Below are 144,179 nucleotides of genomic sequence, written 5' to 3' on the forward strand. Positions count from 1 at the left end.
ACATTGGCACTCTCTGTTCCCCAGCAAGCTCTTGTTCCCTGGCCACATCCATATTCTTTCCATATATACAGTATATATATTTATTTAGAAAAACAGATCATCTACGCTGATCCATATCAAGGGGATTTAGACATTTTGTACAAAAAAATTGCCATTTTGTTGGACACAATGGGGATCACATGACAAAAGGACCTATTTGCAAAATGCCCTTTAATATATTGACATTGGTAAGTGCAGATCTGTTTCTTTCTGTATAAATGGTGTGGACACGCCCTCATTCCCCCACTGTGTGAAAGGAGTTGTTCACTTTCCAAACACTTATTATAGTTCAGTTGTTTTTAGATTGTTCAGTAGAAATTGCTTTTAATGTTTTTTTATGTGTTTTTTTTACCCTTTTTCCATAACTGAAGTTAAAAGTTTAATGAACCTGTCTCTGGTGTTTGAGTCTGGCAACTCAGCAATTCAGGTGCAGATTCTGAACTGTTACAATTTGCTTCATTGGTTGATACATTTCTCAGCAGGATTTGTGGAGTATTAGGAACTATTGTATCAATTCTAACAGCTGCTTTTAATGAAACGTGTCAAGCAATGTATCAATTTAGAACAGTTTACAGAGTCGGCAACCCCCTTCCCAGAGCTGCTTTAGAAAGACATAAGAAGGTAAAAAAAATCACATTTCAACCTTCAATATTACAAAAATTTGAAAATTGGAAAAGGCCTTAATGGGGTGATTCACCTTTAAGTTAACTTTTAGTATGCTAAAGAATGGCCAATTCAAAGCAATTTTTCAACTGGACTTCATTATTTATTTATTTTTATAGTTTTTATAGGTGTCACTGATTCCATATAAACAATCAAATGCTGAACACCCTAAGTTTTTATGTGTACAGAATTTAAAGCAAACATTGCAACAAGTATTGAAAACTTTTATCAGCAACATTTTCCTGAGACACCTCAGCCTTCCAGGGTGTTCCCTATACTCTGACCATGAATCTTTGCTTAGTAAAAATCCACTAGAATACAGATGCAAGTCTACATGCACACTGCATATACATGGACCAAACATCCTGTAATGGCAGCTCCTTTAAATGACATTCCTCTCAACCTAGTTTGTGCTAACCCTTTGTAAATATAATCAATAATAGCCCTCCTCTTCATCATTTGTCCTGTTTATGCATACTCTATGCCTTTACAGTTACATATCCATACCTTCTGGAGCAGAAATTGTCCCAAACAGGCCTTATTGGGGTCAGTATCTAGATTAACTACTGTAGTGTATAAGGGAACTCTAACATCCTATGTAAAATGATAGCAACCAGTAGTTGGACTGAAGCTCATAAAAAGGGATTAAATAGGTCTCCCCGACCCACCTGTTCAGAAATGTGTTTCCGAAGGGATTAAGTTTGCGGAAAGGTTTATTGGGATCCACCATGAGGGCATTGCCAGGTGTCACTCCTTCTGTCTCTCCGTGCATGACAGCTATGAAGGAGTCGGTGGTAGGCTCTGGGCCAATGCGACTGCCAGGGATGTCCTGCTCTAGCAGATACTTGATGAAGGTGGTCTTCCCAGTGGAGTACTGTCCCACCACCAGCACCATGGGCTTATTGTCAAAATCAGCATCCTCCAGTGCTGGGGAGTGGAAGTCATGGAACCTGTAGAAGTCCTCCACTGGCTTCAGCTTCTTCTTGTACAGGTCCTTCAGGCCCTCGGTCACCGTGTGGATGACCTCGGGGGACTTTTTGGTTTTCTCGTTCTTGCCCATCCAGCTGAACATATTTCACAGTAGGTTACGCTGATGCACTAGTGGATGAAGACAGTAAATTGCTGCTACCAAGAGTTATCCTTTTATTCTCTAACAGTCTCTTTTCTATTCTCCTTAATCAACTTGCTCCTCTTCACTTCCCAGTCACAAGCAAAGATCCATCCAAAATCTCACAGGAGGGCTTGAAAAGGGGCAGGCAGGAACAGGGTGTGTAAGCAAAGGCATAAGAGAGTAGGAGGGTGTGGAGAATGTAGGACCACCTTGCCAGCTTGTACAGAAAGGGGATAGCTTACTGGGGGTTTTAAAAGAGTTGGGGCAGTCTAGCCCAGCCAAAACCAAATCAATATTAGCCAAAATGATTAAAAACAGCAGAATGCCAAAATATATGTTTCATTTAACAAATACTTTGTTTTCTGAAGTCTCCTCCCTTGGTTCCCTTGCTCCCCACCCTAGGAATGTATAGTGTTGGTGTAACTGGGTTACATTTTGAAGTCTCTGGTATTATATTGCCACCTAGTGGCAGAAACAAGCTTTGGAGCAATGGAAATATATGGGAACATGAAAAAAGCAACAATATAATATATATATATAAATGTCCTCAGTAGATCAGGTGCATGATCAATGATTGTAGTATAAAGAGATGAAGGATCAGTGCATTCTTTTGTTAGTGAACGAATGCTTTTTTTCATTGACACAGCATCTTATCTGACGTTTCAGTCACTTGGGGACCTTTCCCAATGAGATATATATATATATATATATATATATATATATATATATATATATATATATATTTATATATATATATATATTATCAAAACAGGGGGGTTGTGGGAGCACTCTAAAGGCTTTAAGGTATATATATATTAGTATAATAAATGCTATTGCATATGTACCCAAAACAGGGGTTATTTTGTTATAAAGTTATGATCATAAAATTGATAAGCCACCATACCACGTCAAGGTAAACCCCGAATGGCGGTCCCTAACTTGTTTTATTTTTTATGTGCATTTTAGCATTACCTGTAATCAATGTCCGTTGAACGCTGTTTTTTCACTGAGGGATAAATCCTCTAGAGTGCTCCCACAACCCTCCTGTTTTGATATTATATATATATATATATATATATATATATATATATATATATATATAAAATGACAGAATGGAGTGCACAACCAAAAGTTCATACATGGCCTGGGTGCTAGTCCATAGGATATGTAGGGATATGCAGGGATTGACAGCACTCCAAGGCAATAATTCACAGCAGGTCAATAGTGTAAATAAGGTGGAGAATGTATTTGTGGTTTCAGCTCCGCACAGGAGCCTTCGTCTTCCCTGATGAAGGCTCCTGTGTGGAGCCAAAAGTAATTTTGACGCTAAGTGACTTTCAATCCATGACGCAAATTTTTCGGTAAATTCACAAATTTTCCAACGAAGCGAAACGGGGCAAATTCGCCCATCACTATTGTTCAAGCTTCTGAAAGCTTGGCTCCTTTCCTAAGATCTGAATTGTTATTTGTTATTATAAATAATGTACCCCCTTACTATAATATTTAAATATATTGGAAGTCAATAATGAGTTGCATGATCATATAAAGACATAAGACAGCATGCCAAGTCATTTCATACCCAATGACATCATTATAAGCATTTATATGGATATTTATAATTCTCATATATTAGCATTCATATATAATACATAACTGAATACACAGTACAATTCTCTGTAGTGCAGATCATAATAAAAATTTCCCTCAATGCAGTGGTTGTATATTCTTGTATTTTTAAATCACTTTACTCCTTGCTTCATTCAGCATTACTTTCAAGTATCCAGATTGATATCAATGACAGTATATATCCACCTGCTAAAAAATATCATCCAATGGTGGAAGTGTGTATTAATGATCTGTATCAGTATAACCTGGTTAAAGGGATACTATCATGGGAAAAAAGAGCAAACTGATTTTTTTATATTTAATTTTGAAATCTGACATGGGGCTAGACATATTGTCAATTTCACAGATGCCCCCAGTCATATGACTTGTGCTCTGATAAACTTCAGTCACTCTTTACTGCTGTACGGCAAGTTGGACTGATATCACCCCCTTCCTTTCCCCCCAGCAGCCAAACAACAGAACTTCCTTTGCCTTCCTCTGGATCAACTGTCAGAAAGGCAGGTTAAAAAAAGTAAAAAGGTGTCTTTTTTCAACCTAACTTATTATGAGATACAATGACAAAAAGCTACTATGAGAACAGTGGGAAGGTAATCAGATCCTAAACAGAAGATAACAGCTGCCTGGTAGATCTAAGAACAGCACTCAATAGTAAAATCCAGGTCCCACTGTGACACATTCAGTTACATTGAGTAGGAAAAACAACAGCCTGTCAGAAAGCAGATCAGTCCTAAAATGCTGTCTCTTTCTGAAAACACATGACCAGGCAAAATGACCTGAGATGGCTGCCTACACAACTAAAAAAAATACACTTGCTGGTTCAGGAAAAAAATTTTATTTCGTAGAGTAAATTATCTGCAGTGTAAACAGTGTAATTTTGAAATAAAAATGACATCAGAAAAATCATGACGGAATCCCTTTAAGATCTTGAAATCATGTCCTTCCTTATAGGAGGCAGTGTTTTAGGGATTGGCTGTGTATGAGAAAAGGACTTTCATCCTCCTGCAGGTTCTTCAATTCTACTTATAGGGTTGCCATCAGCAGGGTACTGAAGTAAGAGGCCCCATGGCAGAGGGAGGCTCCGAGATAAATATTATTGTGGGCCACAAAAAAGGGTGGGTTTCCATAGCAGTTGAGGTTTTGGTGGATCAATAACTAAAATGGTTGGAAAGAAGAAAGAATGTAGAAGTAAATGTTGTGGAGGAAAAAGAAAGAGTAAAAGTTAGTTAGACAGCAGAGGTTACATTAGCTTCTGGCACAGCACAAATAGTACAGGTGGAGTTCACAAGATGTTTAATAAAAGAACCATCTCATTTGGGATCTGTAATATTTATTCATCACTGCTCATGCCGTATTCAGTTTGTTGTTAACAAAATGCAGAGTGATACACTATGGGGCTCCTTGAATGCATGTGTACATACCCTAAATATTAGTAAATACTAAAAAGTCTGGTGTGCCCTTCTACTATAAGCTAAATTTTATCACAATTGGTGTCTGGTCAGACATTTTTCTGCAGCAGTAGACGGGACAAGCAATTTTGTTATGGAAATATTTGCCTTTTCATTAATCTGCTGAGAAAACCCTTCCCTTCCTCTCTCAGGCACTACAGACAATTGTACTGTATATTTGCTTGTGCATACCCTCATGTTATCCGGACTTCTCTTAGAAACCTCTGACATTCCCGTAAAATAGATCTATGTTCTCCTCTACCCAGGACTGTTTCATGGCTTTCCTCAAGAACAGATTTTTGACAATTGTTTTCCCCTCTATAGTAATATGTTTATTATTATCTCCAAATTTCAGATTGATTTTATCCTGGGCCCCCAACCTTTGCTTCAGGCCATGGCAAGAGTGGGGCAGCCCCACAGTTTTGTGGATAAATTACATAATTGTTTTCATCAGTGATAGAGTGGCTGAGCATGAAGCTTGCCAAATGATGGCGGATGCACCTACTGGTACACATTTGGGGGAGGTCCTTTCTACCAGTGAGGGGCAGCAGGTTACTATTCATTTCTTAGAACCATATCTTATAGTTTAGACTAGAGGGAGTACAGTTTGCCAGTCCAAACAGGGCAACCAAAGCTCCAGGACCTTGCCACAGTTCCAAAGGCACCACAAAAATGTAACCAAATATAATATCATGGAAGCTGCTAAGTATAACTATTATTGAAGGGTCGATTTTTACTATGTTAACTTAATAAAGATATGTTTTGACTTTTATACTTAGCAGCTTCCAGGATATTATTTTTGGTTAAACTATTGCTGTCACACATCAATTTACCTTTAGACTGTTTAATATCAAGATACTGTATGTAAGGCAATTAGGCTGTAATATATATATATATAGAAATATATCACTCTTTCTTTTATATACCTGAGTCACCAAACACCAGTGTTTGCTTACCCCCCTTTATCCCGGGGCAATTCTTACTGATAGGCTTGTTCCACACCCTATGCTCTTCAAATATCGTGCCCCACACTGGGCACTTCTTCAGAGATAAGAAATCCTTGTTTACATTTTAACTTATAACTGAAGAAGATGGATCATATAGACTACACAAACTCTAAATTCCCTTTATAAAAAAATCTAATAAATAACAATATATTTTTATATAACAGCAACATTCCTGTAGCCAGAAGTCGCAGGCTTTCTGTGCTCATATATTGTAATTTTGGTACATGGCTCATTTGTACTTTTTTGTTGTTGTCAAAGGAATGGTAACACTAAAAGCAGCTTCTTTATATATAGTAGTGTTTCTGTTTTACCAGTGCAGGGTAACACTGCATTATATTTTTATTACTTTAAAACACTTTCATTTTTTTATTTTACTGTTCCTGTAAGCAATAAATTAGAGCAACTTGCACAGCCTGATACCAGTGTCTCCTGGGCAGGGTCAAACTCCTTTATTGGGTAAGTAATCAGGTTAATTGCTAGTCCTTCCGTGTTTAGTAGAAATTTAACCAGATCGTTAATGCAACAGATGCAATGCACTTTTATCATATGAAAACAGAATATAAATTAACCCCTGGGGTCTCACTTTTTAATCATAAACACATACCGTACATTTGAGCAGAGTTGTGTAGCAATCCTATAGAGTGTAACTCAAAAAGACTTTGCTATGATGCAGGAGCAATCATATACCCAGACTATCCTGTGTGTAACATAATTAACGCGATGAAACATGCACTGAAATTTCTGCAGTGGGTTTTGTTCTGTCTGTCTCGTTTTGCCTTACTTCAAATGGGCATCTGCCTGTCTGTACATCTTAGTTTCATTGGCTACTTGAATCCCAATTTTTGTACGGCAATATGTAGTAGGCCTTGCAGTGTTTTGTGGATGTTACCTTAAGATTTCTGGACCACTCAGTTGCGCCTTTAGTTGCCCTTACATCCCAAAATTTGGGAAAATTATTTGTTTTGCATATATATTGAAATATTTAATTACTTAGAAACCCCACCCAACCCACCATACTGTAGGGCACCCCGGGCAGCCTATGCTCTTGAATTATTAATCTGTTTTTCGTTATATATCCGAACCCATCCCAGGACAATTCATATGCTATATGGGAAGATAGAGAATTAATATTTTTTTCCATGGTAAGCAGATGAATTCATGTTACAAAATACACTATATGCCAATTAAAAAAAAGGCAACATTTATAAAACTTGAAGTCTATTGATTGTATTAGAAGTTGTATTATCCAAGAACCCAGTGCTCCAAAAGAAAAGGTAACAGCTTTAGTTAAAATCTGCAGAGGTATACAGTATGTAGTGTAATTTGCTGTGCAACAGTATCCATGTCGTGCAAAACCATGAAAAGAGCTTATAGCTAAAGCTTTCTGTTTTGCTGGAGGGTGGGAAGGAGCACAATTAGCTCAGGATACTGTCACACAAATAAAGCATTACAAGCTACCCTTACTAACCGACACCTTATCAGTGTCTCTTGTCACTGAACCCCTCCCCTTCTTCTCCTGCAACCTGTTCTCACGTTCTTGTGTCTAAGCTCAGTGCAGTCACCATGTCTTCATCTGGTATCACTGTGCGTCTCCTGAAGGAAGAAAAGCCCTCTTCTGGGCTTGTTGTCAGTCCATATCTGGGACAGGACTACCATAAACTTGTCCAGGAATGTCTGCAGCAGGGACGTCTGTTTGAGGACCCCCTCTTTCCTGCAGATGAAAAATCATTGGGGTACAATCAGCTGGGTCCTTGGTCTGGACAAACCAGAGGCATTCAGTGGAGAAGACCACAGGTATTACCTGTCAGTGGGTTGTGCATTCTATTTTGGGAAATATTCTTCCTTACAGGAGGTTGAGAGGGGAGCTCAAGAGTGAGTGGGATTATCCTGTAGTTAGTAAATATATATGGAATAGACAGTAATTGCATCTTGTGGATTCTATAACTCAAGGTTATCCTTTCCATACAATTACCTTTCAGTTATTATGAATTAAGTCCCCAAATCTTGCAATGGTTGTGTGCCTTTGAATAATTTAGATAAGCCCGCAGTGAGCACAAGCTTCTATGTATACTCTCAGGAGTCCCCAACCTTTTCCACCCGTGAGCAACATTCAGATGTAAAAAGAGTTGGGGAGCAACACAAGCATCAAAAATGTTACTGGGTGGTGCCAAATAAGGGCTGTGATTGACTTTTGGTAGTACCCTATGTCGACTGGCAGCCTACAGGAGACTGCTTGGCAGAACACCTGTTTTTTATACAGCCAAAACTTGCCTCCAAGCCTGGAATTTAAAAATAAGCACCTGCTCTAAGGCCACTGGGAGCAACATCTAAGGGGTTGGAGAGCAACATGTTGCTCACGAGCTACTGGTTGGGGATCATAACTTAACAACTGAGTGGGAAACCCTACAATGAAAGAGCTAATTGTGCCAGGACCAAAACATACACTCTCTACTAATATTAGAAAACCACTTTCCTAGATGGGGCTGTGTACATTTGGGGGTTTTTATGACACATTGTATACTACTTATGAGTTTTCAGGACCTTGGCAATGACAATGGCCCCTACAGCTCTACTATCTAACATTCTGTTGGGTGCCCTGTAGTCCTGCAATAAGTATAGCGGCAAGCAATAGTTTGGCACAACTTTAGAAGCGGTGGGAAAAACCTGCAATGAGTGACATAGTAGTGCATTGTTTCTAAGAATCATATCTGTACTTTATAACTAACAACAAAACTAAGTGAGCATGGAATGGCACAACTTAACATTGCGGTAAATGTGAAATATTTTCAGTGAAATCACAACCTGTAAATTGAGTTGGCAAAAAGAAGTCACTTTTGGAAAGATCAGACCAATATTGCTAAAAGTGGAGTCATTGCAATCTGTGAAACTATGCTACAATTACTAATTTTGCCTTTTAATAAGTGAGTGTGAGTTGGACACCGCTGTAATGAGAAGTACAAACCTTTAGAATTTGGGTGTGAGGAGGGCAGTGTTGCAGTGAGTAGATCCTGACCTTTTATCATTGGGTGTGAGTGGAACACTTCTGAATTGAGTAGCAGCCATATAAAGATCAATGGCAAATCCAGTGTACTAGTATATCCAAAACATTATAATAAATACAGACTAAGAAGTGATTCAAGAGAAATGGAAGAGAAAGCCCATTACTTCTCTTTAAATGGCTTAGAAATACTTTAGCATTGGTACATGTAATATTTAAAGTCCCTTTGACTAGAATATGTCCTTGTACATATAAGGAGCAAAATCATGTGTTTCCATGTATAAAATCCACCTGTTCTTGGTGAGCAGTTTCTGGGCTTGTTGGTACATCACAATGAGTCTTCTCCTTATACAGTAAATACAGGAACATCCTACATGCTTATTTGCATACTCACAGCACAGAGATCTGACTTGCTATGTACAGCTTTCATATGATATGCGTATGTTCATTAAGTCTAACATTTCAGGCAGATACATTTTTAATGATAGGTGTGACTAAAACAGACATTAGTAATATAGTCACACTCTGGTAGGTGGATCCCAACAACAGATGTATAACAGCATGAAATGGATCTGTACTCCAAAGTTCAGTTTCACAATATATAAAATTTCCAGTATCAGGATTTCTGCACACACATATACCATACAGTATATATGTAAGCAAAGTCCCACCTTGTGCACTCAGATAACACTTAAACCTTTATAAAGGTACCATAATAAACAAACCAAAAATAAACCACACCTACAGGGTTTTTTCTCAGATAAGACATAAAGCTTTGCCTGGGTGCAGGTTAAACATTCCATAATACACAAATAATTTTCTCTAAAAGGTGAAATTAGTTAAGTAATTGTTGTCATTGATACAAACAGCTAAAGCATTGATTCCCATGGAAATGGAAAACTACCTCTCCTACATTGATGAAATGGTATAGATCTGTAGAGGAGGTTAGGAAATGTGATGAAATAAGATCAATGACAAATTGTTCTTCTTCCAACTCATGCAGTACTACCTGGGAAAATTGGTCTAAGCTTTTCCATTTATAAATTATAATTGGTTTTTGTTAGCATTTATTATTATTTGTGATAAAAGATCTGACGTACGCTCATTTAGCATGTCATCCATATTTTGTTGCTGATATGTACTTTCCCTAACCCTCCTTTCCCTTCTTTTCTTTTTGTTCAAAATCTTTTAAATAAATTTAATAAACTTACAAAAGAAATTAGTTTGTTCAACATTTCAGCCCCAAACTTGAGCCATCTTCAGGAAGTGAAATCTTTACACAACACAGTGAAATTTAAAATACAAAGAGTGATGACGTCACCCGTGGGTGTGACCTCACCCCATGTAACATTATATCATTATAAATATATCATATGTTGCAGGATACCATAGGTGCACACCAACATATTTGAGCAGAATATCGAGGGAAAAAGTCCACCTCCAAAAAGAAGGAAATCCAATCTGTCCCCAAGTGGAACAGCTGAAATTGCTCAACCCTGCATCGGGGAAACTATCAGCTGCATAACCCATTAGCTATTGTCGCCCCTCAATCCAGGCATGGATCGAGTATTAGCTGGGTGCCTAATTATTACGGCTCTGGTGAAGCCTGCACAGGCTTTGTATAATCATTCATTCACTAAGGTAACACTCTGTAATTTGTGCCTAAATGGACCAACTTAAGCTGGCCATAGACGCAAAGATAAAGTCGTATGAATCTTCGTTTTGTACGATTTTCAGACCGTGTGTAGATCGTTTCGATATTTTTCATGCCATGGCAATCAGTCGTTTAGTCATTTCGGACAGGTTAGAGGATTTCTGTCGGCTAACGATAACATCTCTGCATGTATTGGTATCTGATGATATCAATGGGTGACTGTCAATACTATTTGTCAGATTTTGAACGATTGCTGTCTTTGAATTAATGGCCAGAAAATTGTCTGATTTGTTATTTGTACAAGACTATTTAATCTGAATGGTTAGTGGTCAGGATATTGCAACAAATGAAAATGGATAAAATATGCACGTCTAACAGGTATTATTAGCAGGTATCATTATTTCTATTAATAATAATAACAACACATATTTATATAGGCCCAACATATTCCACCGTGATTTACAACACATGGGTGTTAAAAATGGTCACTCCCTGCCACCTAAAATCAGTTTCTCACCTTGCTTAATGGCAGGAGAGGCCCTGGTGAAGAGGACCTTGCCCAAAAGAGCTAAGATCTAAAATCTTACATTCTGTGTGGCTTCTGAGTCTTCACAACAAATTCAGGGCCAACTTTTTTGAGCGGATTATTTGATAAATGAGTTAAATTCGTGGATCGGAGTTAGTTCAACTTTTTTTTAATTAAAAAATGAAATTCGAGTTTCATTAAATACAGCCCTTAGAGTTTGTGCAAACAAATGATGAATCTTTACTAATTTTTGGTTTAGTCTAAACTCCAATAAAAAGGAAATAAAGATGGATGTAATTAATAAACTTGACTATAGGCTTCATTAGGGCAGGGTCTGATGTGAATGATGAACAATCTCTGTAAAGCTCTGTGTAAAAGTGTCATCAAACATAAACAATGGATAAGAATCAAGCAGAGGCAACTGTGAACAAAATAACATACTCCATGGTCATGAAAGCTAATGGCTCATTAATTTGTTCATTGTTCAAATAAAAAAACCCAGTCTACACTGAATCAGCTTACTGCAAATATTATCCTAAGGAGAGAGCAGACAAAGTACAGTCAAAATCATTATTAGTATTATGGTACCTAGTATTATGGCTGTTTTGAATCTCCTGCATAACACGGCTTCTATATGCTATTATCTAATGCAAAGGTTATACAGGTATGGGACCTGTTATTCAGAATGCTTGGGACTTTTTCTGGATAGCAGATCTTTCTATAATTTTATATCTTCATTCCTTAAATCTACAAAAAAATCCTGTAAACATTAAATAACCCCAATTGACTGGTTTTGCCTCCAATAAAGATTAAATACATTTTAGTCGGGATCAAGTACAAGCTACTGTTTTATTATTACAGAGAAAAAGGAAATCATTTTTAAATATCTTGATTATTTGGATAAAATGGAGTCTATAAGAGACAGACTTTATGTAATTCTGAGCTTTCTGGATAATGGGTTTCCGGATAATGGATCCCATACCTGTGCCACTCTGTATCCGGGCTGGGCCAAGGGGTAGGCAGGGTAGGCAACCGCCTAGGGCACAATCACAGGGGGCGCACTTCTTTTTTTTTTTTTACTATTCAGTTAACTTGGCTTTTTGGCCTTTACTTAAAGCATTATAATTTATAAAATTCGAATGCCCCAACACCCACTGGGTTTTGTTTTAGCCTGGTAAAGTTCTGAAAGCGCTCTCCCAATCTGGAGCATGACTGGATGCCTTCCATGCTGACGCGCTGGCACGAGACATCAGTCGTGCTAAAGAGACCTGTCTGTCCTGCTGGCTAGGGCCTGGCCACTTTAGGCAGCTGCACCTGCAGACTGCAGTATTAATGGTGGATATGGCTGAGCCTGGGCTCATTGTTGGCTGCTGACAGTGGCACAGGTACAGATCATGTGGGCTTGGGTTGGGCACAGGTACAGGTGGGGACGTGGGCTTGGGGCCTTCGATATTAATGGATATGGCTGGGCCTGGCCTCATTGTTAGCTGCAATAATGCGTTTTCTTTTATTAAAAAAAGGTAATGGTAAGATGGGAAATATAGGATGGGAACCCTTGCCTAGGATGCCCGGCCCTGCTCTGTATGTTTGTATTTGTGGCATTATTAAGTGAGTTGGATCAAATGAAGAAATCATATCGAAACAGATCAGTATTGATGGAGAAGTCACCACCAGTGTTTTTGGTAGCATTGAGGGTGGAAGGTTCTCTAATAATGTAGTGTACTGCAGACTTTTACACAGAGCAAAACATATTTGCTCCTAACTACTTAAATGCATGCCTTATACAACTCATGCAAGCTCATTATTGATTTGTCTCTCTCTATATTTAATTATAAAACCACAATGGTTTATCCTCCTTTGCAACTTTTTTATCTGCTTCTTTTCAACTATTCAACCAATGGTTCATTTATACTTGCACTCTCTGTATGATAGCCACATACCTGTCCCCACATCCATATTATGTGTATCTTGTAATATGCCTGATATAAGCTGACAACCATTCCTTAACTTACTATTCACAGGAAATCTGCCAGTCCCCTCAGTTCATCTGCGAAAACATGAAATGGACAGATGTGTGCCAGGGACAACTTGGTATGTATGGGAAAGGGCTGATAAAGGGATGTATAGACAGGTTACCAGCACCTTAAATGTGACAAATTTTACATTACTAATTAGAAAGTTGGCAAAAAAGTACATGCAGTGTTTTGGCCAATATCTGCTGTCCATCTGATACTGTTTCTTAATGGATTTTTTTTCTCTCCAGGTAACTGCTGGTTTCTTGCTGCTGCTGCCGCCCTGACTCAGTACCCATTACTTATGGCACGTGTTGTCCCCCCACAGCAGAGTTTTAAGGATAGATACGCTGGAATATTCCATTTTCAGGTGAGATCTTTAGAGAGTGTTGCCAACATTAGTAAGGATCAAACTGCAATATTGTCTGCTACAATTTGGCTTCTTTAACAGAAAATATAAAACTTTATTCTACTATTTTGTATTTCAAGTTAATAAAACTGCCATTTATTTGTAAAACGAAAACAAGACTTCCATAAGATTACAATTTTTAATGTGTTTGTTATGTTTTGGGTAGCCGAGGATGAGTAGAGTATAACAGTGCTTTATTCGCAGAGTCATGCAGCCATTACACAACAGTAAGCTTTCACTTTTAAGCTACCAGGAAGTATGCACAGTATAAGTATGAGCACAGTGACATCTACAGGCCATTTGCATGAACACTACAGTATTAAAAACACAAAAGGCGTGGAGAGTGTGGGGCATAGTGCTAAGTACAAAAAAAATGGGCAGCACCTGGTCCTGGCATCTCAAATCAGTTCAGAAAGGAGATGGGAAAGGGCATCTGAGGCTTCTGATCTCTTCCCTGAGCAGAGCAACATCAGCACACTTCTCTGTTTTCCTTCTTAGGGAATATCTCTTTGACTGCATAGTTACAGGAACTGACCAGCAAGTGGCACTGTTCTTACAAAATTCATTATATTAGCAGTTTATAAAAACATAAATAGTTCTAAAAAAACTGAAAACTTAAATAATTAATGTAAAGTGCTTAGAAAGGCTCCCTGAGCAATTTTACATTGCATGTTTTTCATGATATAGTTTACTTATACTTGAAAATTGTTTGGTTCAGTAAAAGTACTACATCTGTAAATCCATGTCACTGACAGGGCTGCAGCACATACAATTGTTTAGGTTTTATTGGGAATGTTCCCATAGATTTATTTTTGTTAATACATAGAACAGTTATCGCTTTTCTCCCAGTCAATCTAAATATTACGTATTTTGTTTGTTGATAGTAGGTGTCATATAATCATTAGCTTGACATTTATAGTACCAATAGTTATTAATGGGAAAATGCTTATGATTCATTTCTATTGTACTGTATTATTATGTACTGTATTATAATGAAAGAGTCCATTCATTCATCAGTCCCAAATACAAAGTATACAAATGGCCATGGTATATTTATACTTCAAGTCTCATTTACACTCCCAAAAGTGATATTATAATTGGTTTAAGCATCGAGGTCTGTGGCATGTTTAAGGCTTATTCGTTCATAGAATCAAAAGGCATACTAACAACTGTGATTGCTTTATTGGTTAATGACTCAGAGTATGCTAGTCACATTCACATATGGGAGTATGGGCCCTGAAGATGACCCTCAGAGGCAGCAAAAGTGGCCATTTACAAATGCATAAAATAAAATGTATGGTCTGAGAAGAATACCAATGCTTATTATTTACAGTTTTCTGTCTGCCTTTTGTTTAAACCAGTGTAAAGCTATTTTGGGCTATATTAGACCAAATGGGGTAATGTCTAGATAAAGAAATATGACCGACTCTAATTTGCTATTAGCTAAAGCAATACATCATGGGTTACATTTGACTCTAAAGGTTGCAATACACAGGGAGTAGTGATGTGCGGGTCGGGCGGGTTCGCAGGTGGCGGGCTGGTGTGGCCACCTTTAAATGCCGGCATCGGAAGCGGGGGTTCAGGCGGCAGCAGGGCAGGTTAGGGTCGGGTGCGGGTCAGGGAAACCCTGATCCACACATCACAACAGGCAGACTAAAGCTGCCAATATGGATCTTTTAGACTGATTTGGCAGCTTATCTGCCCGTGTATGGGGGCTTTTGACGTGTCTCCCCGATCGATATCTGGCTAAGATATTGATCTGGGAGGTTTGATTTTTCTGGCGATCAAGGACTGCATCTGCTAGTCAATGTGGTCCTATAACCAGTAGGCGACCATTCTCTTCATTGTAATCCCTAGGGCCTAACATTTGAGTTTACCCAATTTCGCCCTGCCATGCATATCGGGGAAAGATCTGTTCATTTGGCAACCTCGCCAAACGAGTGGATCTTATCGTGTATGGCCACCTTAACACTGAATGCAGGACCTTCGCTAAGTGGAGGTAAGAAGGTAGGTTGTAGTGGAACTACAACTCCCATAGGCTACTGTGCATCAAAGTAAAATAAAGGACGCCAGTAGGTTCTTGCAGCAAATAACAAATTAACTATTATTTGTTAGGGACAAATGATCCACAGGGTATACTCACAATCCAAAGAGGCAATTGCAGGTAAGAGGATAGAACTGCAGCACAGTTAGGCAGAGACAGCACAGTGTGACACCATGTGGATGTAAGTAGGGTAGTTAAGGTACACTTCTAGAATGAAATGCTCAGGTGTGGTTCAGATCCCTTACAGAACAATCAGGGAGAATAAATCTAAAGCCATACACCGTATCCAACTGTGGTCCCTTCACTATAGGCAGACTCAGAGCCTAGGGGAGAGCTACTCCCTACTACAATCCTTGTTGGAGCACAGGCTGCTCATACTATTTAACTTCTCTATCTCACTCTCCTAGAGACTGCTATGAAAGAGGTAACCTATCTGTGGCTAAGCATCATTCATGGGGTCCCTGCTCCCCGACTTATCACTAGAGGTACAGGTCACTCTAGGCAGAACAGCTTTACTGGGCCTTGGTGTAACCAGGCTCCCTGGAACAATCCAGTTGGATCAGTAACCAGAAGCCAAAATGAAAGATCCACCCCTAACCAAGAACAATGTTAAAGTGTGGCAGGAAGTGGTCACAAGGTCTGTAGGCCAATAGCACAAATATGTTAATTAACAAATAGATACATGGACATCTACCCAGCAACTAGGGACATAAGAAAGTGTAGGGATTTAAAGTCATAGGGACATACTAAACCTATGGGTCCCTACACCAGCTGCAGTGTTGACCACCTGTAGTGCATATTGGGGACATACATAGGGTTGTCACCTGTCCAGTTTTGACCTGGACAGCCCGGTAATTTGAAATGCTGCCTGGGTCAAAAAATTGGTAACCCTAGACATACACCAAGTGGGTGTTATTGAGAAAACATGCCTTAACTAGTGCCATGATTAAACAACTTTATTTTAATGTTGCCTATTCCGGATGCAATTAAATGACACCAGAAATAAAGATCTGTCTCTATATGTGGTGGATTTTAGAAGTAGGCAAGTTTATTTATGCTTTTTCCCCAGTTCTGGCAGTATGGAGAATGGGTGGACGTAGTGGTTGATGACAGATTGCCAGTGAAGAATGGACAATTGGTTTTTGTCAGCTCTGCACAGAAAAGTGAATTTTGGGCATCTCTTCTTGAAAAAGCGTATGCAAAGTAAGTAATAATGTTTTTGTGGCTCATCTAAGCTGAGATATAGTACAAAGCTGTGAACTGATGGCATTGGACTGAAAAGAAAAAACTTGAGAAACTTCTTTCATATATGCAGATCGACAGGGAGGATGAAAAACATGGCAAAGGACAGATAACAGACTAAACAAACTATTAGTAAAGATATCGATATTATGTTGTATATATAGAAGTCACTTATAAATTGCACATTGTTCCCTTCAGAGACCTGTAGCTAATTCCCACAGTTATTTATAAAACATTATTAGAGAACAGGTACTGTAAATCTACTCCCATAGCTGTTGGTCCAGGACAAGGCACCTGGACCCCATTTCTGATCTTATAAACACTGGCCATTTCTTTATTTCTTACCTTACTATATTCTACATTACTTGCTCGAGAGTAGTTCTGTCACAGATTTACTGGGGTAAACAAAGGGGGTCTACAACTGAGATATTTGTCCTGGGTCTACTGGTACCTTCCCTGCAGGAACTGTGGAAAAGAATGCATCGTAGATAAAAAAAAAACACAGTGAACTGCACTTTCCACTGAGCCCTTATATGTTTTATGTCAGAGCATAGTGTGAAAGGGAGGGTTTGTGATAAAGAACAGTAACAAATGAGATTGATAAAAGATTTAATAAATATGACTTTTAGCGGAAGTACATGTCATAAGTTTATTTATGCTTTCAGGTTAAATGGATCATATGAAGCCCTGGATGGAGGGTTTATGAATGAGGCATTTGTGGATTTCACTGGTGGATTGGATGAGACTGTGGATCTCAAGGTCCCTCCTCCAAATCTCTTCCATCTGATTGAAAAGGCAGTAAAGAAGAGATCACTTATGGGAGCCTCCATCCAGGTAAGAAAACACTCAACAAGAAGGTCCTCTTATGTCACTCTAGGCACATTCACCAATTATTTTATATTTGTTTATATGGAATAAAGTTATTGTTGATCCAACTGATGGTGCATTGAAGATGTTTGGTGACAATAGGGCTCTTAATAGGTGTAGGCATGTAAATAAGGTGTTCAGTCGAGTGTTCACATGCTCTTGACTCTAACCTCTGGGTGCTTTATTGTGTTATACAGTTTTAGATATTTTGTTACTGGGTTTTGCTGCTATGGTGTATGCTGATGATTATATTTGTGGTCTACAAATACAACAATGAAAAATACTGTACATAATACTATGCCAATCAATCACATATTCAACTCTCTATGTTATACTCATATGTCTGTTATGTGTCTGTATTGTATTTGCATACAATCTGAAGGATTGTGGATAAAGGCCCTTGTTTTTAACAAAGCATTTAAATATTTTGGGTGAAGAACATACATTCCATGCCTAACAATTGTGTTTCTTCTTAGATCCAGAGTCAGTATGAGAGTGAACTGCAAACCCCAGAGGGACTGGTAAAGGGACATGCTTATTCTATCATAGCAACTTGGAAGGTACAACTTTATGAACCTGTTTGTACTTTCTAATACTTTACCCTACTCACATTCTATGTGGTTCCCCCTACTCTCACAGTCTAAACTTTCTCTCTACTAACACTACATAGTATTTTCTTGTAGTTTGTAGTTGGAGCACTTGCAAATTAGTTCCCCATATTTTGGCCCTGCACAAGAGTAAAACGAGAAGATGATCTCCACCCATAAGAGGAGCTAGCTGCAGACAAGCTTGGCGCTGCAAACTATAAGTTTACTCCGATACATATGATATGCTTCAGAACAAAGTTGGACCTTTACCAACAGAACACTGTCTTTTGTACTCACTGTAGTGGAAATATTTGTAATAGTCTGTGTCATTGTAAAAGCATTTCGACAGTGCTGTTGTACAATATATGGCGATCTCATGACTTCACTAAAAGTAGACCCAACACTGCTCATGTATTTATGATTTCTGCAAAATGCTTCATTTGTCATAGCATCCATGTTGCCTAACCTCTTCCCATTTTGATGGGGGGGGGGGATTAAACCAACAAAATCATGAAAACTTCCCAAAAAAAGTTCTTTCACATAGCCAGGCTTACTGGTGGTTACTTGTTTCAGATGGAACAAAATGGCCGAACAATTCATCTGCTACGTCTGAGGAATCCGTGGGGTAAAGTAGAGTGGAACGGACGCTGGAGTGATAAGTAAATGTCCCAGAATTCTGACACATAAACTGGAGAGAGAATAAATAATTCTAAATACCCATGTGCACAGCTGTTTTGAAATTACTACAGACCAACTTCAGATACCTTTCGTCGATGGATGTATATTTGCAAGGAATATACTAAGGGCATTGAACAGCTCTCTGTTGTGGCAAATCATCATGTAGAAATTATGTAGTAAAATAGGCAACATTGTTTCCTTCTCCATTAAAGGTGAAGCCCACAGTTAAATAAACTTTTAGTATGATGGACCAGTTCTAAGCAAGTATTGGTCTTATTTTTTTTTTTGTATTGTTTATGGCAATCTTTTTGTTCTTTCTGGTCCGCAACTAAAAAGGCTCCCTAGTTATCCAACCAAAAAACGCAGAGAGTCTTGAATTTTATTTTTATTCCTATTTTAAATTGCTTATTATAAGTATTATTACACATGTATTTATAAAGCAGCAAAGTATCCCTTAGCACTGTACAATAAATGGGTCTATACACTAAACATAAAGATTACATATAAAACAACTAGTAACCTATACAAGAGGAAGAGATGGCACTACCCCAAAAAAACTTACAATCTAAAAGATTACCTTTCTATTTAGGCTTTCTACTGTTCACATGCCATTTTGAAGCCCACAACAGCTGCCCAATCAAAATGTTAATCATTAAAAATTATCATTAAAAAAAAAATGAAAAATATAATTGTAGACCCATTACAGAATGTCTTAAAATGCTATTGTTTACAACCTACTAAAACTTAATTTTCAGGTAATCCATAGCAAAAATAATTAGCATTTAGCTAAAGAGCCTAGTACTAAGACAACATACTTCTTGCTGAAGTTACATTTCCTATTATGTTATTCATTACAGCTCTCCTTTATGGTCACAAGTTACCGTTGAACTTCAAGCAAAACTGCAGGCCAGAGGTGAAGATGGAGAATTCTGGTAATAATTTTTTTAATGGACTTGTAGGCAATATTTGCACATATGACTAATAGCTATCACTCTCAAAGGAATGCTATTCATGGCACCTAAAAACTGGTAATTAGTGATGGGCGAATTATTTTGACGCCCATTGACTTCAATGCGCTTTGAAAAAAATTTGCGAAGAGCATTAAAGTCAAAATAATTTTGAAGCACGAGCAATAATTTTTATACGTGCAACTCTTTTGTCCAAATGCATTAAAGTCAATAGACGTCCGATTAATTTTGAAACACGTCAATTTAATGTGTTGCAATTTTGATGCGGGACAAATTTTTTATGTCGCTGCGAATTTTTGTCTCAGTTTCACGAAACGCTTTGTGGGCGGCGAAATGTGAGAATTTACTGAGAATCCATGCCTGGTGAATAAATTCGCCCATCACTACTATAAATCTCCAGGGACAGTAAGATAATCTACACTGAAAGGATACGTAAACCTTAAAAATGTAATGTAAAATTGCTCAGATTGCTTTTCTTAGCAATTGTGCAATCTACATTCATTATTTATTTTTCCAATTTCAGAGCTATTTATGTTTTCATTAATGAATTTGTGACAACAGCACCGCTCAGTTAAACTATACAGTCAAAGACATGCCTTCTAAAGGAAAACAGAGACGTGTTCTAATGTTGTTCAGGAGATCAGAAACCTCAGATTCCCTTTCCCATCTCCTTCCTGAGCAGAGCAACATCAAAACATTTCTCTTTTTCCTTTTGAAGGTTCATCTCTCTGACTGTACAGTTACAGAAACAGCAGACGGTGCTGTTTTTTCGCAGTAAATAAAAACCTAAATATCTCCAAAACGGAAGAAATTAATAATTTGTGTAAAAAGCACCCTGAACAATTTTACAAAGTTTACCTATCCTTGAAGACTTTTATTTCACTGGTGACTGAAGCTTTTCTGCTGACTATCATGTTATTGAATCCCATTAACAATTTGTATGATTTACCAGTAGCTTTATAGTCGAAGGATGTCTGTATTCTTCCAGCAGTAATTTAATAACATGTAGAAGTCTACAGACTGGACTGAAAGACCTCATAATCAATAAATTATGACTATGTGCCCTTATTCCTGTAGGATACAGATTGAAGACTTTCTGCGCTTTTTTGATATCCTGGAAGTCTGCAACCTTACACCAGAATCAATGAGAGATGAATGTGCTCATTTGTGGAATACAAACACCTTCTGTGGAAGATGGATAATGGGGCACAATGCTGGAGGGTGCCGGAATTATAGAGGTGCGGTAGAACTTACTTATTCATATTCCAACTTAGCCCCCCACAAATATGATTTTTTGAACATTGGTATCTCTCAAATATAAATTATACAGTATGAAAACAGGAAGCCCACACTTCCATAAAGTTGTCTAACATGTTCAGATCGGTGCCGTTTGTCCACTGATGTGTGGGCAGCATTAGTGAGATATCTGATAAGTCAATTTGTATGTTGCAAGGGAAAGTTTCCATAAATGGCATGAAATTAATAATAATTAGTCTGATGTTTTTAATGAAGCTGGGAAATGGACAGACCAAATGGGCCAGCAGCTTCATAAACAAGGAATGACCTGCAGTCTTGTTTCAGCCACTTTCTGGACCAACCCACAGTACATGGTGACTCTGACAGAGGAGGATGAAGATCCCCATGATGGGTGTACATTACTGGTCTCTCTCATGCAGAAGAACAGACGCCAGATTAGATCCAGAGGACAGGACTTCCTGGCTGTGGGATTTGAGATCTACCAGGTAGATAGCTATAACTTGGTTGAGGTTTTTTTTGCATAAGTTATAACCATATCTGCAAATATAGACATTTCTATTAACCGTGTGTGTTGTGTGTTTATGCCCTGTGTAATACTAATCCAAAGAGTAGGGGAGGAGGAACATACCTTGTAAAATGGATGTTTCACTGTTTAGTGCCATGTACTCCATGTAGGAGAAATGCAGTGACAATTATATATATATATATATATATATATATATATATATATATATATATATATATATATAATTCAGTAAATGGACCCGCACTCATTCTTAAAGGTGAAATAAATGTGCTTTTATTCACAGGTTCATTTCCAACGTTCCGGTCCTCTCTGGGACCTTTTTCAAGGAGGACCCAGAGAGGACCGAAACGTTGGAAATGAACCTGTGAATAAAAGCACATTTATTTCACCTTTAAGAATGAGTGCGGGTCCATTTACTGAATTGTAACATGGAATTTTGACCAACGCACCACCATCAACAGAATCCGAACCGGGAGGAGTGCGTTCACTGTACAAACTTTGTATATATATATATATATATATATATAATCTGGAATGTTCCAGACCTAGGTTTTCTAGGTAAGGGATCCTTCTGTAATTTGGATCACCATACCTTTAGACCACTAAAAATGGATCCATATAGCTCAGTTACCATCCAGTACAATATACAATTTTATCATTACAGAGAAAAAGAAAATTATTTTACAAAATTAAATTTACTTAAAGGAATTGTTCAGTGTAAAAATAAAAACTGGGTAAATAGTGCAAAATAAAAAATGTTTTCAATATAGTTAGTTAGGCAAAATATGTAAAGTATAAAGGCTGGAGTGACTGGATGTCTAACATAATAGCCAAAACACTACTTTTGCTTTTCAGCTCTCTTGGTTTCCACTGATTGGTTACCAGGCAGTAACTAAGCAATGACTTGAAGGGGGGCCACATGGGTCATAACTGTTGCTTTTGAATCTGAGCTGAATGTTGAGGATCAATTGCAAACTCACTAAACAGTTATGTCCCATGTGGCCCCTTTCAAGTCGCTGACTAACGCAGAGTTAGAGAGCTGAAAAGCAGGAAGTAGTGTTCTTTTCTGTTAAGTTACACATCCAGGACCTGCCAGCCTTTACAGACTACATTTGTGTCTAACTAACTATATTAGAAACCTTTTTTATTTTGCACAGCCTATCTATTTATCCAATTTTATTTTTACACTGAACTGTTCCTTTAAAATGCACTCTATGGGAGATGACCTTCCTGTAATTTAAAACTTTCTGGATAATGGGTTTCCAAGTAAAGGGATCACATACCTGAGCACAAGGCAGGATAACATTCCAATTTCTGGGATGATATATCTGTTTGGTGATTTTTTTAGGGTTTGTTTAGGAAGACATAGCCTCCCCAAGTCTTCATTAAAGGGATCCTGTAATCGGAAAACATCAGTTAATAGTGCTACTCCAGCAGAATTCTGCACTGAAATCCATTTCTCAAAAAAGCAAACAGATTTTTTTATATTCAATTTTGAAATCTGACATGGGGCTAGATATTTTGTCAATTTCCCAGCTGTCCCTGGTCATGTGACTTGTGCCTGCACTTTAGGAGAGAAATGGTTTCTGGCAGGCTGCCAGGCCCGGATTTGTGGAAAGGCCACCTAGGCCCGGGCCTAGGGTGGCAGGATTTTAGGGGGGCGGCATGCTGCCCAACCACACCACATTGGTTCAAAAACACTGGGGATGCGCTGGAGATAAAATTTCCATGAAAATTTGCACGAATAAAGGGGAGGGGACAGGGGGCGACGAACGGCAGTGGGCCTAGGGGCGCCCGCAATGCAAATCCGGCCCTGCAGGCTGCTGTTTTTCCTTCTCAATGTAACTGAAGGAGTCTCAGTGGGACATGGGTTTTTACTATTTAGTGTTGTTCTTAGATCTACCAGGCAGCTGTTATCTTGTGTTAGGGAGCTGCTATCTGGTTACCTTTTGGCTGCTGGGGGGGGGAGGGGGATGATATCACTCCAACTTGCAGTACAGCAGTAAAGAGTGATTGAAGTTTATCAGAGCACAAGTCACATGACTTGGGGCAGCTGGGAAATTGACAATATGTCTAGCCCCATGTCAGATTTCAAAATTGAATATAAAAAAAATCTGTTTGCTCTTTTGAGAAATGGAGTTCAGTGCAGAATTCTGCTGGAGCAGCACTATTAACTGATTTATTTTGAAAATGTTTTTTTCCCCATGACAGTATCCCTTTAAGGTCCAAATATGGAACCATTTTTGCAGCATAGTTCATTTATCTGCTCTCACTTGCATACATTTTTGTTATGTTGAATGTATAAATTATCGTATACACATTTAATGTTTGTTGCTTCAGTTACTTTAACCTTTAGCTATAGACAATGTTTTTGAGATTGTTTTCTGTTTGCTTTTTTCTCTCCCAGGTTCCAAAAGAGGTAAATAACAAGTTAAATATCGAAAGATGGATTCCCCCAAATCAGAAGAGGCTTAAAAATATGTCTGTATTTTTGGCAGCATGTTTAGCACCTTGCTTTTCTGTAATATTTGTAGGCATCTCCCTGCCCAGTATCTCTCTGTATACCCCTGTCTGCTAAGCATATGTCTAAAATCTCTCTGGCATGTGTCTCCCATAGCATGTATCTTTGGTTTTGTCTCTCAACCCCTCAAGAATCTTTGAAAGTCATTCCATTCTATTTCACTCTAAAGGGTATAATTGATTCATTTTTTAGATCGCATTTTGCTGTGATCATGTCTTTTTGTGAGTATTGTTTTTTGGAGTTTTTTTTAATAAAAGAATTTAAAACTTGCCACCTAAAACCTGCTGAGATTTAATTTTTTTGTAAACAAAACAAAACAAAACAATATTGTGGGGAGAAACTGTGGGTTTTTGCCACAATTTTCATGACTTGTGCCAAAACGTGATCTAAAAAATTAATAAATCAGCCCCTGTGTCTCCCTCCCTGCAGGGCATATTCCTCTAACTCCAGTGCCTCTCTCCCTACAGATTATCTTTCTATCATTTTTTCTCTCCCCAGTCTGACAATATGATGCTTGTATCAGAGAGGATGAACTTATTCTCAATGCTTGTGCCTGTTGTTCTGAGTCCGTTTGTGGCCAAGCGAGATGTTACTGAACGGTACCAGCTGCCTCCTGGGAAATACCTGCTAATCCCAAGCACTTTCCAACCCCACCAGGAATCTGACTTTATCCTGAGGGTCTTCACAGAGAAGCAGCACAAACTCATGTGAGTGTGCACTTACCTGTATGCCATAAAGTGATTGGGAAAGCAAATAAAATGCTAAGAAATTTTACCAACGTACTGTATGTATTATATAGACATCTCTGGGCTTGTGCTTAAGGGAGTATGTTCAGTGGTAAGACTCTTTTTTGTTTTTTAAAATGCTTGCCCCCACTTGCCACTGGTGACTTGTAAGAAGACAAGCATTTTATTTTCCAGCAAGGTAATAAAGACACACCATTTGCCCATTTGTAGTACCCAATAGCTTAGCAATCAATCAAGAGTTTGTTTACAAACAGCTGACCAGTAAATACAACCTACTGGCAAGTTGCTACAGGTGCCTAGGCCAGAAACAAACTTTGCACATTTTAATACATTACCATTTTTATTAAAGGCTCGTATGTCATCACTCAATTAACCAATGTATCCCACGCCGTTAGTAATATTTCTTTGGCTTGGTTTTAGAAGTTTTATTCATTTTCTTTTATTACAGCACTATGCTGTGGATCATGTTTTAAAATGTTTTTTGAGACTTTCACTAGGTATTCAGTTTTAAAAAAACTCACACCACTTTTCAATGATTTTTTTTCCTTCTGCATAGACCTACCACTTAATTTCTGCTATTTTCATTACACAGGGAAATTGATTATGAGATCAGAGCCAATGCAAATGTGTTTCAGGTAAGTGGCATAATCCTGCTGTCATGAAGTAATGTTACACTATATGCACATCACACAAATCATTATTATGTTATATAACCTGACAGTACCATACTCTTTTCAAAATGTCGCCTTAGATACTGACTGGGCAGTTTAATCTAGGTACTTTTATTAAACAGACCTTTAACCATTTGAAGTTATCTTCTGGTCCTGGGCTGTACTCTGTACTCAGGACAAGTGGGTACTTTAAAAATAAATATTCAATAGACCCTTGAAGTGCAGTCTGCCAAACTTGTGTGCATACCAGATTATTGTTTTCTACAATATGCTGTATGCTTGCACATCCTTAACATACATATCTAAAGATAAAATTCCACCAGATACTTGCTGTTTTTTAGGCTTTGCATAAAAAATAAGAGTTGGGAGTTAATAAGGTAGAAAAAAACAAGTGGCATAGGATCCCGCTCTGCATTCAGCATTGGAATTGCCACTTCATAAACAAAGTCTCACCCTCAATCATAGGTTAAGAAATATGCCAGGGTCTACAGTCAGAATCTGAAATATATATGTTTCTAACGGAAAAACATCTATCACCAACTCATTAATCTTGTTTATATTTGTCTGTAGAGCAGTTCACAAATAATTTGATCCCCAAATAAAAAAACTGCGGTGTAAAGGTATCCCTCCTGCTAGTTAATGGCGGCCAGAGAGGACTGGATTAAGAAAATGGTGGTATTCAGGGCATGACCATCTTTTGGGTAACAAGAATATGGCCATAATTACATTTTGCTGTGGTGTTATGTCTTTAGTTATACCAGGCTTATTTCTAGTCACATATTATATACTGTTATCAAGCGCCCTGAAGAACACTGTGGCCTAATCAAAATGTTATCTTAATATAGGAGAAAGAGCTCCAGGGCACCATGGAAGAATTCACAGCTCACTTTACAAGACTGTCCGGGCTGGTAAGAACATGCACAGATCCAGTTGTGTAATTAGATGTTACTGGACCCCACAGCAAATAATTTTTCAGGCCCCCAAAATGTCTTGTTTTATTAATATTTATTTAAATTCTATATGAATAAGGGCCTCGTGGGCCCCCTAGCAGGGTCTGCTTCCTCTGTAGTTACGCCTGTGCACAGATCCCCAGTATATTATTATGGATCACAGACCCATTACTAATGACCCACCATTTGTAGATTCTTACCTTTAGGGGCTTTGGGAGAACATTGTATGATGTGAGGATATAAAGTGCTGATACAGTATATTACAGCTGACATTTAAGTGAATTAAGTGAATACAACTGCAGTGTGAGTGCAATTTCAGGTGCAACTTGCACCTACACAAAATCCAGTGTTTTTTTCCCACAACTCCATTATTATTGTGGCTGTGAGGTGGTAGTATGCCTGATGCACATTGTAGCCATTGCATTGAAATTATTGCAATTTAGTCATTTTCGGTGCTCAGCATGGTTCCCCTGCTTCAATAGGTGTACTATGTGTAAGGAGAGGCAGAATGGGACCAGTGTCGGACTGGGATGCCAGGGGCCCACCAGAAAACCAAACTATTATACCTCCTCTCCTCACTCAACCTCTTTATTCTTCTAGTCTCTTCTCTCTACATACTAAACTCTATTATTCCATTATTAAGCCTCTTTGTTTCCATAAAGAAACAGGGAATGGCCATGAAATTGGTTAGAAGCAAGAGGCCCACTGGCACCTGGGCCCACCGGGAGTTTTCCTGGTATCCCGGTGGGCCAGTTCGACACTGAATGCAGAGGAGAGCAGACACTTCAGTACTATGGGGTGCCGTTTGTCCCAAATACATTCTGTATACAAAACTATCCCTAATACACAGAATGAATGTCTCTCATGTTATATAAGTATTTGTGACCATACACAGAGAAAAAAAATACAAAAGACATTTCTATTAAAGAATGAAAACAAAATCTGGTTAGTGCACAAAAGGATGTCATTATATCACAAACTCCATTCTGTACAGTTTAACAAGCAATCTGTAGCACAAATGTATAACCTCCATGTAACGGACACACTTATGTGCAAAGTTACTTACAGAATGAATTATGTAAAAACAAAGTTGGACATAATATATAATAGTGTAACTAACTAGTGCTTGTCAAGCTAGATTTGAATGACAAAATAGATATTTGTGACAGAAAGCAAGATTTTATAGTACAGGATTCATTCTTTCCACAAAATGACAGTTTTGTTCCACAAAACAGATAAAATAACCATTCTGTGAAGCAACACTGTCAGTCACATTCCTGAACCAATAAGAACAAAGCTTATTGCCATATACAAACAAGATGAGAAGTGGCCAGCTCTGCTCCACATGGCTACGGCAAAGTATCTGACCTGCTATAGAGGGCGCCCTCTAATGTCCCCTGTGCTGCATAGTAATAAACATGAACAAACCTTTCCTAAAAGAGCTGCTGTTAAACACTACAGGTTCATAAATGGAAGTTTTTGCAAATGGCTGAGAAATATAATGCTGCACTTATAATGATTGTAGAGAAAGAAAAGTATGCAAAACTTATATAAATATGATCATTTTAGGTGATATGGCTATTCTTATTGTAGTAACCTGCTTGTGTGGCCATTTTGGTTAAGGGCATTCCTGCTGTTTTGCCATTATCTTATGACTCACTCCTGTTCCTCTTCCTGTCTAAGTTGAGAGCAATAATGGGACAGGCCACAGCCACCTGCCATCTTCTATTAAATGTACCAGAAGTTACTGTGCTTGTCTGGCTGCTTTGCCTGACTCTCAGAGTCAGTTACAAGTTTTGTATATGATAGTTAGACTCCAATGTTTCCTGCTAGCTGTAATCTTGCACCAATTAGCTTGTAGTAGTCTCTTAATAATGTGCTTAGCTATAGTTCAACTACTACATAATAGCTTTAGCCAGAGACTTGGGACTAGGGTTGCCACCCGGCCAGTATTTTACCGGCCTATGTAGCTGCCGGTAAATTTGTAATAAGATTAAAAGGAGCCCTCGGCCTGGCACCAATTCCCTGGAACTTACCTTTTGTTTTACTTCTTCTAGCGACTGTGACGTCCGTTGCGTGGCTCCACCCACTTTGACGTCACGGCCCGCCCCTTTGTGTCCCCACCGCCCAGCAGCCGGTAAAACATTTTAAAAAAGGTGGCGACCCTACTTGGGACTAATCATGTGCACACACATTGTGTTTAGTATGATGTGTAGGTTATATGAGCAGCCACTCCTGAGTACTGTGTGTAAACAAAAGGCTTCAGGACTTCAACTTCACCTCCTTTCATGAATTCGGGTCTTATCGCGCTTCGGGACTTCAGCTTCATCTTTCCGGGACTTCCGCATTCTGTAATATGCGAAATGGCCGTGGCGCTCGTAAAGGGGACCCAGCTCTTTGAAAAATGCAGCACTTCTGGGCCCCCCTTCAGGCCCGGAACACTTGTCCCCCCTGCTGGCGGCCCTGGACATGCATGTGACATGGGCACAGTTGTGCTCTCTGCTCTAGTGTTGTGCCCCCCTCGACCCACTCTGATGTGAAAGGGTTAAGCACTGGGCAGATAAGGGGACGGCATCATTAGAGTCTTTTGTTATAAATATAAAGCATTGTATAGCTTGTTGCTTCTATATAAATAGATTATGATCCCCTAAAATTGCCCCTGCCTAAATGACCCCCTTTTGTTTACACACAGTACTCAGGAGTGGCTGCTCATATAACCTACACATCATACTATAGAGAATGTGAGTACACATGATCAGTCCCAAGTCTCTGACTAAAGCTATTATGTAGTAGTTGAACCATACCTCTCAACATTTTGGAAATAAAAAGAGAGACAAAAAATTATTTTGCATGTAGTGCAGCATTTTTTTGACCACACCCATTTTGTGGCCACACCCCCCTAATTACCATGTTCATTTTACAAAGTTTGGCAGGTTATAAAAATGCAAAAATATTTCTCCTTATCTAAACTGTTAAAATATTACTTATTTTCTTATCTCAAAATTGTTATAAAGCATCTTAGTTGCACCTGTACTGGCCTCTCTGCCAAAGCCAATTAAGTTAGAAACTTTGTTTTTTTTTCTGGCTGTTCAGTGCAGAGAAAAGAGGGACTTTCCAGTACAAATGAGGGACCTCAGGTTGAGCTGTCAAAAGAGGGACTGTCCCTCTGAAAAAGGGACAGTTGGGAGGTATGTGTGCACATGATCAGTCCCAAGTCTCTGGCTAAAGCTATTATGTAGTAGTTGAACTATAGCTAAGTACATTATTAAGAGACTACTACAAGCTAATTGGTGCAAGATTACAGCTAGCAGGAGACATTGGAGTCTAACTATCATATACAAAACTTATAACTGACTCTGAGAGTCAGGCAAAGCAGCCAGACAAGCACAGTAACTTCTGGTACATTTAATACAACATTGCAGGTGGGTGTGGCCTGTCCCAATATTGCTCTCAGCATAGACAGGAAGAGGAACAGAAGTGAATCATAAGATAATGGCAAAACAGCAGGAATGCCCTTAACCAAAATGGCCACACAAGCAGGTTACTACAATAAAAATAGCCATATCACCTAAAATGATCATATTTATATAAGTTTTGCATACTTTTCTTTCTCTACAATCATTATATTTCTCAGCCATTTGTAAAAACTTCCATTTATGAACCTGTAGTGTTTAACAGCAGCTCTTTTAGGAAAGGTTTGTTCATGTTTATTACTATGCAGCACAGGGGACATTAGAGGGCGCCCTCTATAGCAGGTCAAATACTTTGCCTTAGCCATGTGGAGCAGAGCTGGCCACTTCTCATCTTGTTTGTATATGGAAATAAGCTTTGTTCTTATTGGTTCAGGAATGTGACTGACAGTGTTGCTTCACAGAATGGTTATTTTATCTGTTTTGTGGAACAAAACTGTCATTTTGTGGAAAGAATGAATCCTGTACTATAAAATCTTGCTTTCTGTCGCAGATATCTCTTTTGTCAGTCAAATCTAGCTTGACAAGCACTAGTTAGTTACACAATTATATATTATGTCCAACTTTGTTTTTACATAATTCATTCCGTAAGTAACTTTGCACATAAGTGCGTCCGTTACATGGAGGTTATACATTTGTGCGACAGATTGCTTGTTAAACTGTACAGAATGGAGTTTGTGATATAATGACATCCTTTTGTGCACTAACCAGATTGTGTTTTCATTCTTTAATAGAAATAAGTCTTTTGTATATTTTTTTTCTCTGTGTATGGTCACAAATACTTATATACCATGAGAGACATTCATTCTGTGTATTAGGGATAGTTTTGTATACAGAATGTATTTGGGACAAACGGCACCCCATACAGTACAGCTTCTAGGCTGCAAGTAGGATTTCCAGAGTTTCTGGAGTTTTTGTGCATTTAATTTTTTTCTTTAATAATAAAACAGTACCTTGTTCTTGGTCCTAACTAAGATATAATAAATCCTTATGTGGAGACAAAACAATTCTATTGGGTTTATTTAATGTTTAAATCATTTTTTAGTAGATCTGTAAAATCCCAGGCCCTGAGAATTCTGGACAAAAGGTCCTATAACTGTATTGTGGGGTTTCACTTGGTTTAAACTATTCTGTATCCGCCCTATTAATTAACTTTTATATGCTTTTTTTAAATGTTGTATTGGTTTGTCTGCTGTGCGTGAGATTCAATAGTAGATCAGGGATCTTTAGCTCCTTTTTTTCTGGTTGTTACTGAAATACTAGGAGTTATAAATGTAGCTCAATGAAGAAGAGACAGGTTGAAGATCAGTTACAGACAAGCCTTCTTCAATAATTATTGATTATTTGGGATCACGGTGTAAGGTGTTCTAATCCGATGCAATCTATTTAAAGTTCTATGTACACTGTTAAATGTAGGATGATGATATGAGAAAGCAAATTATTCTCTTTTCTGCTTTTGTTATTCTAGGACAGAGAAATCAGCCCTGAAGAATTACAAAAGATTCTGGTACAAATAACATCCAAACGTAAGAGTTTTATGGCAAAGGATTTAGAGGTGCAAGCTATGGGTCTTATTCATCAACACTGGGCAGTAACCCATAGAAACCAGTGAGTGGTTAGCTTTTTTCAGTAAGATGCAGGTGAAACAATGAAAATGTAATTGGTTGTCATGGGTTACTGCCCATGTGCAGATTTGCCCAGTGGTGATAATTGAGTTCATGTATGCAGTCTGGCAAATTTAGCACAATTAATAGTACAAGAGATATGATATAAAGGAACAAATACGATGGGGGGGGTCATTTCTCTGTCATTGTGATGCTGCAGGTTTGTTCTGTATTCAAAACATTTACCACTAGAACAGAAACACAATTAGGGACCTACTGAGTTAAACAGTTGGAAATATTTTAATTAGTAATTTTCTATGAAATGACAACATATAATGATTCTGTCAGGGGCCTTCCTGAGTCTTGTCCTTTCTCTATAGACAGAATGTTTCCACAAATGATTAGTCAGTGGAAGATGTATAAATGTAACTAATTAGTAAGAAGATCCTGAAATGGTACATTACTTTCTATCGCTGATAGCGGAGAATCCCTGAGTTGGGAGGCAATGAGATATAGGCAAGAGGTTCTTTGGTGTGTTAGAGCAAAGTACAACTGTTGGTATCATTTGAGATAATATCAGCTAAAACAACAGATTATGTTAGTATAGTAGGCTGAATGTTGTACTGTGCCAACCAGTTACAACCCTTTATCTCGTTGCACTCATTAATTGTCAGAGCCACCACCCAAAGGTCACACACATATGGACTAAGGCCTGTGGCACACCTTGCATTTTTGCTGACAGGGAAACACCTATTTGGGCACTCAATGCTCTATATCTGTGAGCATACAGAGCAGAATTTGGGCAGAAAATGTAAATTTGAGCATTTTCTGGACAAAGTCTGCTCAATGTCCGCTGATAAGTGACATAGGCTTAAGGAGGATGTATTTAATGAGGCGCAGGCAGAACAAACAGACACTTGCAAACAGTATACACACTAGCAGGTAAAAACAGCAGGAATGTAAGGTACATGGAACAGTCACTGGAATAGGCAGGGAAGGCACAAGGAACAGTCAAGGCAAAAGTCTAAGTACAACAAAGCTCATTGTCCTTAAACAGACATTCTGTTGGGATTTAAGAGAACCTACATTCCTTTAAAACCCAGACCTTCCATCAGCTGGAGTCATGTCTGAATTTGTCAGGACATTAATTTCCCTATAATACTCCTTGATTAATTATCAGCTTATATCTCATTCATACATTGGACAAGTGTGGCCATCATGGAATAATTAAGGCTTCATCCATTCTTAGACTTTATTGCTGCTGGTCATAGTCCATTGCATAAGCAGATAGATTTTTATGATGGATTATACGCTATATATCTGTTTATCAATTTTGAGTGCATTACCATATTGATATTTTTGAGGGAATATTGAAGGTGGCAGTTCTACACAAAGTAAATCTGTAGAGGCAGCGTGTAACAACTCTTCAATCAACTGTTTCAGTCTATGTAAATTTTTGGAAAACATTAGTTTGCTCTTTGTGAGGTCCCTAGTGTCGGCCTTGGTTGTGACTACTGTGACTTCAGCTGTATTTGTTGATACTTTTGTCACCCTGAATTGTCTCTCTCTTGGCCTTCTTTCTGCTTGTCTCCATTGCTTCTGCCACCTGATGCTATATTCAACCACATATGTAATACTTCGTAGTCAAAGAATGCCTCGGTTTCAAAAACAATGTAAAGGTATAATACGTTTAATATAGTTGACAAGCATACAGTACAAATAAGGAAAAATGTTGATCCCAGCAAGCAGCCAGCTTCTGACACGTATCCATATGATTCAAGGACACTAACATGCTTTTCTAAAAGTCTCAATCTACATTCAAATTGGCTATCACCATTGATGAGAAATGGCCACATTCAATGATTTCTTTCAAAGTAATAAAAAGTTAGTTAACTGAAAAATTTCAGTATAGACAGTGTTTGCTATAGATGGAATAACCAGTTGAAGGGGTAGGAGAATTGTTTATTAGTGGTTATCACCATATATCTCTATACTTCTCTATACTAAACATCCTCCCCAATGCTGTTTTGTTTCAGACACCCATCTGAAGGTGGACGGATTTCCTCTGGATACCTGCAGACTTCTAATAAAAATGGTAGATGTATCCTTAGTATACAGCACTTGCCAAAATGTGTAAGACACGGTTGGGGTCCAGTGTATTTCATTACTTGTTCTCCTTAACTGACTTCTATAGCGCAACGGAAATGGGAAGCTGCAATTAGAGGAGTTTAGGAAACTGTGGACCAAGATCAAGGAGTGGGAGGTAACTCCTAAATTCTCAGTAGTAGGCTATAAATAATGTTCTTCTTGCGTAAATCTGCAGTACCAGCCTGGAGGTAAGTTATAGATTCATCCTTCAAACTTCCAAATCCTGGAGTACATGTCCAGCCCCATGCTGGTATCATCAGGTATGCACTAGGAGTGTCAAATGTACTTTCACAGTTCATGAAAGATATACCAGTTTCTAATCTTAACAAAGCTCATGGGCATTGCACATCATCTCTGGGGGTTGGCTGATGCAGAAGGCTGTACAATGAGAATAAACAAATAATCATAAATTATTAGGAACAAGTGGGACTAATAAATGATTTCTAATGATTCCTGTTCCTATAGCTAATATTCACAAAATACGACAAAGACAGGTCAGGAACTATGGATGTTCAGGAACTGCGGTTAGCGCTGGAAGCGGCTGGTAAGAACGTTTTATCTTGCAAAATATCATCTGTTTCTTTTTAGAACCTGTCAGCACTGCTTTGTTAATGTTAAACCAATTAAAGGGGTAGTTCACCTTTGATTGCTTTCTTTTCTTATTTCAATTTAGGTTAAAATGAAATAGTAGAAGATTTACAATGGCTCATTATTGGTTGATTCTGATGGAACTTATTACCGCAATTCGTTTGTATCACCTGAATTGTATTGAATATTTATAAATCCTTTCTGAAAGAGTATTCACTTTCTGGAAAAAAACATAGCTATTTGAGGCTCTGAGGCATATATCCCCTGGAAGGCTAGGGCTTGTAATTCTGCTGCTGAATAATGTCAGCCAGCCATAATGTCAGCAAGTACAAGAGTTAAACAGTTATCAGTAAGGTTTACCAAACTGACTCTAGGAAGCATGAGAGGGGGAAAATAAAAGTATTTAGTTTTAAAACTTTAGAAATAAAGAAATATAAAGTAAAAAAAAAATAATTGTTACATAATGGTGAAGTGCCCCTTTAATTTATCAGTATTCTTGGAGTAAATAGTGACACTCTAAAGTATAACTTTTCTTGACAGGATTTACACTGAACAACCAATTGGTAGAATCTCTGTGCCAGAGATATGGTGATGACGTTAGGCAGGTGGATTTTGATAGTTTTCTTTCGTGCCTGGCCTATCTCGTCTGTGTTTTTGGTAAGATCTCTCTTGGAAAGTAACAAATCAGTTTCTCTGTGGTACAATATGTAGCCTCAATAAAAGCATTTAGACAGTGGGATATTTATACAGGAGCTAGGGGAGTGACTACTGGGGGGGGGGGTCCAGCCAGCGCCTCTGAAGCTCACAAAAATAACAACATTTGTTTGTGAACAAGTCATATGTCATTTTAGTGAGATCATTTTCACAGTGTTCAGAGTAGTGAGTAGCAAAAAGTACAGTGTGACATTTTTAAAGAATAAAACACAAACAGGACACTCCTTTGTGAAAAATGTTTTGTAACATCACAGCCAGGCCAACACAACTCTCGGGCATGTACCTCCCCAATCTTGTTTGCCAAAGGTTGTGTTTTTTCACTCTTAGCAAAAGGTGTTTCTTGTGCCTTGTTTAGTATGTCTAGTTACCTGTTATTTTTTAATTTGTGCATGTTGAAGACACCAATTTTCAGGATGTTGAAATGTGTTGGGTTCTTTCTTTTTTTCAAAATGACTTGACTTCTTCATCAGATAAAAAAAAATCACTAAGGAATGCCCTGGTTGTATTTTATCTTCTGAGTTACTCTGGAGCTTAGGAAAATCCAAAAGCCAGATGCAAAAGTCCATCTTCCCAGCTGCCTAACAACACTGAAAATTCAACGAGAACTCTCCTATTTACATAAACTGTATATATATATATATATATATATATATATATATATATATATATATATATATATATATAGATATATATATATAGCAATATGACAGGGACCCGCACTCACTGTCTAATTGCTACATGCTTGAACTTTTTTGACCCAGCACCCACAGTAAACCTAAGTCTGGATTAGAGTGCAAGTGTTTATCAGTATATATATATATATATATATATATATATATATATATATACACAAAAGCCATGAATATCTTGTAAATTATATCCTTATAAACGGCGAGTTCTGATGTCATCAGTTATAAACTGTGAGTTCTGATGTCATTTCTGTCACATGACTCGCTGAAATGTGTGTATTATAATAAATAAAGTACCCCCAGTTGCAAAATATGAGGATATTAGAAGTTACCTCGGAGTTCCATGACCGATATAAAAACACTCGGCCTTCGGCCACGTGTTTTTATATGGTCATGAAACTCCTCGGTAACTTATAATATCCTTATATTTTACAAGAGGGAATACTTTATTCACTATATATCAAAACAGTTATATTTATACCTTACTCAGGATGTTTTCAGTTATCATCCCAGTGAGCACCCACCTAATTGGAAATATATTACAAGTGTGTATACTTTTTAGGACTAGAAAAGTTGAATTCACAGTGGGGTGCCAACATATTAGGCACCCCCAGCGAGGCCCAGACTGTCAATCTGTGGATTCTATCAAATGCCAGAGGGGCATAGACAGTCACTATTTATTGTGTTGGTGGGGAGTTATTTGGGCCTCTGTATAACTGAAATGCCAGCGCCTATTTTTAATCCCAGCCTGGGCCTGCCCCCAGTTAACCATATTACTCACTTCCCTTCCTCTGCGGCAAAAAATGCACAGGGAAAACAATCTCGAAAAACTTAAGGCAAATGCATTTTCTCTGCATTCCCTAACATTTTTTCTCGAGCATATTTGAGAAAAAACTTGAATAGGTTAATTGTGATCACCTTTAATCATTGGCAAAAGTCTACCATAAATTGCATTGCTCCATTCATTTACAAAGAGGCCATGCTTTTTTCATCCAGCCAGCAAAATATTGTTATTTGCATTGCATTACAGGACAATGCCAGAATATGGACCAAAACAAAGATGGCTTAATTAGCATCTCCAAACAGCAGGTGAGAGTACTGATGCCAAACTTGGTGCCTTCTTAGTTTAAGGGTAAGGTCACACTGTGAGATTCGTGGAGATTATGTCGCCCGGCAACTAATCGCCTCTTCTTTGGTGCGACTAATCTCCCTGAACTGCTTCCCTCCTGTTACAATGAAAAAAACAACTGTGGCATGGCACTCGCGGCGCATCGTTTTCCAAAGTCGCAAGAAGTTGCCTCATTGCAGCAGGCGGAAGACAGGGGGAAGCAGTTCGAGGAGATTAGTCGCCCCAAAGAAGAGGCGATTAGTCGCTGGGCGACTAAATCTCCCCGAGACTCCATAGAAAATATAGAAAATCCCCTGTTTGATATAATACTTGTAAAATGCTGCATAGATTTTAGGCAATATATGCATAAATAATTATTTATGTACATTTCAATTTAGTGAAGTAGGAATAAATGTTATTTATATATGACAAGCAATTATTCGTCGAATGATGAGGCAAATCTCGACAGGTGACATGTGAGAGAAAGTCTAATTCAATTTACTTTAGATGGCAAAAGATCCTGCTCTCCTCATAGGGCCTATTTAAAGTTCTAGTATTTACCTCTTCTGCATTCAAATGCCAGAAGACTCATTTGTGTTTTTTAGATAAAATATATCATTGCAATTAGAATAACTTTAATATCATATTTCAAAGGGGAGAGGCCAGGGTCTTGACTATTATATGAGGTGTCGGTGCAAAAAGTTGAGAAGCTTGATAACTTATATATTTGTAAAGGCATCATATTTTGTCCTTGCCCTCGTCCACAGTAGCAGTCCAGTCTCTTGTTACGTGTAATTTGCATTCTTAATTAATGGTAACCCTCACCATTTATATTTCCTTAACTGTACCTGATATTAACATAAAGAAGCAAGCTCAATGGATTTTCTCTGCCATTGGCGGTCATACTGCAAGTATTGTTTTCTAATTGTCTTTCTTCTTCCCCACAGTGGCTACAGCTCTTATGTTTCAACTGAAGGGGAAACCTTCTATCTTCCAATAACTCAAGTTAATCTCTGATGTTTACAGAAGGCAAAAAGCATCCTTGGTTGATAAAAGCTCTGATGTGAAAATAGTTTGTTTGCTTAATATTTGTGCTGTTCTGTTTTGTATCATTACGAAAATAATGATGTTTTAGCTGAAATAAAAAAGTTTATTTTTCTTTGACTTTAAATTCTATTTTTATCTTTAATTTTTTTACAATTTAAAAAAATACATGAATCTTACCAAATAGCCTGTTGCTGAGATTTCAGCCCTAAAATGCTTCTAGCTAACATCGGCCAGTCACTATTGGAGCATTAAAGTTCCTTGGCTAGATTCTGATCCTTCCCTGATGGTTGAAAATACAAGATTTTAAGGTGCCATAACCCTAACAGTTTTGTCTCAGTTGATTTCTTCTTGTGGGGTAACTTCAGAGCAAAGCAAGTTATCCCAGCAATTTTGTAAATTCAAAGCTCATTGTGAAAGATTTAACCTATAGAAAACTATAAAAGCTCTAAAAAAAACCTGTATGGAATAGCCTTTTAAATGGTGTTTTGTGATGTGACTCGCATGCACAACATGACTCATGTGTTGAAAAGTAAAGATTTAGCAAAGTAAACAAAAGAGCCAGAAATATTAGGGTGAGGCAAGCCAAAGGTTACTGATAAGATCACGACTGTGCATTAAATGTAATGCAAGCTTTTGTAAAAGAGAATGTATTCATATGCCTCTTGCTATATACTGTACCTAGCCTTGTCTCAAATGAAAAAAAAAAAGATTTAATTGAAAAAGATTTAGTTCCTAAGTTTCCTCCTATAACAAGTTCAGAGCAAGAAAATAGGTTTCATTCTCAAATACAAGCACAGTGTACATAATATGATTTTGGATGCAAATCATCATGTTTTATTCCCCCATAAAACTGATTTCTCCCACGTTTTTTTGCACAATGAAATAATATGTAATTCTAAGCAGCTTTCCAGTATTCCACTCCACTTATTTTTTCATTGGTTTTAAAGCTAGTTTAGACATAAGTGTATCCAGTGGCATAAATATAAAGGAAGCAGAAATGGGGGGCTCCAGGGGACAGGGGAGCCAAAAACAAGGGGCCTGCTTTCTCTATATTTAACACAATCCCCTTCCCCAGTCCGCTCTTCTACCTGGGTGCAAGTGGTCGGGGAACGAGGATGAGAGGGGGCCAGCAGGGGAGGTTTGCCAAAGGGCATTTGCAGATGAACTGGGCCCCTCCAAATATTGTCTTCCACAGGGATGGGGGGGGGTGGTATCTTATCATTATGCCTTGGTTCTGACTCTCGAAACAATGTAGCAGGTCTGTGTTAATTAGCTGCTTCTGCTATATAGTTTCAAGATCCAGTACTAGAGAGAAACTGCAGACTAATGCAGCTAATGTTTAATAGCAATTACCTTTGGAAACTTTCATTTACATTTTTTTATGAATGTATATTAGAAAGTTGAATAGAATTTTTAAAGCATTTTTCCTATGGACCATAGCTGGGAATGTTTTACCTGTACAAACAAGTAGTTTCAGCGTGTTAGACAAACAACTTTCTGTCTGTATGTTTATTTGTCTGTGTGTCTGTCGTTCACTAGGTTTTACTACCATGTTCTCCAAGTTAGACTAGCAATAATGAAATTGATGGAAACCTTCCTTCCATATCTATTACTGACATTTGTGTATAGCTTTTCTAATTGTGTGCAGCAGTGTCTTCTGTGTCTGGGAACAAATAGGGGGGTGTAGAAAGGTTTGTTTTTTTACACCTTACTTGTCTGCGGTCCCTTATTCACAGGATGAGTGTATTCACAGTATTGTAGAAAGGTCACGTGCACACTCAGGCCCTTCACACAGATTCCGCTGGTGCACAAAGCCTAAGGGAGACGGCACACAAAACAATCCAATAATCAGAAAAATCAAGCTGGCACACAGAGCGAGTTAAACCGGGGTCCTACCCCATGTGTGTTAGTGCGTCACACAACGTTTCAGAGAGTGTTCCCCCTTCGTCAGGTGGAACACCCTCCAAAAAGTTTTGTGAAGCAATAAACACACCAGGGGTAGGACCCCGGTTTAACTCGCTCTGTGTGCCAGCTTGATTTTTCTGATTATTGTATTCAGAGTATTTCCATGGGCCAATCAGAAGCATAAGTGCAGTTATGCTTCTGATTGGCCCATGAAAATACTGTTCCAGGGGGACAATCCAGCCCTGGATTCTATACTCAAGTTTCTAAATGAAAATGTGTCTCTTCTAGTGTAGAAAGGGCAACTGGAAACCAACCCAATCAACCAGCTAAATATGCACTGCTACTCCAGTGTAAGTCATTGGATGGATACGCGTGAACACTGTCACATATGAAATGATGCACACATGCCTTAAGCTAGCGATACACAGGGCTTTAGCATCTTGGACACTCCATACCAATATAATATAAACAAACACCAGAGGGACAGGGAAAGTAGAGGACTTTAAGACCCTGTACACTCCAAGCTAACCAGTTCAGATGAAATTGTTAGATAGAGTTCGTGAAAAATAACTTAAAACGTAACTTTTAATCAAAATAAGTAAAAGCACACCCGCACCCATACAGACAATGCCGAGACTGACTCCAATAAATCTATATGGAAGTCCAGGACCGTGTCCCTAAAAATACATACATTTAAAAACCAGGCATAGGATAGATCGATGGACAAACAGTGTAGTCAGCGTTCTCTTTGCAGCCTGACTACTGAAGTATTAAAGTGTCTGCCATGTTGCTATGGCCATTCCCCAACAACCTCCCTTCCAGTCATTCCCCAACGAAAATTCTACCTAGCTACGTGGGGAACAAGTGGGAGCTAGTCGCCCACCGTCCACCTATGCCACCTGCCCGACGCGTTTCACCGCATTACACGGCTTCCTCAAGGGCATAAGTGGAAGCCGTATAATGCAGTGAAACGCGTCGGGCAGGTGGCATAGGTGGACGGTGGGCGACTAGCTCCCACTTGTTCCCCACGTAGCTAGGTAGAATTTTCGTTGGGGAATGACTGGAAGGGAGGTTGTTGGGGAATGGCCATAGCAACATGGCAGACACTTTAATACTTCAGTAGTCAGGCTGCAAAGAGAACGGTGACTACACTGTTTGTCCATCGATCTATCCTATGCCTGGTTTTTAAATGTATGTATTTTTAGTTACACGGTCCTGGACTTCCATATAGATTTATTGGAGTCAGTCTCGGCATTGTCTGTATGGGTGCGGGTGTGCTTTTACTTATTTTGATTAAAAGTTACGTTTTAAGTTATTTTTCACGAACTCTATCTAACAATTTCATCTGAACTGGTTAGCTTGGAGTGTACAGGGTCTTAAAGTCCTCTACTTTCCCTGTCCCTCTGGTGTTTGTTTATATTATATTGGTTCTTTAATGAACACTAACCTGCAGAGAACTCAGGTCTATAACTTGATTACACTCACCTATGTGATGTGACACTCCATACCAAGTCAGTAGCAGTCTGATCATCATTTGGTTGAGTATTGGGCAGAAACCAATTGGACAACTCTCCAAATCCCATTGGGCAACAGCCATTTCGGTCCACTGATGTGGTCCTCTCTCATCAGAGTCGCCTGAAGAAGAGGCAATTAGTCGCCGGGTGACTAAATCTCCCTCGAATCTTCCCGTGTGTCTCTGCCCTAACAGTTTAGCAATCACTATTTTGCTAACTACAGTATTTCATTAGCCACTTTGATATACAGCTAATCAGCTTATATTAGCAATATATTTTTGTAACAGAATGGAGCTAAGTAACAGCTGAATTGCGGAATCTAATAACCAACAGCTAGGTAGACAGGAAATTTAGATATTAAGTCCAGGTTATTAAGAAATTAAGTTCTGCCTAGAGACAAACTCTTCTTTTAGCATTCTGATAAAGTTAACTTTTAATCAATTAAAGTTAAGACAGTGTTTTCGATATGTCATGAAATATGTATGTAACAGGAAGCTGGGCAGAGATATCTCCTGGCTACTGAAAGCTTCTGTGTTTTGTGCTGGATTAATAAACTTCCTTCTGTGATTGAAAATTTGATGAAGGCTTGGCTGAATCATTGGGAAAACTTATCACAAGGTCAGGACCCAAAATCATTCAACCTTAAAGGGATACTGTCATTGGAAAAAACATTTTTTTCAAAATGTATCAGTTAATAGTGCTGCTCCAGCAGAATTCTGCACTGAAATCCATTTCTCAAAATAGCAAACAGATTTTTTTATATTCAATTTTGAAATCTGACATGGGGCTAGACATTTTGTCAACTTCCCAGCAGCCCCTGGTCATGTGACTTGTGCCTGCACTTTAGGAGAGAAATGCTTTTTGGCAGGCTGCTGTTTTTCCTTCTCAATGTAACTGAATGTGTCTGTGAGACATGGGTTTTTTACTATTGAGTGTTGTTCTTAGATCTACCAGGCAGCTGTTATCTTGTGTTAGGGAGCTGCTATCTGGTTACCTTCCCATTGTTCTTTTGTTTGGCTGCAAAAGAGCAAACAGATTTTTTTATATTCAATTTTGAAATCTGACATGGGGCTAGCCATTTTGTCAATTTCCCAGCTGCCCTTGGTCATGTGATTTGTACCTGCACTTTAGGGGAGAAATGCTTCTGGCAGGCTGCTATTTTTCCTTCTCAATGTAACTGAATGTGTCTCAGTGAGACATGGGTTTTTACTATTGAGTGTTGTTCTTAGATCTACCAGGCAGCTGTTATCTTGTGTTAGGGAGCTGCTATCTGGTTACCTTCCCATTGTTCTTTTGTTTGGCTGCTGGGGGGAAAGGGAGGGGGGTGATATCACTCCAACTTGCAGTACAGCAGTAAAGAGTGATTGAAGTTTATCAGAGCACAAGTCACATGACTTGGGGCAGCTGGCAAATTGACAATATGTCTAGCCCCATGTCAGATTTCAAAAATGAATATAAAAAAATCTGTTTGCTCTTTTGAGAAATGGACTTCAGTGCAGAATTCTGCTGGAGCAGCACTATTAACTGATTCATTTTGAAAAAAAAAAAAATATCCCATGACAATATGCCTTTAAGGGTCAGGGCACACAGGCAGATCCAGGGAGATTAGTCGCCCAGCGACAAATCTCCTCTTCTTCGGGCCGACTAATCTCACAGAACTGCCTCCCCTGCCTTCCCGCTGGTGATTTACATGATTTACATGATTCTTTTTCCAAAGTCGCCCGAACTTTCCTTGTGAGGAGATTAGTCACCCCGAAGAAGAGTAGATTTGTCGCGGGCGACTAATCTCCCTGAATCTGCCTGCGTGCCCTGACCCTTAAAAGGAGAAAAGGCAGAGGTAAGCTCTGTAATAGAATACAATGGTATTTTACAGTGTGCATCTGTTATCTGCTGTATAACCTGTGCTTTGAATGGCTGCCCCCATGGCTACACAGCAGCTTGTTTATATAAACTGTAGTAGTGTTTGTGAAGCAAACACACCAATCGTACTAGAGCAGGAAAACACAACATTATATTTGAATTACTTTAATAAACTTTAATTTGTTGGTATTACTGTTCCTTTAACTCTCCAATCCTGCACTAAGGACCACAAGACTGAAAGTGCAATTATAGTCTAAATTCTTTTTATCAACCTTTTTCGGAATGGCACTAGCTAATTCGATTTCCAGGGACAATGGACAGTATAAAGCAAAACATGACTTTCCTGTTTGGTGTAAACGTAAATGAACTGGAGCTTTGGTTTATTGTTAGTGTTCTGTCTGTTGTGAATAACTCCAGTTGGCCTCTTTTGTTACTTAATCTCACATAGTGCAAGCCAACCTCACATTATTCTATCCAAGCTCATTGCAGTCGCCATGCCTTCGTCTGCTATCACTGTGCGTCTCCTGAAGGAAGAAAACCCCTCTACTAAAAATATTGTCAGTCCATATCTGGGGAAGGACTATCACAAACTTGTCCAGGAATGTCTGCAGCAAGGACGCCTGTTTGAGGATGCCAACTTCCCTGCCGAGTCACAGTCACTGGGGTACGATCAGCTGGGACCCTTCTCTGAAAACACTAGAGGAATTAAGTGGAAGCGACCACAGGTAATACCTGTCAGATGGATCTGTATAAGAAAATTCTTAGTTCTTCCTTAACTACCAGTTGTGTAGTTGTTTTGTTCGACTCAGAAAACATCAAAGAAGGGCATAGATTGAAAAAGGCCAGCTGAACAGTTTTCCAGAAACTGTCTGTTTTTATTCTGCTGGCAGTGGTGGTGTATAAAAGAAAACACCTTCAATGCCTTTCAAATTACTATACCAGTAGTTCACCTCTAAGTAATCTTTTAGGGTAAGGACACATGCTAAGATTTGGGGGGGATTTAGTCGTCCAGCAACAAATCGCCTCTTCTTTGGGTGACTAATCTCCCCATAAAGCCTTCCCGCTGGCTAGAATCGAAATCACCGGCGGGATGGCACTTGGAGCGCTTTGTTTTCTGAAGTCACCCGAAGTTTCCTTGTGAGGCAACTTCGGGCGACTTCGGAAAACGAAGCTCTCTGAGTGCCATCCTGCCGGCAATTTAGATTCTAGCTGAAGGGAAAGCTTTTCAGGGAGATTACTCGCCTGAAGAATAGGCTATTTGTCGCCATTCAACTAAATCTCTCTGAATCTTTGCGTGTGACCTTACTCTCATTAGATTAGAATGTCCTAAGCAACTTTTCAATTGGTCTTTATTTTTTGTTTTCTTTTAGTTTTTTTTAATTAGTTTACTTTCCTCTGCTGCCTCTGTTGAGGTTTCAATTTAAAATGCTGTCAGGTTGTTAGGGGTTACTGACCCAAAGAAAACAAAAATGATGATTAATTAATCTACATTGCTACAATTTTATTGTTATTGTGACATTTAGGGGGTTATTTTCCAAAGGTCGAGTTTTAGAGGCTTGTGGGGTATATTTTATACATCAAATGAATTCACAACTCAAACATTTTCCGATTTAAGGAAAAACTCAAATGGAAAAAACTAGCTGAAAAGAAAACAATTCAATCAATTGAATTGATCGAAAAAAGTCCAAACATCATGAAGGCTACAAACATCTTAGCTGGAGTATTTTTGGATTTAAGCTAGTTCCAGCTTCGGGGTATAATAAATCTTAAAAAATGTTAATTATTTTTATTAAAAAAAAAAAAAAGCAAAAATTCGAGTTTTGACTGAAAAATACCCTCGGAAACTCAAATTTTTTGGGGTAAGTACAACTCAACCTTAATGCCCCTTAATACTTGTCTTTCTATTCAGAACTCTCCCATCCAGACTGCAGTCTGTTACTCAACCTACTGCCCGTTTGCTAGGGTAATTTAGATCCTAGCAACCACAGCTGCTAAAATCCAGAGCTGCTGAACAAAAGCTTAATAAATTATTTTTAAAATTTGAAAAATGTAATCATTAGGCGATTTGACTTTTAAGCCGCAATCGCTGGGGAAACTTTTGCGCTGGCGTCTATGGGGAATCGCGAAAAATCGCCAGCGTAAAAACACACGCGGCGATCTTTTCTCTACTGTCGCTCGAAATTGCCTCGCTAGACGATTTTGAGCGACAATAGAAAAAAGATCGCCGCGTGTGTTTTTACGCTGGCGATTTTTCGATCTCATTAGGCTGAGCATACCGTCCGACAACAATCTCAGACCAACGTGCAGTCCACTCACATCTACTTTGCACTCCTTCACCCCTGCAACTCTAGAGGAAGTCAGCAAACTTCTAGCCAGCTCAAAACCCACAACCTGCTCCCTTGACCCCATACCCTCTCGCCTTCTCCACCCAATCTCTGATACACTCTCTCCTGCACTTACCCACCTATTCAATCTTTCACTCTCTACTGGTACCTTTCCATCATTATACAAACAAGCACTAATTATTTATTTTATTTTACTCTTTAAACTATATTTTTAAAATTAAAATGAAGAGGGTACAATAAGGAGTCATATGATTGTTGTAACTATAATACTTAACAATGGCAGCTATGCACAATGAGTTTACAACCCTATGCTGTTTCATTGCAGTAGACCTATTCTTCAGGGTTAACATGGGGTCTTTTAACAGAGCCAGACTGGCAAACTGTTAATTCTGGCAAATGTCACAGAGATAGATGATGCAACTTTAATGGGTTGGTGTTATGCTGGTTTTGGCCACAGTATGCTTGAAATGCGTGGGTCCTTATTTTAATCTCAGTGTGGACATGGGTCTGTACACTAATTTTTACTATGTAATGACAGATATATCACATAGTAACTAAGTAACATGAAAATTATACAAGTCCATCAAGTTCTACCTCTTTGTCTAAATAAAACTTGCCTAACTGCTAGTTGATCCAGAGGAAGGTAAAGCCCCCCATCTGAAGCCTCTCTAATTTGTCTTGGGGGGGGGCTACATTTAGCAGAGAAACTTAGGTCAGGAATCTGCTTGTCTTCTATTCAATGTGCCTGCACCCAAATACATTGCTTCGGCTCGGGTACAGACAGGCGCAGCAGATTTCAGCACCAAAACGCAAGACTTTGCATTTTGCAGAGAAATCCGCTCCCATCTACCTGCACCCGCTACATCTGGCCCCAGCCTAACTAAAAAAAAAAACATTTTCTGAAAACCTCCTTTCTAATAATCAGTGGGTGCCATCATATCTGCTGGAAGGACCAAGAGGTAAAAATATTCATAAGAAAGTTTGTTTTATGGCCCCTTATGTATTTATACATATGTATTTCCCCTTAAGCATCTCTTCTCCAGAGTATCCCCTGTGACTTTGCATAATTTGCATGCAAATTCTTATAGGTAGGAAGAGTGTTAACAATGCACAAAAAATATAAATAATGAATGTGCAGAAAATTCTGGCTGTAGGGAAAACACATGGTACAGTAGGATGAGATGGCAAAAACACAAACACACAAGGATCATTGGACCATGTCTTTAGTAAAGTATCGTGGTGGCGATAACATCATGTTGTGGAATTCTTTTTTATAAGCAAGAGCAAAATTCAGGGGACTGCTGCAAGAGAACCTATTTTAGACTGCTAACAAAAAATAAGCTTGTTGCAGAGTTTTAGTTCATCTATCAGCAGGACAATGAACCCAAACAAAAGACAAAGTAATGTTGCAGCGGCTCAAAAAAAAGTTGAATGTTCTGTGATGGCCCAGTAATGCCCTGATCTCAGTACAGCTTAAAACCTGTAAGGACTATTTGAAAATGGAGGTGACCACCAAACTGAACAACCTTGGGCAAATCATCCTAGAAGAATGGGCCAAACACACTCCCAAACAAGGGTGCAAATGTGGTACATAAGTACTGCAAAATACCTAAAGCTGCTATTGCTTCAAAAGGCAGCATTCCAATATATTAATGTTTAGGGATCAAATACTTATGCAAACCCATTTTCCTAAGACATTTTTCGAATATAAATTTAACAAAGTATAGAAATGACTGACACCCAGTCACTTTATTAAAGGCATTGTTTGACATGGCAACACTATATCAATTATGCATAAATAGCTGGAACTCATCTTATAGTTAATAAGTGACATGGTATAAGTGTGTGTGTGTGTTTCATGGTGGTCTTTTAAGCAATTTAAACCTAACCCATGAAACCTTTCCACAAACAAACAACTTCCCAAGTGTAAGCTAACTACTGTATATGTCTGTGTGTCATATAGGAGATCTGCCAGTCCCCTCAATTCATCTGTGAGGACATGAAATGGACAGATGTGTGCCAGGGAGAACTTGGTATGTATCGCAATGGGTACAACTAAATCACAGCTACCTAAAAACTCTGTAAATATATTTAGTTTATAATAAATAACCTGCTGGGCTATAAAATAACAGGAATTCAAACGGGCAGCACTCCATAAAATAAAAGCCTTTATTTTTCACATGCAGGGCAACAGCAGAGCAACGTTTCGAGCCGCCTGGCTCTTTATCAAGCTTGATAAAGAGCCAGGCGGCTCGAAACGTTGCTCTGCTGTTGCCCTGCATGTGAAAAATAAAGGCTTTTATTTTATGGAGTGCTGCCCGTTTGAATTCCTAACAAATATCGTATTCGTGTGGAAGGACGCGTGGGAAAAGTGCACCCGTGAACAAAGTTGCAGACAAGTGAGTGCGACCTAATTGATTTCTATAAAATAACAGCACTAATTGCCTAATTCCCTGAGTTTTCAGTTGATTTGGTAATGTCATCAAGAAAGTCTGTGGCCGTTGCCATTTAAACATTAGAAAGGCCTGACGCACTGTAGCTGCATCTGGGTGGACCTTTTTTCTATTATTTTGTTATACAAATCATAGTGCTGACAAGGAATCCTTCCAATTATCCACACCCCTTGTGCCAGTTTATTCTTGCCATCCCAGGCAATTTGTTACAGCAGTTCTGTCCATAGTGTCCAACTAAACCCATGGGGCAAATTCACTAACGGCGAAAATTCACCAGCGCTGGCTTTGTGCACATCACAATACTTTGCCAGGTGTAAATTCGCCCGGACAACACTAATTAACAAAGATCCGAAGTTGTGCACAGGTACCGAATGCTGGAGAAGTTGCGCTAGCGAAAACATGCTCAGCAGTTCGAAGTTACGCTAGCGTTGGCTAATTTGTATACGGCGTGCAGTTAAAGTACAAGGGCCGTATATGCTGCAGCAAATACATTACACTACACAAGGCCAGGGAACCTTTTTTTGGGACGTAGGAGTTCCTCAAAAAAAAGTTGAAAATGTTTCTATCTACTCTATTGCACTTTTTGAGGAACTCCTATTTACTCTATTGTACTTCGTCTGGTCTGAGGTGGTTAAGGCAAGTCTGGCGATATGGGTAACGGTCAGTAAAATCAAAAACATATTGAATTTTCGTAGTAACGCTCTTTCACCAGAGTGAAAATTCGCCTGGCGTTAGAGTGCGAAGTTGTGCTAAAGTCTACCTCCTTGGCGACCGTTAGTAAATCGGAGAAGTGCCGAAATATGCGTTAGCCACTTTGCCCTTTAGTAAATTTTCCCCCATGTCTTTAGGAAGATAATAGTCCACTCCAGGCATTTCTTACGCCTTATTCTTATAACTTATTTCATAACTTATTTCATGTTACCATTAAAGGGGCCGATTCACTAAATTCGAGTGAAGGATTCGAAGTAAAAAAACTTCGAAGTATTTTTTGGGCTACTTCGACCATCGAATGGGCTACTTCGACCTACGACTACGAGTTCGGATCAAAGGATTCGAACTAAAAATCGTTCGACTATTCGACCATTCGATAGTCGAAGTACTGTCTCTTTAAAAAAAACTTCGACCCCCTAGTTCGGCAGATAAAAGCTACCGAAGTCAATGTTAGCCTATGGGGAAGGTCCCCATAGGCTTTCCTACGGTTTTTTGATCGAAGGATATTCCTTCGATCGTTGGATTAAAATCCTTCGAATCGTTCGATTCGAAGGATTTAATCGTTCGATCGAAGGAATAATCCTTCGATCGTACGATCGCAGTATTTGCGCTAAATCCTTCGACTTCGATATTCGAAGTCGAAGGATTTCAATTCCTAGTCGAATATCGAGGGTTAATTAACTCTCAATATTCGACCCTTAATGAATCAGCCCCTTAGTGTTAAATGGAATTAGGTCTGGAAGGACTGGATCATTATCACCCTAATAACATGGGGTTTGTTGTCTATGTAGTGGACCAGTTAGCAGACAAACTGCATGTTTCTGGGCTGGATTATATCATACAAAACAGTCTGTAGAGCCCACAGTTAGACGGCAATAGCAATACCTTGGAAGGCCACATCTTGCCCAGGTGGACAGTTGGAGAGTAAGATTACATTTCTGAGCCAAATTTCAAGGTAAAACCAATGTTTGCTTCCATTTAAGCTATTTTTATTGCTAGAGGGAAACTGTGCTCTGTCACAATGCCACAACTGTAAATATCTATCTTATGGGTTATAAAAAAGAATATTTTATTTACTTCCCAGGTAACTGCTGGTTTCTTGCGGCGGCTGCTTCCTTGACCCAATATCCATTACTTAAGGAGCGGGTTGTTCCCCCTCAACAGAGTTTTGAGTCTGGATATGCTGGAATCTTCCATTTCCAAGTAAGTTTAAATCATCGTGTTGAAAACACCTTTAGGTACATCAGGTCCATTGTGGTACAGATCCCTTGAATTAATATAATGATATTTGTTGCACTTCCAGCCCATAATGTACTATTATAGCAGTAGTTCAGGTTCAAGTTAATGTTTACCACATTATAGAATGTCCTCTTCTTAGCCATTCTTCAACTGTTAACTTATTATTAGTCTATAATTTACTATTGGTCCAAATGGTATAGGCATAGGAAAAGTATGAGAGCCAGACAGAGCAGTATAGAAAAAAACCCCCAAGAAGCACCCTGGATTAGAGTGATAACAATACAACAAATGAGCTCTCATAAAAGCAAATATATAGTGCTCATATTTTTTAGTTACAAATGTCACAGCATCAAGATGAAAAACTAAGACCAGCAGTCTTTACATGAACACGTTACAGATAACAGTATCATTTCAGATATATATCATATCAGTATCATTTCAATAATCATGACTGACGCTGGATTAGAAGCCTATGTTGATGTTACAGGGAAACTGATGAATGTAATAATTTCTTTAGACTCAGTATCCAACTGCTGTATCCATTTGGACCATTTGTAATAGGATAAGATCTTGATTGTATCTCCTTCTAGAGGAAGGTACATGGTGTATAGCCATATACAGAAACTGGGGCCAGTGTAATAAATAATGTTTCAGAATAGGAAGCCCAGATCATTCTGTATCCAGTGCTTTCCAGATGGTCAGTTTATTGTTTACAAAGAGTCATGATCATGTTGCAAACATTAGCTAGTAGGTAAATCATGCATTTCAATATGCATATAAATCTGAAATTATGTCCAAATTTAGTGCCCCTGAATAGTTGCGTAAGTTACATGGGAAACATCTATATTTTGCTGACTTAATAGCCAGTCTTTACTATGGGTTTATGGTCAGTACTGTGCTACTGAAGGATAACATATAATCAGTTTGTAAAGCAACCATTTGCAGTCTGTCCAATACAGGGCCAAAACTACGGGTAGACAGGTCAGGCTACAAAATTGCATTATTCTCCCACATATGTCCATTATACAAAATACACCAATCAACAGAAAAAGGAGAGTGCTTCAGCTAAATTAATAATGTATTGAAATATTAAATATATATCACTATATCAACTTTTCACACACCCCTTTAATCAATGGCACAACAATATATAAAAGACAAATGCTACTTTATTCATATCCAGTCTACAATTTAAAAAGTACTAAAAATCCTGTGTGCCAGTGAAAATATTTTCTATGGAATTTTGAGGTGGCTGAAGCCTCTATCGTTGTGCACCAGGTGATAAATACGTGAAGGGTGGTGTTGGTGTGCGGTTAACCAAAATTTCTGGGCCTGTGCAGATAGCAGGCCTTAAAGTTTGTAAACGACCTGTATTGTTTAGGCATATAGAAAATATATAATGTAGAGCCATTATATTATTATAGTTATGCCATAACAAATGCTTATAAAAATCACAGTTCAGTTATGAGCTGGAGTATGTGGCTTCGTTTATATGAGAATATAGTGACACCAATGAAAGAATACTCAGCAGGGAAAGTTTACTAGACAGGGTAGGCGCATGCCTAGGGCGGCAATATTACTTGGCCTGGCTCTGGCCCATTACATTTTGTTGCTCTCACTATACACTGCAGGAAATGTGTTACCCTGAGGTTTATTTTTATTGACCTTTTCTTTGTTTAGTTAAGGAAGCATGCTGCCAAACAACTTGTGCTTGGTGACGTAAAAGTACATTCAGGATAAATAAGTTAAATGGAATATGGTATTTACTTTAAAAAAACATTTATGACGGAACCTTACACATCATGTGGATGTGGATTAACTTATGCTGGAACAACATTTACTAGATGAGAGGATTCATAACTCTAAATCGCCCACCATCAAATATTGGACACAGAAAGCTCTCAGTTACTTATTCTGATACATATAGAAAGCATGTCTATACTATTACAATAGCTGTATCTGTTTGTAATCTGTCTCCATTTAAAATTGTGTTGGGTATTTATGACTGGTGAGAAAATATTGTTCTTCTTCCCTAGTTCTGGCAGTATGGAGAATGGGTGGATGTGGTGGTTGATGACAGATTGCCAGTGAAAGATGGAAAGCTGGTTTTTGTCAGCTCTGCGCAGAAAAGTGAATTTTGGGCAGCTCTTCTTGAAAAAGCGTATGCAAAGTAAGTAAAAAAAAAGGGTCCTTTGTTCGATGTAGTACAGGTATGGGACCTGTTATCCAGAATGCTTGGGCCCTGGGATTTTCCAGATAATGGATCTTTTCATAGTTTGGATCTTCATACCTTAAGTCTACTAGAAAATCGTGTAAACATTAAATAAACCCAATAGGCTGGCTTTGCCTCCAATAACGATTATTTATATCTTAGTTGGGATAAAGTACAAGCTACTGTTTTTAAAAATATGGATTATTTGAATAAAATGGAGTCTATGGGAGACAGCCTTTCGGTAATTCAGAGCTTTCTGGATAACGGGTTTCCTGATAACAGATCCCATACCTGTATATAGCATAGAGGTAAAAATGTAAAGAGTAAGAAAATCATATAGAGATTTTGACATTGACAGACCTTAAGAAGATGGGTGGGGGGGTCAAGGAATAGTGGGGACATGAAAGTGAACTGCAATAAACATGGAGAGAGTCAAGTAATAACAAGGGTGAAATTTGCCAAACAAAAGCTTTTATTGTTCAACTGAATTGATGAAAAAGCCTGATTTGTTCCCATGAGTTATTAGAGATGAAACCCATGCCTATAAAGGTTATCTATTTTATACTAAAGATTTCTGCAATCTCTTTTCCTGTTTTTAGTTTTATTATGTAAATTCTACTGACCCATTTCAGCTCTCCCATGGCAGGACATAAAGAGAATCATACTGAGAGTCAGAGGAGTAGGAAGGTTAGATGGGCAAATAGGGGAAAGCTCAGTGAAACCCCCCCATGCTTTTTTCTGTCTTCAGGTTAAATGGATCCTATGAAGCTCTGGGCGGGGGATTTATGAATGAAGCATTTGTGGATTTCACTGGTGGACTGGGTGAGACTGTGAAACTCAAGGAGCCTCCGCCAAATCTCTTTTATCTGCTCCAGAAGGCAGTGAAGAAGAAATCACTTATGGGAGCTTTCATTCAGGTGAGACAGGACACTCAGTAACTGGGTTATCCTCTGCTTCTTACAAGACTCCCATATAACACACATGTCATACTAATGCCCAGTACAGACTTTAACTTATGATTGGGAAAAAAGGTGATTTGATTAAGAAGGTATATTCAGTGAACCGTGATATAAATTTGAAAGTAGAAAGTTAAAAATTATAAACTACAGAAACAGCTTGGTGAAATTAAGGACTTGATATGCTACATTTTCCCCCAGCAGATGATACAATCTGGAAATATAGCTTTCTGTTATAGCTGTGAGTGCTTCCTGTCTGCTCAGTCTAAGCATTTATCAAAAACCAAGAGTTGTTCTTGCAGTTAACCAATTATAATGTCAGATTGTGTAGAGGTGAGTTACCAATTAACAATTTATTCAACAAGAGAGTAGTAACACCACACCGTCTGACCAATTCGTTTTAGCAATTCATTTACTATATGAATTTTGGACGGTATAATTAGCACCAAGCACTCTCACTACTTTTTTGCACTTTAATAGTAGTTGTCGTTTTTAATTATTTTGGGGAAAAAACGAATTGGTCAGACAGTCTACGCATGTATATAAACACATTTCTATTATTCAGAGTTGTCTGTTAACTTTACTAATATACAGCAGGGCCGCCATCAGAAATCACTGTACAACAAAATTTTCTGGGCCCTGCCCAACACTACTGGCCATGCCCCAGACTCCACCCCCCCCCCCCAAAACCACAGTAAAACATGTAAATTAAAGTAAATGTAAAACCCCTACAAGTTAAAAACAGCTTGCACACTCTTAGGGGGGACCCGGCTTTTTCGGAGAGTGCAGCACAGCCAGGCCCCCCTTTCACCTTAGATTTTGCCGAGCCTGGGACAACTGTCGGAGGCCCTGACATACACTGATAATAAGTCTGAGGCACTGATTGCTTGTGCATACAAGAGTTACAATGTGCCATTGTGAGTGGATTAGTGGAAGAGTTTATATGACGAGAACTTCCCACACCAGTCAGTTGAACTGAAGAAGCTGCTCGAATGAGTAGTGAAACCTGGATAAATGAAAATCTTCATAGTCATATTGTGCATACAAGGTTTATTATCATAGAAACATCTTCAGAAAGTGCAACTACCCCTGAGTGTGCTATCAATAACCAGCAATATCATTTATTGATTCAGCTGTACAACTTTAGCTGTTGCCTTGCTGCTGAAAATGATCCATAAATGAATGTTAAATACACGTAATTGCCATTCAGGATGACAGTTACAGGATACACAGCAGATACAAAACAGTGCCAAACAAATTGTTATGTTAGAAACACTTTGTTTTGGTTTGTAACAATATAACATAATCCACAGAACATAAGGAGAGATTAAAATTAAGATAATGGTACAAAGCTATACTGAACCTCTTTCATAAAACTCATGCACCTTTATCCCTCCAGATCAACAGAACAGAGTTATTGGTTCTAATTTGATGATGAATGAAAGTTATATTAAAGTTATATTATTTCAATATAAATATATTATAACATTGCACATACCATCTTTCATAAAAATGTGATGTCTAATGTAGAAATAACTGTGATTTTTCTTAGGCTCAGAGTCAGTCACAGATTGAAAATCAGACTCCAGAGGGACTGGTAAAAGGACATGCTTACTCTATAATAGCAACTTGGGAGGTGAGACCTACTGTACCTGCTCACACAATCTAATTCTTCATCTCACTGGCTGGCTTACCCTGTACATAAACTGGAACATATTTCTGTAAGAGAGAACAGACAAAGCCCTTTTATAACCAGTTGCATGGTTTTATACCATAAAATATAAGTAGGAATAGTCGCTTACCCCACTCAAACTATCTATCCTCTTACTCTGCAGAATAACCCCTAACACTGAAAACATTTTTTATTAAGTTTACTAAATCTGTTCACATTGGACATCCCGTTTCACCAATATATCTGTGTAGGTAGGGCCGGAACTAGGGGTAGGCAGAGTAGGCATGTGGCTAGTGCACAAAGCTCGGGGGGCGCCCGGCACGTACCTTTAACTGCTGTCTACCCCTGTCCGATCTGGAGTCCTGTTCTGTGTGCACATACCTGTGTGACAGGAGGGGGGTCTGCACTGTGACGCGCGCTCAGTGGACGGGTCGTTGTGGCCGGCCGGGTTGTCTGGGGCTTAGCCCTGTATGTAGGGCTATGCCATTATTATTCTAACTATTCCCACTACCCCTACAGCTCTTAGCTTAAGCTTGTCATACATTGAAAGACCCCTCCAAATGAGCTGGTCTTTCCCCAATATGCCCACCTTGAGGTTGGCATATTGGGACTTCTCTGATAGTTTTGCCTTACTACATCAACAAGTGAATATGGTCACTGCTTGACTAGATTTTTAAATCTGTCTGATCAATATCTGGCCAGATATCAGTCAGATAGGCTCGTCGGAGTGCCCCACAGACAGTAGATAAGTTGCCGAATCTATTCGTGTAAAGCCACCTTTATGCTTCTTGTAGTCTGTAACCGTCCTTCTACTCACTCTTCAGTAAAGTTTGCTACTAGTCCACGAGTTTTCCCACAGTGTTACCTCCACCAAACTTCATACATAATCTAAAGGTTTCATATTATACAGGAGACTCTTTGTCTGCTATAACTATTTGAAAATGATATCAATTAATAACCAGTAATCATTTACAGATACAAAAAAACAGTAAGAAAATTTCCCTTCTGCGTCTGAGGAACCCGTGGGGCAGAGTAGAGTGGAAAGGGAACTGGAGTGATGAGTAAGTACTTACCTGGCAGAGAGTAAGGGAAAGTAATTATGTACTATGACTTAAAGGCTGCACCGAATCCATCATTATAGGATTCAACCAAATACTAAATCCTCCACAAAAGTTTTGCCTAAAAACTAAAATGAGTCCAAATTTGCATTTAGAAATATAGGCAAAAAAAAATTGTATTGAGTCGGGAAAAAGTCACTTTACGGTGCGCACTGCTTTAATGTCACATGACTTTAAGGATTTAGCTACGGTTCAGTTAAACATTTAAACATTTAAACATCGGTTGCTATGAGTTACTGCTACTGGGCAAACTTAGTGCCTTTTATTACATATGGGGCCAAGTAGTTTAGTATTATGCAGTGAGTGATATTCTGAGACAATTTGTAATTGTTAATAATTTTTTATTATCTTAGAGGGCGCAAACTTCTGTAATGACCTCAGGCAGCACACTCTATATATACAGAACCTTCAGTAAGGAATGGGACAGACATTACCCATGTATAACACACTATGGAGTCCACTTACTACTTTTTGTTAAAACTGTGTATAACTCGTTGCCTGTTTATAAAGTAATTATTGCCAATTTATTAATGTAACATCAATTTTTTACATTCAATTAACTCGTAACAGTTTGCAATTCACTAATAAGAAATGTATATGTATTTCGAATTGCAAAATACCTTCCATAGCGTGTATGCCATAATAGGCAACAATAATTATCTGCGCCACAAAAAAAAACACAATTAGAGAAACAACTGTAATTTGTTAAACCAACTGTACATGATAACTGGCACTGCAGTCAGGGAAATCATATATTTTGTAGTCAGTAAATTCGAAGTTTTACAATGATGTTACTTTGGTTACAGCTCCGCCTTGTGGTCAGAGGTAGACCCTGAAATCCGACAAAAACTGCAGGTCAGAAGTGAAGATGGAGAATTCTGGTAAAGACGACAAGTAACAAATTTTTTCTTTGTGACCAATAACTATGCCACCTAATGACTGACAGATTTGCCAACCAGTCTCTGCTAGTTAATATGCCCCAGTAGCTATATAGCCACTATATAGTGAATAAAGTACCCCCTCTTGTAAAATATAAGGATATTATAAGTTACCGAGGAGTTTCATGACCATATAAAAACACGAGGCCGAAGGCCGAGTGTTTTTTTACAGGTCATGGAACTCCGAGGTAACTTCTAATATCCTCATATTTTACAACTGGGGGTACTTTATTTATTATAATACACATATTTCAGTAAGTCATGTGACAGAAATGACATCAGAACTCACCGTTTATAACTGATGACATCAGAACTCACCATTTATAAGGATATAATTTACAAGATATTCATGGCTTTTGTGTATTATATATATATATATATATATATATATATATATATATATATATATATATATATATATATATATATATATATATATATATATATATATATATATATATAAATTAACTATATAGCCTGTATCCATATAATCCTACAGATCCCCCAATGATCCTGCTCTTATGGTATGTAGATGACTGTACTTAACATGAGCAATGAAGTCTTGCAGCCTCTTTTACCCTTTTTACTAGTGGGCATGTAGGCCAGTGATATGCAACTGGCAACTTTTTAAATTTTGCTGAGCAAATCCCAGCATTCCTTAATTTCCTGAGCTATTTAAACAATAGGTGTAGTTGAACAACAGCTGGAGAGCAGCGGATTGGACAGCACTGGTATAACCTTTCCTAACTAATGTGCAACCTTATTTTCTAAGGATACAGATGGAAGACTTCCTGCGCTTTTTTGATATCCTGGAAGTCTGCAACCTTACACCAGAGTCAGTGACAGAGGAAAGTGCTCATTTGTGGAAAACAAACACCTTCTGTGGGAGATGGGTGGGACACAGCGCAGGAGGGTGCCGAACATACAAAGGTGAGGGGAACTGGCTGTAACCAGAAAGATGCGAGTGAAAGCTTTGCTGGTTCTCTTACATGATCATTTGGCTTTTGAAAGTTCATAAAAAATACAACATGATAATTTATAGAAAAGTCATGTATAAATGGTATGTCTGCACTTTAATCTTGGAAGGGAATACTAGTGGATACTGTGTGTTCTATCCAAGATCATTTTACACACATAGGTATAGGTATTTTATAGAGAAAGATTTCTGTATCATCTATGCAGCCTGGTTAAATAATGAGAGGCTGATTTAATCTATGCTGAGCTGTGTAAAGCGCATTTTCCCTTGGCAAATAATATGATCTTTGCTTCCCGTTTCTAACTTGTAGTAGACTGATCAGACCTTACTGCGGGCTGGATGCTATTGGGAACTGTACTGGAGCAATGTAGCACAGTGTGCAAATATAGCGTTGCTGGAAATTTTCCAAACATAAATTCAAAATTTGTGAAAACAGTTTAGAGACTACTTTTTTTGCCACCAAAGTTGAAAGTCAGTTGATTTGCGGTTATGCCATATTTCAAAATCTCTTAAGTAGTGATGGGCGAATCTGTGTTCCGTCTCGCTTCGCTGAAAAAAAATGGAAAACGGCAAAAAAATTTGCGAAATGAATTGTCAATGGGCTGCAAAATAATTTTGCAGCGCGACAATTTTTATATGCGTGACTACTTTGTCATAATGCATTACTCAATCGGCATCAGAATAATTTTGATGCGCAACATTTTTATTTATTTTTGAATTTTTATTCGCTGGCAGTGAAATGTGGAAATTCTCCAGCAATTAGTGCCTGGCGAATTTATTCACCCATCACTACTCTTAAGGATAATTGGAGGGCAAATAAAAAATTGCAATTCACATTAAAAGCAACAGCTTTTTAAATGTAAACATGCGCAGGGCAAAGATCGTTATGAAAAAACGTTCCATTCTTTGTTGACATCACAATAATTCGAATATTTGACACTGTGTACTGTTTTGAGGATTGCACTACCAACTTTTCAATGGTGCATAATTACTCTGCATGGGGCATATTTTACTTTCCATTTTTAGATACTTTCTGGACCAATCCACAGTTCCTGGTGACTCTGACAGAACAGGATGAAGAAAAACATGGCAAGTGCACACTGTTGGTCTCGCTCATGCAGAAGAATCGACGCCAGGGCAGAGCCAAAGGACGAGACTTCCTGTCTGTGGGATTTGAGATCTACCAGGTGAAAAGGCTTCGGTGTCATTAATTTGATAATGCTGGGCCTATAAATGCAATATTGCTCTTCTCAGCCCTTTTGCTTTTTAAAAAAATTTTACATTTTCAGTAACTCAAAATAAAGGGAATATATTATATTCAATTAAACAAATTCTGCAATGATATTAGCAGTTTTATACTGTTATATTTGCAACAAGAGCCTAAGAGACTTAAGCAGAGAAAAGTTAGACAACCTCTGCATCGGCACTACAGAACTACAGGACCCTCCTGTTCCAAATCCATGATATTAGCAATATAAAACTGCTAATTCCATGAAAGCTAAATTTTTGAAAAATGTGCAACTACTGTTTCTTTGTAATCTTTGTGGTTTTTAAATAATTTGCTTTTGTTTGGCAAGCCTAGATATTGGCCAGAAAACATTGTTTAGCAGCTAGGCAAAATAAAAATAAGTGATCATTCATCTGCTTGTCCCAGAGCCAAAAAAGATTTTGAGAGGCAGATTTAAAAGAGAATTCATCCAGAGATGCCCAAAATAAAGTATATTTACAAAGCTACTTAACTTAGTTCACTCAGAACACAATAACATATCCCTTAAACAACACCTGTGATCAATTTATCCACCACTCTTCACTAAAATTTACATTCTTGGGCTATTCATCAGAACGCGCCTTATTATTTGCAAGTTTGGAGAAATACTTGCCTGGCTTTAGATAGCAATAATGTTAGAATGACATAATGATTTAAAAACGTATGATTAATTGGTCAATTGAATGTTCCCCTCATGTCTATTGACCTAGACTGCTTTGGGAACCCTGGAGCAACTTTTCAGGATTCACCTTAATTCTGAACGGAACAATTAGGGGGTTATTTATCAAAGGTCGAGTTTGTGGGGTCTGTGCGTTTTTTTCTACCTCAAATAAACGCACAACTCGAATGTTTGCTTATTTATTAAAAAAAAATATGTAAAAAACTGGATTAAATGGAAACTAGAAAACATTATCAAGTTTATAGGCTAAAAATCCTTGAATTTATTGAGGTTTTGAGCGCAAACCAGAGTAAAAAACCTGAAAATCACGAAGGCAAAAAACATCTTCAAATGGTTAAAGGGACTTCTGTCATTGATTTCTACATGACCTCGACAGGTTTTAGCTGGAGTATTTTCAGATTCGGGGCTCAAAATTCTTCCAAAAAATGTAACTATTTGAAACTACCGTCGAAAAACTTGTTTAGAAAAAAACACAATTCGACTTTGATTTAATAAATAACATCCCTAAGGTGACTTAACAGATCTGGATTTTTTTTTAATGTTTATCAAATTGTAAGGGACATTTGCATTCAAGGATTAAAATCAGCCTTAGTTTTGGGATCAGTCTATGATTTTAATTGTGATTTAATTTAGTCAGGACATTTTTAAATAAATGTAATGCCACTTTAAATTACAAGTTTCCTATTGAATTGGTTACTGAATTTATTTGTAATTAAAAAGAGCAGAAGTTGGAAATGTCTATATATATATATATATACTGTATGTACTATCATAATATTGGGGGGGGGGAGTATTTATCCAAGGTCAAGTTTTAGAGGTTTGTGAATTTTTTATACCTTCAATGAACTCACAACTCAAATGTTTTATGATTTAAGAAAAAACTCAAATGGAATAAACTTGAATCACTCAAATTAACACGTTTTCAAGCAAAACCTATCAAAAAAAAAACATCTTCAAATGGTTTAAGGGAGTATTTTTGGATTAGAGCTATTTCCTGCTTTGGGGTATAATAAACGTATTTAAATTGGTTCTTCACCTTCAAACAACTAGTTGTTTTCAGATAAATCACCAGAAATAACTACTTTTTACAATTACTTTTTATTTTTTATGTGAAGTGTAAATATTCTAATATTGAAGTGTAAAGGGTCTTTTTCTCACCTTCTAAAGCAGCTCTGGGAAGGGGGTCGCTGACCCTGTAAACTGATCTAAATTGTTACATTTAGTGGATTCATTTCTTACATTCGTCCCTGCTGAGTAGAATCTCTGAGTTTCATTACAGCAGCTGTTGGAATGGATACAATAATTGCTAATACTCCAGAGATGCTGCTGAGAAATGTATCAACTAATTGTTGCAAAATTGTAACAGTTCAGAATCTGCACCTGAATTACTGAGCTGCCAGACTGAAACACCAGAGACAGGAACTTTACACTTAGATTTTGTAAAAACAGTAAAAAATAAATAATGGAAAGTAACTGAAAAAAGTCATTATTTCTGGGGAACAATATGAAAACATCTGAACTGAAAAAAAGTGTTTGGAAGGTGAACAACCCCTTTAAAAAAACAAAAAACGTGTGTTTTTTTTAAAATCTGAATATTGGAGTTTTTACTGAAAAATGCCATCAAAAACACAATTTTTTCTTGTAAAAAACAATTTGACCTTTGATAAATAACCCCTAAATCTGTAGTTTATGCAGTACAATAAGAAATGATCACCATATGCCTTGCTCTCAATCACTCCCTCTCTCTGTATTTAATTCTTAAATGTTTCCATTTTCTCTCCCAGGTTCCAAAAGAGGTGAATAATCCAGACATCCAAAGGATAAAACTCTTCATCTGTCACAAAGTCTAGCCTGTACCACATCTTTTCATGCCTTTCTTTGTCTGCTCAGCATTTGCTTTCCATGTTGTATAAGTCTGGCACGATATTAACGGAAGTGTAGGATGCAAAAAAACTGCAAATGGGAAAGTTGTCCTTATTTAGTAGTCTGATATTTTATCCAGCATGTACAAGGAGTTCTGGAGGGAGCCCATAACTATCACCTATTGGAGCGTGAGATTGGCTATGCTGCTACTGCCGCAGTCTGCCTTATGTTTTAAACATAAGAAAGAGTTGATGTCCCGCCAAAGGAATTCCTAACACCCTAGAGATATATTGACGTTACCATACCATAGTGAGACCTGTTACTAATGTCTGCATTGAGGACCTAGGGGAAATTTACTAACCTGCGACAATTCCCCAGCGACAGCTTCACAGCCACCGATACACTTCTCCAGGCGAAAATTTGCTCAGACAATGCTAATTTACTAAAATGCGAAGTTGCGTCCAGGGAACCTTAATAAATAAAAGTTATAATGCCCTACACGAGCCCACTGCATAGTTTACATATGTTAGAAAATATAAGGGGGAACCCAGTTACCCGAAAAACATTTTAAGGACTTTTGCAGGCTATCCCTCTGAAAAAAGGAAAAGACGCCAGTGTTTTTTGGGACTTTTTTTTCCCACTAATAATTGAGGAAGTCCTATGCACTCCATTGCACTTCACCTGGTCTGAGCTGGCGAATGCAAGTCTCGAAAGAGGTAACGTTCAGTAAAATCCACATTTTAGTGAATTTGCAGAGTTACGTCCATTCGCCAAAAATCCACCTGGCGTTAGAGTGCAAAGCAACGCTAGCGTCTAGTAAATCGGCACAGTAACGCAATGACGTCACGCTGGCGAATCATAGTAAATGTGCCCCCCAGTCTCTTCCCTGCATGCTTGTCTACCTGGAGAGAATATTTTCTCATTGATTTGTTGCTTCCTTTCTCCAGTTTGACAATAAGATGTGTGCATCGGAGAGGAGGGATTTGTTCTCCACACTTGAATCTGTTGCTTCGTGTTCATTCATGGTTGAGAGGGATGTTACTGGACGGTACCAGTTGCCTCCTGGGCAATACCTTTTAATCCCAAGCACATTCCAACCCCACCAGGAATCTGACTTCATCCTGCGAATCTTCACAGAGAAGCAGCACAAGCTCATGTGAGTGTGCACTCACCCCTACACATCCTTACACCGACTCATTCACTCAGATAATCAGGTCAGAACACTTTATGAAGGATTAATCATAATCTTTGCTAAGAAGCATATACAATAAAGTAAGAACAGGAGACATCTTACAAATGGGACATTACTCATTCCTCAGTTTCCTAAATCATTACTATTGCCTTTCCTTTCTTGAGAGAGTTACAAGCATTTTGCAGCAATAACTGAACTTTGAATGAATAACTGACAGTTTCATCCCACAGGGAAATTGATTGTGAGATCAGAGCAAATGAAAATGTATTTAAGGTAGGCGAATTCTCTTCCTAAAAGATTTGGGGTTCGGTTGTATCCTGAACATACAGATTAGTGCATTCCTATGTCAAACACCTTATTATTTTATATGCCGTCTCTGGAAATGGTATAAACTTATAACCTTAATGCCACCCTTGATGGACCTCTGGTAGGGGGAGGTTGCAGTGTCTATTGTAGGCAAAAAACAGACACCTTTGCACCTTTCCTCCTATTGGTAAATGAGCCCTCATATTGCCCTGCAGAATTGTGGGGGTAACACATATAAGTATACATTATTTAAAATAATTTGGTCACTGGAGTAACCAATAGCAAGCAATCAGTCATTCATTTATTTTTCTTCTTAATCTAGTACCAGAAAAATAATGGAAAAAGCATCTATGTTTAGTTACGATGGGTTACTGCACTGTGCCAAAACAGTACTTAACCCCACCCAAGGTTTCTAAACCTATTAGCAATCCTGCATAGTACTGTAGTCTAACTCAAATGTTATCCTTATGTCATAGGAACCTGCACTCAAAGGCACCATGGAGGAATTCACAGCTCACTTTGCACGTCTGTCTGGTCAGGTAAGAATATGTACAGATCCTCAACACACAGAATGAAATTAACATGCACCAGAAATAATTCCTTCAAACAGTCCCAGAATTTGGGATGCATTGTATCAGAGGACTCTAAATCAGTTTGTTTGTAGACAATGCCAGTTTAGCTGATCTCACTATTAATACTATTACGGCAACTAGACATGCCCTATAAAACTACCTTTGCAGATAGGGTTGCCACCAGGCTTATATTTTACCAGCCTGGTCAGTAAAAATGATTATTCATTCCAGTGTTATTAACAGGGACGAAGGATAACATACAGAAAATGTTGCAACCCTATTTGTAGAACTAAGTATTGTTCTTTTTTTTTGTATTTCCCCAATCTATGAATGATTCAACTATTGCTCGTTTCTGCTCTTCTGTTTCCAGGACAAGGAAATCAGCCCTGAAGAATTACAGAGGATTATGATGCAAATAACATTCAAACGTAAGAGCCTTATGGGGGAGAGAGAGATTGGATTTAGGGGTATAGACTGTATCCAAACAGGAAAAAACAAACTGCTCCACTAGGAAGTGCAACATGTTATATGTTATAAAGTCTGAAAAAACAAAGAAGTTAATTTTCAAATAGACAACTAAGGCAATTATCTGTACATTGCTACAGGGATTTCATGTGAATGCACTTCTTAATTGTGGCTTAGTCGTCTAATTTTGATTAATGTAGTTAAAATAACGAAAGCAATTAAATTGTAAGTCTATGAAGGTTTTTTATTCTTCTTTCAGACCCCCATCTTAAGACAAATGGATTTTCTCTGGATATCTGCAGACTGCTGGTGAAAATGGCAGATGTATCCTTAACATATAGTTCTTGTAAAGGGCAGATATATATACACAATATACTTTGTAGGCTGTTTTCATTACCTGTTCTCCTTAACGACTACTGCAGCTAAACTCCAATGGGAAACTGCAGCTAGAGGAGTTCAGGAAGCTGTGGAGCAAAATCAAGGAGTGGGAGGTAGTGTGTTGACAATGAACATACATACAGGGAAAAGCACTAGGGGTGGGCGAATTTTACCCGTTTCACTTCGCCAAAGATTCACCAGTGGCGAAATGTCGCAGACGCCCATTAAAGTCTATGGACGTCAAAAAAATGTTGCCGCGCAGCAAAATTTGTTTTTGGACGCAGGACACCATACAAGTCTACGGGCGTCATTTTTTTTTCGGTGAAACAAGGCGAAAAAATTTGCCCATCCATAAAAAGCACCCTACACACCTTCATGCCTACACCATACTCTGAAAAAAGCAATGTCACAGGGCTTTGTCATATTGCAGAGCTGACCAGCAACTAGAAGCAAAAAGTACCAACACTTGTTCTAACCAACATTTTAAAGCTGATCAGTTTCTAGAACCAATATTCAGCAAATTTGTGTATACAGCAGAGACTTCACTGTATCCTTTGTATATGTGTAAATATAATATTTAAGCCTTGGTATCACTTCCCTTAGCAAAATAGAACAAGCCATAAATTCTACCAACTTCTCTTTTAGAAAATATTCACAAAATATGATAAAGACAGGTCAGGAGCTATGGATGTTCAGGAGTTGCGTCTAGCGCTGGAAGCAGCTGGTAAGAATACTATATGTTATAAAACATCACCATTTACTGTATATTTCTTTATCTATCTCAGTAAACCTATGCACTCTAGAATTAAGCATACTTTCCTTTTCTTCATAGGCTTTACCCTCAACAACCGGCTGATAGAATCTCTGTGCCAGAAATATGGTAACACAGTTAGGCAGGTGTACTTCGATAGTTTTCTTTCCTGCCTGGCGTATCTCGTCTGTGTTTTTGGTAAGATCACCTGCACAATAAATCTGTTCAAAATATGCAGCCTTTCTAGTCACAAACTACGAATGGTACTTGCATGTGTGGCTACCAAAGTTCATGTGCCATGTTCAACAAACATCAAGAATTTGTATAGGGCTCAGTCTGTTTGGGTTTTAGCTGGAAGGGCAGTTGCAGGTTAATTAACCAATCTGGTCGGTTATTTAAATTTTGTACTGACTATAGGTAAATCATTCATAGGCCCTGGTATTTTAAACCCATCTCTATTTTTATCTCCCCATACTGCAATCAATAGTACTTAGAATTTTAGATAAAGATCACTAATAATGCCTAATTATTTGCTATACAAATGACTAATACTAAGGACTACCTAAATGGAGAGTATGTGCACTGGGGGGGGGGGGGTCACATTTGGAAGAGGTTGATACTTTTGTTTGTATTTTTTTTTAACCTAAAAAAGCTCTTTCCAAGAAAGACTGTTCATTTCAATACACACGTGTAGAGCTGAATGGTCAGATATACAGGTAGAAAAAACAGAATTGTACATATATCTAAAAAGATTCAGCACGAACAATTGCCAATGTCTGGGTGCCTTCAAAGTTACCCGATAAAAATTTCCCGTCCATCCCGATCGACACGCCGTCCAATATCTAAGTCTTCTGCAGATATCAGTTGGCTTTTTCCCCACCGCACACGTGCCAAATATCGTACAAAAATTTGTTTCGTACAATATTATCTGTGCATCTATGGCCACCTTTAGTCACAGCTGAATAAATGTCATTAGGCTCTCAGTGACTGGCCAAGCTGGACAGCAACCCGGCTGGCCACCTCGCCCCATCCACGAGTGTGCACATTGGCAACACCGCAGCAGTGGTGGGACAATAACAAGCAGGTACGCGCCCTAGGCACGTGCCTCTTCTGCCTACCCCTAGTTCTGGTACTGAAACTTATTTTTCAAACTTGCTCAATACTTCTATCAGGGAGGGCCCATACACAGGCAGAGCTGCTGACTCCATCTGAAGGGGCAGAATTGTCAGCTTAAATGTGCCTGTGTATGGACATTTTAAGGGATATCAATGTATTCAAACTTTTATTTGGTATGAAGAGCAAAACGGATCCTTAATTTTTTGGAAGAAACTGTAAAATGAGGGAGTACACAATGTAAATCTTAAGAGCATTAGAGTCACCAGAGACACTTAGAAACAATTTCAACCATTTGTGAGGAGTAGGAAGACATTCCAGATGTCATTGCATTGATAGTTGGAAAGGAAAGCACAGAAAACTAAATTACTGTGCAAGTACGACAGGGAGAGAATGGGGCACAAGAAAATTGCTTTATTTTCTCTCAGTGGTCAGAATCAACATCTTAAATGTTCAAAATGTAGTAAGAGGCAACTTCATGTCACAATAAGACATGACAAGGGGGTTTAACTGCCTCTGTGGATAAAGGATTAGTTGAGCCATACAAATCTTTTGGAGGGCTACCTCCAGCCCCATTTAACACGGTCCTGCCACCGTGTATCTGCATTGATAATTGTCTTTGATGTATGTCACACCAGATTATTAGCTGCTACTTGTAGCTAGCTATAATAATTGTATTTGCACTGGGGCATACTACTTGACCTATAAAAAAACAATAAACCATTTCTATCCAGCTGAAAACAGCAACTAACCATCCGGGTGCTATATGTCTCACATGTATGTTTATATGGTGAAGAAAGTTGGTAAATCCAAAATTGTATTCTTCCACTTCCTTACATTTTGTTAAAATATTTAATACAAGCCATGGTATTGGGGATTTAGAACCATAGATTTTCATTTTCAGAGCAATGTCGGGCTATGGACAAAAACAAAGATGGTGTAATCGGCATCAGCAAGCAGGAAGTAAGTGTATTTCATGGACATTATAGCCTCATTTACACATATTCCTTTTGTACTTGTTTAATTGATCATATAACTATTTTCCTCTTGCTTTGTTGCCTTTGTCTTGTATCGAGGTGTGAACCAAACGTCTTGCAAACCATTGACACTAGCTTCTTGGGCAACTGCAATTGTTATAATAATTTTCACCTAACAAGAAACTAGCAGGGACACTGTCTGACATGATATTGAGCATAAACTAAAAAATACAACCTGGCAAGTCTCAAAGGTTTCTAGTAACCTGTACAATATAATCAATAAAATACATAAGTGTATAGTAAGCCCTCATGTTAGCATAAATCTGAGTTCTAATTATAAATCATACAAATGCATTTGCCCAGTGGTTTTCTTCCTACACTATGATGGAGGGATCAATAAAAGTGGAACCCCAACATATAATTGTTTATGATATGCAAATACCATATATGTTATAGATCTGTCTAAACCATTTATAGTTTCTTGCACTATTAATCTCCAACCTTTATGTCCTACAGTGGCTACAGCTCTTACGTTTAAACTGAAAATACAAAAATTATAAAATGCTGTAAATCGTATGTGGATGTCTGAAAATGTGCAGCACTGAAACCTTCCAGCACAGGCAAAACAGCATCGTTTGGTTAATCCAGCAACAGCACTGACTTTTTTTTTTTTAACTTCATAACCTTCATAACCTGTAATTGTCTTTTCAATATGACTTGTCCAATAGCACTGCAGCATTGAGAAGGAATCCTTGTGCTGCTGACAAACAATAAATCATTTACTCTTTGTTTTAGATTCTGTATTTTTAAAACATTTTTCAAAAAAAAAAAAACATACAGTTTTTAAAAAGAGGAGCAAATTTAATTTACACAGCAGTACTAAATGTACATCATTCTTTTAAAAAAATCATTATACATTATAAATACAGTACAAATCCTTTTATAGTACTATATTCAGACTGTAATGTTGGCTTGGATGATGAATGAGAGGGGGAACTATTGACGGGGTGAAACAAAACTTTCAGAGATGGCACAGATTATTACATGATAGGGGAGTGAATTCAGGATGTAGGGTTCAAAATGGCTCCTTACAGACTTCTAAAGCTTTGCACAAGAAAATAAAAATAGAGGTAGGGGTATTTGTACAGGGTGAATTGTCTCTGATTATTTCTCTCCTAGAAAACTGAGGGGCATTTAATTGGGGCTACAATATAACTGGCTGCCAAAACATTCCTACTTTCATGTTAAATATATGCTCTGTAGGCTTCCAGTCTGCACCCATCCTATGATAATCCTCTTAAAACCCAATAAACTTCATTTTATCTTACCAAATTGTTGCTTTCGGCCTCATCGTATAGTTTGTTCACAGCTGAAAGACAATCACTTCTGTATCCAATAAACTTTATTTTACTAAATTTAATGTAAAAAACAAAAACAAAACATTTTTGGTACATATAGGGTAGATTTGCATCTCCCTCCCAGAAGTTTGCCCAATTTGGGTGCTTACAGTATATTATTTTTAACTGCAGGACATTCTGCTCCAGTTTGAAATTAGCAAAACACTGATTTTTATTAACAGAAATTGCTGACCCAGTCGGCACACTAGGCTGGGAATGGGAAGCAGGAAGACAGTATATTGGTTACATCAGAGCAGAATTAAAATTGAGTTTCAACGGTTTTCTGCACATTGATAACGGAACATTAAATTAGGATAAATAGTGTCACATTCTTAGCTTTGTGCAAATTCTGCCAAGACCCTGTCGGTCTGGTCCACCCCCCTCTTTCCTGTACATTGCAATGTCTAAAAATTGGACACACACTGACAAAAATGTAACTACCCTAAGGAACCATGATTAAGTATAAGCATGATATGCTTCTTAGGAGCTGGACTGTTTTGCTTTTTTTGTTTATTTATTTTGAATTGCAGAGGTTCAATGAATGAGCACTCTCAAGAAACCCTACAGCTGAAACAAGTCTCTGTTGAAACAATTATGGGGAGCTTGAGTTTGATCACCCTTTGTAGTTTCCACCCTCTCTGTAGAGGAACCCTTAGAATAATTGTCAATTCAAAAATAAAGTGAAAGTCCCATTTATGGTTGCAGTTTTTTTCTATGCTCCTAGAGCACTGTGCATTCATTTGCTCGTTCCCCCAGACAGGAATATAATATAAAAAATAATAAAGAAATACGACATAGAACATAAAAATCCCCTGACTTCTTGTATGAATAACTTAAAGAAATAATCATTATAATAATTTTAATATGATTTGTTTTGTTTATAAGCCAGTCCCATTCTTTTGTAAATCTGGTGTCTTTGTCAAGGTCGGTCTTTTTTCCCCCCACTTTGAAATTTCATCAAGTTGAGATGAGAAAGGAGAACACAGGTGGGAAAGAAGTAAAGGAAGAAAGAAAAAAAGCTTAAGTTTTAAAGGCAACAGATCACCAACTGGATATGTTCTTAAAATCTTTGACTGCACAGACAGAAGGAGAAATCAATGCACACATTGCGCATTTCCAATTTAAAGGCCGTCCTCTCAAGGCGCAATACAGGAGGGACAGCACAATCTTCTTGCAGAACCACTCTCAGTAGGACACTGATGAATGGAAAATATTGAGGCTTATTTTGAAAATACGAGTCTACTGCTCGCTTCTGCTGCAGATAAATCTGGCATTTCATGTCCCATTTGCAAACTCCCTTTGTCCATTTAAATTCTTTTCTCCTCAGCCAGACACAATGATTAAAATCTCATGGCTCGCTCACTCAGTTCTACATTGTCCCCTTGTTATCTATTTAACGTCCTGGTACCTAGGCCTCCATTATGGTTGGGGGTAAGGTAAGAGTCTGTGCGGTGGACTGGGGAGGAGAATGGAGAAGATGATGAAGAATGGTGGTAAGATGTCTGGGTAGAGGAGCGGAGAAGAGAATTTGTTCCTGCACCACTCTGGGGCTGCTGGAGGTTAAGGATACTATCAATAGCACTTTGTAGGTGCTCATTTAGAGTATCATCTTGTGGACTGTCACTAGAGAAGCTAGCATTGTCAACATCAAAATGTTCAGTCTTTAGCCTTTTTGCTGAGGGAAGTTGCATCTCCCAGTTCAGCTCTGTCTCATTATCTGGAGGTTCTGTTTTAATAATCCTTCTGTAATAGCTCTGATCATCATCCTTGACATCATGCCTCAACACCACAGGGTTCTCATCACTGTTGTTGAGCTTAGATTCCACTCTGTTGTAAATCCCTAGCTTGGCACTTTCCTCTTTCTTCGCCTTTTCAGTATTTGAGCTCCCTTGTGTCTTATGGGATGTAATGACACTTCTCGAACCATCCTCCTGCTTTACCTGTTGCATCACAGGGGGAGGTTGTGCTGGCTTATCCATTTTTGACAACACACCCCCTGGTTTCCCCGTGACAAAGGCATCTACATTCTCTCTGTACGTCTTGCGTAGAGGTAGCCGGCAGTATGTTGCCAGTGGCTTCTTCTCGGCAGGTAAAGAATGCTCTAATGTACCATTCATCTGTCCAGTGGGCGTAGTGATGGTGGCTGGGGAAGACTGGACAGCAGCTTTGATGACAGTGCAGGTAGGCACTGTAGGTGGAGCAGGGGGTGGAAGTGGTGGAGGAGGATTCTGATGCACAGGATCCAAGGCTGTGTTGTGGATAACTTTGCTAAGTCCAGCCTCTTGCTTGATCTTCAGCTTTAATCCAATTCTGCTACGTGCCTCATATGTCTTAATAGGAGGTCTGCTACGGGATGGAAGAGCATCCTCATCAGTGTCAAGGGATGGTGACGCTTTGGCCCATGTGACAGAAGGAGAACCTCCGCCGCTGTGCTTAATCACCAGCTTGGTCGGGTGGATCGGGTTGGAAGTCTGTACTACAGTAGGCTTCAGGGTCTCAGGTGTTGAGACTGGACAAGGAGAGGAAGATACAGAGGGTGTGGTCGGCACAAATGTCTGAGACCGCGAGGAAGAGGAGGATACATATTCATCTACAACAAAGAGAAACATTAAAAAAAATATATTTATCTCTTCTTATACAATAATTTCCAGGTAAGCATAGCAAATAATAGTACATTTTCATTATTTCAAGTATAGAAGTAGCAAAGCAATGTTACCTGGTCTCTCCTTGGCCAGCTGCCGGTCTAAGGACAAAGTAACTTTTTCCTCCTGAATGAACATTCTGTCAATCATAACCATCTCTGCAGAAGGGCTCACTCTCTGCATGGATTAAAAAGTTTTAAGTAATTAGTCGCTCCCATTGTTTATTGGGATTACCTTCTATGGTTAGTGCTTAACAATAATGCATCAAAGAGCTGTTTAAATGTCAAAATAATCTATTCAAACACAGTTCTATAACAGTAATATTTAGGGCAGAGACACACACGGGGAGATTTCCCCAAACTGCCTTCGACTAATCTCACCTAACTGCCTTCCCGCCGGCTAAAATCGAAATCGTTGGCGGGATGGCACTCAGAGCACTTCTTTTTCCAAAGTTGTCTCACATGGAAACTTCAGAAAACGAAGCTGCCATTCCACCGGCAATTTCAATTCTAGTCAGCGGCAAGACAGTTTGGGGAGATTAGTTGCATGAAAAAGAGGCGACGGGCGACTAAAATCTCCCCAAAGGGCATGTGCCTTACCCTTATGGGCCTGATTGTATTATCAAATGTACCAGTGTCAATTACAGCTATAATTAGTCCCTTAGCAGGATTAATCAGGATAACAGTAGTTACAATTCTATGGGACAGGCCTTCTTGGCACCAAAGCACCCAGTCATTATGGAATACTGCCAAACCTAATCCATTTAGCTACAGGTTAATGATCAATCTTCCTCACCCTGGATTCCTCCAAGAGCAGCAAGCGATATTTGTTTAGCATGGCCTGTGTACGCTTTAGAAGTTGAGTAGATACAACCTCAAATTCATCATCAACTGAGGAGCGAGAGAAAATAAACAAAGAGTTACAACAACAAAAGATATCTTATTAAAAATTAATTGACATTAATTAGTATGTTTTAAAGCATGTTTACAGATAGACAAATTCAAAGCAGCTTTTCAATTGGTCCTAATAACCATCATTTTTGGGGGTTTAGATGACCTTTATGGCCCCACTATCACATAAATTAATTTTTATGTGATGCAGTTCTAGGAGAGGTATTGTAAGAGAAACATATGATAACAGGGAATCAGAAAAGAGGAAAACACACAAAGAACGAAATGTGGAGCAATCTGTAAAGTTGCCCGTACACAGGCTAAAAAAACCTAGTGGTCCCTACAGACCCGGCAGCTTATTGGTCCTTGTTTGTGGCCATTTGAAAATCCTATTGGCTAGGACCGCATTTGTTTGTTGATGAGCAGATCAAGTTTAAGGGCAGCTTCAGACTAGTTTTGACAAGACACTTATCCTCTACAAAACTACATATGCAAGTAGTTCTAAAGGACATGTTTACAATAATATGATTATATGTATATAGTCATCATTCTTAAAACATACTGTATTTCTTTCAGATTTTTTATTCACATATCTATATGTCTGGCTCTAATAATATACCTGCATACATCTGGATGCATGCACATCTTGGTGGTACCCTACTCACCCTTCCTTAAGTCCTGTGTAGTTGGCAGAAGACCTTGATATACATGGTAAGGAAGAAGTCTATGAAAGGCATCTTCGAATGAGTGAAAGGGAGACTTGTAGTCAGGATGCAAAACAGAGCCTTGATGTTTGTGCAAATGCTCTAGAAAACTGAGGAGAGAAAAAGCCTTGAGATGAGAAGCTTTCTAATGTGAAGATGTTGCTATGAGCACCCCATTGTAAAGCAAACCACCTCTATAGAGCACCAAATCATATTTTTTACTCATCTGTCTATTACACTATTTAATATATGTGTAGTATTACCCCATCCACTCCATCTTTGTATATCTGACCTATTTCTAGACTCCCAGTGGTCCAACAGTGTAGTGTGTTTAACCAATATTTTTCTTCATTGTCCTGTGCCCGCTCTCATATTAGTGCTCTAATTTTTTATAGTAGTTTTATTTTTTTCTGTAGCAAATAATTTCTATTTGTTATATCATGGAAGCATTTCCAGTAGAGTACTCATGGCCCATGTTTCTTTACTAGACATTATAAATACTCACCAAGCTTCCTTGCTTGGCTGTAGTGTTGGAAGTGTTTTCAATGCTCCAAATTTACTTTCAAACTAGAGAAAAAATAGCAAGGAAAAACATTTAGAATTACAGATACAGTAGAATGTTCCCTAAATCCCTAAATGCTAATACCAATTTGTAAACATTTAGTTGGAATGCCAAGGAGAGAGCTAATTCAACATTTTCCATCCTTTAATGTCAAAAGACAAGATAAAAAAATCTGTCATGATATGAGCCATATTTTTTTTTTTTTTCAAGAATCAAGGTTGAAACCGGGGTCATTTTCCTATTTATACTTACACAAACCTACTAATAAAAATTGCATGTGTAACTTAGGTCCGGCTACACAAGCAGATTCAGAGAGATTAGTTGCCCCAGCAACAAATCTCCTCTTCTTCGGGCGACAATTTCCCCGAACTGCCTTCCCCCTGCCCTCCGCAGGCTATAATTTAAATCCCCTGGGGGAAGGCACACGTGTTGCTTATGGGTCAGTAATCAAATTACCACTTATCTGAAAGCGTGCCCAGACTGTGGCGACAATAAGTGAAAGGTTTGCTTATACAGAGTTAAAAATCTTTGTTTAAGCAAACTATCATCATTACATGCGACATGGGCAAGAAAGTACATGTAAAAATAAAACAATGATCCATGACTTCTATTATACAAAAAAAAGGTATTACTGTATATGTATATACACAAACACAATGTGTGTGTTGCCCTTGAGAAAGGTCACGGATAGCCCAACATTTCTACTATTATCACACCTGTTGAGTGTGAATATTTTTTTTACTTCTGTTATTGCACAGAAAGGGGCCAATTTATCATGAGGTTCAAAAAAACAGTGACAACATTCTCTACACATAGCCAGGCTTGGCAGTGTAAAAAACAGCATACATTTTGTATGTGTTTTTATGCAGAGTGACTTCAGGCAGTAATTACTTACCAAGGTCTGAACACTTAAAATAACAGATAGAAAAGAACAAACCTGTGGCTGGGTCGTTGTCTGAGCAGTGGGAACAATCTGAGATATGCCTTTGCCAACAAACTGGATCTGAACAGAGCCCTTGCCCAAACTCAGTCCAGAAACTGAACTGATCACTGCTGTCTTGGCCTGGAACAAAAAAGCATGTTAGTTTAAAGCAGAAGAGTTCAGAACAAAGGGTTAAAAACATACATAAAATTCTTGGTGTAAAAATCTTACCGGTGTTTGCACTGGAAGAGTAGCGATAGATTTACTCTGTCCACTGACAGATTTTCCCACAGTGCCAGGATAAACATTTGCGTCTAGGGGCACAGTAGCAGGCCCTGTCGATCGGAAACAATGGTTTGGAGCTATTACATGAGAATAGGGGCACAGAATATCTTAACTAGAATGCCAAGATAGATGGACCTTACCTGAATTGTTTACAAGAACAGTTGCCTGTTGCTGCTGAAGTAGTGTTGAAAGATGTGCTGTCTGGCTACTTCCTCCAACCTGCACCTGTCCAGGGGAATGCCCAAGCAGAGGGCCTTGGGTGGGCACAGATTGGCCTTGTCCACTGGTCAGTACAGAGGGAGCCTGCCCACTGTACTGTCCCCCAAGTGCTGGGGATGTCTGGGTGCTGGTTGCTGGCTGATGGGAGGGAAGCATTAGTCCTTGCTGCAGCTGCTGCATCTGAAAAGAAAATAACATTTGTTTTAATTATGGAACTACATCAAAGCCTAATAAGTAAGCAGCAGGCAACCACCACAAAAATTTATTTTTCAGGAAAATTAGTCATCATATATAAAAATAAGCATAATTAAGTAAGATTAAACTTAAAAGATTAAAGGTTAACTTAAATCCCAAAAATAGCATGCACATTTAGCATTTGTTGAACATTTCCACAGTAACCATGTGCAAATTGTCTCGCTTTAATAGGAGTGCATTATAAAATATAATCCAAAGGATCAATCCTTTTAATTGATTAAAATACAAAAAATGGGGTGCTGGGTTCAGATCACAGCTGCTCTTTTTGTATGTCGCCAGTCATAAGCAGGCGTTCTGATAAGGTTTATAGAACCAACCCTCAAGGGCCCACTCCTCCTACCCCCTGTGGCAAAAACCCACACACAACTGCCCACCTACCCAATGTACAAAACAAAATGTGCTGCCCGCCCACTCCCAATGCATTGGCTGTCTGCCCATTCAGGTCAACAGAGGAAAAATTGCAAGTATTCTGCCACCCACCCCATGTGCCATCAACCTAAAGCCTCAGGCAATTTTGATCACCATGGCCCTCTCAGTTGAAAACAGACACAGCTAGCTGCTGTTCATTACCTGCAGCTACTTTCCATTTTATACCTGCTGCTTCAAGACACTATAGGGGCCTATTAATCATGCTGTGTAAAACATTGGAGAAAACCATCATCAATGATGCTGCCCATAGCAACCAATCAACAATTAGATTTCAACAGTCAAGTACAAGTTAGGAAACAAACGCAAAGATCTGACTGGTTGCTATGTGCAACATCTCCAGTAATGTTTTTCCTCCACAGTTGCATACAGCATGATAAATATGTCTCTAAGTTATCTGTTCCCACAATATACTTGCTTAACTTAAGTGATACAAGACATAAAGATGTTCTGCCACTAATCTAATGAGATTAAACAATCAACGTGTCTTCCCCAACCCTTAAATCTGGCCATAGATGTAAAGATCTTTAAAAGATCTTTTCGTTATCGTGAGACCACGATTATCTCGAAATGATCGTTTAAATGTATGATGATATGTCCTTCAACTAAAAAGACCATTTCAGGCGATATTGCCAGGAAAACAAAGGGTAGCTGCCTGCTTGGCCCTGCAAACATAGATAGATTGCACTGGGGCCGATAATTTTTTAACCTGGCCAATCAATTTTCTGACAGATGTCGGACGAAAAATCTTAAGATGTACGATCGTTCCATTCCCACTAACCTCACGATAATTTGACGGATTGGTCAGATTTCACTAAAATCGGTCGTTCACCAAAGAAAAATCTTTGCATCTATGGGGACCTGTGTGAGGCTCCCGAACCTTTCTCTAGCTGCAATAGTGACTGCCGGCTTGATGGTGAAGCAAAATCATGACGGGCTGGAATACTTCCAAGCCCAATTTCACTACTGCAGTGGAGCCTTACCCGACACAAGTGATATAGGAAATGTTATCAATAGGAAAAGGAATTTTGATTGGTAAAGATCTGCCTCAAAGTTCTGTGCTGATCTAAAAAACATACGTTCCATTGCCCAGTAAATTATGGGTTTAGAAAGCAGCAAATGCTTTTGTGGCATTTCCTATTATATGACATTTTGTTCACAAGCTACTGCTTTCTCATGTCAAACATCCAAAGTGGCTTTACTTGACAATTTAAGGAATAATGAGATACACTGCTCTTTAGCAATAACCCATAGAAAGCAGATCTTTTTTCAGCTTTGAAAATGCAGTACACTACTTAAAGCTATCTGCTGATTGGTTGCCATCATGTGCAAAAACTGGCTATTTTTCATAAACCTGTCCCAATTTGCACAGATAAATATAGGTCACAGGGTTGAATATCCTTTGCTAGTACCATGAAACCTCAATTTTACATCACCTGATTCTTCCCTAATGTTACACTGTTTTTTGTGGTCCCACACACATTATATATATATATATATATATATATATATATATATATATATAAATAATATATATATATATATATATATATATTTATATATATTATGCATAATAAATTTCCCAGATTTTACATTTTCCTGGATTTTACACCATTTTTTTCTGGTGCCCTGAAAAATGTAAAATGGGGGTTCTACTGTATGTTTTATTAAGCACGTATAGCATAAACTGCTACTATAAGAAACTGACTTTGCAACAATTTCTCTTTTCATACACTGACAGCACATATGCCTTCAGGGACCTGGAATTGTCATTATGCTCTGAATACATGCTATACTCATATTTGCAACTTCTTAGGAAAAAAACAGAAAATTGTTTATTACTCAAGGTAATTTCTGTTTCCTGGTCAGCTTCCATGGCAGCATTCACCAATGGGTTAATCGCCCTCCAGGCCAATGGACAGGACCTTCTCCAAAGGTAAAAGTTAACTCCTCCCCAACTCATCGTTCTTGGTTATACTGTAAGCTTGTCCATATAGGGCGGGAATTCCCTGGTGAATGCTGCTATGGAAGGTGACCAGGAAACAGAAATTACGGTGAGTAATAAACAATTTCCTGTTTTCCTAGTCACCCATGGCATGCATTCACCAATGGGAACTACCAAAGCTGGTATCAGGGAGGGACTACTACACAAATTGCAGTGAAATCATATGCTTTTGTTGAGTGAAATGTACAACTAATTGGAAGACTTTTCTTCCAAATTTGGCTTCTTGCGAGGCAAGGACATCCAACTTATAATGATTTTGAAGTATTGAGTGACAACCATCTTGCAGAGATTACTTCCTGGTGATGTTTTGGCCTCCATCGCCCAGGAACTTGCCAATGCCCTAGTGGAATGGGCTTTAAGCCCCCCGGAAACCTTCCTGTCTGCTGAATTGTATGCTTTAGCAATAGCCTCTGTAATCCAATAATTTATGGTCTTCTTAAAACAGAGCTTGACTTTTCCTAAAACCACAGGGAATCACAAACAAATGGTCTGACTTTCTCCAGGTACTTGTTCTCTCCAGGTAGTCTTTTATTGCTCTGACTAAATCCAATGTATGCCAACGAGCTTCCTTTTGTGTTCTTGGAGACGACAAAACGAGGGAAGTGCCACCCCTAAATCCATATGAAACTTGGACACCACTTTAGGAAGAAACTTAAAGGCAGGTACCACTTTGTCCTTTTAGAATGTCTTGAAATGTTCTGATGCACATAAAGCTGAAAATTCTCCCGCTTGACAGGCTGAGGTAACGGTCACCAACAAAACAACTAAGGTGAAGTTCCAAAAAGATGTCTCCTGTACTGGTTCAAAAGGAGTCAGTGTTAATGCATCTAACACAAAAGGTAGATCCCATGGCGGAGATATTCTCTTAATGCAAGGTTTTATTTGCATTAGTGCCTTAAAAAAAATTGCACTAATGGGTCCAGAGCCCAACTCATCCCTGTTAATGCAGACACTGCTGATATTTGCACTTTAAGCATATTCAGATGAAGGCCTTTCTGATATCCTACAAACAGGAAATCCCCTAGAAATGAGGCTGATATACAGTTGGGGTTCTGACCCCCAGCAATTGTGAATTTCAAGAACTTTTTTTTAAAATTGTGCAGACAAACGTTTTCTTGATTTCAGAAGAAATTCAATTACATCTTTCTTTAAGTTCAGCTTCTTAAGCCTCTCCCTTTCAATCTCCAGGCCATCAAGGACAGATGATTCTCCTCCTGGCATTAAAACATCCCTTGGGATAACCACCCTGGAGATTCTACTGGATTCTGTCAAGGTTAGCCTGTGAAGCAACAGAAACCATGGCCTCCTTGGCCAAAAGAGAATCACTACTACAGCTTCTGCTGCTTTCCGATTTACTTTCCTCAGTATCTTCCATATGAGAGGAATTAGGAATAATATAATCAACCCCACGGACCAATCTTTCCTTAGGCCGTTTAGTGTTGCTACTTCCTTGCATGGGAATCTCGAGAAGAACTTTTTTGATACTTTCTGTTGTGTATCGACGCCATGTCATCCACGTCTGGGATCCCCAGACCTCTTGGAAGATGTCCTAGTGAAGGCTCCATTCTGCAGGATCTATAGTGAAGTGACTTAAAAAATCAAAAGGGATATTTCTTCAAAAATGTCACCTCTCTTTGCTGTCTCTTTTCTGATTTTTTTTGCATTCTGCCATAGTTATTTCTTTAATTGAGGCATGTACAGGAGAGCAGGCTTACCTCTTTTTTAATGATGGAAAGAGCTTATCTGCTGAAGTAGGCTTAGAGGGTTCAGAGGGAAATGTCAGTGTTTGACACTTTGCCTTAATCAATGGCTGTATTACAGTCAAATCAAAATTAGACTATTTATCCGAGTCAATTTCCCCCTCTTCAGACCCTAGAGTGCCTTTGTCTTTTATTGGCACCTGCCACTTCCTGGAAACAATTGACCACTGCTTGCTTAATGACCGCTGCTAAAGACTCTGCAAAGGCTTGGTTTCCTTGTACTTGTGCTGTCCCTGGTTCTTTCTGGCTCTGTGCCACAGGAGTAGATTTTTCCAGTGTCTTGTCCTTCTTTTCAGCGACAGGAAGGCTGCATAATAATATAAGTGACTCACCTTTTCTTCTTGTGGTGAGGTGGTTTGCACGGCATCCCAAGATCCATAAGGATGCTGCACATAAGATGTGAGCTACATGTTACAGGATATGTTGGTGAAAAGGAATATCATCCTTCGCCTACCTGTTCTCAGGCTATTAACTTGCATCAACCTCCAGCAAAATAGCAGTGAACAGAAAGTCCCAAATACCTATAAAGAAACTGCCTGGATCCAGCATAGTTTATATATTGCAATGAGTGGTTTTAAAATTATGCTTAAAACATGTTCCATGTCACCACGCTATTGCAGCCATTATTTGGCTCCAAATATTCCAATGCGGCACTAAATGCCCTTCTCCAAGATGGCACCCCCTACGCTTCCGGTAGCTGCCTACACCCATTTCAGAGGAACCTTGCAGTTTACTTTTTAAGTGACACTCACTTATTTATGATTTCAGCTTCACTGAGCTGCCTCCAACACCAGTGATTCCGCTTGCCGCAGCCCTCTAGGCATTCCCTGCCATTTAGGCTACGGTGGGGCTGTGTTGCGTATTTCATGACATCACTACACCGCAACCACCAACGATACCTACAGAGGCTCCGGAGTGGCGCCACGGACTGCGCTCCGATCTTTGTAGTTTTTCTTCGCCGTCCTAACCCACTGATGGGAGGTAACAGCTGGCCTCCCTGGCTCGTACATCGCCAGATCCGGCCCTCCTTAGCTAACACCAGTATTGGGGAGCCTCCAGCAACCAAATTGGAGGAAGAGAGAAAAGATCCAGAGAGAACCCCCCTATAGCTGGGAACTATAAACATCATAAGTGTGATGACCTGCATCCATCCATTGGCCTCTGGACAGGACAAAAAAAAAATATGAGTAGGGAAGGAGTTGACTTTTAACTTTGGAGGAGGTCCTGTCCATTGGCCCAGAGGGAGATTAACCCATTGTTGAATGCATGCCATGGGTGACTGCGAAATAACACCGTCAATTATAATAATAATAACGACATTTCTATATACCAGGTGCTGCTACTGGCCTCCTACTATACAAATGAGTATTGCAGCTAGAACTGCATACATATAACCAGTTAAAATGTCAAAAAGTCTAATTATGAAATGTAAATCTCATTATGAAAGTTAAATACTCTTGCTGTTCAAAAGGATGCCATGTAGTTAAAAAACACAAGTTTGAATGGATTAATTACAAAGCAGCCCCATGATCTTTTTGTAAAATACTGGTCTCTTCTGAAAGCTCTGCAATTACTCCATCAATACACGTGTTAACTACAGGGCTCCCCATCAACCCAATGTGTTCTGTCACTGCAAATTACAATTAACATAAAGGTCAGAGAGGCAGGATAACAAATGCACTGGGAAAGTCCATCAAATACAAAACTAAATAAAATCAAGGAGCCACAGTTTTCTCAAACGGCAATATCCTTAGGGTAGAATCTTCTGGATGTGTTAAGATTGCTATTGCAGTGGCTGTTGTGACATATTTACACTCGTGGACAAACACATACAACTCAGGCTGCCTGTCATACACCTGAATGGCAACCGTATGTCCCCATCAGAGGTAAAATGATTGCAGGCCATGTGCATTATTTGGATGCTATCGTTTGTCACTCACTTTAGTGGAAGAAAGGCTGACTGGCCACAGGTTTTTGTTGCTGAGGAAAAACACCAATGGAGAAAATGTCTGGCGTGCTATGGTTCAATATTTTCCAGAATATGTACTATTTCTAGTCTATGTGGCATTCTCTAAAGCAAACAGTGAAACATTTAATTAATATACACACAAAAGAGCCATACCTGTTGATATCTTTCCAACAGCTGTTTTTGTTGGGGCACTGAGTTTTGGAGAGAGAGTGCCTGTATCTGACTTTGTGTCATCTGGAAGGTACGCTGGGAGTCTGCGGTCAGATGGAGCGGCTGACCAGCAGTTTGAGGTGAGATGGATGTTTTGATGGGGAACTGTAGTTGGAATGAGTGGGTCTGGGGATCTGATGGAGGAGTGGCTTGGAGGGAGACAGGGACACCTGCTCGAACCTCGGATTGAGGGGTGCTCAACTGAACTTGAAGCTGAATGTGCTGCTGAGGGGAAGACAAAGTTTGTGGAATATCTGACGGCTGGTGGGAAGCAAATGGAGTCTGTACCTGAGGTTGAGATGGGGGGCGTAAGGGGTGCTGTGAGGACCCATGTGGTGAGGCAATTTGGTTTTGAATGACAAACAGATTCTGCATTTGTGGGGTACACGATCGAGAGAGGGGTTCGGATGGAGGGCGGGGAACACTCTGTGGCTGAGATGGAGGACGTGAATGGGGACGAGATGGTGGCCTCGAAAGGGGCTGTGGCTGCGAGGGGGGACGAGATTGATGGGGTGACTGCATTTGAGAAAGGTGGGAAGAGGAAGGCTGTAACTGTGGGCTTGGGGGATGAGGTAGCGAGTGGGATGGGGAGGCTCCGGGCAGCTTCTGTTGTCCGGATGGAATCTGAAAGGTGAAAATGAAAGAAGAAGCTTGTCACACAACAGCCTTTGTAAATGCTTCCACTAGTAAATCTGTTGATTAACAACAGTTTGACCAATCTAAAGAAGAGCAATGTCAAAATTAAAGTTATTCTTATACAAAAGAGGCAAAAACTAGAACATGTATATTGTTCAGAAATAACGAATATGCCATTTTCATATAAGTGTGGGTCTGGCTGGGATGTAGTTATTTCTCATATGAGAAATGCTAACGAAATTTACTTCCGTTAGCCTTCTGAGAAACGACACATTCAGGTCACATACAGAAACATCTTCAATATAGCTTTTATACAAGAATAAGTCATATTTAATTAAATTGATATTTCCAGTTTTAGCCTTTTAAGTGAATGAAGCCTCCAATATTACCTACAAGAGCTGAGATTCAAAGGGTGAAAATGTTTTAATTAGGTTAAAGGTGGGTTTTAGAACATTCCCAATGCATACTACTTTATGCTCTTGTAAAATGATGGAGTCTTATCACTGAACTGACCCAACACCATGGTACAAAACAATATACAATAGAAGCAAAAACTTTGCGTGAAAGACAAAAAATACAGCGAAATTTAGAGGAGGCGTTGTACAGAGGAGAAAGCAGCATCAGCAGCACTGAGAAGGAATTAGTAAAAGTACAAGCTTGTGAGCAGAGCAGAGGATAGATGGCAGTTGAAGCAGGATGAGGAAGAACGGAGGATCATTCTAAACAGTTAATTTGCTAAAGTGCTAACTTTGCTCAAATGAACTTGCCAAAAGTAATTAATCAGGTCTTTTCTTTCATTGTCAACCTGCAGTCAAAACGAACTGCGGATTCGCTGCAACTTGTGACAGCACCTGTGCTATTTATCTCCTGTTTGCAAAGAAGGTTCATAAAGCACATTCTAGTACAGAATGTGTTCTGTCCAGGTACAGGATACAAAAAGGGGATTTATTAAATAAGGGTAAGAAGAACCTTTTGGGAGTGTGTGGTGTGCGGCTTCTCCATATTCTAATGGATTTATTAAATAAATCATAGAGGATTATTCTTTGGAAAAATTAGGACAAATTTCCGGAAAGGTGCAATATAAATTTGACAGAGCAATTTTAAAAAAAAAAACCTGGAGATGTAGTTAGTGAAATCAGCATCAGGTTAAGGAAATTAAAAGTAATGGAGGCAAAGGTTTTCCATTTTTTGCACAGCCCTAACAGCTAAATCCTGTGGGGTTTTCTTTTGCAAAGAACGCAAGGCAGCCAGGAGCAAAATGATGCCGTTTCTGTTGACAAACTATAGAGGTCCCATTTAATTTGATACACATGTAAACATGGCAAGAATAGATTAATCTGTAGATTTCAAATTAACTAGGACCCATTCGAAATTTCCCATAATGATGGCCGGGCTAAATACTTGAATGTTTTAAAAAACCACTACAAAGGAAATAAAGAAAAGTAAGGGGCGCAGATGAGGTGGGAAACTGCCACCAGAGGGAGGTAGAAAGAAAATTAGAGGGGTAGCCAGAGAAAGATTTGGGTTGAAGCAGACTGAGTTTGAGGGGTGTGTCAGTAACTGAGTGGCTACCTGGCAGGCCAGAGCCTGCTGAGACTGGCTGGATGGGAAATGAGGTATGTGGCTCTGTCCTTTGGGCTCCGCTGCGGTTCCGAGGTTCTGGACTAGCTCACGGTTGAGCTGGGAGGCAGAGCCGGCACTGCTGCTCACTATGACGGAGGCAGGGACGCTACTGCTGGTAGTGGTTGTACTGCTGCTGTTCAGTGTGCTGGCGGAAGCTGCTAGGCTGTAGATTGGCATGGGTACGTGTGTTGCAGCAGAAGTCTGAACCAGGCTGCTCTCCTGCTGCATTTTCAAGGCTGCTTCATAAAACTGCTGATTCTTCTGAAATGGTCAACACCAGTGACCTTCTGTTAACAAACTCATACTCTGACATAAAACCCAACAACATTTTCTACACAGCAATTGCCCAGATAGATTATGTGGGAACCCTGTGTCAGAAAGAGAGACCACACAACTACAAAGCAGAATATATGACACATGAAATTCTATAAGAAAATGTATATTGCCCATGCTTTCAACAGAATTACAAATTACAGAATGCATACTTCAACTAATGTGGCAGGCTGTGCATGCACAGGACATCTACTCCAACTACAGTTCTCATAATGGGCCACTAGAGGGGTCATTTTATTCTGTAGACAGAACACTAAATGCACCTCAGAAAAAAAATACAATATAGGCTGCTGCCTTTCACTGCATGTCATTAGGCGACAATGATCCATTCTGGGAATTCTTGAGATTGTATTTCATGTGCAAACACTAATGACCTGGGGATAGTTGTTATGCCCGTGACCTTAACAGTCAACCGTAATCCCATAATCATAACATAATCTTCGATAATGTGAGCCCAGTCAAGTTGCTGCATTCAGCACCCTTGCAATTTTGATGTGCATGCAGTGAAAAGTGCAAGTAATGACTTGTTAATGATGTGCCAGTAAAAGGTATCCAAGGGGATGCCCCTGTAAAACTCATATGCTGTACTGATGGAATTTAAGAGACACTAGAATTACTCACAGTCAGGCACAAAACATTGTACCTTGCCCTGTTCATTAGCTATTCTGGTGTATTTCCAAACTGTTCTGACCCTTTGAACATTTAAGGAGTGTGCTGGACTACCATTATACACATCCTTCACAAGTGGGTATAAAATGAGTTCAATGAATAGGGTTGCTGAACATACTTTTTGTTAATAGTTTTAATCATGTAAAATCTATGTTTTTTGTTGAGCTTAACAGGGAAATAAAAGTTACTCCATGTTTGGTCCTTATGAAGTAGAGAATTCCCTGCATAGCCAACTGCTGCTAACAAAACAATCACAAAAACGGGGAAGTTTCACTTGGATTCTTTTTCACTTGAATTTCACTTTTACATATTTACTGAACTCATGTTGAACAAAGGGGTATATTTGTTTGCAACTCCATTATAATAATGCAGTTGGAAGGAGGGGGAAAATTAAGTGCCCTGTGTGACATCATTGGGAATGTGGTCAATTGAACAGGGCAGCTTATAGGCTCTTACAAAAAAAGATACACACAAGTGTATGCTATAAGCTATAACCCCCGGAAAAGCAAAATTTTTATGGAAAACCTGCGGTTATATTGGTCTTTTGATCATGTTTTAGAGCCAACCATTCCAAAAATAAACAGTGTTCCAGTTCAGCACATTGGTAAGGGGCTCTATTTACTGTATTGTAACTATATGGAATATTTTCCACATTGAAAAAAAAATGCTCAACTGGAGCTGGAGCAAATGCCAGACAAGCAATAAGATAATTAGTTTTGGCATATAAGTCAAATTCTGCAGAACGGATACATTTTAAGGTCAATGGCACATGTTATTAAAAGCATTTTGCCACCTGGTTGATTTTTTTTTTATCAACACCTAAAACAATGCCTACTCATAGCATTGCAATTTAAACTTTGGGTGTATTTTTCAAACAAATCATTCCTGGTCTGAAAGAAATAAAAATGTGCTTCCCTTCAATCATTCATACCCTTACTACATTCTCCTGCACTCTCCCACACCACTCTATTGCTTTATGCCTTCCTACATCCATTTAGTTCCCACCCAAACCCTAACTTTACTCTAACCCAGGGCTGTCCAACTGGCGACCCGCGGGCCGTCCCCCTTCTGTGGCCCCCCCACATGCTGTGTCTGTTTACCATATGTAAAATTTAAAAGGTATCACTAGAGATTAACTGGCCCCTGCACTGTTTAAACCTCAAATTCATACTGTGATCCCCTGTATTGTTCACACCTGTGATCCCCCTGCATTGTTCACACTTGTGACACATCTATTGTTTATATCCTAAAGGCCTGTACTGTTCACACCTGAGACCCAGACTGAAATTGCCCACATTGTTCACCTGTTCACACATTCAAAATGCTAATGGGGCACCAGCACTGTGTCACTGTATGTAGTACATATTAGAATTATAGAATTATTCCCTTTCTCCTGCTCTGTTCTGCCTTCCCTCCCTGTGTGTGCCATTCTCTGCTTGCCCAGTACTGCTTGTGTGTGCCATTCTCTGCTTGCCCAGTGCTGCTTGTGTGCGCCATTCTCTGCTTGCCCAGTGCTGCTTGTGTGCGCCATTCTCTGCTTGCCCAGTGCTGCTTGTGTGTGCCATTCTCTGCTTACTCAGTGCTGCTTGTGTGTGCCATTCTCTGCTTACTCAGTGCTGCTTGGATGTGCCAATCTCTGCTTGCCCAGAGCTACCTGTGTGTGCCATTCTCTGCTTGCCCAGTGCTGCTTTGAGTGCCATTCTCTGCTTGCCCTACGATTTCCCTGCAGTGAGCACCAACCATTTGGTTTTTTAGTGTGCTACCATCATAAATGTGGCTATGATCTTAAAAGTTCTTGTGGTAACATGGTGTGGTTTAAAAGGGGGGAGTGGCCAACACTGACTTCCATTATCGGCCCTCCACCAAATAGGCCAGTAAAATTTTGGCCCTCTGTACCACAGAAGTTGGACAGCACTGCTCTAACCCATCTGTCTTCCTCTCACAAAAGAAATTAAATGATATAACCAAAGCTCCATGGGGTCCATGTGAACAATAAGTGAAAATGATCATTCCTGTACCTCCCAATGAAATTTATTAACAACATTTATAGAGGGTACTCTGAACACAAAAAAATATGGCTGTGTAAATGATATAAACCCTTGAAATTTAAAGGAAAAACAAATCAATAAAATAAAGAGCAAAAGAAGGGAGACACTTACCTGCTGCAAAAACATCTGCATGGATTCTGCACTCAGGATAGTACCCGATGGTGTTCCACCGAGAATAATCTTGTCTGGGCTAGTGGCCAAGCTGGGGCTAGGCTGAGACTGGACAGGTATAGTTTGCTGAGGTTGTGTCTGCTGTTGTACATTCAACTGAAGCTGGGGCTGGCCATGAGAAGCCTGCTGTGCAGTTTGGACGGTCAAAATTGAGGCCTGGTCTGCATTGGGTAGGATGCTGGAACCCTGGACAACTTGTTGAGATTGCTGCTGCACAATGCCTGGGCTTTGGCTGCTGCCTCCAGGTGTCTGCTGGATACTAACTGCTTGCCCAAGATTCTCTGACGGATTGAACATTGCAACCTGGTTGGGTAAAGTTACCCCTTGGATGACTGTCTGCCCTGCTTGATTCAAAGATGTGGCGACTGACGCCTGGCTCTGAGTGCTCAAACTCCCAGCCAAAGATACTGGCATTTGAAACAAGGTGGGTTGGCCTACCTGTCCCGCTTGCAGCTGAATTTGCCCTGAAAAGATGTGAGCTGTGCCATGCGCATTCTGGGATGCAAGGACCTGTCCCAAGTTCAACTGGCTTGCAATATTCTGGTTTGTAAGAATTTGGGCAGGCAGTGCTTGGTTGAGGAGCTGCCCCCCTGGGCCCTGGCTGGCAATTATGTGAGCTTGTCCACTAGGATGGGAGGCAGCCAGGATCTGCCCTCCCATGTTGGCCTGGAGGGCAGAAAGTGGTTGGACGGCTGATGCCCCTGCAAGCTGGCCAGGCAGAAGAAATTGATTTTGCCCCTGCAACATAGCTTGGGCATGCTGGGCAGGTATGACAATACTACTGCCTTGGTTTAGAAGATGAACACTCATTGGCTTGCCAAGTGAATGCTGCTGTGAGGGTGGCTGTTTAAACATATTGGTGGGGAGCCCCTGGGGAAAGCTGGACAGCAGCACATTTGGTCCCGGCTTGCCTGTCATAAAAGCCAAGTTCTGCTGAGTCTTTGGCTGCTGCAGTGCAGCCTCTCCCTGAATGGTAAGTGTAGCATTGTTTGGAGTAAAAGGTTTGGGGGATATCTGAAACAGTTTCTGTGGCAGGACTCCAGCAGGTTTTGGCTGAATAGGAGTTGGAGTTCTCTGTATAATAACTGGGCTGTTTAAGCTAGATGTAACTGTGAGGGATTGTGTGCACTGCGCTGCTGAAACACTACCAAACATAGAATTTCCATTAAGAGTTGTGGCCACAGTTGGGATTTTGTTCTGCAAGACTAATCCTGTGTTCTGTGGTGATACTCCACTTGATGTAAGTGTGACTTGCTGTTGTTCTGTGTTTGCCCCTGTCAAATAGCTTCCCACAGGTAAATTAGCAACTTGAGTTGATTGCACCTGCTTGGCAATAATCTGTTGTGCAGGTTGGTTAATGGCCATGACCTGCTGTCCAACAACTTGTATCTGCCCAATGCCAAGTGCCCCACCAGGGCTGCCATTTGGAAGTCCTGGCAGGTTAGAGATTGGCTGAATAGTAACATTGCCAAGGCCGACTTGTTGAAGAAAAGGTTGGACACTGATAGCTTTGTTGACCACATCTCCCCCTACAGACTGTTGCACCAGGGCTTGATGGGTCAGCACTGCTGGCTGCTGCAGCCCAATAAGGTCAGCTCCTCCAGAAAATATCTGGGGGGTTCCATCCGGGGCGGCCTGCACCACCGGCTGTAGGGTGGGGAGCTGAAAGGAGCCCAAGTCCAACTCTGCCTCAGCTTCCAGAGTCTGTTCTGTAATGTTAGCCTCCTGCAGGCTCTGCTGAAGGATGTCACAGGGCTGATCAGCACTAGCAAGACTGGCACTGCCAGCTGAAGGAGACCCAAGAATGTCATCATCCTCCAAAAAGTCTAAATCTACACTTGAAGTGGGAGGGTTAGATTCTGTTGTTAGATGGTTTCCTGGAGCTTCCTGAACATGAAGCTGGAACAAAAAGCAGAAAAATATATTTTTAAAAAGATGCATAAGATTTTCAGTATACTACAGTCACTTTAAACCGATCTAAGAAATGTATCGTGCAGTAAATGTGAAATGTATATGATCTATGCTCTCAACAATTCATGAGGATATCGGGCACTGCAGATTAACTTGTCCATGACCATTTGCCAGCAGCACTAACTGTTATTCAGAGAATACAGTGGGCTACCCCTATGTAAAATATGAATGGTTGAAATAGCAAAACCATCCTGTCAGTGTAAATAAACGGAAGCTGTAAGAGGGATTCAATATGCTTTGAGAACACAGCCATACTTGAGCGAGTTTCTTTGCTAAACATACATTTAAGTGATGCTGCTTCCTCATAGAAGCTGCCTCTATCAGGGTCCTCTTCTAAAATGAAATAGATTTTACAGCTAAATGTGAGCCCATAGGATTTCCTTTCATATATGTAACCAAGTCAATGTTCCCTCTAACTCTTATCTTGGCATAAAAATTCTTTCGTGCGAACATTTTAAACTTCTCTGCATATTTTAAAAAACGGTGTGCTTAAACCAGAATGGATAAAAAATACGTATTTTCACACAAAATTCTTTGTGCGCATCACAATTTGTTGTATGTGCTGACATCAAAATTTGTAGGTGTGCACACAGCTTAGAGGGAACATTGCTTGTAATAATGTGTAAATATGTTAGGTCAGAAACACGTGCATACCTATAATATGATCGAGAACAACGAGCAAATAAGTGCCTATAGTTTTTCTGTCCAGACATATGATAAAATTAATTACCCCAGTGCCCACAAAGAAGGCACTTGCAGCATCTCCTGTGTTATCCAAGAGGTCATCGCCACCAATCTAAAGAGAAGAAAAAATACCTTGATTAAAAATAACTCAGATAAATATTTTCAAGGGGAAAAAAAGCAAATTTAGCAGGTACAGTCTAATGTTAGACTTTAAAGGCATACAATGATTATATAACAACATACATTTCCTTGCACTGTAGTGTAACTGTAAGTTATATGCTCAGTAGCACTGAGATAGCATCACACAATGTGTGATGCTTCATGAAGGGAGGGTTCACCCCCTGAAACGTTGATAAATCAAATTGTGGCTTGAAACAAAATGGCAAAGAGCCTAAATGATATATGTGGTGCCATTCATATTTTTTGTTTACTATAATATCAGATATCCAAAGACATCAATATCTACTATGCAGTAAATTGTCTCATCTAGCTTCATCAACCTTTGAGAATCCACTAGTTTATGTATTTTGCATTCCTTTACACACCTGATCAGGTCCATGTAAGAAGTCATTCAGAGCCTGGGGGTCACTAAAGGAAAAACACGAAAACAATCGTTAAAATCAAAAATTCAGTTTGCTTTTTTGCAACATGTTATATACACGCTAACTAGCATTGCCTTGTCAGCTTGTCTCACATAGCTGTTTTGCTTGTCAGCTCTGACAAATAATTTTTAAACCTGTGTTTAATTCCTTAAAACTTCTGCTGCTAAATCTTTTTCACTGTTAATCTTTCGTATAACCAACAGAGGGCGCTGTGTGATATTGCAGTCACTGTTAATCTTTCATATAAACAACAGAGGGCACTGTGTGATATTGCAGTCACTATTCTTTCATATAACCAACAGAGGGCGCTGTGTGATATTGCAGTCACTGTTATTCTTTCATATAACCAACAGAGGGCACACTGTTATTCTTTCATATAACCAACAGAGGGTGCTGTGTGATATTGCAGTCACTGTTATTCTTTAATATAACCAACAGAGGGCGCTGTGTGATATTGCAGTCACTGTTAATCTTTCATATAACTAACAGAGGGCGCACTGTTATTCTGTCATATAACCAACAGAGGGCGCTGTGTGATTTTGCAGTCACTGTTATTCTTTCATATAACCAACAGAGGGCGCACTGTTATTCTTTCATATAACCAACAGAGGGCATTGTGGGATATTGCAGTCTCTCCCCAAGTGTACTGTTGGTATAGGAATGATTAAAAGTGACTGCAATCTCAGCTACTCGGTCCGGTACCGCTGACCCGAGTAAAAGCCGAGGTAGACTTTTTCAGCACATTTTGGATGCTGAAAAACTCGGCTTATACTCAGGTATATACACGGTAGGTTGGGAGGGGGTTAAGCTGTTAAGTGAAACACTACAAGTTGGCCAGAATGTAATTCTGGTTTACAGTACAGGTATTGGATCTGAATTATAGATATCCCATAGACTCCTTATAATCAAATAATCCCAATTTTTAAAAAATATTTCCTTTTTCTCTGTAATAATAAAACAGTACATTGTACTTGATCCTAATTGGAAGCAAAACCAGCTTATTGGTTTTATTTATATTTACAGGATTTTCTAGTAGACAAGGTATAAAGATCCAAATTAGGGAAAGATCCCTCATCAGGAAAACGCCAGGTCCCGAGCATTTTGGATAACAGGTCCTATACCTGTACAAGGATACACTTACACATCCCTTGCACTTTGGCAGTATCTGACAATGCAAAGAATAGCTGGTTGACAATTTATGTTTATTATGTAGGCAGTGCTATTTACCGAAGTACCTATGGAAGTGTAGCTCCAAAAAATTATATGCATACCCTGGTTGCAAGTGGTCCATTAGTATTGAAGGGTGGCCTGTCTGTGGTTTCAATCTGACATACATGCTAAGACCAAACTGCGCCATAAGAAAAGACCAACAGAGTAATAATGTATAAAGAAATAGTAAGACGGATTTACGGTTATTTGTTTGAAAGCAAGCATCTAATAGGCTGCTCCTGGCCATGCTACCTGGCTCATATTGTAGAGCTTTACTCAGCTTTACTCACAAGCTACATTCTAAATCATGCATCTGTATGAAGGAATTACTCACCATATCACATCTAACAAACACCGGCCATCTTCTTCGTCCATGTCAACTACGAAAAGAGAAAGAGTGGTCACTTAATTTGGTCAAATAAAAACAAACATTACCGATTTCAATGGGGATGGATATCTTAAAGGACCAGTAACATGAAAAAAATTTAATTGTTTTAAAGTAATAAAAATATAATGCAGTGTTGCCCTGCACCAGTAAAACTGGTGTGTTTGCTTGAGAAACTCTATTGTTTATATAAATATGCTGCTGTGTAGCCATGGGGCAGCTATCCAAAGGAGAAAAGGCTCAAGTTACACAGCAGATATCAGATAAGCTATGAAGAACATAATGTTATCTGTTATCCACTATTTATCCTGTGCCATATAGCCTTTTTTCAATTTCCACCATTGCTACATAGCAGCTTGTTTATATGAACTATAGTAGTGTTTCTGAAGCAAACAGATCAGTTTTACCAGTGCAGGGCAGCACTACATGATATTTTCATTACTTTAAAACACTTTCGTGTTTCCAATCCAATAGGATTTTGCAAAATAAGGTGGAAAACCCTTTAAGCTTTCTAAACAATATTGATTAGGGAAACATTTTATACCTGCAAAGGAAACGCAGCAAAGAAAATGTATTTCACCCAGTTGTCCTATATTTGTATTTGCTGCAGAACATCATATTGCTTTTTTGCCATAAAATATTTGTAATACCGTATATACTCGAGTATAAGCCGTCCCGAGTATAAGCCGAGGTAAATAATTTTACCTCCAAAAACTGGGAAAGCTTATTGACTCGAGTATAAGCCTAGGGTGAGCTTCTGGTAAGTTTAAATAAAAAAAATTGAGGGTTTCTGCTCCCATTGGAGGTGCCGGCGTCTCGTTTTTGGATGCCGGTGACCATTCTTGGACGCCGGCGAATATTCTTGGAGACTATTTTTGGACGCTGGCAACTATTCTTGGACGCCGGCGACTATTCTTAGACGCCGGCGACCGTTTTTGCGCTTGACCCGAGTATAAGCCGAGGTAGAGTTTTTCAGCATATTTTGGGGGCTGAAAAACTCGGCTTATACTCGAGTATATACGGTAATCAATTAGACATTACCAAGACTTTGCTCTAAACTTGATATATATTATAGGAAAAATTAAAGGTCCTGACATTCCCTATGTACTAGTAGCATGGTTCACTTCCTTAGGGAAATACAAATGAAACAATTAATAACTAAACAAGTGTTCGTTCATCCAAATGCTGATCAGATCACACTGGCATGTTTTAGATTTTTGCATTGATCACACTGGGATGTTTCAGACTTTTTTTTATTGGGAGTCCTCACTAATAAATTCTTACAAAAGCAAACGTGCGTTTTATATATATATATATATATATATATATATATATATATATATATATATATATATATATATATATATATATATATATATATATATAGTGTATTTATGCATAAATACACATACACTTTGTTTCTATTAGTTTGTCGGCAGACTGCTTGGATACCATCATTAGGAGGACAACAACATCATGCTAATGGCTATCTGGCACAGGCAAGAGCAGCAAGGTGAGAGATGACTTTGTTCTGGAAGCCACAAGATCTGGCAGCATGCCATGTCTGGGCAGAGGCCAGAAGAGGTTCTAGTTACAAGCCAGGAAGATCGCTCTCTCTCTCCGTCATGCAATGTGCAATACATATGTATGGTCTGTGAGCAGGACACCGGAAACACTACATGAAGAAACAAATGCAAGAAGCTTGTAGGAAATGCACAGCAAGATTTTATCAGAAACAAACAGTGGCCCTTTGAAACACAGTGCCTGTGCAGTGTGCGTGTACGCTCTTCCCATACAGCTCTTAATGCAACATACAACATTCATCTTGTTAGTGGTCTCACACGGGAGATTGCATCAAAAAAAGGCCTGTGCTGGCCAAAAATTATTGCCAGGTTATTCCCCTTAAACCAAACATTTAAAACACAAAAGATGCAGTGCTAAAGGCTGGTCGGGTCAGTAGTGTGCTGGTTCCTGTGCAGCCAAGCAGTAACCACGCATCTGAGTTGGACAGTAACCAGCACATGAATAAACATGAGATGATAAAGGGAAAATACCCCTAAGTGTATTTTCTGGATCTTAGTGCAGATAATACACACACTTAACAAAGGATGTTTAATAGACTGTCAGGACTAAATCACAAAACATGAGCATCTAACCAGAGCCCCTGGCACTTACATTTAGTACCACTGGAGAGTAATTTTCTGTAGATCTAAACAAGGTATATTTGTTAGCACCCACTGCTCAAATTGAAAACAGTTTAAATAAGACTCCATTGCTCTGCAAATAAGCCATATCAAACACCCTCTTATAAAGCAAATGGGGTTTTCAGGTATTCTGGTATTTTCCATGTTAAAATGGGAACCCCTTCAGCACCCTGTTCTTCACTTTAGATTACTAACTGTTGTATATGCTCTATCACACACTGAACAAGCCAATAAACAGACAAATTAATGACATCCTGACCAGCAACATACGTTATAGACATGAAGCTTTCAGTTGTATACTACGTTCAGGGGACCTTGGAAGAAATAACCCATAGGAATATCCTTTGTAATTGAACAATGTGGGCTAGACATATCTGAGTGGCGCAAAATAGAGGGAACACCAGCCCTGTGTGGGTCAATATGGGGCAGAACAAGCTCTGCACAAAAGAATTGCCTAGGCCCCGTATTGTGCAATATTTGGCAGTGATAAGGTTACACAGCCAGAGCTCAGAAGCAAACACAAAACACATGTTTCTCCTCCCTCCCCTGCCAGAAAAATCCCAGAGCTGGATTCTTTCCCCTCTCTGTACGTGCCACCACAGCCTGTCTGGTTGCAAATGGACGAAGAGGTAGTAGGAACCCTTTTTCGCCACTTACACAAACACACAGAAAATAGCCACTTACTTTGCCTTCAACAATCACTAATCTTAAAGGGGCAACAAACAAAATAAAATCCAGGACCAGTAAAAAAAAAAAAAAGTGTTTAGAGCCCTGAGTCATTAGTGCAGTGCAATACGGCTACTAGAATGTACCTTATACGCGGCACATGCAGAACCTTGACAGGCAAAGACATACACCCTGTAAGCAAAGACATTCAGTTCCACAAACTGCCTGCTTGTCAAAAGGATATGTAGAGGGAGCAGGCCAGTGCATAGTAAAAGCAGCTAATCCCTGCTACAGAATTGCTTTAGGATTTTCAAGGGAAACTATAAAATATATTTAAATATATTATATATTTTCACTGCTATGTATGAAAATGTAAAAAATTACTCCTTTTGGGTAATTTATTTAACCAATGTATCGAAGGTACTCACACATGAACACCATTGTTGTCTCCTTATAAATTTGGTGGCTTGCTCGTTACCTTCTTTGTTAGACAGTTGCATAAGCCTCTTGCTCACTATAATAAGTTACTGAGTTTTCTGGGTTACCAACTGGGGCATCTGAGGGACCAGGCTGCTGGCTCAACCCAAGATATAGGTATGAATGCTATAGACAATACAAAAGTCAACAAAATGACTCCAGTCTTACATAACTCTATAAAAAGGATTCTATTACAAAAGCTTCCTTTGTAAATTAACCAAACATGCAGAAAACGGCTGAAAAACTACTGACTGATTTAGTGAAGCATTTGACTACACCAAATTTGGCACACAGGCTATACAACCAACACAAATTTTGCACTAACCAGTGTAGAATGCCCAATTGCTGCCCGCAATGGTATAAACACCCTGTTATATTACTGTTTAGATCCCTGCTGTAGACTCACAGTGAATAACTTTTATTGTATATTAATAAACCCCTCACTGGAACAGATCCAACAAAAATAGTGTGCACACTGCACAGGAGAGAATTCTGTATAGAAGTATCAGGTGAAAAGGAAATCTTTTATGACTTATGCCACACTGGGCAGAAAATCGATCTGCTGAAATACCCAGGCCTGGAATCAGCCCCTTCTCTGGCACTAGTCACCTGTCGTGCCTGATCCACATTGTCGGCCCGGGTGCAGGCACAGTTTAACTAGAAATACTGTAATAAGTACAGAGTTGGGGTTTTTCTTTGTTTGGAATGGGTTTTAATTGTTTACATTTTAATATCCAGTTATCAGACTTTAGAATTTAAACTGCCCTCCGGAAGTGAAGACTTAAGATGCCCATACATGCAGAGATCCACTCGTTTTGCGAGGTCTCCCAAGACAGTGGATCTCCCCCAAGTATGCCCAGGTGGACAATATTGGGCTGATCACACTGACTAAAATATGGGCTTTCGTACCGAGGTCCGCATCAACGAATCGATGTCCGATTATTCAACCTGGCTGATTGTCATCAGGCCATTTTTCGGTTAGGGGAAGCACGTCAGAGGATCCCATACACTGCCCAATAGGCTGCTCGTCTGCAGCTTATATTGGCCCATGCATTGGGAGCTTTAATTGGCCCGACAGTAGTTTGGAAGGTAGGATGGAAGATAAAGCCAAGACAGAGTAAAAATTTTATTGGTGACTGACCTACAGCATTACATTTTCAGTTGCAAGCCAAAAAGGCCCCAAACAGGAACCATAAAAAACTACATACAAGTGGCATAGAACAGGTCCATTTATCATATATTTAAAGGTGAACTTCACCTTAAGCCTTCAAATGTTCTGACATTGAGAGTACTTAAGATATAAGGCTCATGAAACCAAGGCTAGTAGCGATATAAAAAAAGATTTATTTTGTTTTTTACCTACAAGCACCACAAGTCAGGGTTACTGAGCAGAGTCAAATTGGGCAGATAGGAGCACTGGCAGCTGAACACTGTATCAATGGGCTCTTTTCTAACTAGTTCCAAATTAAGTGAATACATATTGTCCGTTAATATAGAAAAATGTATTACTTTTACTACTTTTCTAATCCGTTTGGCAAAAGAATTGTTCTAATCGCAATTCCAAAATTACACAAAGATAAACAGTATAAAAAACCTCAGGTCACATCTCAGCATAAACAGGTGTCCATACCACAGCAACTAAAACCAGCACACATATGGAGACAGCCACCTATATAATACTTTTTACTCACTATAAACTCTGTGAACAACTGAACATTCCTTATCGGTGTGCTGCTACTGATATAAAGTGATAGACATTCATTAGAAGAAAGGGAAGTTTGGTTTTTATAACCCAGCTGTAAGAATCTAAAATACACAAACACCATCCTCTCAAATTCCAGCCCAGTCCCTGTCCTGTACTCACACTGAATCAGCTTTATTGTGCATTAATAACCATAAGCATGGAACAGATCCAACAGAGGTAGCGTGTACTGCACACACAGGGGTGGCTGTTATATAACCTACTCTTCCACGCATATAATAAATGTCTCATACTGGTCAAGAAAAATTGTATGTAGGGCACATTCATACTACATTCTCATTCTGTAACCACTGTTAAGGTATTTAAAGTTCAGTCCTAATATTGTAAAGTGCTGTGTGCAATAAACACAGGAAGAAAAGCAAAACACATTTCTTATAGTGGTGGTAATGACAGGTCTAAAAAGCTATTTAATTCAGTAGTCTGTACAAGAAATGTTTTAATGTTTCATAAGTATACATCATTGGAACGGAGTAATCTTAACTGCATCTGTGAATCACAAACACCTATGGCACATGACCCTATTCTCCACTGGCATCTTTCAGCCATCGGATAAGTGCTTGATAATAGCCTGTCATTCCAATCAATGGGATTCACCAGACACTAGCAGTCACAGGTGAATTTTGGCCAGAAAACAAATATACCATTATAAGTAAACCTTTTTTTTCTTATATTATTATGGGAACTATTTAGTGCTGTGATCACCAACCAGTGGCTCAAGAGCTAGATGTGCTCACCAACAGTTGATATTGCTCCCAGTGGCCTCAAAGCAGGTACATATTATTGAATTCCAGGCTAGGTGCAGTGCAAAGTATTCTGTGGGATTCTAGATCTACTTTCTGACCTAAAGAAGAAAACCCTGAAAAACCCTAATTTGTTTCTTGCCTGAGGGTGGTATATTTTTGAGGTGGTGGGGGTTAAGGGCTTTCTCACATCTAGGTACTGATAAATAAACATAAAGCTCATTTGCATTACTGGAAGTGCCAATTAGTTTATAAACAGTCTACTAAAAGTTGGAAAGTGAAAGCAAAGCCCTGACTGGTTGAATATAGCAGCTGGGATTTAAGACCTATGTTTGTAGAAGTCATTCAAACCAAATCTTGGTCAGGAGACCAAGGCAAGGGTCGTTTCAGACATAACTGATGGAAATACCCTTTAGGCAAGGGCCAGACGATCATTACAAAAGCAGATTCTCCGCAGATGGAGAATCCACTGCCCTTTTTCTTTCATACTGTGGGCGGATTTCAGAGCGAAATGTAAAATGAATGACATGTTTTCGAGCAGAAACAATGCTTCCTGGTGCAAGCAGAGCTGGTAAAAGCTGGTAAAAGATATGGAAAATCTGGGTCCTTCAAGCTGACAAGAGGGCACCAATTCCGATTAGAAGAAAAGAGGTTCCATCTAAATATTTGGAAGCGATTTTTTACAGTGAGAGCTGCGATGTGGAATTCTCTCACTGTATCAGTCGTACTGGCTGATACATTAGATAGCTTTAAGAAGGGGTTGGAGGGCTTTTAGCAAGTCAGAGAATACAGGGTTATGAAAGATAGCTCATAGTACAAGTTAATCCAGAGACTGACTGTTCCATCTTGGAGTTAGGAAGGAATATTTCCCCCTCTGAGGCAAATTGGAGAGGCTACAATGGGGGTTTTGCCTTCCACTGGGTCAACTAGCAGTTATAGACTTAAAGGGTTGAACTTGCTGGACGTGTCTTTTTTCAACCTAACTTACTATGTTACCCGGAAGCATAGTTTGCACAGGGGTGCAGGCAGAAGCGGCAGACTTTGGCAAAAAACAGCAAGAGTTCACATTTCACAGCCAATATCCACCGCATCTGGCTGCACCAAAGCAAAGACTATGCTTCCAGGGGCATATCAACCAGAACAGCAGCAATGGAGAACTGGAGAAATACAGGCCGAGATCCAACTAGTGTGGCCCTAGCCTTAACCAAAGTGCCAGTTTCTCAGAACTGCACAGAGGAAATAATGTTGAATTTCTGCCAGCAACACAATATAACTTTGTCAGCAACGACACAACCAATGCTTGTATACACCACAGAAGATGACAGACATATCCCATACAATAATGAATGTACCCAAGTGCAAGATGCACTGAAAACCTGATGGTTCACCTTCAAACAACTAGTTGTTTTTAGATAGATCAATAGAAATAAAGACTTTTTCCATTGACTTTCTATTTACTATGAGTGACTGTTTTTCTAATATTGAAGTGTAAAGTGTCATTTTTCACCTTCTGAAGCAGCTCTGGGAGGAGGGTTTGTCGATCCTGTAAATTGTTCTAAATGGATACATTTAGTTTTGTCCTTGCGGAGCAGAATCTCTGGGTTCAATTACAGGCAGCTGTTAGAACTGATACAATAGTTGCTAATACTCCAGAAATGCTGCTGAGAAATGTATCAACTAAATGTTGCAAAATTATAACAGTTTAGAGCAGGGATCCCCAACCAGTAGTTTGCGAGCAACATGTTGCTCTCCAACCCCTTGGATGTTACTCCCAATTGCCTCAAAGCAGGTGCTTATTTTTGAATTCCTGGCTTGAAGGCAAGTTTTAGCTGCAAAAAAAAAAAAACAGGTGTACTACCAAACAGAGCCTCAGTGTAGGTTGACAATCCACAGAGGGGCTACCAAATGGCCAATCACAGCCCTTATTTGGCACCCCAGGAACATTTTTCATGCTAGTGTTGCTCCCCCACTTCTTTTACTTCTGAATGTTGCTTGCAGGTTCTAAAGGTTGGGGATCCCAGGTTTAAAGTCTGCACCTAAATTACTGAGCTGCCAGACTGAGACACGAACAATCAATTTAAAACTTAGATTTGTAAAAAAACAGTTAAAAATAAATAATTGAAAAAAGTCTTTATTTCTGGGGAACGATCTAAAAACAACTGAATTGAAAAAAGTGTTTGGAAGCTGAACAACCCCTTTAAGAAACAGCCTCAAACATCAATGCCACAAGGACAAACCGCAGGCTGCTGTTTAGATACATTTTTAAGAAAGTGGTCATTTAAACTGGATTAATTGCATAATTAGGTGTTAACAGAAACAGCCTTGCTTAAGGCTGCTCTCGAGGAACCCTGAGCTCATCTTATCCAAACATCCACTCATACATTACAAACAAGCTTTATTCTGAGTGTCAATATCAGCACACACGCCTTTAGGGCAAAGGCTAAATCCACATAACCAACACATATACCTTATAGGCTGTCACAATTCTAACAGCACACAAAAAACACATGGTGGGTAGGACAGTAAAAAGGTATGGGAACTCTTTATCAGAAAACTTGATATTCAGAAAACTCTGAATTAAAGGAACAATATTTCATACAGAGTTCATTTTAAGCAAACAATTCTCTTTTTTTTTTTTTTTTAAATTAATTTCTCATTTGATCCTAACTTAGCTGCATAAATCCACACTGCTGGCAAAACTATCCCAATGGTTTATTTAATGTTTACAAATTTCTTTTGTAAATTAAAAGGTATGGTGATCCAAATTATGGAAAACCTCTTATCTTGAAATCACCAGGTCTCAAGAATTCCAGATAATAGACCCCACATTGGTACCAGCTACTACTATCAGTGAGACAAGCTGTAATGGGAAATAGGGCAGCACATTAAAAAAAAAGTGCCTGACAAAATGTGAGGAAATGAAAAGGTTTACAAAAGTTCAATAAATGCTATTTTATTGCTACATTTGCTACAGTTAGTACACGGATACTTCCATCTTCTAACTGCATGAAACACAAACCTAAATAAGCATTATAACAGCTTTATAAAAAATAATAAAAAAAAAGTAAATAAATAATCCCCACCTCTCGGCTAGGTACGGACATAGCACCCACTGTGGGTGGGGGGTGAAAATACTGGCACTAACAGCGTCAGGACCAGTTTTGCCTTAAGCTTTTGCACACGAGGTAACCCCATTTTTTTTTTTTTACAGCCTAGCAGACACAAACTACAGAGCAGAAAGAAGCAATATATGGTTGTCTGCTATTTGGATCACAGCATACTGAACCAGGCAGCACATAGGTAGAAGGGTTGTGGCCCTAAGTTTGATTTCAGCCTGGACACTACAAGGAATCTATATTTTCTCCTTTTGTGCATATGGGTTTCTTCCAGGTACTAAGGTTTCCTCTGACCCTCAAAAATCATACAGACAGGTTAGGGCTATGTCAGAAAGCCAAAAATTACTTTTCCTAGTGAACAATGTAAATCAATACAAGGCAATATACTTACATTTCGAGATAACTGAAATATGGGTATGGCGGCATTTTGTCATTGCCAGTTTGATAGGGTACTTAGATTTATGCTCCACTAAGATGGCAAGGGTGTAGAAGTGATTATTTTTTTGTGATGGTTTCTAAGATAAGGGAAAGTGGTTAAAACTTAGCACTAGCTTTTTTTTTTTCCAGCACACAACTTGGGTTTTTACATCTGGTTCCTTTCTATACATACTGTTAATAAAACACTTGATCATATCCTGTCTGGCTGAAATCTAACCTGGTGCTTGAGCCCTTAAATTAAATCACGTAACTTTACATGATGAAATGTAAAAATCCTGCTTTGTTCCCATAACAGTGGAATATTAAGCAATTACTTTCTTCTTTTTACATTTAGGTTATTTAAGGTTACACTCACTTTTTGTGCTTGATTGGATGAGAGGATTTCCTGTTAATCACATGATTTGTGTCAGCTTCTTCCTGATCAATAGCCAGTAGGTCTTATGGAAACTGGACTATCTGGAATGACCCAGTAATTCTACCGTTACTTCAACGCGGTAAAATAATGCCTGTAGAAAGCAATTAGCAGATCAGCACATTTACTATAGAGCAAAGATATGATAGTAAAGACAACATTGCCTTTTTCAGTGATGTGCTTGATTGCTGTTCTATAACTATGATGCTGTATGCTATACCTGAATATTTCTTGAGTTTCAAGTTCATTATGATCTCAAAATGATGCCTTTAGAAAATGGGAAGATGTCAGCAGGGAAAGCCATTTTAATAAAAATGGTGATTAAATAAAGCCTGTGTCGTACTGCTCTAAAGTTGGTCATATATGCCCAGCTTTGGTCTGACAACTTGAGCAGATTTATATGGCCAGATAGGCAGAGAGCAAATCTGCCAAACAAATGTTTTATACAAATGTTAATCTGTCCAAATTAAAAATAATATCTGCCAATTAATCTAGTTAGTGGGTATTAGGGTACATTGAAGGGCCAACCAGTGTAATGAAGGCGCAAAAATTATTTTCCGAACCGAAAACAAAGGAGTTTTAGGGAATTATAAGTAACTACTGTGGTTAATAAGCCTTAAACTACATATCTTTTTGTATTTTTGAAGCAATTTTGATCAGAGGCACCACTAACTCATTGGATTACTGCCACTGATACAATTCTGGCAATGCCACTGGGCGCCTGCCATAATACATAATTAGATGTGATCCGAGTCATTTTGATACCAGATGCATGCCACTGGATTAAACTAGCATTAAAAAGGTAAAAAAAAACAAAAACAAAGTAATATATATATATATATATATATATATATATATATATATATATATATATATATATATATATATATATATATATATATATATATATATATATATATATATATATATATATATATATATAACAAACAGGGGAAAGTTGTGCTCACCACTAGTTTTTAAAATCATTAGGCGGGGGTGCAATGAGGCTGTGACCACAAAAAACATATAGACAAATACAAGATTCCTCTGCACTCAACCCATTATCAATATATTTAAGACAGATGAAAATTGAGCATAGGACTGGCCAGATATGGGATGACTTTGACATAGTTGGCCAGCTTAAATATATTGCAATATATGGACAAACAATCCCTGTTTTGTTTAAAGGGTAAGGCATTTTTCAGTAGCAGTATGCACAAAATGTCGCTGTCTTAAATATATTGATAATGGGTTGAGTGCAGAGGAATCTTGTATTTGTCTATATGTTTTTTGTGGTCACAGCCTCATATATATATAGATATATATATATCCAGCGAATAAGATCCAAAGTGCCTTATTAGGGTTAAACCTGCCTTAAATACATAGACTGGCAGGAAGACAGCTAACGAATCTCTGAAGTCAGTATCATCACTACTAAGTGACTACACTAATGGCTAAATGTAAAATACAAGCAATGCATATATCGCATGCTACTTCTACATATTCAGAACTTTTATAAAATCCTAGTTAAAACATTCAATCTGAACTAAAAATAAAAACAAGATACAATGTAATATTACAGTTATCAATAATGGCAATAAACAATGTTGTTTATATTACTATAGTATCATTCTTTGAGTCATGTTTAGAACATTTAAAAAGCATGCATAAGGGGAATCTAAGTGGTAACCTTTGCCCATAAGGGTAAGGGCACACTTTAAGATTTGGGGAGATTTAGCCTCCTAGCAACAAATCGACTCTTCTTTTGATGACAACTTTCCCCGAAAAGCTTTCCCATTGACTAGAATCTAAATAGCAGACGGGATGGCACTCGGATCGATTCATTTTCTGAAGTTGCCCTAAGTTGCAGTTTGAAAAAAACATTTTTTTCTCATGAAAGAATCCCTTAAATGTTTAAATGACTTTTAGCAGACTAATGGGGATCAAAATAGTATTGAGGTCCATTATCCAGAAAACCCCAGGTGGCATACAGTCTGGATAATAGATCCTATACATGTATTGGTCTGGCTGTATATATTCTCTGCATTCCTGGCTCCAAAAACTATAGTGAAAGCAATGCTGAGACCCAACTCCTGTTTTAAAAGTCAGACCCATGAGAACAAATATTGTTAAAACCAGTTTTCATTTGATGCAGACAATGGTATTCAAATACAGCTTGGTACAGGTATGGAACCTGTTATCCAGAAAGCGTGGGACCTGGGTTTTCTGGATAGAGGATCTTTCTGTAATAAGGATCTTCATACCTTAAAGGTGGCCATACACAGGCAGATAAAGCTGGCAATATTGGTCCTTTAGACCAATTTGGAAATTTATTTGCCCGTATATGGGTGCTTCAGACGGGTCTTACTGAAACATAAACAATTAAATCTCTCATGACCAGACAAAGGCAAAATAAGAAAGACAAAATCCATAAAAACTAAATGCCATGTGGAAGGTTTATCAGAATGGATTATGTTATAAGGTTTATTTAAACTATTCCTTTTAAAACCTCTTACAATGTTCAGCCTCCAAGGCACAATATAGCCCTTTATCCTTGTACACAAATGAACTGTACAGTGAAAAAAAATTCTCTAACATGTACATACCTCACACTTATTACTTGGATTTATGGAACAGGTATTAGATCAATTATCCAGAAACTCATTTTCAAGAAAGCTCCAAATTAGGGGAAGTAATCACCCATACACTCCATTTTAAATATATTAAATTTTAAAGGAGACATATAGGATAAATGAAACAACCCTAATTTTGTAGGCAGTTATGAGTTATATATGGTGTTGCTTTTACATGATGCTAAAAAGTAATCTTTAAAAATAGCCCCTTTTTTGCAGCTCCATATACATGTTCTATGGTCCCTGTCTGTGTTTGAAATGAAGGATGGGCTTGTCCTAACGGTACCTGCCAAAAGCACAGTAGGAGGGGGACAGCCAATCACAGCCCTGCAGTCACACAAGCACAGACATACTTCAGTTCCCCATCTGGTCCTGCTAGCTGTTGATTGGTTCCTGTCCTACAGTACAGTGAGCTGAGAGCCGCCGGCTGTCCTGCACAGCCTGGGAATTCAGGGAGCAGGAAGTGAAAGAGAAGGGAGGGACTAGTAGGATTTTTGAAGAAATATTCAATAAATCAGCCCAAAACACTACTTTTATAAGCACAATTCTTCTATGTTTAAAGGAGTATAACACACTGGTACGTTCTTATTTTTTTCACAAAATGTCTTCTTTAAAAATTATTTCCTTGTAATAATAAAACAGTATTTCGTCCTAGATCCCAATTAAAATATAATTAATCCTAACTGGAGACAAAACAACCCTACTGGGTATGATGATCCAAATTACAGAAAGACCCCTTATGCAGAAACCTCCAGGTCTCATACCTGTTCTTGTATTTTAGGCAGGGCAAACCTGGCAGCTGCAGCTGGCAATCTAACTGAACAGTGGGGATCAACACAGTCAACCAACATCTTTCAGACACTTCCTGAAGCAGTGTGTCTCTGTGAAATGGGCACAGGATATCATATTCTATATATTTATTTTGAAAAGAAAACATAAGCCTTCGCAAATAAAATCAAAGAAATCAAACTGACTGCTCCATCAGGAATGACAGTCCTAACATGGCCTTCCACTGCTGTAAAGCTGGCCTGGGGTAACAGAAAAAAAAGCACATTTCTACATATAAACATTTTAACGAGAAATATACGCCATGACAAGTTAAAAATCAAGAATTGGCAGCATCTAGCTAATAATCATAATGGCAGTAGGACAGTATTATAAAATTGGCAAAATGGACCCACCATTGCCTCCAGAAAGACTGCAGACAGCAAATTTCAAATACTGATGATTATTCTGTAAAATACTGATTGCTATTACTGCACTAATAAAATATATATTTGTCTCCAAAATTATACATCACAATTGTTAGCACAATTAGGGGACACCAGAATTTCTGCGGTTTGCCAAGAGGACAATTTCTGAAACCTTGCAGTCCTAACAGCTTCCCAAACCCCAGAATAGTTTAAGATGTGGCATGTTTCACAAACTCTCCGGACAGTGGCACTTGCAGTCTGTAAAAACTGTCTAATGAGCGTCTACCCTCCCCCACCACACACGCTGACCCACCCACCGAGGGGGAAGCTCACAGAAAATAAGGGAAAGGGGGAGGATGGGGTGCCGAATATGAACAATCAGTGCGAGGAAAGAAACACACCCAGGAGAAGCAAATTTGAAATGGAGCATCTCCCTTTAAAAAAAAAAAATTTGTAAATAAATAAATATATATGTTGTAAATTGATACAATTAAAAATATATGTTAAAAAATATATATATATATTTCTATATTTCTATATATAAAAAAAAATAAAAACTAGAGCCGAAACGTTAAAAATTAATTTGTTAAATTTGACACTATACTTTCTTCCTGATTATAATACTATTGTTTTGAACCAGCACACAGGCAATGAATTTTTTGTCATGTGCACCAGTTCCAAATTGTCTGATCTGTGAGTTTAACACAATCTCAACCAGACTGGTCATATAGGTATGGGACCTGTTATCCAGAATGCTTGGGAACTGGAGTTTTCAAGATAAAGGATCTTTCCATAATTTGGATTTTCATAGCTCAAGTCTACTAGAAAATCATATTACCCAATAGGCTTATTTTGCTTCCAATAAGGATTAATTATATCTTATCTCTCAATTATATCTTAGTTTTTCTTATTCAGACTTGTACTGCTCATGTTCATCATTCTGGATCAGACACAGACTGTAAGAAGTCTGAACATACTGCACCTTTTATCGTATCCCTCCACTCACATGGTCACTTGCATCCCAATCCTCGACATCTCTGAAAACAATTCAAAATGATTTCCTGCTTTGGAAGCTGAGATCTGCCAGCAGAGTAATGCTTGTGTATATTATCAGCCATAAGGTAAGTCAGTCAGCTAGTATACAAGTCTCCCAGCATCCCAAGACTGCACTACAGTGATCAGTTGCTGTTAGAATGAAGCACACACACCGTAGCACTGCACTTACATGTGCATAACATCTCACCTACGCTATCGGCTGCTTTTATACTTTTTTTTTTTGCATTAATGGATGGTAGTGATTAGAGGCAGACAAAAACATATACAGTTGTAGGATAAAAGCAATACTTAAACCAAAGAGGAAAGGATACAGCGAACACATCTATTCTTCATCTGTGTATTAAACATCTGAATGACTAATGTTAAGTCCCTAAACAGCAGGGCAGAATGTCTATAACACACATATGTATGCATGATCCAAACAGGATTACTAAGGGATTCTGGGACTTTACACCGCCTTTTGTACGGACGATAGTCCTTCATTCAGGATTTCCTCGTGTGAATATTTTTTTTAGCAGCAACAAAAGAGCAGGGCTGGGGGGTGAGTAAGCATTTAAGAAAAAGCATACTGAAAACGGTTAATAGCATCAGTTGAAGAGAACATAAGGTAGTCGGTATGCATTGCTGGTGACTGACAAGGAACAATAAAGCCTTGCATACAGACACTGGCGAGCAGCTTTACTTTATCAGGCCCACGTAACAAAATCAGATAGTAACACTGATGCTACAATGACAAAAGCAACTGCTCTGCTAAGGAAAATAACAAGAGTACATATGCACATTATCTTCTGTCTGAAGGAAATAATGTCAGTGTGCAGCAACCACATGAACCAATAGCACCCTTCCCTGTTTCTCAGTTTAATAAACTGCAAGCCACAATTCACAACTGCTATATCACTGAAAACAAGGCACAACTGGTTGTCATAGCCATCAGTGAAAATTACAAGCCAGTTAACTGCAATTCTGAGAATGAATAGGCTGCTTTGATAGGATGGGGGGGGGGCAATATGGCATCTGAAACGTATTGCTGTATAAGGTGCTGGCACAAGAAACAGAAAACTGTGCAAGTGTGTAAATCCCTCACCCAGAGAATATCAGCTAGAGTCTATGTGGGCACTTGTTGGCAATCCTGGTAGCATTCTGGTAGGGGAGCCATGAGTTCTCGCAGATAAGTGGGCCCCATTGCCTGCAACAGTGATTGCAGGAAAGCATTTTTGCAACCACTTGTCACTTGGAAACATAAACCCTGCTGGTATTGCCATGTTACCCTTTGCCCCAAATGACTTGTTTTTTTTAAATTAACCTTGTGTTTTGGTGTCGGTCCAAACACAGTCCGAATATAAAAAATATAATGGAACTCTAAAACCTAGATGCAGAAAAGAACAAAATAAGTGCCATATTTTTTTAAACATTCTGATATCTGATATTATCAAATTATTTGAGGTAAAAAAACATATACAGTAGCTCACCTACAGCTTTCTGTAAGCTCTGGGTACAATACACCAATGAACTGACAATACCAAGTGTTCTGCAGAACAGACTTCTATGGAGCAGAGCCCACATGACCTAGAATACAGCTACATGACAAAAAGCGAGTAAAGGGAGCCTGTCATCGGAAAACATGGGTTTTTTTTCAAAACGCATCAGTTAATAGTGCTACTCCAGCAGAATTCTGCACTGAAATCCATTTCTCAAAAGAGCAAACCGATTTTTTTTATATTCAATTTTGAAATCTCACATGGGGCTAGACATTTTGTCAATTTCCCAGCTGCCCCCAGTCATGTGACTTGTGCCTGCACTTTAGGAGAGAAATGCTTTCTGGCAGGCTGCTGTTTTCCCTTCTCAATGTAACTGAATGTGTCTCAGTGGGACATGGGTTTTTACTATTGAGTGCTGTTCTTAGATCTACCAGGCAGCTGTTATCTTGTGTTAGGGAGCTGCTATCTGGTTACCTTCCAATTGTTCTGTTGTTAGGCTGCTGGGGGGGAGGGGTGATATCACTCCAACTTGCAGTACAGCAGTAAAGAGTGACTATCAGAGCACAAGTCACATGACTGGTGGCAGCTGGGAAATTGACAATATGTCTAGCCCCATGTCAGATTTCAAAATTGAATATAAAAAAAATCTGTTTGCTCTTTTGAGAAATGGATTTCAGTGCAGAATTCTGCTGGAGCAGCACTATTATTCATTTTGAAAAAAATATTTTTTCCCATGACAGTATCCCTTTAAGGTAAACCACTGGTATTACCTTACCTGTGTCACTGACTTACTATGAAAAAAGCAATTTTTAGTTTCTCTGAGGCTTTATTCAGGCCAACCACAAGCACAGAGGTGCACTATATTTGTGTGGTTAATTTCCATGTGTTACTTATAACCACAAGCCACTAGAAACTGCCAATATTATTGTATAAACATACACAAAGTATCCACCAATACATAAAATCTATAATCTGGTCCTTTGTACACAACACTAACCATATTTCTGTGCAAAACACCATGACTGGCAATGGCAGTGTGTACAAACATATCAAAATGTTGTCAATCCAGCTGCAGAGGATACAAGAGTTCACTTTCCCCAAACTGATGTTCACTTTCCCCAAACCAGTTATCCCACAGGCCAAAACACTCAGTTACAGAGAAACTCTATGGCTACTAGTCTTAATTATCAGATGTGAAGTGGAAGGGAGTTGCTACCCCTGTGAATTTTCCTCATATGTGCATTTTGGAGGTATAGTACATACTATTTTCTTTACAGACTAACCAACTGCACAGACAATACGATAAATGTGCCCCAAAAGCACCACCTTAAATATGATTACCGTCAATAGTGTGTGGAAGGTTCGAGGTCAGGCAGGCCTTTAGGCTGGCACCATACATGGGCAGCTTAGATCAGCCCGTGTATGGACACCTTTTTGTTGTAATTTACTATCACCACTTTTTTTTAAAGCTATTTATACACTAGCCTACATATACACACAAAATCATTACATTGTCTGGTGCGCAGTATTTCAAAATCAGAAGGAAACCAACAGTTTATTTAAAAAAAAAAAAAAAGTATGAATTTAAATGCAGAGCCATAGGTTGAAACCGTATTTACAGCTAGCTCAGTTTGGAGATCTGGTTTAGGGTCTAGTTTCTCTGAGTCATACGGTTATGCAGAACAACACTACAGGCTCATGATTAACAATGATGCTTCTGGCAGCCACATTTGTTATCAGATAGACTGATGAGAGATATATATATATATATATATATATACATACACACACATACATCTAATATATAGATATCTGCGCATCTGCTCCTTGTGAACACACAACTTCCCTTTCTGAAAGCAATCCATATGCATGAAATGAAAGCACTCTTCTCCTACAAAAAAAGATAACCATACTCTTATCCTTAGCTTTCATCTTATGTATTGGATTGCCCTAATCTACTGGAATCTAACAACAAACTAACCTCTACAACCCACAATGAAGAATAAAGTCAGCACTACAAGCAGCTTTTCTTCTGTGAAACGGTCACTGAGAGAAATGACGTTTTAATCTCTATTGCGGTTGCCTGCAGCCTCTTGCATCAAGCCAAACTAACCAGTCCTGAGGATCACCTGCTGACAAGCCCCCAGTGAGCCTTCAACTACTCAAATGCTATTTTTACTTCTTTAGGCCTAGGTGACCAAGTCTCCAAGAAGGCCTTATCTAATGTTGTCAGTGTCAGTCAAGTGAAACCCCTGCAATGTCACAGCCAAGTATACTTAATTTGATGTTGAGCGGTGTCCATGGTGCAGATATAAATACAGATATCTCAAGCACACCTTCCTTACAAAAGAAGACTATAGCCACATATGCACATAAGCCGTACTGGATTGTGTACCTGCAAAAATCATAATCATGAAATGATGCAAATAAGTACTATTTATGTATGTTGTATACAGTACAATGATTTTTCAGTCAAAATAAATTTGATCTATTCTTCAAATATGCTCCTATGTTAAAATATTGCACCAATGTGAAGTAAATAAAATTGCAACCCTATGCTGGCACAGTGACCTCCATGAGACCAAAAACACACATTCTGCTCTGGTGATAAACCAATAACACAGGCATGTGGGCACATATTATGAAGCAGCGTAAGTATCTCTTAGCACTGAAATAGCATAAAACTGAACAATGAAACAAATAGGCTTTCTTCTCTATTGTCTTATTTAATTACTACCAGGTAGTGTAGTGCTTGTTTAAATATTGCACCTAATAAAATTGCCCTCACAACAGAGACCACTATAAATAATATGGTGATTTTAATCTGGCCTAAAAGTAATCAAAACCTTTAATAATAAAAATTGAAGCTCCGCATAGATCCTACAAGTTCCTTACACAGAGCAGAAACTCCTAGTCCCCCCCCCCTACCACCACCACCCCCTGAATTCTGGTCAATGGAAACATGTTTTCAGGAATGACAAATGGCATTTCATGCTGTGGCAGTCTGACTGAAAAGTCTGGGTTTGGCAAATGCAAGGAAAACACTACTTGCTTGAATCGGTAATGCCAACAGTAATCTTTGATGCGGAGGAATAATGGTCTGGGCTACAGGCCCTAGTACTGTCGTCGTATTTTTCTTTTCTTTTTTTAACAGATAAGATAACAGCCTGATATCTGCCCAGGGACAGGTAAAAATGTCCCTTTCCTTTAATGGTAAGGGTAGTAGATATGTTGTAGCTTTTTTATGTGGCTATGTGTAATCCTGTTAGGGACAGAAATATTTGATATTTTGTTGCCAATTAGTTGTTACTTCGGTCGGTTGGGATTTTTTTATGTTATTTATTATAAATGATGTTTCTATTTTAGGATGTTTTACACCACAAGAATTTTAACACACTTGGACTATTTTGGATATTTTTCTATATTTTTTAAAAAGTGGATTATGGATTTTTATTATCATGGACACTAATTTTGTTCACTGGGGGAATCGAGAATATTATGCACTTTATATATTGTGTATTCAGATGTTTTGACAATTATATATGCTAATTTATTAATTGAACACCCTATTTGTAATGTCTGCACTATGGTTTCCACATGCTTGACCCCGAAACGTTGCAGTCCGCACAATAAACGAGCAGGTAACACTGCAATTCGAATTCCTGTGCTGATCCTCTTCTGTTCTATAGCATATGTGAGGCTGCCAGATCCTTTGGGATTGTGCACCGGGCTGATTTGGTGAAGGGTGTGCGTCTGTTCCTTCTACTACAGGCCCTAGTTCCATTGAAAGCAAATCCCTAATCTATCGCACATAATTGAATTCTTGAAAATGTTGTGCTTACTACTTTGTGACAAAAGTCTAGCCATTTCCTGGTTCAGTACAATAATGACCCATAGACAAAGCAAGATACATTTGGAATTAGTTTGCTGAGATGGGAGTGGAATTACTGAACTGGCCTGCACAGAGGTTTAAACTCAAACCAAGCAAACACCTGTGGGATAAAGCTAAATATCAAATACAAGCAAGGCCTTATAACCAATATCAGTGTCCAATCTCATTAATACTCATGTGGCTGAATGCAAGCAAATCCCATGATAAGAATAACAGAAACCGTTATAGCAACAAAGAAAGGATTATCTTCATGTTAATGCACTTTGTTTTAGAATAGGCTATTGGAAAGGCAGATATCCACTTTGGGCCATATTGTGCATTCTCTCCTGCAAGCAACTATTATTTACACCACTATACATCTCTCACTATTTCTGAGTGTTGGACAACATAACAGTTGGAAAAGATGAACGAATCATTCAAGAATTATAGTATTAATTGCATTAGGCAAAATAACTTTTTAGAACTCCTGTTATGCAGCTAAACCTTTTTTTCCGGTAAGGCCAAGGCTGTTTACACATTGCTGAATGCTTAAAAGGAATTTAACACCAAAAATAAGGCAAATGTACAAGGATCTTCTTTACTGCTGAGTACTGCCAGTGACTTCCCCATAGAGAAAAGAAAACACAGACGATAGTAGCCCTTCCAACAAATGTTTATGGCTTCTGTTCATTACAATTATCCCTGTTTTACCAGGGCAGCACAACATTCCCCCAGCTCAGAATTAACACTGCCATCCTTGCCATCAAAGAACACACATAGTTACATAGTTAAATTGGGTTGAAAAAAGACAAAGTCCATCAAGTTCAACCCCTCCAAATGAAAACCCAGCTTCCATAAACACACCCCTCCCTACTTTCACATAAATTCTATATACCCATACCTATACTAACTATAGAGCTTAGTATCACAATAGCCTTTGATATTGTGTCTGTCCAAAAAATCATCCAAGCCATTCTTAAAGGCATTAACTGAATCAGCCATCACAACATCACCCGGCAGTGCATTCCACAACCTCACTGTCCTGACTGTGAAGAACCCCCTACGTTGCTTCACATGAAAGTTCTTTTCTTCTAGTCTAAAGGGGTGGCCTCTGGTACGGTGATTCACTTTATGGGTAAAAAGATCCCCTGCCATTTGTCTATAACACGCAACCCTCACCCCAACTGTGCATAATGCAATCAGTATGTATGGTATTCTACCCCTTATTTACATTTCTCTTGCGAAACAGACAACTTGACATTTTTTATGCCCCTTGGATCCCCCATGCAATGGGACCACACATACATACAATATTATGTTCAGCATCAGGCAACACCTGTATGTCATGTTTTTGCTACAATACTATCAAGGAACAAATCTTTCCTTTAGCTTATAATTCCACATACCCTTGCATACAACATCCATTTATTATAATAATTATGCATCACACAATTCACTCACTAAATAAACTCTGTTGTGCCATTTACACACCCATGACCACTGCAGATGATGGTTGCAGATGGGAGGCCTGTGACAGTTTTCACCCAACATGCAAACCTTTCTTTCCTCCATAGCTCCCCGCCTGAATCAACTTCCGAAACAAGGGGGGGGGGGGGAAGGGAAATTCTGGATGGGCCTTGGCCCCCACTTGCAATACCATGCCCCATATTTTCAGCCATGCAACCTAGCATACTGCATAGCATACACAACTTAATCACGGTATATTAGTACCAGTGCAGATCCATGGTTAAATACAGTAGAACCTCAGTTTTACTTTTACCAGGGGTCAGTAACAAAATGGTGCAAATTTCAGGGAAACATATAATCCGGGGGAGGGAAAATGGCACCCATATGGTGTTACAGGAAAAAAAACAAAAAAAAACAGCTTGTTTTCTACTGTATTTCCAGCCATGCACAATATCTTCTTAATATACTTCCCTCATTAAAGGCTGTTGCTAGAACCCTAAATACAATATATCCCCACATAACATCATGACACTGGTAAATTTAGTCACCCTCAGGCCCAGACTGGCAGTTGTTAGCTCTATACCTCTTGTATAAGTTATTGTTTTTGTATGTAAATCTGTATTATGTTTCATGTATACACCCATTTATGGCACAGCACTGTGGAGTGTGTTTGTGCCTTATAAATGTGCTAATAATAATGTCAAAGGTCTAAAGGGCTGTTGTAAGGTACAGTCTGTATTTTTGTGCCTGTGGAGATCTGTTTTTGCCTGTGTACGGAAAATGCCAGGACCTATGTAGAATCTCATCAGACCTATATAGATCATGAAACAGGCAGTAGAGTGTCCTGTGAATCAATAAGACAGGCCAGTAGTCATCCACCTGTGTGAGCTGTGACAGTGTTACTTCACTGGCACCCTAGCCTTCCCTCAATCTCAATTAAAACAGGAAGGTTAAAAGTTTGTGCTCAGAAATGTTCATCTCAGGACAAAAGTGGTACAGACTTGCTCCCACTTTAGAATGTAAGCTCTAGAAATGCAGGGGGCTTTTTCACATGTGTTTTTACTATAACCCTATATTGTTAGCATAGTCCTCTTGTATATGCTCCAAAGCCATTACAGGTATTAAAGACAGGCCATTCTTCCCCTCCACAACCTACAGTCATCTTCAAATCAAGCAGTATAGTGTCCTCCATGTATTTCCAGTGCAGTAAATTTGAATCGTTTTCCTGTATACACAGACAGGGTCGAACAGTCAGTTCAAAGTGCATCCCCAGGCAAGGCACTACTGTATGCCACTCCATCAAAGGAGCAGTCAGCCCAGGCTCATCCCACACATGGCAGCAATAGCCTACTCTCTGCCCATCACCAGGTTGCCCTAGGCCATTATGACAGACAACACCTCCAAGATTTTGGAAAATATTGATTCATGCCCCCTCAACGCCTGTATCACCATATACATTTCCCATTCTAGCACTGAAAATGTAAAAAAATCAGCATGTAAACATGAACACTAATTAGTACTCTCAGACTGTCACCATAGGATTAGGGCCTACTTATCCTAAATGGCAAATGCAATAAGGAGTCCAAGTAGGGTATTCTGTTCAATTCTGACTGCCCATCAGTATGAGGCATACATAGTCACCTGAGCAAGCACACATTTAGTGAGCATAGTATAGTAGTAACCCTTGTGCATAGTCACACATAAGCCACTGCCTCATTTAACAAACAACTGCCCCTAACTATATCCCCACAGCATATTATTCCTTCCTACTGTACATAATAGCCCCTCCAGCCAATATGATGTGGCAAAGGCAGCAAGTTATCCTTAGCAAATCAGCATTCCATGCATTAGTGAAGCAGGACAGTATTGCCTTCTCTGGGCATGATGTAACTTTTATTTGTCGTCTTCGTAGCCGCCAAAACCCAGGGCAGTCATACCAGCCCAGGAGCAGCAACTCTCCGACATCACTGCCTTACTATACACTCCCCGATATTAGGCGCTGCGTCTGAACTACAAGTGAACAACCCATGAGTGTGCCCAGTGATCGCAGTTGTAGTTCTGCATCAGCTGAAGGGCAGCAGACTGGACAGGGAGATGGAACTTTATTCAGTGCTCAGAGCAAGAAGATCCAGCTTACAGCGTGTAATGTAACAAAGGGCTGAGCGCTCCCCAGTGCAGGTCCGGCATTTCCCCTGCTGTGCACCAGCCCGCACCCCGCCACTCTCTGCCTGATCACTACCTCCCCCAGTTTCCTGGGCTGTGCAGGCAGCAATAGATTCTTGCTATTCATTAGGCAGGCCAGCGATCAGACATGTCGGTGGATTACATCACCCCTGTGTGGCGGCATGCACAGCCCCCCGAATTCACACCCCCTCCCCAATTCGCCAGCCCGTCGCATTTAAACCCCCCATTCTATTCTGCAGACGTGACAGGGAGAGCCCCTGAGCTGGAGGCTAAAGAAAAGAAGGGGGGCGGTGGGGTGAGATTGAGGAGAGAAGGGGGGGAGGTGGGTGCTCCCCTTCTCTCCCCATCTCTGGTTCCTGCTGAGGGTGCAGGTAAGGGAGAGTTATAGAGATTTAAAGAGAAATTGCTACAATTGTAACAAACTCACCGCGGTGTTTGAGCAGCAGTCGGCCCGGGGTCTCCAAGTCATCCCAGCACGGGTTCTCAATGCAGGACCCAAGTGGCCTAGACACATAGAGGGTTATTGCAACGCCTGTTCAGAGGATGCAACACACGCAGCCGGGCCAATACATCCGCCAACATTAAGCGCTTACAATCGCGTGCATATGATTAAAAAAAAATCCACAATCCAAAAATTAATTCATCATATTTTAGGGGGGAAAGTGCTCAGCCAGGATTATATTTTTTTTTTACTTCCCCTTGTTCTAGCTCCACCTCTCCTTCCCCTCCCCCATAACAATGCAAAGTACCCATGTGGGAGGGAATGGGAGGAGCCTAATGAGAGCGGTAGGCAGGTCGTGAAGGCTAGGGAAAGAATTCCGCGGCAGGATACGGCTTCTGAAGGATTTCCCAGCTGTGCACTTCATACACACCACCTGGTGACTTGTGGCACTCCGCTTATACAGTAACTACTACTATTCGCAGTGCAAGTGAGCGCTGTAGTTCTCATACTGTGCATTTACATGCTGTAAATATAGTACTGAGCTGCTACTGTATTCCGCCACTGTAATGTTCTGTTAGTATGGAATTCCCGGACTCGTCCATACAAAGCTGGAGGGCGGGACTTGGTGTGTGCCGGGCCAATCCCAGTGTGTCCCAGTCAAATAAAAGCGGGTCTACCTGTCTCTCACAGTTACAATAAAGCTGCGTCATAAAGCGACTCCCCGCTTGAAGAGGTTTACGGGCGAGATATATAGGTGACGGGGGGGATGGCAAGCAGGTATAGTTACACAGGAATAGTTACACAAGACACCATACAATACTTACAAGTTGTGCTCCCTTCCCTGGCTCTGTCCAGCTGAAGAACTGCTTTTCTTATGTTCGTGACCCCCTGTCATGTTTCTACAGCCGGTGTTCCATTGAAATACCCGGGAATTCCTGATAAAACAACAAACTCCGTTACCTATAATGGTTCCTAACATACAGTTTAATGTGCTTGTATTATCACTCAGCGCTTTTTCTCACAGTGTATACAAAATCATAGCTTTTATTTACGTATGTTTATTTGTTGTCATTTTACCCGTGCACAGACTACATCTATGATCTTTAGGTAGGCTCCTGTACGCACGTCCCATATACGACTTTAAGAAGTATCCACTCACACTCCAAACAGGCAATGCAGCGGCCACCTTAAGGATGGGTCCTTCCTTGAGCCATTATAAACTGGTTCTGCCAGAGATACAAGAGTCGTCCCTGATTGGCTGTAGCTTGTTATAGGTGGGCGGAGCCTCGTTAGCTGTACTGTTGGCCTATTGGGCGTGTTGAAAGCGAGTGACCACTATGTATAATAATTAATCAAGTAGGAGGCGCCGCATGGTTGTTTGTATGCTGCTATTGGCTGGATTTGAATGGCATTACATCCTCTTGGTGACAAGAGTGGGATGCGCCCTGTTTCCTTGAGTAATCAAGAAATGTATATATATTTATACACATTGCGAGCGTCATTCAGTGTTGGGGCAAGCTCTCCTCAGCACAGCTAGACAGAGCACCGTACAGAATGTAAGCTCACTGTGGGAATGCCTTTGCTTCTTCTCTGGATTCGTTTTCAAACGATTTCTTTTATCATAATGACTTTTTTTACCATACCTCCCAACATTTTGGAAGTAAAAAGAGGGAGAACATTTTTTTTCCCGCACGTAGCACAGCAATTTTTTGACCACACCCCTTTCTGTGACCACACCCCCTAATTACCATGTTTGTTTTACAAAATTTGGCAGGTTATGAAAGTTTGAAAATATTTCTCCTTATCTAAACTGTGTTTTTGTGTCTCAAAATTGTTAAAAAGTATCTTATTTGCACCTGTTAGCTGTTCTGGGCTCTCTGCTAAAAGCCAATTAAGTGAGAAACATTGTTTCTTTTTCTGGCTGTTCAGTGCATAGAAAAGAGGGACTTTCCAGTACAAATGAGGGACTGCGGGTTGAGCTGTCAAAAGAGGGAGTGTCCCTCCGAAAAAGGGACAGTTGGGAGGTATGTTTTTTACCATAAATTTTAAGCCAACTTTCAAATTTAATACATATCCTGTACATTTTTTTTTCAGTTTTACAGTCATTTATTTTCAACAAAGCAGGATCTGTTTTTCTCTTGCTATGTTGAAACAATAAAGCAGAAATGAGCTGATATTGATCTTCATATCTGTTGGCTAGAACACCAATTTAATGTACAAGGAAAGCTACTGAGGGATGCCTAAACTTTAGTCTCCCTCAGACCCAAGTTAAAAGAATTGCTAGATTTGTTTTGTTCTAAGAGCTGCTATTGCTGTTACAAAAAAACTTCACCTACCCAGGAAGTCTGAATCCAACCGCTACCTTTGCTTACTTGGTTCTTCATAAGAATTAGACTTAACTTTAAGATCGGTGCAGGCAGGCCCGGACTGGCAATCTGTGGGTTCTGGCAAATGCCAGAGGGGCTGCTATAAGGTCCCATAGAAAGTCAGTATTTAGTGGGCTGGTGGGGGGTGTTTGGGCCTCTGTGTATCTGAAATGCCAGGGCGTATTTTAATTCTCAGTCCAGACCTGGGTGCAGCAGTGTGAAGTACCCTCAATTTTTCACTACAGTCATGGGTGAATCAAAATATGACACAATGACAACTGGGGAAGCAAGTTAAAGCTAATATCAACCCAAAAAAAAAATAAATTTTTTTTTTGGCCTAATAAAAGAAAACCTAATTCTAAGCAATTCTGCAGTATGCATTCATTACAAATGGTCTATAGTTTTAAAGTTATTTGTATATGTATTCTATTCTCTGCTCTGATGGCTTAGACCGTGGAAACAATGTAAGGCAAAACAATGGATTAACTGACCTGTCTTTGCTGGGAAACTGAGACATTTGCGACCAGGAGTTAGGCAAATGCTGCTTTTTGCGTTTCCAAATAACTTTAAAAACACTGAACGTTTTTAATAACTGTATATTGGAAAGTTGCTTAGAATTATGTTTTCTGTTATTAGGCAAATTGTTATCTTGGGGTTGATTTGCCCTTTAAGATGGCATTGCAGCACTGTGATTCAAACTTTCTCCAGTGCAGATTTTTCCTAGGTGACACTGAGCTAGAATCTCATGACTGAAATAAAGTAGAAAGCCACTTTTCCCTGGTACATATAAGCCTATAAATTTTCAGAATAAAACTCAATAAGAACTTTTAGAAACAAACTATTTTATCCTAATAATATTGCAAAAAAAGGAAATAATTAATGTGTGCCTGACATAGTGGGTCATTTATACATTTTTTCCTAGTTTAAAGTAATGGCCTTAGAAAAGCTTGTTTTATTTGTATGCTTTAAATTTAGGGCAAGGGTTTAGTGCTCTAGTTCCCGCTAGGGTTGCAACCCTTTCTGTGAAAAAAATAACATCTTTCCTATATTTTTCTTTTTCTCATATTTACTGGCCAGGCTGGTAAAATATCACTCGGCAACTCTAGTCCCCACACTGATTAGGGTGAGTCTCCATGATGCCTTTAATGCAGTACAATTTCTACAGAGAGTACAGTATTATCAAGACAATAAAGGCCATATTGGTTGATGGGCAATGGCACAATTGGTTAGGCACTCCCAGCAACTTTAATTCCTAATGAGGGACCCAGGTAGGGTTGCCACCTGGCCGGTATTTAACCAGCCTGGCCGGTAAAAATGAAGTTTGGTCCCAATATTATTAATAGGGAAAATCCATAAAACTATAGGAAGGCCGGTATTTTTTTCAAGAAAAGGTGGCAACCCTAGACACAGGTCTGATGCTCATTTTATATTGTGCTGTTTAAGAGATAAGATATGCTAGCCTAGGTTCCATTGGTGTAACTACAATACAGCAGATCCCACATTTGTGGCCTGGATTGCGGGGGACTTGCTCTTTTGTTGTGGGTGGTGGCTGCAGCAGCACAAAGGAAGCAGTGGAGGGTCAGGGGCCTGCAGGTGTGTACCAGGCCCCTCTCCAAAGACTTTTTGTGGGTGCACATGTAAAGAAAGTATGCTGCTTTAATTTGTGACTTGAGAAATTAAAGTCGCTGGTGATGCCACTAGGGCAGGGAAACTCCCAATGCAGGCTGCCAAGTTTGGTGACACGTGTGTACGGTAACAGCGTCTCACAGCTTACTTATATGCATGTGTGTGACGTCACATGCATGTACATAATGAGAAAGCTCTACTGATTATTTGCATTCCATAAATAGCACTAGGAGCATTTTTTGACCAAAACAGGGCTGGCGGGGCACCAGGAAAAAAACCCGGTGGGCCCCCAGCTCTTGTGGGCCCTTGTGACCCAGTCCTGTTCCCTGCGCTGCTCCTCTTGCCGCAAGCTGCGGCAAATACAAGGTGCGAGCACACGCTTGTGCGCCGGCAGGGTGCGACATGGCGGCAGGGGACCCTGGCCCCCCCCAGTCCGACCCTGGAAGCGCACCATTAAGTGATTGGCAGTGGGCCCACTGCCACCAGCTGCCCGCCGCATCTGTCTCTCTGTTTTCCTCCCTCCCATAGCTGTGTTCCACTGCCTGCCAGTACCAGGAGGTATGGAGGTTGGAGCCAGGCTGCCGAAGACCCTGTTCATGCTGCGATTGGCCTGTGCTATGCCTGCACGTAAGTTCTACCTTTCAGGCAGGAGGCAACACACTAAGGGCTCTTACTGATGAGCGGTTGAAGCTGCGCTCCCCTTTGTTCTGTTTTTCAGCGTTCAGTCGCAGGGGTGCGCAGGAATAGACACATTTAGCTTTTTTCAGTGGGGCTGTACTCACACAGGCGCGTGTAGGCGCAGAACGCAGGAAAAATGCAGCATGTTGCATCTCAACCTGCGTTCGGCGCCTACACGCGCCTGTTTGAGTACAGCCCCATTAAAAAAAGCTAAATGCGTCTATTCCTGCGCACCCCTGCGGCTGAACGCTGAAAAACGGAACGCAGGGGAGCGCAGCTTCAAACGCCCGTCAGTAAGAGCCCTTAACCCGTTCCTGCACACTTTTATTAGGTGTAATGATCAAGCACAGTTTGATTACGTGCGATCTTCACATCGGAGAGAGCAGTTCAGCAGAACTTGGCAGTGGCACAACACCCTCTCAACTTGAAGCCTCCTATTGTGATTTGGAATACCCTGCTGCAGCATCACAGAAGGTGCCACAAGTACTGACTCTATTCTTACTCTCTTCATTTTTGCAAAAGAAGTTTTTATATATAAAATACAAAACAAAAACTGTGGAACAGTAGCAAATAAAAAAACAAACAAATACAAAAAGTATTGTAGAAGTGATAAAATGAATTAGGGTGGGTTGTAAATAGTCCAGGAGTCTGGATTCAGTCAGGTCACATAGCTTGTCTTATAGGCAACCACTAATCTGAGGAAAATGATTGTCATAAGTGCTCTTCCTAAAACAACTAAAGCAGGTACATTTCCCTGCAACAGATTTGAAACCTGCAAATACATCCTGTGCAAAGATCAAGTTGCTATTCCGAATACACAAAAAGCATACACCATTCTGGACCACTATTCGTGTGCTTCATCCAATGTGGTATACATGATTACATGTACTAGGTGCTCTAGACTTTGGACGTCATATTTAAAATACGTTGCGTATTTACGCAAAGTGTGGTTTTAGACATGCAGATGCCATAGATTCTATTGATCTGGTAGTTTCCTGATGTATTATACTGGCTTCCTGTGGTGGATTTCAGCTTGCAAGTGCCCTGTGTGAATTGCCATAGTGCGTTTTCCATTCGTTTCAGTGGTAGTGCAGTTTATGCGTATTTACGCCTGGCTGTTCTTTTTTAAAAACGCAATGTAAAAACGCCACAAAAATGCCACGTCTGGCTTAGCCCTTAATTCTAAAAGCGAACTTTAAAACTGAACGGGAAAGGAAGATTTATGAATTTAAATGTATGGAGTTATTTAACACATTAGGACAGGGCCTTAATTTAGGGTCATATGTGACCTGACTGAATCCAGACTCCTGGACTATTTACAACCTACCCTAATTCATTGTATTATCTCTACAATTGATCTCTAGCTATCTGTAACTTCCTAATTTATTGCCCATGAATACCTTTCACTGATCTGGTTTTTATAACCTCTTAAGAAGTAATAGTATACCTTTCAGTTAACTTTTATTATCTTATACGATGGCCAATTCCTAGCAACCTTTTAATTGGTCTTCATTTCATTTTTAATATTGTATAGTTTTCAAATTATTTGCCTTCTTCTGACTCAAACCAACGCCTGGTTGCTAGGGTAATTTAGACCCTAGCAACTAGATCAGTGCTGAAATTCAAACTGGACAGCTGATGCTAAAGATTAAAAAATGAAGACCAATTGCAAATATCTTAATATGGTTTATGTATAAACAAAAGTGTGATAAAAAGTTTTCCTTACAAGGGATTCTGTTATGTTTTTTTTTTTTTTAAATGATCTGGGGCCAATGGGTAGAATTTGCAACAGATACTAATAAAAATATCACCATACCATTGCCATACACCTAGGGGCCCATTCACTAAGTTTGAGTGAAGGAATAGAAGAAAAAATACTTAGAATTTCGAAGTGTTTTTTTGGCTACTTCGACCTTCGAAACGAATGATTCGAACTAAAAATCGTTCGACCATTCGATAGTCGAAGTACTGTCTCTTTAAGAAAAAACTTCGACCCCCTAGTTCGCCACCTAAAAGCTACCGAAGTCAATGTTAGCCCATGGGGAAGGTCCCCGTAGGCTTGGCTATCTTTTTGTAGTCGAAGGATAATCGTTCGATCGATGGATTAAAATCCTTCGAACGATTATTCCTTAGATCGTTCGATCGAACGAATTGCGCAAAATCCTTCGACTCCGATATTCGAAGTCGAAGGATTTTAATTCGCCAGTCGAATATCGAGGGTTAAATTAACCCTCGATATTCGACCCTTAATACATCTGCACAGTGGCATAACTATATGTTACTGGGCCCCACAGCAAATTAATTTTAGGGCCCCCAACATATCCAGAGGTTTTTCCTGTTTTATCAATATTTATTGAAATTGTATATGAACTAGAGCCTCATGGGGCCCCTATACCTCCTGGGCCCCCCTGCAGCCGCAGGGTCTGCTTCCCCTATAGTTACGCCCCTGCATCTGCCCCCTATAGACAGGCGCTGCGCAATCTTTTTCTTACTGACATTTTTAATGAAGATAAGACACTTCAGGCTACATGCACTTCTGTGGCTTTATTTGTTTGTTCTTTCATATTGGATGTACAACCATATAATTGACTAAAATTTCTGATGTTTCCACTGTACTATCCTGTTACTTTCAATAAAAAGAAATGTTAAAAAAAAGACCAGTAATTACATATTTACTGGCTAGTACACTGTTGGTAAAATACTTACAACCCTATTCGACTCCTACCCTTTCTCTGCCCATACAAAAGGTATATATAAAAGGGTATCTTTATTTGTTTTAAAAGTTTTGGACATTTAAAGCTAATCCACAAGGGAAACATATAAAGGCTTTATTTACCACTTACCATTGCAAAGTTAGAACTGGTGTAGTTAGTAAAACCTGTGTAAGCAGCAATGAGTGGCTATTTACTAAAATTCAGATTACTTTTTTTCCTCAATGCAAGACAATTGCAAAAAAAATGCAATCTTGAATTTGAGTTTTCCCGAAATCTAATTTTCAAGCGAATAAATCTCATTCAAAAGAAAATGTGACTGCAAGTAAACCCCCCCAAAATAAAAAAAATTGCCTAAAAGAAAACATAATTCTGAGCAACTTTACAACATACATATACATACTGTACATTACAGATTTTCTATAGTTTTTAAGTTATTTGTACATGTATTGCTATTGAAAGCAGTGTTTGTCTATTCCTTTCTATTCTCTGCCGTGATGTCTAAAGCTGGCCATAGATGCAAAGATCCGATCGTACGAATCAACGTACGATCGGACTTTCCCATCTCCCGACCTGCCACTAACCATTCAGATCAAAGTCTTTTCATTCAGATCAAATAAAGTAGTAAAAGAACAGATCAGCCGATGTTCTGCCCCTGACAGCAATCGTACGATAGTTATGTCCGACCAAAGCTAGTGACAGTCTCCCACTGAAAACCGTACGATCGGCAATACATGCAGAGATATTATCGGCAGCGGACAGAAATATTCCGATCTACCAAACGACTGATCTCCGCCGGACGAAAAATTTCGGGACTCTCCACACACGGTCCAAAAATCGTATGAATCCACAATTTGTACGATCGGATTGTTGCGTCTATGGCCAGTTTAAGAGTGTTGATGCAATGTAAGACAAGGCAGCTGATTAACAGACCTGTCTTTGCTGGGGAACCAAGACTTTTGCAACATTGTTTAAAAAGTAAACTGTGAGTTAAGCAAATTCTGCTTTTAATATCAATTGTTTTTACAAATAACTTTAAAAGCACTGAAAATTTGTAATGAATGTATATTGGAAAGTTGCTTTCCGTTTATTATTTTGGGGTTGACTTGCCCTTTAATCCTGGTGAGCTTCTATATGTCAATGTGAATTGTATTTTTCACCACTTCAGCTACTTTTTTTTTAAATGAATTAGTAAAAATTAAAATTACATTTTTAGTTATATGGAAAACAGAAGGTATTTACATGCCTCATTCTATACATATAGCACTGCCTTCATACCAAAAATTCGATTTTAACTCTCACATAAGGCATTTTGGGTGGAGACATGCAAATCACTACTTTATGTCCCTATGGCCAACTATGCAAAAAAAAAAATATATACCCTTGCACCAGAGCGCTGGCTAAACCCAGTTGGCAGCCTAACTACAGTTGGGTGGCTTTCCTAACTCCAGCTTTACAGCAAAAATAACCAACGTTATTACAATCACTGATAACCAGTACCATTCCTGTTGTATTGCAGTAGTATTGTTGTATTGCAGTGCAACTCCTGCTCTCTCTCTCTGAAGTGAAAAAGCCCCTCCTAAAAACTCAGTGAGGTACTTCAGTTGCAGCAATTATCTAGCAGCTCTGGTCTGTATTAAAGGACTGGCCTTGCGATTAATTGTTCCACGTTCCTGGGTGGTATATTATATAATACGCTGGGAGAAATATATTGCCCAAGTACAACTAATCCAGCTGCTTTGTTACACTATATATACAGTATATATCATTGAATGCCTTGACATTTTTCTAGGAAATTCTCTGGAACCATTGCATTACCTTGGTGATGGTATTGGTGGCAACATTTGGGGGCAGATTTATCAAAGGTCGAGGTGAAGTTTCGAAGTGAAAAACTTTGAATTTCAAGCTATTTTTGTGTACTTCGACTAGGGAATAGTCATACTTCGATTCAAATTTGAAAAAACGTCGAAATTCGAAGGTTGAATTTTTTTGAAGTACTGTCTCTTTAAAACTTCGACCATTCGCCACCTAAAAGCTGCCGAAGTGCTGTTTTAGCCTACAACCTGTATGGAGGCAATTGGTGGAGTTTGGGATCGTACGATTCAAAGCAGGCCGAATTAGGCCCACTTCGACCCCTAAAAACTTCAACCTCCATTCGGGTTGGTCTTTTTGAATTCGAAGTTAGAAGTTTTTTTAACTTTGACCTTCGACCTTTGATAAAGCTGCCCCTTGATATAGGAAGTTCTATACGTGACTACCACACCATGATCATATTCAAACATGTGACAGGAAAGGACCAATTACCATGAACAGCATATTACTTTTTTTCCTACAATCTTTAAAAATCATTCTATGCTTTAACTATTTCACTGAAAAGGAACAGTTTTATCTCCAGCTTGGTGGGACCATGATGTAGCCCAACAAGATTCCATCGTATGCCAATACCTTTATGCCTAGGCTTTAAGAGCAACACATTTACAATGAGGTTCACTTCAGAAGGCATTGTTTGGCCTAGTGGAGAGACAAGAGGGGTCATTCTTGAGTCAAGTGAGCAAGTGCAAAAGTGTGCCCCTCCTTATATACAAAACCAAAGGATCAGAATCAGAAGTTAGATAAGAGCAGGAACTAATTATGTGTCAATTTAGAGACAAGGGCTTAACTTGACTTTGTTATGTGAAGAGTCCAATACAGGATGAATTGATTTTTTTCTTTGTCTTTTATTCCATAACCCAATAAGTCTTGGACTGCTTTACTAGACCAAATCAACCACATCCCTTTAGCAGTGAAGATCTTTTTGATAATGCCCTCAGAAGCTCCCATCTTCTTTCTCTTTGATGCTTCTCAGTTGCCTAAGCTTAGGGACTGACTCAATATACAGCTTAAAGGGATACTGTCATGGGAACAAATGTTTTTTTGAAAACGCATCAGTTGCTCCAGCAGAATTCTGCACTGAAATCCAGTTCTCAAAAGAGCAAACAGATTTTTTTATATTTAATTTTATAATCTGACATGGGGCTAGACATATTGAAAATTTCCCAGCTGCCACCAGTCATGTGACTTGTGCTCTGATAATCTTCAGTCACTCTTTACTGCTGTACTGCAAGTTGGAGTGATATCACCCCTCCCCCTCAGCCTAACAACAGAACAATTGGAAGGTAACCATATAGCAGCTCCATAACACAAGATAACAGCTGCCTGATAGATCTAAGAACAGCACTCAAAAGTAAAATCCAGGTCCCACTGCGACAGTTACAGTTACATTGAGTGGGAGAAACAACAACAACAAGCCTGCTAGAAAGCAGTTCCAACCTAAAGTGCTGGCTCTTTCTGAAAGCACATGACCAGGCAAAATGACCTGAGATGGCTGCCTACACACCAATATTACAACTAACAAAAATACACTTGCTAGTTCAGGAATGAAATGTTATATTGTAGAGTGAATTATTAAGCAGTGTAAACAGTGTAATTTAAAAATAAAAACTACACCATAAAAATCATGACAGAATCCCGTTAAATTAGGGATGCACCGAATCCAGGATTCGGTTCAGGATTTGGCCTTTTTCAGCAGGATACAGATTCGGCCGAATCCTTGTGCCTGGCCAAACTAAATCAGAATTCTTATTTGCATATGTAAATTAGGGTCGGGAAAGGAAATCATTTTCATTCCCAAATAGTGGATTCCCTGCATCCTAGTTTAAATACACAATATAAAAATCACAAGGTTAATTTGTAATTAATTCAGACTCAAATTACCTGACAGCTCAGAAAACAATGTGTTCTGCCTTGTAATTGAATATGAACCCTGTAGCATCAGCTTTTTGAACAGACAAGCCTAATTTTCTGCTTGATGATTTGCAATTACCCATAAGCTTAGCTTTTCAACAGCAGGCCAGAACACACTGAAAATGCATAGTGCCACTGACATACAAAAGATGGCCTAACAAGATGTAAATAGGAGGAGCTCCTTTGAACAACTGTGAAGGCATGAATTGTAGCTGTTATATGGCTACTTAATCCGTATGCTGATAGAGACAGTTTAGTATGTAAAATACAGCATTTCTAGCCATTTTTATTTATAGTTTTTACATCTCCTTTAAATTGCCACGATTAGTCTCATACCAAAAGGGTAAGACATGTAAACCCTAAATTTTCCTTTGTTTGTACTCCCCTCCGTTTGCCAGTGCCATCACATTTTCCTAAAACAAATAGCACTGTATGTTACCACCGTATGTTTCACCCGTATATCACCATACCATTATGTTATAGAAATGTTAGCAACTTTTTAATTGGTCTTAATTATTTATTTTTTTAATAGTTTTTTAATTTGCTTGTTTCTTTTGACTCTTTCCAGCTTTCAAATGCAGATCACTGACCCCATCTAAAATACAAATGTTGTGTAAAGCTATACCTTTATTGTATTGATACTTTTTGCTAAAAAAAAATTCTATTCAAGACATCTCCTATTTATATTTTAATCTCTTATTCAAATCAATGCATAGTTGCTATAGTAATTTGGATCCTAGAAATCAGATTGCTGAAACTGCAATATGGAGAGCTGCCAAATAAAAAGCTAAATAACTCAAAAACCACAAATAATAAAAAATTAAAACCCAGTGCAAATTGTCTCAGAATATCACTCTCTACATCATACTAAAAGTTCACTCAAAGGTGAACAACCCCTTTAATTAACATTTTAATGGATGAATAGCCACCTATTGGCAGTGTACGAGCCTCAGTTTCAGTTTAGCATTTCTTAAAAAAGCAAAACAGTGAATAAACTTAAATTAACAAAATTTATATTTTTACAATTTTTTATATAGAAAGTAGCTTACTCTCTGTTTAAAATAGGTGATAGAAATGAGCAATGACTGCGTTACAGTGAAACCTCAATATTACATATTGTTTTTCCTAATCTTACACTTTTTTTTGTGGTCCCTTCAATATATAATGCTTTTCCCTGATTTCACATTTTCCTGGATTTTGCACCATTTTTTTCTGTTCCCCTGAAAAACGTAAACGTGTGGTTGTACTGTTTATTGTTGGTTTTAGCTTGATAAGTCAGGTGATAACATTTTATGTAAAATATCTCACAAACAGGGTCAAAACTAAGGGTAGTCAGAAGAGCACATGCCTAGGGCTCAACAGAGGGGGGTGCCAGCCACATACAGTACCTTTTAAATCAACAAAATATTAAAGGGAATTAATAGGTGTTTGATAATTGTACATTGCCTAGGACTAGATGCAACAACCTATTCACCTCTATAAAAGAAAATTCACACAAATTGCTTAAGTCTCAAAGACATTTTTCCAAGGATCACTCTCACCCACTCACAGTTTCTCCAAGGCTCCAATTCACATCAGTCAGTTCGCTCAAGTGAGCCTTTTCCCTTTACTCCATGTGCACCAACTATGGCCATGCGTTCTAACTATACTAGTTGTGTTCCACCTGCGATTCTCTCATTAATATTACACAAAGGATGGTGTAACTCATATCTGCTACAACTTCATCAGGCAGTACATAATTCCAAGCTTTACACCTGTTTAAATATGATCTACAGTACTTCACAATGGTTGGTCATACATTCTTATCCTCACCTTTATTCAGAAAACATAACCCATTCTTTTCCTTTATTAAAGGCATTCTCTTTTTAGAAAGAGGGATTTATTCACATTAAAAACTTTTTTTTAAAACTCAGTAATGCAGACCACAAATGAATATTTGCCTGATGATTTCAGAAAAGGGGCTAAATTCATTCATTCAGGTCAAATGGTGCCACTGTATAGAAATCAATAATGAATGTTTGTTCTTTCTTAAACAATATATTAATCAAATCCTCACTTTTTTCACCTGGGCTCAGATCCGCCAGCAACTTTTTGCCCTCAAATGACCCACTATGTTCTAAAAAAAAATGGAGATACATGCATGGGATCCATTATCTGGAAACCTGTTATCCAGAAAGCTCTGAATTACAGCAAGGCCATCTCCCACAGACTCCATTTTAATCAAATAAAAATGATTTCCCTTTTTTCTGTAATAATAAAACAGTAACTTGTACTTGATCACACAATATAATTAATCCTTACTGAAGGCAAATCCTATTGGGTTTAATTAATGTTTAAATTATTTTTAGTAGACTAAAGGCATGGAGATTCAAATTATGGATAACAGGTCCCATACCTTTATAAATATGGCACTTTTTTTTCTTTTACGTTATGTTCTCCTGCTTTTTTAATTGTCCCCACCTATGTTCTCCTATCCTGAGGGTAAGGCTCTTAACTGTTTTGCTAGTGTATCACAACCTACACCTACATTTAAAAATATATACTACATATTTGGACTGACTTTTATACTATGTGGCAATACCCCTTTAACATAATGACCTTCTGTTTAGATATATATTTACAATTCATATTACATATATCTATTAAAACAGTTAGTTTCTGTATAGATAGATCTATTTCCTTTACCAATAGCCAAAGGGGCTAGACTTTATTTTACATTTACATTACTATATCTGTATTTTGTTGCAATACATCTCAGTGACGTTTTATAATTTTAGAAATAACCTTATATATCCATCACAATAAATACAGACCCACTTTCTTTCTTCACTTTTTCCTTCTTTTCCAATAAGCAATTCCATATTGTAAATTATGCCTTTGTTAAAGGGATACTGTCATGGGAAAGCATGTTTATTTTTAAAAAAACGCATCAGTTAATAGTGCTGCTCCAGCAGACTTCTGCACTGAAATCCATTTCTCAAAAGAGCAAATATATTTTTTTATATATAATTTTGAAATCTGACATGGGGCTAGACATATTGTCAGTTTCCCAGGTGCCCCCAGTCATGTGACTTGTGCTCTGATAAACTTCAGTCACTTTTACAGCTGCACTGCAAGTTGGAGTGATATCAACCCCTCCTTTTTCCCCCAGAAGCCCATCAGCAGAATAATGTGAAGGTAACCTTATAACAGCTCCCTGGTAGATATAAGCACTCAATTAAAAAAGCCATGTCCCACTGTGACTCCTTCAGTTACATTGAGTAGGAGAAAGAATAGCATGACAGAAAGCAATTCCATAGTGTAGCATTCTACACTCATATTGTTGGCTCTTTCTGAAAGCACATGACCAGGCAAAATGACCTGAGTTGGCTGCCTACACACCAATATTACAACTAAAAAAAAAAAACTTGTTGGGTTAGGAATGAATTTTACAAGGTAGAGTGAATTATTTGCATTGTAAACTGTGTAATTTAGAAATAAAAACTGCACCATAAAAATCATGACAGAATCCCTTTAAAGTCTTATCTATTACCTTACTTTAATACCTCTTGGACTGAAACCGCTCTCTAATCATTACTGTTTCCTGAAGAAATACCTCTCCCTAGTACACTCCTAGTACACAAAGGAACGGTCCTAGGGGTATCTTATTCATCCAAATTTTATTGTGGCAACTACTGTACTCATACAACTTAATGTCTCCTCATTTGAAGTTACAAGTGAAGATCCTTCAACTCCTATTATAAAAGCCAAGGAATGTATAACATTGCTGCTATATTCCATTGTAAAGTTTGAGTAAGAGAAGCTTATGTTAATAAAGGAGAAAAACTCTTCTAAACATTGTATTGATCCTTACCACACCATTAGGACATACTCTATGTAGCGCCCACAGAATTTTATATGAGGGTGGTACATAAGCAAAAAGTGTACAAGCCTTATCAATTCAGCTTGTAATGATAAAGGTTATATACTGTCATTGTCCAGCCATTCTATGCTTTACTAGTCCCCTTTTTCTTATCTATTGAATTTTTTACTTGCATGCAATCTTTTTCTTTCCATCCACTTCCTTTTGTAAACAGCCCAGCTTGTTAGTATAGCTCTGCTCTTCATGTTTCCAAAACATTGCTCTTTCTCTTCTTATCCCATGTGCCACGCTCCAACTTCACTCCCCTTTGCTCCATTCACTATTCATGCAAGTCATTCTCTGCTCCATTACCTCCGTCCACCATATATATTTTCAATAATATCCAGTTTGAGCACTGGTGACCAAAATTACACTGCATATTCTAATTGGGGCCATGCCAGAGCTCTGTAAAGAGGAAGAGGGACCCTCTCCCCCTGCAAATCTATGCCCCTTTTCATACAGCTCAAAACCTTGTTTGCCCTTGCAGTTGCTGATTGGCATTGCTTGCTTCATCCAAGATTTTATCTACAAGGACACCTCCATTATGGATTTACCTAGTGCAGTTCCATTAAGGGTATAAGTGGCTTGCATATTTTTACATTCCAGATGCATGACTTTACATTTATCGGCAGGGCCGCCAATAGAAATCACGGGGCCCCTGGCCCCGCCCACACTAGCGCCCAAGCCCCATCCCAGATCCCACCCAAAGACCACACAGACATCAGCGCTAAAAAAGTAACCCCCTCCCCCATACACAAGTTATAAAAAGCTATTGATGGTCAGGGCCCCCTTATAAGTCAAAAAAAATCTGGTGCCAGGGCCCCCCTTACAAGTTGAAAAAAAAAATGGGGCCTCAAAAAAAAATTGTTGAGAAAAAATATTGGCACCAGGGACCCCCTTACAAGTTAAAAAAAATTGGGGCCTCAAAAAAAAATTGTTGAGAAAAAACATTGGCGCCAGGGACCCCCTTACAAGTTAAAAAAAAATGGGGCTCCAAAAAAAATTTATATTACAAGAAAAAAAAAGAAACATTGGTGGCAGGGGTCTATAGAATATTAAAATAATACATTGGTGGCCAGGGGATTAAAAAAAAAACACATTGGTGTTCAGTAGAATTGAATTTGTGGCTTCAGGAATTCAGCTTCGCCTCCTTTCGTGACTTTGGGTCTTTTCGCCGCTTCGGGACTTCGGCTGTTTTCGTGGCTTTCGGCTGTTTGGGATGGCCGCAGGCTTCGGCGCTCTCAAGGGGCCACTTGTCCCCCCTGATGGTGGGCCTGTTTATCGGCATTTTATGTCACTTAGCTGGCCAAATTGTCAGTTTGTCAAGATACTGCTGCAAGGATGCCACATCCTGGATGAAATTAATTGGGCTGCATAGTTTCATGTCATCTGCTTACACGGATACATTACTTACAATACCTTCCCCTAAGTCATTAAAGGGATACTGTCATGGGAAAAAAACATTTTTCAAAATGAATCACTTAATAGTGCTGCTCCAGCAGAATTCTGCACTGAAATCCATTTCTCAAACGAGCAAACAGATTTTTTTATATTCAGTTTTGAAATCTGACATGGGGCTAGACATATTGTCAATTTCCCGGCTGCCCCAAGTCATGTGACTTGTGCTCTGTTAAACTTTAATCACTCTTTACTGCTGTACTGCAAGATAACAGCTGCCTGGTAGATCTAAGAACAACACTCAATAGTAAAAACCCATGTCTCACTGAGACACATTCAGTTACATTGAGAAGGAAAAACAGCAGCCTGCCAGAAAGCATTTCTCTCCTAAAGTGCAGGCACAAGTCACATGACCAGGGGCAGCTGGGAAATTGACAAAATGTCTAGCCCCATGTCAGATTTCAAAATTGAATATAAAAAAATCTGTTTGCTCATTTGAGAAATGGATTTCAGTGCAGAATTCTGCTGTAGTAGCACTATTAACTGATGCATTTTGAAAAAAACATGTTATGTTAAAGTAGACACAATACAGAACCCTGAGGGACCTCACTAAAAACCTTACTCCAAGTACAGAGTGTACTATTAACCACCACCAGTGCCGGGCCAACCCGGGCAGGCGCCCCAGGGAGCCTGGCACGGTAAAGCGCCCAATACCCGAGTGCGCATGCGTGAAGAAAATACGAGTGCGCATGTGCGAAAAAATACGAGTGCACATACGCACTTCCGGGTTTTGGCGCAAACGCGCATACGCCGGCCAGAACAGGGACCGGACTAGGGGGATAGCAGAGGCAGAGAAGGTGCGTGCCTGGTGCCCCTCCAGCTTTGTGCCCTAGGCACGTGCCTTCTCTGCCTACCCCTAGTTCCGGCCCTGACCACCACCACCCTCTGTACACTATCCTGTAGCCAGTTATCTATCCATGTACAAACAACTTTGTGGAGCACTGTATCAAATGCTTTGGCAAAATCCAAATAGCTTCAGCTCCCTGTTTCCAGTGAATGGATCCTGTGCACTGCATTACCACCAGTTAGGGCAATAATAGCACTGTGCATTGCAGTGACCACATGCCAGACCAGTAATATCCAGTTCTAAATTACAGAATCCCTTCAAACAACACAGCATATTTCCCCCTTGCACCAAGACTCAGTCAGCTTCTCCATCCCACCCCTGCATAAAGCCACCTTCTCTAGTCTCTCCCATACCTCCCAACTGTCCCTTTTTCGGAGGGACAGTCCCTCTTTTGACAGCTCAACCCGCAGTCCCTCATTTGTACTGGAAAGTCCCTCTTTTCTATGCACTGAACAGCCAGAAAAAGAAACAAAGTTTCTCACTTAATTGGCTTTTAGCAGAGAGCCCAGAACAGTTAACAGGTGCAAATAAGATACTTTGTAACAATTTTGAGACACAAAAACACAGTTTAGATAAGGAGAAATATTTTCAAACTTTCATAACCTGGCAAATTTTGTAAAACAAACATGGTAATAAGGGGGCGGGTCACAAAAAGGGGTGTGGTCAAAATTGCTGCGCTACCTGCCGGAAAAAAATTTTTGTCCCTCTTTTTACTTCCAAAATGTTGGGAGGTATGCTCTCCCAATACACACAGTGGCCTAAATGCACTTTTGGGGGCCCCAGCAGATCCCTTCCGCACCACCTAACGGTCTTCTCACTCCAAACACTTTTCTGGGGGAAACACTTGCTCCTCCCTATCCACAGGCCCGGATTTGTGCAAAGTTCACAAAGTCCCTATTTTTCCCTTAACAGAAGACAACATTACCCGAATAGAAGAACTATTAAATCAAATCATACATAACATCCGAACTCGTATTGTAATAGAAAGTAACACTACAGCTCGTATAACAACACTGTATAACACTAAGATGAGTCATTGTTGTATGTCATAATATCGTTTCGTGTTAACCAGAGAAAGAACTTGAAAACACTCCATCAGCTGACAGCATCAGGACGGATGTGAACGTAAAAGGTTGGTCACGTGGCAGGAATATTGGCGGAAATAGAATACTTATGTGTTTTGCGGGCGGAAGTTTTGCTGTCTCTGTAGCATAGCTGCTAATCCGGGAAAATACTAAGCAGAGTCATTATTTGTCTGTACGATCAGGTGAGTGTCTCTTATTCAGATTCACACCATATTGTTTAGCCATCTTCAGATCTCTGATTCACGACTCTCTCCCCCGGCTGCCTCTCGGTTCGAGGGGTTTTGATCCCTGGCCTCTGCCTCTTGTTTTTCTCTTCATCCTCGAGTATCCATGTACAGCTCTTCAGCTTCCTACGAGGCCTGTCACTCATCTGCACAGCTTTATTTTTTGCCTTTTGCTGCTCTTGTACTAACCTTTTGCTCCCTGTTCGCTTTGTGGTAATAGAAAAACTTTCATAGATTCACCACATTATTCACTGAAATTCGATTTCCAACCCATTCTATGGTCTACTTAGCCCTCCGATGCACCTTTAAAATAATGTGATTATTCTTGGTGTTTTGGCCTTGCTTTTATCAGCATTTCGTTATGCAATTTAATGTAGAAAATGAATTTGCTCTTTTATCACATACATAAGCCTCTGATCCATGCCCTCCTTGTTTTTTTCTAAATTCATATAGTTTTTCTTTTCTTACTTTTATATTGGCATATATTTCCCAACTCCGATGATTGTTATTATCATTGACAGGGCCCACCCAACCATGGATAACTCAGGGAAGGAGAAGGAAGCTCTGCAGCTCCTGGCTGAGGCTGACAAGAAGGTGAAGTCGTCCCAGTCATTCTTTTCAGGGCTCTTTGGGTAAGTGTATGCTGTCAGGATATGACTATAGTTTCAACATCATTTACATATTCATGGAAACTATGACGTTAAAAATGACATGGGGACTGGGCAGAATCTGTTTCAGTGAGAAGTATTAGATTAGAAATGTGAATTACTTATAAAGAATACTTCATATGCCCATATTCAGTATTTACGACACTGTAGCTGTCACTACACAAAGTATTTTACCTACTGCTAAGCTTATAACTTGAACAGCATGTGATCTGATTCTATTTGTTTACGTTTAAGTGGCTCCTCTAGGATGGAAGAAGCATGTGAACTATATGCCCGGGCTGCCAACATGTTTAAGATGGCCAAGAACTGGAGTGGTAGGTAGTATGTAATCTGTAAATTCATTTGGAACAACTATATATATATATCTATATCTATATATATATATATATATATATATATATATATATATATATATATATATATATATATATATATATATATAGGATTATAATATAAGCAAACGAAGGATCACCACTTCCTGTAATTTGTGAAATTATACTCTTTTATTGGTACAGCATGTGATCCAATGTTTTGGTCCCACCTTTCTCAATGCTGTACCAATAAAAGAGTATAATTTCACAAATTACAGGAAGTGGTGATCCTTCGTTTGCTTATATTATAATCCTTGATCGTGCATCTCTGGCAAATCAAAGTATGACTGTGGGCACTTCTGGTCAATTATATAGATATATAGCTGTAGAGATATAGATAGATAATTCTCAGATTAGTACAATAAAATGCTCTTCTTCTCTTCCCAGCTGCTGGCAATGCCTTCTGCCAGGCTGCCCAGATCCACCTTCAGGTTCAAAGCAAGCATGATGCAGCCACTAACTTTGTGGATGCTGGAAATGCATTCAAGAAATCTGATCCCCAGGGTAAGAGAAATCCTAGTTGTGTCTTGAATGTGTTATATTCAAATACGACCGTGAGATACTGGAATTTTTCTTCAGCAGGTGCATATAAACTGATCAGAACAAAGTATAAACAATTTTTGTTTTCATCTGCAGAAAGGAAGAGCAAGTCTTATTTTTAGCCCTATAAGATTGTTGCTTGGTTTTTATGTGAAATGTAAGTGTAGAGGACAAAGATATCTCCACCATACTATACCATAGGGATACTGTCATGGGAATTTTTTTTTTTGTTTTTCAAAATCCATTAGCTATTAGTGCTGCTCCAGCAGAATTCTGCACTGAAATTCGTTTCTCAAAAGAGCAAACTGATTTTTTTTTTATATTTAATTTTGAAATCTGACATGGGGCTAGACATATTATCAGTTTCCCAGCTGCCCCAAGTCATGTGTTTTGAAAAACTTCAGTCAGAGTGATATCACCCCTCCCCCCCAGCAGCCTAACAACAAAACAATGCAGCTCCCTAACATTTACAGTTACATTAGAGGGATCCTGTCATCGGAAAACATGTTTTTTTCAAAACACATCAGTTAATAGTGCTACTCCAGCAGAATTCTGCACTTGTACCTGCACTTTAGGAGAGAAATGCTTTCTGGCAGGCTGCTGTTTTTCCTTCTCAATGTAACTGAATGTGTCTCAGTGAGAGATGGGTTTTTACTATTGAGTGTTGTTCTTAGATCTACCAGGCAGCTGTTATCTTGTGTTAGGGAGCTGCTATCTGGTTACCTTTTAAGTAGGAGAAACAACAGCCTGCCTGAAAGCAGTTCCATCCTAAAGTGCTGGCTCTTTCTGAAAGCACATGACCAGGTAAAATGACCGGAAATGGCTGCCTACACACCAAAATTACAACTAAAAAAAAATACACTTGCTGGTTCAGGAATTAAATTTTATATGGTAGAGTGAATTATTTGCAGTGTAATTTAGAAATAATAACTACATCATGAAAATCATGACAGAATCCATTTAACAGCCAAGGATAAAGCAGAATGAAAATAGGAAGGAAAATCTAGTGATTTGCTTTTTTTTTTTTTGGACATGTGCACAAAGATGATCTTTTGTGCACACTTTTAAATGGTTATATGCACGGAAAGGTGGATTGTACTAATAAGTACCAAGGGGCTGATTTATTAACATTCACATTTTTTCTTTTCCCCATTTCAAACTTTTTAGTGCTAAAAATCATGTATTACACTAATTACTCTAAATCAGGAAAAATTTGTTTTTAAGTGTTAAACCCACAATACGTATAATACGAACAACTAAAAGTTGGTGAGGCCCTATAGAAATCAGTGGGAAATGTCCTTTTCCAAATGCAAAAATTTTTCTTTGCTTCGAGCATTTAGAGGTTTTAGGTTTTCTTCTTTTTCTTACTTTTTATAAGTAAACATTCGTATTTTTTAAAAATGTTAGCATTTTATCAAGTGAAATAATAAAGATGGTTTCTGTGTTAACCATAAATAAAGTAATGCTTATCTTTTCCAAAAACAACTTTTATAAATTATCACAATGGTAGCTATATTGTTTTTCAGAGGCAATTAACTGTCTGCTTCGAGCAATAGAGATCTACACTGACATGGTAAGGACAATGTCCAATTATCTCCCACTTTTTTGGTCTTCATTACAGGCCAACCCCATCATGCACATCACGTGAGAGGTGTTAGCGCTTGCGCACATTGATTACAGGGTGGGGAATAACCAATGTCCAGGTATGGGGTAGTTGGGTTTGGCCTAGTGCTTGGCAACAGAAAAGGTATGTGTCCAGCAAAGTGAATATGGTCTGAAAGGAAACAAGACATATAGCAAGATATTTGTTGTATGAAGAACAAGGTGTGTTTGAATGCAGTTAGTGGAGAATGATGCATGAGTGTTAGGGAAACAGCCAAAAAATAGGTGATGGGAACAAGTGCCTATTAGTCCGAAAGTAGCTTAGTAGTGGAAATTTAATAAATTACATAGATATGGAATATTTTTTTCATATAGGGAAGATTCACCATTGCCGCCAAACATCACATTTCCATAGCAGAGATCTACGAGTCAGAGCTGGTTGACATAGAAAAGGTGAGTTATTTTCTCTCTGAGTGGAGACTTCTCCATTTTTCTGCCCTTCCTCTGGATCACTACTTTAACTGCCTACTGCCCCTTTCAGACTGCCTTATTCTTCACCTGCCAACTGTCATTAGTTCCTCCAGACTTTTCTCTTCTGCCATATCTTCCTTCATATTTTCTTTCTCTGTCTGCCGTCCTATCCCCCCTGAGTAAAGTTACCTCCAATTTAATTTTGGCCATAGGCACAATTATTCTTCATGTACTCTTAAAAAGCTGATTGCACAGAGATATGGATGCATACTAGTGTTTGTTGTGTGTGGTTTGTATGTGTGTGGATAAGCACATGGCTGACCGGGAACTTTGCTCTAGATCTTCTACCTTTGCCTGCCGTCCCTTCCTTTACATCATCTTTTTATTGCCTTCTTTTTGTGTCTGCTTCACACATTCTTATTTCCCCATCAGGCGATAGCACACTATGAGCAAGCAGCAGACTACTATAAAGGAGAGGAATCCAACAGGTAATACAAGCTTTGCTAAACAGTATCCGTAAAGCACATTTCCTTTCAAATAGTTTTGTGTCAATACTTTCCACCAATCTTTTTTGAATGTACATAATCTGTCTCTTGCTGTGGACCCTTTATCTTTACTTTTAAAATCTCTGTGTATCCCTTTGTGTGAGCCAGTCAAGCTAGAGTCCTATAAATAATTTTTTTTTTTCTTGCAGTTCAGCCAACAAGTGTTTGCTAAAAGTTGCAACCTATGCTGCGCAGCTGGAGCAGTATCAGAAAGCTGTTGAAATTTATGAGCAGGTATTTTCTGAGCACATTTACTTGCCAGGGAAACTTTTTTTTCTGGTGTGAGAAATACGGCTACAGCTTTGTTAACTTGTTTTTTTTTTATTTTTTTAAATATAAGGTTGGTACCAATGCCATGGACAGCCCACTTTTGAAATACAGCGCAAAAGAGTATTTTTTCAAAGCTGCCCTTTGCCATTTCTGCATCGACATGCTCAATGCCAAGGTAAAATAATAGGCAATCAATGTGGTCAATGCACTGTTCAGGGTCAGGGCACACGCTTAGATTCGGGAAGATTAGTTGCCCAGCAACAAATCTCCTCTTCTTCGGAGCGACTAATCTCCCCGAACTGCCTCCTGCCGGCTAGAATGTAAAGTTGCCTGACGAGGAAACTTCGGATGACTGCGGAAAACGAAGTGCTCCTAGTGCAGTGATTTACATTCGAGTAGGTGGGAGGCAGTTCGGGGAGATTAGTAGTCCAGAAGAAGAGGAGATTTGTGGCCGGGCGACTAATCTCCCTGAATCTGAGAGTGTGCCCGGACCCTAAAGGAGAACTAAAGCCTAACTAAAGAAGTAGGCTACAAATGTTGTACATTATGTTTTGGACTTCTGTACTAGCCCAAGGCAACCGCAACCCTTTAGCCGGCAAGATCTGTGCCAGTGAAGATGCCCCCAGTAGCTCCCCATCTTCTTTTCTGCTGATTCACTGCACATGCTCTGTGCTTCTGTCACTTACCTGAGCTCAGGGACCAACTCACAGTATACTGTATATAAAGAATAGAAGTGTTTATTATTGGTACATGTCAGCTCAGCTCCAGTGAAATTAGCATCAGAATTTTATAATTAGCATTGTAGCATCAGCTTTTATTACAGACAAACCTCATCTTCTTCTTGTAAATGTGCGACAACCCATAAGTTTAGCTTCTCGACAGCTGCTCACTGAGCATGTGAGTGTAACAGACATCTTCCATGATGGTGAACCCCTGTGACAAGTTGAAAGTGCTGGATCATTGCTGCTTATAAATTCAGCATGTAAAATATGGCATTTTTAACTAAATTCATTGTAGGGTTTAGTTCTCTTTAAAATTACTTAGGCGTTTATATGTTAAGTTATGTATTGATATTACCATTAAACCTTTTTTTTTTCTTAGTTGGCTGTCCAGAAATATGAGGAAATGTACCCAGCTTTCACTGACGCAAGGGAATGCAAATTAGTTAAGGTAAGAATCAGTCATTCCACGTTTATGTTTGAGTCTTCAGGGAAAGTAGGGAGTTGGTGAGTATTACCGGCTGACTATCTTAAACCATACACTAAATTTATAACTATTAAGATTTTTCTAATATGAAATTTAGATTTGGTTAAACGAATCTGTGGTGCCCAAGAGGAATTCTGTTAGCTTAATGGGACACCATCAAACTACTTTGACCTCTAGTGCTTTACCTGCTACCACCGCATCTCACTTTACAAATCACTCCTGGAATGTTACTTACTTCAGAATGTTTCTTGCGGCTTTGTGTCTTTATTGGCGACCCCACCAGTAACCTCCACCTGTTTTACAACACATTTACTTAGAAGTGATGCTTGCCCCTAATATGACCCTGTTGGTGTATGCTTATGGCTTTACCCACCTATAACTTCTGCTTTCCTATTTGTGCGCTGTAGATCTGGCCACATCTTTGCCTCTCTATTGGTAGATTGTCTGCAGATTCTCCTACGGCCACTGAAACCATTTAAGTTTGCTCTGGGTGAGAGTTGCAAAGCATGGCAACCTGGATTTGGTGCAATTAGAGCAATACTCTAATTTCATCTAAGGGATGCTGGAAATTGTAGTTGCCTATAGAGGCGATCTGTTGTTAATAGGTTATAAATGCATTGCTGAGGAAAAACAAGATGCACAGAAGTTTTAAGCATCTGTTTTTTAAAAGGTGTGGTTTTGTGCGTCACCAACATATAGTTTGAGGCCCATATGTGGCCTCTGAATTGTACCATGTTGCCCATCATTGGACTAAATGCAAACATTTTGGTTGAATTTAAATCTCGCAAAAAAAGCTGGATTGCAGACAACTCTCATTCATTAATTGCATCCTTGCTTAATAGCTCTGTGTAAAAGACAAACTACTAATCAAATTCAGTAGTGTAAGATATTTCATCAACACTGAAATAGAAGATAGATATAATCCGAGCGGTTGCAGTTAATAGATTAACCTTCCACAAGTATTCAGTATCTGTCCTCATATTTTCTAATTTTCCCACCAACAGAAACTCCTCGATGCTCACGAAGAGCAAAATGTGGACAGTTATACAGATGCGGTAAGACAAGATGTCTCCAATGAATAGCAAGCATACATGCCATATATTGCAGTATGATGATCTTAGCATTGGGCTTGGGTCTCTTGACACTGAACAACTTTGCCAACACCAGAAACGTGGACAACATTTTATCTTTATATATAAAAGAGTGTGGAAGTGCACATGTAGCTGCCACCATGGAAAATATGATGTATGCTTTTGCTCATTCACGTCTGTGTGAGCGGGACACTGTGTAAGTGGATATATAGGCTGTGGTGTCAGTGAGAGAGACCAATCTCTTATGCATGACCAGAAAGCTTGAATGCATATTTGCTTTACTTGTGGCTCCGTACAACCATTGTACCAGGCGTGTTCAGGATCGTTAATACATTCTTGCAAAAAACAATGTATGCTTTTCACAGGATACTACTTTACAGAAAAAGCTCTGAATTAAGGAAAGGCCATATCCGATAGACTCCATTTTAAACAAATAATCCAAATTTTCAAAAATGTCTATTTAATGTTTACATGATTTTATAGTAGACTTAAGCTATAAAGATCCAAATTATAAAACCATTATATGGAAAACCTCAGGTGCCGAGCATTCTGGTCTTGCAAAGATGCTGACCCCCTGTTGCCAACTTTGAAAGCATAAATCATTTGTTTAGGCTTCTGGTGCAGTAAGTTAACGTCTATGTTTAGTATACAAAATACACCATTTCTAGCATTATTCTGTTTTAGACTTTAGTTTCCCTTTAAATATTACACTAAACATTGTATAAAAAATATATAAAAATGTGTCCAATGTCACTAAAAGTTGTCCCATGTGTATCATTAAAAGTCATATTACAATGTCCATTTAAATTCCTTAGTGTTAAAAATCTTGTTGAGAAAAGGAAATATTGTAAATTTCAAAGTTCTTCAGGGCTATCACTAATTCTTGCTTATTATTGAAGTACGTCAGGTTAAAACAAACATTGCCCATTTAAACATCTCGGTGCTACATAGTTTAATTTAAAAAAAAAAATTTTCATTGCTGTATGATTACATTATTATCTGATCTCTTTCTTTCCTCTAGGTGAAAGAATATGACTCCATCTCCCGCCTGGACCAGTGGCTGACGACCATGCTGTTACGCATAAAAAAGACCATCCAGGGAGAAGAGGAGGACTTACGTTAATGCTTAAGGGTGACACCCTTTCCTCTAGATGGAGCCAGCTGGAGGAATTTAGGGAGGGGGCACTGCTTCTATCTTATTTACTATTACTACCCAACTTTCAATCAATATAAGTTCCCACATCCTACCTCTGTGCTGTGCATTGTGGCCTGCTGTTGCTCTCTGGTTTCAAGCACAGTTGTGGAGTGAAGATTGAAAGGCGTTTTTTAAACCATAAACTATGATCAGCCAGAAATACATGTATATGAATAAAAGTGAATGAGAAACCGAAAAAAAGACCACTCCAGCTCACCGATCCTCCCTTTGACCAGGTGCTCAGTCAACAGTGTCCCCACTGTAAGTACATCAAGAACTCCACAGGCAGACGGCACTTCTGGATATGTTTATTGGGTAAAACTGCTGTAAACCGCGTTTACAGCAGTTTTTCCCAATAAACATATCCAGAAGTGCTGTCTGCCTGTGGAGTTCTTGATATCTGAATAAAAGTACATCTTTTAGCAATACTCCAAACATTCACAACTAAATTGCATGTGTTAGCATGTACTGAGTGCCATAAACTCTTTGGCTGTGAGCTGTACTCCATTATCTGCTTCCACCCAGAAAGCACTTCTTTCCAGCTGGAACTTTCTGGAGGTTATGGAAAAGGCTTGGTTAAAAACATTGCATGGATTTTAGGAGTTGTGGTGCAATTTACCCCCGATACTAATATCACTCATTTAATTTTTCATATATTTGTTAATGAGGGCGTAAAATGGAAGAGCATATTCAATCCTTCTAAATTTCTTAGTGTAATGGCACAAGGGCGGTTTATCACCTCCACTGGGGCAATAAATTGCTGTGGAGACAAAACGCTGCAAAACATTCTGTGTGCCATTAGTCATATTATGCAGAGTATTCTCAGTTGTGCTGCTTTTTTTTCTTACTATTTACTATCTGGCTAGTCTAAAGACTGCTGCTAGAAGTAGTAAGATCTTTTCCCAGCTGAATGGGACAGTATGTCTACACAATGTTTCTCCTATTTAAATTTTCTATATACTGGCAGAAGCTATCTGTTCGTGCATTAAAGGAGAAGGAAAGTCTTGCAGAACTTGGGGGTGCCAAATGTTAGGCACCCCCAAGTGATTGCAGTTAGTTACCTGAAACCCTGGGCCGGTGCTCCTATCAGCAGAAAACTGCACCAGCCTGGGGTTATACCAGTGAGCACCACAGAGAGATCCTCTTCTGTCTTCCTCTTTCCTTCGCGCGGCTACGCATGCGCAGTAGAACGGAAAGCCCAAGTTTAACTAAAAATTCGGCTATTTCGTTCAACTGCGCATGCGGTTGCCCCAGGAAATTTAAAGACAGATAAAGACAAAAGTGGATCGATCCATGGTGCTTACTGGTATAACCCTAGGCCGATGCAGTTTTCTGCTGATAGGAGCACCTGCCTGGGGTTTCAGGTAACTAGTCACTTAGGCGTTCCTAACATTTAGCATCCCCAAGTGCTGCAAGCCTTTCCTACTCCTTTAATGGTGTATTCAAGC

At 39.1% G+C, this 144,179-nt stretch overlaps 5 protein-coding genes across 14 annotated transcripts in view; 3 read left to right on the plus strand and 2 right to left on the minus strand.

Annotated features, from left to right (window-relative positions):
* The window catches only part of ehd2.L (EH domain containing 2 L homeolog), a 20,017-nt gene extending 18,103 nt beyond the window's left edge, over positions 1 to 1,914 (minus strand). The window contains 1 exon segment of the mRNA NM_001086344.2: positions 1,371 to 1,914. Coding sequence (NP_001079813.1) covers positions 1,371 to 1,774 — 404 coding nt within the window. The 5' untranslated portion in view covers positions 1,775 to 1,914.
* A 5,496-nt stretch (positions 1,915 to 7,410) lies between these two features.
* Positions 7,411 to 38,032, plus strand: XB5844015.L (provisional ortholog of calpain 2 L homeolog). Its single transcript, XM_018230273.2, has 21 exons — positions 7,411 to 7,685; positions 13,091 to 13,160; positions 13,333 to 13,451; positions 16,604 to 16,737; positions 17,442 to 17,610; positions 18,120 to 18,203; positions 18,804 to 18,889; positions 19,766 to 19,840; positions 20,954 to 21,114; positions 21,458 to 21,618; positions 24,067 to 24,078; positions 24,679 to 24,887; positions 25,519 to 25,561; positions 26,443 to 26,505; positions 31,486 to 31,543; positions 33,658 to 33,722; positions 33,816 to 33,884; positions 34,235 to 34,313; positions 34,898 to 35,014; positions 36,791 to 36,849; positions 37,816 to 38,032. Exons 1-21 carry the CDS (start codon positions 7,455 to 7,457, stop codon positions 37,840 to 37,842), a joined length of 2,091 nt encoding a protein of 696 aa, XP_018085762.1. The 5' UTR covers positions 7,411 to 7,454; the 3' UTR covers positions 37,843 to 38,032.
* A 5,548-nt stretch (positions 38,033 to 43,580) lies between these two features.
* Positions 43,581 to 68,171, plus strand: LOC108698636 (calpain-2 catalytic subunit). Its single transcript, XM_018230272.2, has 21 exons — positions 43,581 to 43,919; positions 47,503 to 47,572; positions 49,788 to 49,906; positions 51,979 to 52,112; positions 52,903 to 53,071; positions 54,663 to 54,746; positions 55,758 to 55,843; positions 56,707 to 56,781; positions 57,611 to 57,768; positions 58,841 to 59,001; positions 61,545 to 61,556; positions 62,571 to 62,779; positions 63,046 to 63,088; positions 63,598 to 63,660; positions 64,064 to 64,121; positions 64,418 to 64,482; positions 64,581 to 64,649; positions 65,182 to 65,260; positions 65,369 to 65,485; positions 67,305 to 67,363; positions 67,894 to 68,171. The coding sequence occupies exons 1-21, from the start codon at positions 43,689 to 43,691 to the stop codon at positions 67,918 to 67,920; spliced, it is 2,088 nt and encodes a 695-aa protein (XP_018085761.1). The 5' UTR covers positions 43,581 to 43,688; the 3' UTR covers positions 67,921 to 68,171.
* On the minus strand, positions 67,893 to 117,327 carry bicra.L (BRD4 interacting chromatin remodelling complex associated protein L homeolog). 9 transcript variants are annotated; one of them, XM_018230263.2, is made up of 17 exons: positions 117,253 to 117,327; positions 116,918 to 117,028; positions 116,079 to 116,155; positions 91,904 to 91,949; positions 90,304 to 90,346; positions 89,805 to 89,870; positions 87,044 to 89,002; positions 83,832 to 84,143; positions 81,567 to 82,247; positions 74,920 to 75,178; positions 74,726 to 74,829; positions 74,510 to 74,635; positions 73,516 to 73,577; positions 72,972 to 73,120; positions 72,212 to 72,306; positions 71,491 to 71,593; positions 67,893 to 71,364 (listed from the first exon to the last, which is right to left on the minus strand). In XM_018230263.2, the coding sequence occupies exons 2-17, from the start codon at positions 116,986 to 116,988 to the stop codon at positions 70,160 to 70,162; spliced, it is 5,358 nt and encodes a 1,785-aa protein (XP_018085752.1). In that variant the 5' UTR covers positions 116,989 to 117,028; positions 117,253 to 117,327; the 3' UTR covers positions 67,893 to 70,159. The 9 variants fall into 9 exon arrangements, with proteins under 9 accessions (XP_018085752.1, XP_018085751.1, XP_041428883.1 ...); XM_018230262.2 differs by having other exon boundaries at positions 117,171 to 117,327; XM_041572949.1 differs by lacking the exon at positions 117,253 to 117,327 and adding an exon at positions 101,713 to 101,863 and having other exon boundaries at positions 116,918 to 117,080.
* A 17,342-nt stretch (positions 117,328 to 134,669) lies between these two features.
* napa.L (NSF attachment protein alpha L homeolog) overlaps positions 134,670 to 144,179 on the plus strand; it is a 10,714-nt gene continuing 1,204 nt past the window's right edge. Inside the window, exons 1-12 of one of the 2 annotated variants that reach the window (NM_001092405.1) lie at positions 134,670 to 134,730; positions 135,294 to 135,404; positions 135,675 to 135,754; positions 136,199 to 136,315; positions 137,878 to 137,924; positions 138,329 to 138,406; positions 138,857 to 138,912; positions 139,119 to 139,203; positions 139,310 to 139,414; positions 140,341 to 140,409; positions 141,450 to 141,500; positions 142,558 to 142,932. In NM_001092405.1, coding sequence (NP_001085874.1) covers positions 135,307 to 135,404; positions 135,675 to 135,754; positions 136,199 to 136,315; positions 137,878 to 137,924; positions 138,329 to 138,406; positions 138,857 to 138,912; positions 139,119 to 139,203; positions 139,310 to 139,414; positions 140,341 to 140,409; positions 141,450 to 141,500; positions 142,558 to 142,659 — 888 coding nt within the window. In that variant the 5' untranslated portion in view covers positions 134,670 to 134,730; positions 135,294 to 135,306 and the 3' untranslated portion in view covers positions 142,660 to 142,932. Of the gene's footprint in view, positions 134,731 to 134,787; positions 134,986 to 135,293; positions 135,405 to 135,674; positions 135,755 to 136,198; positions 136,316 to 137,877; positions 137,925 to 138,328; positions 138,407 to 138,856; positions 138,913 to 139,118; positions 139,204 to 139,309; positions 139,415 to 140,340; positions 140,410 to 141,449; positions 141,501 to 142,557 lie in introns of those variants that run through there. The other variant, XM_018228908.2, reaches the window with a different exon arrangement.

The sequence above is a fragment of the Xenopus laevis genome, chromosome 8L, assembly GCF_017654675.1.
Source record: "Xenopus laevis strain J_2021 chromosome 8L, Xenopus_laevis_v10.1, whole genome shotgun sequence".
Taxonomy (NCBI): domain Eukaryota; kingdom Metazoa; phylum Chordata; class Amphibia; order Anura; family Pipidae; genus Xenopus; species Xenopus laevis.

Bases quoted from the DNA above. Each gene is read 5' to 3' on its own strand.
- XB5844015.L (XM_018230273.2), top strand. From the start codon at position 7,455: ATGTCTTCATCTGGTATCACTGTGCGTCTCCTGAAGGAAGAAAAGCCC. The intron at 7,686-13,090 runs GTATTACCTGTC...TACTATTCACAG, and splicing joins TTCAGTGGAGAAGACCACAG to GAAATCTGCCAGTCCCCTCA. The intron at 17,611-18,119 runs GTAAGAAAACAC...GTTTCTTCTTAG, and splicing joins TTATGGGAGCCTCCATCCAG to ATCCAGAGTCAGTATGAGAG.
- LOC108698636 (XM_018230272.2), top strand. From the start codon at position 43,689: ATGCCTTCGTCTGCTATCACTGTGCGTCTCCTGAAGGAAGAAAACCCC. The intron at 62,780-63,045 runs GTGAGTGTGCAC...TTCATCCCACAG, and splicing joins GAGAAGCAGCACAAGCTCAT to GGAAATTGATTGTGAGATCA. The intron at 67,364-67,893 runs GTAAGTGTATTT...TATGTCCTACAG, and splicing joins TCGGCATCAGCAAGCAGGAA to TGGCTACAGCTCTTACGTTT.
- bicra.L (XM_018230261.2), bottom strand. From the start codon at position 117,072: ATGTTAGGAACCATTATAGGTAACGGAGTTTGTTGTTTTATCAGGAAT. The intron at 89,871-90,303 runs GTGTGTAAAGGA...TCTTCTCTTTAG, and splicing joins TCTTACATGGACCTGATCAG to ATTGGTGGCGATGACCTCTT. The intron at 84,144-87,043 runs GTAAGTGTCTCC...TGACCATTTCAG, and splicing joins TGCAGATGTTTTTGCAGCAG to AAGAATCAGCAGTTTTATGA.